Here is a 144179-nt window from a genome sequence, read left to right on the forward strand (position 1 = left end):
AGAAGGCATGGTCGTCGGAGCAAGCAGAGCAGTTGTGTCAGTACTATTTGGGATGTACATGCTTCGTGTATGTGGAAGTGCCACAGCAGGGGAACTTCGGTCAGCTTCCTTTGATTATTTAATTCCCCCTTTTGAAATAATAAGGTGACTTATCTGAATTCTGGTACTGTACAGTCTACAGTATGAGATCTCCACTATGGCTCCGACTCCAAAGGGTTGCTTACAGGCATATAGCAATATGAGTCAAATCTGTGTCACTGAAAAGGTGCACTCAAATTAAGCCGGTCCAAGGTACCATATGCTCGCACAGTAATCACCAGCAAGAAAGCGAACGAACCAATAAACAGACTAAATAGGGATGTTGCAGGAATTTTCATCTCACAGAAGATGAAAGTAGGGGTCAATGCACCCTTGATGGGTGTTGAAGAGCTCTGTTCCAGATAATATGCACTCTTCCATAATGTTTTCCACATTTTAATTGGAAAGCACCACGGCATCATCAAATTGAGCATACGAATACAGCCACAGAATGTCAATAGTGTGCTTGACAGATAAAAAAGCCCCAGACTCCCATTTCATTTTTTATTTCACCTTTATTTAACCAGGGAGGCAAGTTGAGAACAAGTTCTCATTTACAATTGCGACCTGGCCAAGATAAAGCAAAGCAGTTTGACACATACAACAACAGAGTTACAAATGGAGTAAAACAAACATACAGTCAATAATACAGTAGAAAAATAAGTCTATATACAATGTGAGCAAATGAGGTGAGATAAGGGAGGTAAAGGCAATAAATAGGCCATGGTGGCGAAGTACATACAATATAGCAAGTAAAACACTGGAATGGTAGATTTGCAGTGGAAGAAAGTGTAAAGTAGAAATAGAAATAATGGGGTGCAAAGGAGATAAAACAAATAAATAAATACAGTAGGGGAAGAGGGAGTTGTTTGGGCTAAATTATAGATGGGCTATGTACAGGTGCAGTAATCTGTGAGCTGCTCTGACAGCTGGTGCTCAAAGCTAGTGAGGGAGATAAGTGTTTCCAATTTGAGATTTTTGTAGTTCGTTCCAGTCATTGGCAGCAGAGAACTGGAAGGAGAGGCGGCCGAAGGAGGAATTGGCTTTGGGGTTGACCAGTGAGATATACCTGCTGGAGCGCGTGCTACGAGTGGGTGCTGCTATGGTGACCAGCGAGCTGAGATAAGGGGGGACTTTACCTAGCAGGGTCTTGTAGATGACCTGGAGCCAGTGGGTTTGGCGACGAGTATGAAGCGAGGGCCAGCCAACGAGAGCGTACAGGTCGCAGTGGTGGGTAGTATATGGGGCTTTGGTGACAAAGCGGATGGCACTGTGATAGACTGCATCCAATTTGTTGAGTAGGGTATTGGAGGCTATTTTGTAAATGACATCGCCGAAGTCGAGGATCGGTAGGATGGTCAGTTTTACGAGGGTATGTTTGGCACCATGAGTGAAGGATGCTTTGTTGCGAAATAGGAAGCAAATTCTAGATTTAACTTTCAGGGAGCGTCTGACAGTGATGAGTGGAGGTCGTTTGACCCCTGATCCATTACGGATGCAGGCAATGAGGCAGTGATCGCTGAGATCTTGGTTGAAAACAGCAGAGGTGTATTTAGAGGGCAAGTTGGTTAGGATGATATCTATGAGGGTGCCCGTGTTTACAGCTTTGGGATGGTACCTGGTAGGTTCATTGATAATTTTTGTGAGATTGAGGGCATCAAGCTTAGATTGTAGGATGGCTGGGTTGTTAAGCATGTCCCAGTTTAGATCACCTAGCAGCACGAGCTCTGAAGATAGATGGGGGCAATCAGTTCACATATGGTGTCCAGAGCACAGCTGAGGGCAGAGGGTGGTCTATATTGGCTGATGTAGTTGAGAAACCCTATGACTTCACATTACACTCGGGTGGAAAGTCGAGATTTCCAGCCTCCATTAGAATACTTAATTGAGAAATTACTTTGTCTGAAGTTTCTCAAGTAATGAATTGCTTATTCTACATCTGTTTACTTTGAGCTATTCCTGCTTGAAAATAAAAAGTCTGTGTTTCAAACTCCATTAATCTTTCAATGATTCGTCCATCGCCAGTGCTTGCAGTGTTTATAATGGTGGGTAGTGATGCGGGAATGATGTACAGAACCAGTCAAAAGTTTGGACACACTTACTCAAGGATTTTTCTTTATTTTTTCTATTTTCTACATTGTAGAATAATAGTGAAGACATCAACATTATGAAATAGCACATATGGAATCATGTAGTAACCAAAAAAGGTGTTAGACATCCAAATATATTTTATATTTGAGATTCTTCAAAGTAGCCAACCTTTACCTTGATGACAGCTTTGCACACTCTTGGCATTCTCTCAACCAGCTTCATGAGGTAGTCACCTGGAATGCATTTCAACTAACAGGTGTGCCTTGTTAATTTGTGGAATTTCTTTCCTTCTTAATGCGTTTGAGCCAATCCGTTGTGTTGTGACAAGGTATGGGTGGTATACAAAATATAGCCCTATTTGGTAAAAGACCAAGTCCATATTATGGCAAGAACAGCTCAAATAAGCAAAGGTCAGTCAGTCCGGAACATTTCAATAACTTTGAAAGATTCTTCAAGTGCAGTCGCAAAAACCATCAAGCGCTATGATGAAACTGGCTCTCATGAGGACTGCCATAGGAAAGGAAGACCCAGACTTACCTCTGCTGCAGAGGACAAGTTAATTAAAGTTACCAGCCTCTGAAATTGCAGCCCAAATAGATGCTTCACAGAGTTCAAGTAACAAACACATCTCAACATCAACTGTTCAGAGGAGACTGCGTGAATCAGGCCTTCATGGGTGAATTGCTGCAAAAAAACACTACTAAAGGACAGCAATAATAAGAAGAGACTTGCTCGTACCAAGAAATACGAGCAATGGACATTAGACCGGTGGAAATGTGTCCTTTGGTCTGATGAGTCCAAATCTGACATTTTTGGTTCCAATCGCTGTGTCTTTGTGAGACGTGGAGTAGGTGAACAGATGATTTCCGCATGTGTGGTTCCCACCGTGACGCATGGTGGAGGTTGTGTGATGGTGTGAGGGTGCGTTGCTGGTGACACTGTCTGTGATTTATTTAGAATTCAAGGCACACTTAACCAGCATGGTTACCGATACGCCATCCTATCTGTTTTGTGCTTAGTGGGACTATCATTTGTTTTTCAACAGGACCTACAGGCTGTGTAAGTGCTATTTGACCAAGAAGAAGAGTGATGGTGCTGCATCAGATAACCTGGCATCCACAGTCACCCGACTTCAACCCAATTGAGATGGTTTGGGATGAGTTGGACCGCAGAGTGAAAGAAAAGCCGCCAATAAGTGCTCAGCATATGTGGAAACTTCTTCAAGACTGTTGGAAAAGCATTCCTCATGAAGCTGGTTGAGAGAATGCCAAAGCTGTCATCAAGGCAAAGGGTGGAAGAATTTAACATCTATTTTGATAAACACTTTTTTGGTTACTGCATGATTCCACATGATTCCATATTTCTTAGTTTTGATGTCTTCACTATTATCCTACAATGTAGAAAATAACAAAATAAAGAAAAACCCTAGAATGAGTAGGTGTCAACTTTTGACTAGTTCTGTATATTTTAGCAATTTTTATGCCAACATTCTATAAGAGGTGCTGGACCTCAAGCAGTAGAAAATGTGAGGTTCTGGTACTCAGTACTGGTGTGTTCCAGCCAAATTCAAGTAATGTTGATCCCAGATAACTCCTCGCCTCATGTTTTGAAGGAGAAGGTCCCAGTTCCCTCCCCTTGGACCTTCTTGTCCTATGAGATTTGAGAAGGAGGTAAGGAGAGAAAATGCAAGGTATCGAGGAGATATTAATTGAGAAACAGCATTTGTTTCGATTTCCACTTCTTGTCCAGAAATTAGACTTTCTGAATGCAACAGGGTGGTGCGGTGAGTGTACGGGGATGTCAGTTCACATCCACTTCTAATCCCCTGGATATCTTCTCTCGGTCAGTATTGTTAATTGGGGGAGCTATGCCGACTGGAGTAAGCATAGTGTGTTGCCCAGGAGGAAGACTCTGGATGTGCAAAGATCTGGGCTGGGGGTTAACATGTTGGCTCTCACCTCACCACCTCAAAACTCATTGGAGGAGAAGGTCAAAGGGGAGGGACCTCTGGCTTTCTCATCCAATGGGTTTTGAGAAGGATGCGAGGAGAGAGGATACGAGGAATATGCAATTGACATTCTCCATCTGTCTCTCATTCTCTTCTACATTCTGAGACAGACACCAATCACTGCAGAGTATTTCCACATGTTTGGTTCCAGATGCAAGCCAAAGCCAGCACCTGTCTGAAATATGAAGAGCCTGAACCAGGTTTAGCTAAACAGATGTGTGTGCTCTACCTAACTAGAGCCAGAATGACATTGTACAAAACAGTGAAAGCAACTGCCTTGATATCAACTCATTACTTACTAAAAAGTAAGTAAGTAAGTAGCCTTGTAAGATCCTTGGCGTGTGTGAGCCGGAACAGCTCATATGAGCTCCTGTTTCTGTAGCGTGAGGCAGCTTGATGTACAAGTTCACCCTCTGGACAGGACTCTAGTCTATTACTTAGTAAGCGTAATGTTAAAGATGATAGTGAAAATCCAACATAATCTTTCTAGTCCTCAAATGCAACCATTTCCGATCGTATTTGATTGTGTCGTATCCCGATCAGATGGTTTGTTTCTTCGTTTTCCAGATTTGTGTAGTTTACAAGTGCTTTTTGATGATATTTAGTCAATGTAAAAAGGCAAAACTCAATTAGAAATACCTGCATGTGTTTTCAGTTGTGTGACTCCTATTTCCGATTGAGATCCGCAGCCAAGGTACATTCAGGTGGTGTGAACTTTTGTTAGAACACATGCAGGGTGAAATTAGCAATCAAAACACACAGAACAGGCAATCAGTGGACCTTAGACAATCAGCCACTGATATTAGTCATTAAGCGCCTTAGCAACACATATCCCGCTTTAGGCTACTGCTGTTTGCTCAGATACCCAGGCTACAATCTAATTTCCATGCGCTCTTATTCAAAGGCAAAACCTTAGTTAACATTAATCTTATTACAAAAATAGGAATAAACAGAGGGGGACAGGGTAGGCGGTCTTGCCTATGGGACTCATAGGCTGTGTTTACACAGGCAGCCTAAATCTGATCTTTTGCCGAATTATTGGCAAAATAGCTGATCTGATTGGTCAAATCAGAATTGGGCTGCCTGTGTAAACGCATAAATAGAAAAAGCCAAAACTATGTTTCAGCTGCTTGAAAGTCCATCCTTACCTTGCCTCCTCCTCCGTATCTGCCCTTACTGGAAAATACTTGACAGGAAAAAACAATATAGTTGAAGCTCTTTCACCTGGTCAGTTCTTTCACATCGGAATGTTGAAGGAGAGGAGGCAAGGGAGAGGACTGATTGGGACAGAGCCATGGAGCTGTTGTTGGAGAAAACAAAGCCGTTGCTAGACTGCCCCCTTCTGTTAGGAAAGTACACTGCTGATTTGCTCCAACAAACTATTACATTCAATGGAATGCTGAGTCAGTATATATGACATTTTTATCCACTTTACTCCAGTTCAGAAAGATTTGTATTTCCTGTCACTTATACTGAACAAAAATATAAACGCAACATGAAACAATTTCAAAGATTTTACTGAGTTACAGTTTATATAAGGAAATCAGTCAATTTAAATAAATAAATGAGGCCCTAATCTGGGAATACAGACACGCATCTGTTAAAAAAAAGGTATGGTCATGGATCAGGAAACCAGTCAGCATCTGGTATGACCACCATTTGCCTCATGCATATCTCCTTTGCATAGAGTTGATCAGACTGTTTATTGTGGCCTATGGAATGTTGTCCCACCACTCTTCAATGACTGTGCGAAGTTGCTGGATATTTGCGGGAACTGGAACTAGCTGTCATACACATCGATCCAGAGCATCTCAAACATGTTCAATGGGTGACATGTCTGGTGAGTATGCAGTCCTTGGAAGAACTGGGACGTTTTCAGCGTCCAGGAATTGTGTACAGATCCTTGTGACATGGGGCCGTGCATTATCGTGCTGAAACATGAGGTGATGGCTGCGGATGAATGGCACAACAATGGGCCTCAGGATCTCATCACGGTATCTCCGTGCATTCAAATTGTCATTGTGGTGTATTGGAAATGTTATTATTCAGAATAACCAATCATATTTATTCCAAAGAGGGTTATGGTTTGAATGAACAAATAGTAATTGTGTTACTGCCCTCCAACGAGTCCCACCGTACCTTCTCCGCTATGGAATCTGGTTTCAGAGCTGGTCATGGGTGCACCTCAGCCACGCTCAAGGTCCTAAACGACATCATAACCGCCATCAATAAGAGACATTACTGTGCAGCCATATTCATCGACCTGGACAAGGCTTTCGACTCTGTCAATCACCACATTCTTATTGGCAGAGTCGACAGCCTTGGGTTCTCAAATGATTGCCTAGTCTGCTTCACCAACTACTTGTCAGATAGAGTTCAGTGTGTCAAATCGGAGGGCCTGTTGTCCTGACCTCTGGCAGTCTCTCTAGCCACAGTGTTCAATTCTCGGGCCGACTCTCTTCTCTGTATTCATCAATGATGTCGCTCTTGCTGCTGGTGATTCTCTGATCCACCTCTACGCAGACGACACCATTCTGTATACATCTGGCCATCTTTGGACACTGTGTTAACAAACTTCCAAACGAGCTTCAACGCCATACAACACTCCTTCCGTGGCCTCCAACTGCTTTTAAATGCTAGTAAACTAAGTGCATGCTCTTCAACCGATTGCTGCCCGCACCCTCCCGCCCGACTGGCATCACTACTCTGGACGGTTCTGACTTAGAATACGTGGACAACTACAAATACCTAGGTGTCTGGTTAGACTGTAAACTCTCCTTCCAGACTCACATTAAGCATCTCCAATCCAAAATTAAATCTAGAATCGGCTTCCTATATCGCAACAAAGCATCCTTCACTCATGCTGCCAAACATATCCTTGTAAAACTGACCATCCTACCGATCCTCAACTTTGGCGATGTCATCTATAAAATAGCCTCCAACACTCTACTCAACAAATTGGATGCAGTCTATCACAGTGCCATACGTTTTGTCACCAAAGCCCCATACACTACCCACCACTGAGACCTGTACGCTCTCGTTGGTTGGCCCTCGCTTCATACTCGTCGCAAAACCCACTGGCTACAGGTTATCTACAAGTCTCTGCTAGGTAAAGCCCCGCCTTATCTCAGCTCACTGGTCACCATAGCCGCACCCACTTATAGCACGTGCTCCAACAGGTATATCTCACTGGTCACCCCCAAAGCCAATTTCTCGTTTCGTTGCCTTTCCTTCCAGTTCTCTGCTGCCAATGACTGGAATGAACTAAAAAAATCACTGAAGCTGGAGACTCATATCTCCCTCACTAGCTTTAAGCACCAGCTGTCAGAGCAGCTCACAGATCACTGCACCTGTACATAGCCCATCTGTAAACAGCCCATCTATCTACCTCATCCCATACTGTATTTATTTATTTGTTGCTCCTTTGCACCCCAGTATCGCTACTTGCACAATCATCTTCTGCACATCTACCATTCCAGTGTTTAATTGCTATATTGTAATTACTTCGCCACCATGGCCTATTTATTGCCTTAAATAACTAATCTTACCTCATTTGCACTCACTGTATATAGACTTTTTGTTTTCTTTCTTCTACTGTATTATTGACTGTATGTTTTGTTTATTCCATGTGTAACTCTGTGTTGTTGTATGTGTCGAATTGCTATGCTTTATCTTGGCCAGGTCGCAGTTGTAAATGAGAACTTGTTCTCAACTAGCCTAGCTGGTTAAATAAAGGTGAAATGAAAATATATTTTTTAAAGTGTGATTGGAGTAGGGTTAGCAGGTTTGAAGCAGCGAATATTCATGTCTATCTGTGTTACCCAGTTGTTGCATCTGGTGAGGTTAGCTTCAAGGAGTTAATGAAAGCTCCAAGAGACTTATTCAAATCAAATCATATTTGTCACATGCATCGAATACAACCTTACCGTGAAATGCTTACTTACAAGCCCTTAACCAACAATGCAGTTCAAGAAAATATTTACAAAAATAAAGTCATTATTTTTTTTTTTTTATTAAATAACAATAACGAAGCAATATACAGGGGCTACCGGTACCGAGTCAATGTGTGGGTACAGATTAGCCTGTTTAGGATAGGGGGCAGTATTTTCACGGCCGGATAAAAAACGTACCCGATTTAATCTGGTTATTACTCCTGCCCAGAAATTAGAATATGCATATAATTGTTTGATTTGGATAGAAAACACCCTAAAGTTTCAAAAACTGTTTGAATGGTGTCTGTGAGTATAACAGAACTCATATGGCAGGCCAAAACCTGAGAAGATTCCAAACCGGAAGTGCCCTCTCTGACCATTTCTTGGCCTTCTTTAGCCTCTTTATTGAAAACAGAGGATCTCTGCTGTAACATCACACTTTCTAAGGCTCCCATAGGCTCTCAGAAGGCGCCAGAACGTTGAATGATGACTCTGTAGTCCCTGGCTGAAAAACAGTAGCGCATTTGGATAGTGGTCGATCTGAGAACAATGAAACGGGTGCGCGCGAGCACGTGAAGAGTCCATTTTACATTTTCAGTCTTTGAACGAAAACGACGTCTCCCGGTCGGAATATTATCGCTATTTTACGAGAAAAATCTCATAAAAATTGATTTTAAACAGCGTTTGACATGCTTCGAAGTACGGTAATGGAATATTTTGACATTTTTTGTCACGATATGCGCCGGCGCGTCACCCTTCGGATAGTGTCTTGAATGCATGAACAAAACGCCGCTATTTGGATATAACTATGGATTATTTGGAACCAAAACAACATTGGGTGTAAACTAGAAGTCCTGGGAGTGCATTCTGACGAAGAACAGCAAAGGTAATCCAATTTTTCTTATAGTAAATCTGACTTTGGTGAGGGCTAAACTTGGTGGGTGTCTAAATAGCTAGCCCTGTGATGCCGGGCTATCTACTTAGAATATTGCAAAAAGTGCTTTCACCAAAAAGCTATTTTAAAATCTGACACCGCGATTGCATAAAGGAGTTCTGTATGTATAATTCTTAAAATAATTGTTATGTTTTTTGTGAACGTTTATCGTGAGTAATTTAGTAAATTCACCGGAAGTTTCGGTGGGTATGCTAGTTCTGAACGTCACATGCTAATGTAAAAAGCTGGTTTTTGATATAAATATGAACTTGATTGAACAAAACATGCATGTATTGTATAACATAATGTCCTAGGAGTGTCATCTGATGAAGATCATCAAAGGTTAGTGCTGCATTTAGCTGTGGTTTTGGTTTTTGTGACATTATATGCTAGCTTGAAAAATGGGTGTGTGATTATTTCTGGCTTGGTACTCTGCTGACATAATCTAATGTTTTGCTTTCGTTGTAAAGCCTTTTTTAAATCGGACAATGTGGTTAGATAAAGGAGCGTCTTGTCTTTAAAATGGTGTAAAATAGTCATATGTTTGAAAAATTGAAGTTTTTGGATTTCTGACGTGTTTGTAATTCGCACCACGCCCTATCATTGGATATTGGAGCGGTGTTCCGCTAGCGGAACGTCTAGATTTGAATCGCGGAAATTTGTACATGTAGGTAGGGGTAAAGTGGCTATGCATAGATAATAAAAACAGTGAGTAGCAGCAGTGTAAAAACAAAGGGGGTAAATGTAAATTGTCCGGGTGGCCATTTGATTAATTGTTCAGCAGTCTTATGGCTTGAGGGTAGAAGCTGTTAAAGAGCTTTTTGGCGATCCAGTACCGCTTTCTGTGTAGTAGCTGAGACCACAGTCTATGACGTTGGTGACTGGAGTCTTTAATAGTATATAGGTCCTGGATGGCAGGAAGCTTGGCCCCGGTGATGTACTGGGACTGAATGCACTACCCTCTGTAGCACCTTACAGTCAGATGCCGAGCAGTTGCCCTACCAGGCAGTGGTACAACTGGTCAGGATGCTCTCGATGGTGCAGCTGTAGAACTTTTTGAGGATCTAGGGACCCATGACTTATCTTTTCAGTCTCCTGAAGGGGAACAGGTGTTGTTGTGCCCTCTTCACGATTGTCTTGGTGTGTTTGGACCATGATAGCTTGTTGGTGATGTCGACATCAAGGAATTTGAAATGCTCGACCCGCTCCACTACAACCCTGTCAATGTGAATGGGGGTGTGTTCGGCCCTCCTTTTCCTGTAGTCCACGATCAGCTCCTTTGTATTGCTCATGTTGAGGGAGAGGTTGTTGTCCTGGAACGACACTGCCAGGTCTTTGACCTCCTCCCCGTAGGCTGTCTCATCGTTGTCAGTAATCAGGCCTACCACTGTTGTGTTATCAGCAAACTTAATGATGGTGTTGGAGTCGTGGGTGAACAGGGAGTACAGGAGGGGACTAAGCAAGCACCCCTGAGGGGCCCCATGTTGAGGATCTGTGTGGCAGAAGTGCTGTTGCCTACCCTTACCACCTGGGGGTGGACTGTCAGGAAGTCCAGGATCTAGTTGCAAAGGGAGGTGCTTTGTCCCAGGGTCCTAAGCTTAGTGATGCACTTTGTGGGCAGTATGGTGTTGAACACTGAGCTATAGTCAATGAACAGCATTCTCACATAGGTGTTCTTTTTGTCCAGGTGGGAAAGGGCAGTGTGGAGTGCCGGTTTCTGGGATGATGGTGTTCATGTGAGCCATGACCAGCCTTTCAAAGCACTTGATGGCTACCATTGTGAGTGCTTCTGGGTGGTAGTCATTTAGGCAGATTACCTTTGCTTTCTTGTGCACAGGGACTATGGTGGTCTCTTTGAAACATATAGGTATTATAGACTCGGTCAGGGAGAGGTTGAAAATGTCAGTGAAGACACTTCCCACGTCCTGTTAATCCGTCTGGCCCTGCGACCTTGTGTACGTTGACTTGTTTAAAGGTTTTGCTCACATCAGCTATGGAGAGCATGATCACACAGTCATCTAGAACAGCTGGTGCTCTCATGCATGATTCAGTGTTGCTTGCCTCGATTCGAGCACAAAAGGCATTTAGCTTGTCTGGTAGGCTCGCTGGGCTGCTCGTGGCTGGGTTTCCCTTTGTAGCCCGTAAAAGTTTGCAAGCCCTGCCACATCCGAGAAGCATCAGAGTCTGTGTTGTAGGATTCAATCTTAGTCCTGTATTGACGCTTTGCCTGTTTGATGGTTTGTCTAAGGGCATAGCGGGATTTCTTATAAGCTTCCGGATTAGTGTACCGCTCCTTGAAAGCTGCAGCTCTAGCCTTTAGCTCGGTGCAGATGTTGCCTGTAATCCATGGCTTCTGGTTGGGATATGTACGTACGACCTGTGGGGACGACGTCGTCAATGCACTTAATGATGAAGCCAATGACTGATGTGGTATACTCCTCAATGCAATTGGATGAATCCTGGGAACACATTCCAGTCTGTGCTAGCAAAACAGTCCTGTAGCATAGCATCCGCGTCATCTGACCACTTCCGTATTGGGCGAATCACTGCTACTTCCTGCTTTAGTTTTTGCTTGTAAGCAGGAATCAGGAGGATAGAATTATGGTCAGATTTTCCAAATGGAGGGCGAGGGAGAGCTTTGTGAGTAAAGGTGGTGTAGAGTTGTTTTCCCTCTGGTTGCACATGTGACATGCTGGTAGAAATTAGGTAAAATGGATTTGTTTGCCTGCATTAATGTCCCCAGCCACTAGGAGCACCTCCTCTGGATGAGCATTTTCTTGTTTGCTTATAGCCTTCTACAGCTCGTTATGTGCAGTCTTTGTGCCATCATCGGTTTGTTGTGCTAAATAGACGGCTACGAAAAATATAATTGGTAGATAGTGTGGTCTACAGCTTATCATGAGGTACTCTACCTCAGGTAAGCAATTCCTCGAGGCGTCCTTAGTATTAGACATCGCACACGAGCTGCTACTGACAAATAGACACACACTCTCTACCCTCATCTTACCAGACGTAGCTGTCCTGTCCTGCCGATGAATGGAAAACCCAGCCAGCTATATATTATCCATGTCGTCGTTCAGCCACGACTCGGTGAAACAAGATATTACCATTTTTAATGTCCAGTTGGTCGGATAGTCTCGAACGGAGATCATCCAGTTTATTCTCCAGTGATTGCACGTTGGCCAATAGAACAGATGGTAGAGGCGGGTTACCCACTCGCCGAGGAATTCTCACAAGGCACCCCGATCTCCGCCCCCTGTATTTCCCTATTTACTTCACGCGAATGACGGGGATTTGGGCCTGGTCTAGGAGAAGAAGTATATCCTTCGCGTCGGACTCATTGAAGAAAAATATCTTTGTCCAGTTCAAGGTGAGTAATCGCTGTTCTGATATCCAGAAGTTATTTTCGGTCATAAGAGACGGTAGCAGCAACAGTATATACTAAATAAGTAACAAATAATGCGAAAAAACACACAAAATAGCCCAGTTGGCCATTCACCACAGATCTACTGCTACAAGGAGTTCCAGTGCAGAGCATACCAGAAGACTGGACATTTGGAGAGGACCTGTCGGGGGAGAGCACCGACAGCAGCAGCAGCAGCTAACAGTTCACTTCCAAAGCAATGTTCTAAAACAGCGCACCCTAATCCAGTGAAGGGGACAGGCTACTTGATGACAGATCAAAATGAGGATACAGAACTTCTACTGCCGGAAGGGAACAGCATAGCCAAAAATAACCAGTCAGGAAGGGACTTTGGAATTTTCACTGTGTGTAGTGATCATGAGTACTGCGACTGTACATGGTCATGGTGAGTTGTAACGGGATAACAATGGAGGTAGATACTGGGGCAGCCATGTGTATTATCTCAGAGAAGCTGTTCAACAGCAGGTTTAAAAAGTGTAAACGACAGCCATGTGATGTTTTTAGAAAATACTCAGCTCAGGCTATTCAGTTGTTGGGAAACTGGAGGTTGTTGGGTGTGGGCATCAGGTGTTACCACTAACGCTACTGGTGTCAAAGGGAAACTGGATTCAGCACTTCAAACTAGACTGGTCAAGAGTGAACTATGTGTCATTCCCAGTTGAGCAGCTATGTGAAAAATATGCTGAGGTGTTTCGTGGTGAAATGGGTGTGGTAAAGGGAGTTAAAGCAAAAATCCAATTGTCAGAAAAAGCTGTGCCAAAGTTCTGTAAGGCTAGACCAGTGCCTTATGCACTCACAGAGGGGGTAGACAAACATCTGACAGAGCTAGAAAAACTAAGATTAATCACGCCCATTGAATACAGTGAATGGGTAGCACCTATAGTGTGTTTTCCCAAGACCATCAGGGATGTCAGAATATGTCATGACTATAAGGTGACTGTCAATACATGGGTAGATGTTGTTCAGTATCCCCTACCCAAGACCTAGATCTTACACAGGCTTACCAGCAGGTGGAGGTTGATCAGGAGTCAAAACTTTTCTTGACTACAAACACGCAGAAGGGTTTGTATTGGATGAACAGATTGCCTTATGGGATATCTAGTGCTCCTGCTATTTTCCAGCGCATCATGGACCAGGTTTTACAGGGTTTACCTGGGGTGGTGTGTTTTCTGGACAACATTATCATGGGAAAATCAGCAGTGGATCACTGGCAGAACGTAGAAGCAGTGTTTAAATAGGCTGCAGGAGCGTGGGTTAAAAGTAAACAGGAACAAGTGTGCATTTTTTCAGTCAAGTGTCACTTAGATCACAGGATAGATGAGCAGGGTCTGCACCAGGTGCAAGATAAGACAGAGACCATAGCTAAGGCTCCAGTGCTAACCAATGTGACAGAGCTCAGAGCATAACTAGCTATGCTTACCTACTATGGCAAGTTCATGGGGAATCTCTCCACTCTCACAAAAGCTATGACAGAGTTCTTACAGAAAGATAAACCTTGGCCTCCCGAGTAGTGCAGTGGTCTAAGGCACTGCATGACCTTCACCTCTCCCAAGCCTGTTTGGGAATTGCAGCAATGAGATAAGATCGTAATCACTAAAATTGGGGAGAACACTTGAAAAAAGAAAAAGAAAAGAAAGATAAACCTTGGGTGTGGTCAGAATAATGTCAGCAGATATTTGAGAAAAGTAAGACGCTGCTGTCTTCCTCTTTAGTGTTAGTACACTATGACCCACACTTGTCTGTAGTTTTGGCTTGTGATGCGCACCTTATGGGGTCGGTGCCATCATCGCTCATATGATGCCAGACGGTAGTGAAAGACCAATTGCATATGCTTCACGCACAATCAACAAGACAGAGGTGAAGTATGCTCAAATAGAGAAGGAGGCTCTTGGAATCGTATTTGGGGTGATGAAGTTCCATGATTACCTCTATGGTCGCAAGTTTACATTACTGACAGACTATCGGCCTCTTGTAAAAACACTTGGACCAAAAACAGGAGTACCAGCCATAGCAGCAGCTAGACTACAGAGGTGGGTGCTTATATTGGCTGCATATCAGTATGACATAGAGTACAAGTCTTCTCAGCAACATGCAACTGGGTTGTCTAGGCTCCCTATGACAGAGCAGGGCTCAGAGAGCAATCCAAACTACAGTGTCATTTTTGGATGTACTACCTATTTCAACTAAAGACATAGCCCGGGAAATGACCACAGACCAGGTCCTAGCTAAGGTGGAGCACTTCACGGTTACAGCGTGGCCTAACAACATTACAGACTCATAAATAAAGCCTTTTTGGGTAAGAAGGGATGAGCTCACAGTGGAAAGTGACTGCGTATTATGGGGCATGAGAGCTGTAGTGCCAGCGACTTTACAGAGTAATGAAGGAGTTACATGAGAACCACTGAGAAATGGTAAAAATGAAAGCTCTTGCAAGAAGCCATTCCATTTTTGTTGGCCCAGGTTAGACTTAGAGGACATGGTAAAGAGTTGTCAGATGTGTCCGTTTAATAGACATATGCCAAAAGCTGCACCAGTGCATCCTTGGAAATGGCCTGAGAACCACTGGCAGCGCATTCATATAGATTTCACACAAAAGGGGAAATTCCTAGTAGTGATAGATGCATACTCTCCCTGACCAGAAGTAAAGTGTATTGGTAATACTTCAGCTACAGCCACTGTAGAGGCAGAGAGAGAAATGGGTACCTGGGGTGATGAAAAAGGTACTTGGTCCTATAACTTATCTTGTGCAGATTAAGGGGAAACTGTCTCAGAAACATGATCAAGTGATTGTGCAACATCATTGAAAGACGAATGTGTCAGATTGGAACATCTCTGGTTGGGACTGGGACATTGCAACTGTGCCAGACAAACATTCGGAGCCATAGATTGTGCCAGGCCTTGAGCCTGAGTGCCCAGACCTTAGTGAGAGGCCTAAGAGGTTGAGAAGGCCTCCTGAGAGATTGACCCTGTAACCAGGAGAGTGATCCTGCAACATTCTAAATGGGTTGTAGAATTGTTATTGTTAGACAGATGAAGTTCAATAAAAATGTTGTTTTTGTGTTAAAGGGAAGTTGAGCGTTTCTGGGGAGGAGTGTGGTGTATTGGAAACATTATTATTCAGAATAAATGATCATATTAATTCCAAAGAGCGTTATGGTTTGAATGAACAAATAGTCATTGGGTTACTGCCCCTCAAAGAGTGTGATTGGTTAATAAGGGGCAAGGGAGTCACCTGGGAAGGCAGAAGCAGCAAAGAGTGATGGCTAGTTGTGTTACCTGTGTGAATGTGAAATAAACATATGCGTTGTTTTACAAATTAGCAAAGCCTTGGAGTCATCAGTAAAGAACCTAGCACCTAAGATGCAACAGCCATTGATAAAATGCAATTGTGTTCATTGTCCATAGCTCATGCCTACCCCCATACTATAACCCCATGCCACCATGGGGCACTCTGTTGATGTCAGCAAACCACTCGTCCACACAATGACAGACATGTGGTCTGAGGTTCTGAGGCCGGTTGGACGTACTGCCAAATTCTCTAAAATGACGTTGGATGCGGCTTATGGTAAAGAAATTAACATTCACTTCTCTGGCAACAGTTCTGGTGGACATCCTTGCAGTCGGCATGCCAATTGCATGTTCCCTCAAAACTTGAGACATCTGTAGCATTGTGTTGTGTTACAAAACTGCACATTTTAGAGTGGCCTTTTATTATCCCCAGCACAAGGTTCAGTCGTGTAATGATCACTATGTTTAACTAATCCGTTTCTTGATATGCCACACATGTCATGTGGATGGATTATCTTGGCAAAGGAGAAATGCTTACTAACAGGGATATACAAAAAATTGTGCACAAAATTTGATAGAAATAAGCATGTTGTGCGTATGAAACGTTTATGGGTTGTTTTATTTCAGCTCATCAAACATGGGACAACATTTTACAAGTTTTGTTCATATTTTTGTTCAGTGTAGTTCTGAAATAACCAACCTAACGACTTGGAATGGGCAGGGCAGGCCACGGTGTGTCATTTGTTTATTACAAGATTATGGAATTGTCAATCCCCTGAAGCATTCTTACATTTGAGGTCTGTAATAAGCACACTCTTGGCAGCAGGTGTCCATCATGGTAACCCAGGGGGCTGAGAGACAACATCCTTCACAGGTGCTCAGACACTCATATCAAGAAATGTCAAGTTTAATGCAGACCACCAAAGGTTGATATCAGCACATGGCAAACTGCACTTATTGGAAAATAATATCCAGATAACCTCATTGAAATAAATTACGCATTTCTCTTGTGGTACTTTTCAGTCACCATATACAATGGTCAGCGGCCTTACCACCCTTTATTCCTCTGCTGACTTTTATTTGAAGCAATCCTGGACGTTTAGATGATACCAAGACCAGATGCTGTGGGAAGTAGTGCTGGAGGGCTAGAAGGGCATAACTAATGATGTATATAAACCCTGGTATACTTTAAGGGCTTGTAAGTAAGCATTTCATGGTAAAGTCTACACTTGTTGTATTCTGCGCATGTGGCAAATAAAGTTTGATTTTATCTGATTTGAGATAAAGGAGAGAAGTTGCAGAGGAGAAAGGACAGAAGAGACAGGAGAGGAGTGATGGAGAGGAGAGGAGCGATAGAGACAGAGGACATAATTTAACATCCTTATGACTTTGCCCAATGACGGATGAGATCCACACCAATATATATGTAGATATCCGACAGTATGGGTGATGTCATTTTATGTAATGGATGGGAAGGTTTTCTGTAAGGTTTTATAAACTAGACAATGCATACAATGTCTTCTAAAGCCTGATGACATCCAAGTTGTTACATAGGCCACAATGTCACAGCGCATGTGTTTTGTATGCATTGTCTATTTAAAAACATTATGGCAAACCATACAGCATGTAAAACGTCCTGATGCAATGTGTGTACTGACTCAAACCGTATGAGACTGCATTGTGCAGGAGATGAGGCCTCCTTTGACCTGAGCGTTGTCATTAGCCCCGTGCTGAAGGAGGGCAGCCTCTCCTTCCAGCAGGTCCTGGATGCCCGTGTCTTCCTCCTGTTGCCGTCAAAGTTCTTCTTGGTGGGGATACACACAGACAGATAGATGTGTCATTAAAATGTATGAGAAGAATTTTACGTAAAAAGTCATCATTATACATATTGCACAGTAGGCTACTGATTCTTTAAAAAAGTTGTCACACTCTAATGAAGGAATTAGAAAATTCCATCCCTGTTTACTTGAGTAGCTAGTGGAGTGTGAAGGGTTGTCTTTCTTGAAGCTAAAGGTGCAGTAGTGGTGGCAGCATTGCTTCAGGGGTCAGGAGACTGGAACACACAGGAGGACCTCAGGTAAGTGGCATGTGAACATAAACAGTAGATGACACTCACGTATGGAAAAAAGTATAGAGAAAAAAACTCCCCTCTTGCAGGGCCCACGTGTGGGTGGTGTCCTGCCATTGTCTCTGTTGCCTCCATTCTTATTGCAGATAAGATTCCAGCCAATTACAGGACAAAAGGTGGGTAGGGCTGCCACACTGCATCCAAGTCAGGTCACCTGAATATAATGAAAGCTACCAAAACACAGCACACCCAGTGGCAAACAATAACATTAACACTGGAGCAGTATTCATAATTCATAGTTCAATTCACAGTCAATGTCCAATAACTACTCACTCTGTCATGTTGAATAGTTATGTTGCAGCTGTGACAGTCCCACCTAGATCCATACACTAAGTAGTCCTGCAGAAGGGAGAGGGAAAGGGCATTTGAAATAAATTATAAATTGGTTTGAAGCCCACTCACCACATCAAGGCACAGGCCACAAGTGGGTTGTTAGTGGACAATGTTAGTTAAGAACATAGACGCGGTAAAGAGATCAATGGAACGTAGGATTCAGTCATTGGCGCACATTCAACAAATCAAATGTGACAACGTGGATATTAGTTTTCTCCTCTAATTTTTAACATGTTTCCAGTTTGTCTCCTACTGACCTCAAGTTATGCTTGAGTGTTCTGGGAGATTCCATCACAGTGTAGTTCTGTTCAGGAACATAAGGAGGTGTCCTGCACGGCATAACCATGATAGATAAAGTCTGACACCATACCTTCCTCAGATACATCTACATTTTTGTCATTTAGCAGAGACTCTTATCCAGAGCATGCATTATAATTATTTTTGTTTTTTTCTCCGTACTGGTCCCCTGTGGGAATCGAACCCACAACCCTGGCGTTGCAAGGGTCATGCTCTACCAACTAGGGCCTTGTGACCACTTTTGTAGATGAGCTGGGAAGGAGAAAATGATGGGCACAGCAGTACGGGAGAGGCCGACTCTTCCCATGTCATCACGGAGAAAACACTCATCTTCAAAGTTATGGGCGCAGAGTTGAGTTTTCTACCCACTGCTGCAGCTTTGGCCCGCAATGAAACAGAAACCTGTGGAAAAAGATGATGTATTTAATAGTAGGCTAGAAAAGGAAGTTGCATAGCAGTTTCTCTTTATACTAAACATCTCACAAAGGCCAGCAAATTAAACAGATAGTGAAATGGTTAACAGTACACTTAACAAAAATATAAACGCAACATGTAATGTGTTAGTCCCATGTTTCATAAGCTGAAATAAAAGATACCAGAAATTTGCCAAATGCACAAAAATGCATTTCTCTCAAATTGTGGGCACAAATTTCAAATCAAATCAAATTTTATTGGTCACATACACATGGTTAGCATATGTTAATGCGAGTGTAGCGAAATGCTTGTGCTTCTAGTTCCGACCATGCAGTAATATCTAACAAGTAATCTAACAATTTCACAACAACTACGTTATACACACAAGTGTAAAGGAATGAATAAGAATATGTACATAAAAATATATGGATGAGCGATGGCCGAACGGCATAGGCAGGATGCAGTAGATGGTATAGAGTACAGTGTATACATATGAGATGAGTAATGTAGGGTATGTAAACATTATATAAACTGGCATTGTTTAAAGTGACTAGTGATACATTTATTACATCCAATTTTTTATTATTAAAGTGGCTAGAGATTTGAGTCAGTATGTTGGCAGCAGCCACTCAATGTTAGTGATGGCTGTTTAACAGTCTGATGGCCTTGAGATAGAAGCTGTTTTTCAGTCTCTTGGTCCCAGCTTTGATGCACCTGTACTGACCTCACCTTCTGGATGATAGCCGGGTGAACAGGCAGTGGCTCGGGTGGTTGTTGTCCTTGATGATCTTCTTGGCCTTCCTGTGACATCGGGTGGTTTAGGTGTCTTGGAGGGCAGGTAGTTTGCCCCCGGTGATGCATTGTGCAGACCTCACTACCCCTTGGAGAGCCTTGCGGTTGTGGGAGGAGCAGTTGCCGTACCAGGCGGTGATACAGCCCGACAGGATGCTCTCGATTGTGCATCTGTAAAAGTTGGTGAGTGTTTTTGGTGACAAGCCAAATTTCTTCAGCCTACTGAGGTTGAAGAGATGCTTTTGCGCCTTCTTCACCACGCTGTCTGTGTGGGTAGACTATTTCAGTTTGTCCGTGATGTGTACACTGAGGAACTTATATCTTTCCACCTTCTCCACTACTGTGCCATCGATGTGGATAGGGGGGTGCTCCCTCTGCTCTTTCCTGAAGTCCACGATCATCTCCTTTTTTTTGTTGAAATTGAGTGTGAGGTTCTTTTCCTGACACCACACTCCGAGGGCCCTCACCTCCTCCCTGTAGGCCGTCTCGTTGTTGTTGGTAATCAAGCCTACCACTGTGGAGTCGTCTGCAAACTTGATGATTGAGTTGGAGGCATGCATGGCCACGCAGTCATGGGTGAAGCGGGAGTACAGGAGAGGACTGAGAACGCACCCTTGTGGGGCCCGGGTGTTGAGGATCAGCGAGGTGGAGATGTTGTTTCCTACGCTCACCACCTGGGGGGCGGCCCGTCAGAAAGTCCAGGACCCAGTTGCACAGGGCGGGGTCGAGACCCAGGGTCTCGAGTTTAATGACGAGTTTGGATGGTATTGTGGCGTTAAATGCTGAGCTGTAGTCGATGAACAGCGTTCTTACATAGGTATTCCTCTTGTCCAGATGGGTTAGGGCAGTGTGGATGCGATTGCGTCGTCTGTGGACCTATTGGGGCGGTAAGCAAATTGGAGTGGGTCTAGGGTGTCAGGTAGGGTTGAGGTGATATGATCCTTGACTAGTCTCTCAAAGCACTTCATGATGACGGAAGTGAGTGCTACGGCGCGATAGTCATTCAGCTCAGTTACTTTAGCTTTCTTGGGAACAGGAACAATGGTGGCCCTTTTGAAGCATGTGGGAACAGCAGACTGGGATAGGGATTGATTAAATTTGTCCATAAACACACCAGACAGCTGGTATGCGCATGCTCTGAGGACGCGGCTAGGGATGCCATCTGGTCCGGCAGCCTTGCGAGGGTTAACACATTTAACTTTTTAGTTACAGGGGGCAGTATTCGGAAATTCAGATGAATGACGTGCCCAGATTAAACTGCCTGCTACTCGGGCCCAGAAGGTAGGATATGCATATTATTAGTAGATTTGGATAGAGAACACTCTGAAGTTTCTAAAATTGAATATTATCGAAGATATATGTTAAAAACATCCTAAGGGTTGACTGTAAACATCGTTTGACATGTTTCTACGAACGGTAATGGAACTATTTGACTTTTCGTCTAAGGTTTTGCGCTTGCGCATTATGCCTTTGGATTAGTGATCTGAACGCGCGAACAAAGCGGAGGTATTTGGACATAAATATGTAGTTTATCGAACAAAACAAACATTTCTTGTGGAAGTGGGAGTCCTGGGAGTGCATTCCGACGAAGATCAACAAAGGTAAGTGAAGATTTATAATACTATTTCTGAGTTTAGTTGACTCCAGAACTTGGCGGGTAACTGTATAGCTTGCTTTGATGGCTGAGCTCTGTACTCAGAATATTGAACAAAACGTTCACCGGACGTTTTGGGAGGCAAAACATTTCTGAACATCACGTGCCAATGTAAAATGGGGTTTATGGATGTAAATATGAACTTTCTCAAACAAAACATACATTTATTGTGTAACATTGAGTCCTGGGAGTGTCATCTGATGAAGATCATCAAAGGTTAGTGATTCATTTTAGCTGTATTTCTGGTTTTTGTGACACCTCTCCTTGCTTGGAAAATGGCTGTGTGGTTTTTCTTGTTTAGGCACTGTCCTAACATAATCTAATGTTATGCTTTCGCCATAAAGCCTTTTTGAAATCGGACAATGTGGTTGGATTAACGAGAAGATTATCTTTAAAATGGGTTATAATAGTTGTATGTTTGAGAAATTTGAATTATTAGCATCCCACATGTCCCAGAGAGGTTAAATGTTTTACTCACGTTGGCTGCGGTGAAGGAGAGTCCACAGGTTTTGGTAGCGGGCCGTGTCGGTGGCACTGTATTGTCCTCAAAGCGAGCAAAGAAGTTGTTTAGTTTGTCTGGGAGCAAGACATCGGGGTCCGCGACGGGGCTGGTTTTCTTTTTGTAGTCTGTGATTCACTGTAGGCCCTGCCACATTCCTCTTGTGTCTGAGCCGTTGAATTGCGACTCTACTTTGTCTCTATACTGACGCTTAGCTTGTTTGATTGCCTTGCGGAGGGAATAGCTACACTGTTTGTATTCGGTCATGTTTCTGGTCACCTTGCCCTGATTAAAAGCAGTGGTTCGCACTTTCAGTTTTGCGGGAATGTTGCCATCAATATTGTTCTCACTTTATATAAACAACATTGGTAATGATGTCAGATATTGTAAATTCCATTTATATGCAGATGACACAGTGATGTACTCTATTGCTCCAACAGCGGACCAAGCTTTAATGCAGTTGGAGTCTGATTTTAGGATACTACAGGGGTCTCTTTTACAGATTAAACTTGTTGTAAACGCTTAGAAAACAAATGTCATATTTTTTTCTAGGTCTAAACTCTCAGTTAGAAACACTTTTGTAATCACTAGCTTGGATGGTACTCAAATCAAACAGGTCTCTGCATATAAATATTGAGGGGTATGGTTAGATGATAGGCTTTCTTTTAAAAAACATGTTACTGAATTGGGAAAAAAGCTCAAATTCAAGATAGGGTTCCTTTACAGAAACAGGGCTTGTCTGTCCTCCGTAAGTAGAAAACAAATTGTGCAGGCTACTTTTATGTCCGTTTTAGATTATGGTCATATTATCTATATGCATGCATCGGCAAACACATTAAAACCACTGGATGCTATTTACCATTGTGCACTCAGGTTTATCATGGGTGATAGTTACAAAACTCATCACTGTATCTTATATCAACCTGTGGGTTGGGCCTCTCTATCTGTGAGGCGAGAGCAACATGCTCTCTTGTTTATTTATAAAGCACTTCTTTTAAAATTACCTCCTTATATATCATCATTAATTTCCATTAATTTCCATATACTAATTTTAAAACCAGATCACAGATGTGGATTACATTAGAGAATCCTGCGGTCTCCACAGAGTTGGGTAGGACTGCCTTCAGTTCCTTTGCACCTTATTTATGGAACAAACTGCAGATCCAACTGAAGTTAGACACTCTGGTGTCCCTTGCCCATTTCAAAAATGTTATGGAGGATCAATATGATGTTGTCTGTGATTGTTTCTGTTGAATTGTGTCTTTGTTGTATGTTTGAAATGTTCTTGTCTGTATGCCTAAAACTGTACATGTCAACATTGTTTACACAAGGCACAGCCGTAAAAGAGATCCAGGTCTCAGTCTGTTTTCCCTGTTAAAATAAAGATTTATAAAAAATAAAATGTTTATATTTATTTATTTTTATTTATTTTTTATCCACGGTTTATGGTTGGAGAAAGTTTTAATAGTCGCTGTTGGTACTACATCACCGATGCACTTGCTAATAAACTCGCTCACCGAATCAGCGTATACATCAATGTTGTTGTTCGAAGCTATCCGGAACATATCCCAGTCCACGTGATGGAAGCAATCTTGAAGCGTGGAATCAGATTGGTCGGACCAGCATTGAACAGACCTGAGCACGAGCGTTTCTGTTTTAGTTTCTGTCTATAGGCTGCGAGCAACAAAATGGAGTCATGGTCAGATTTGCCGAAAGTAAGGCGAGGGATGGCTTTGTATGCGTCGCGGAAGTTAGAGCAACAATGATCCAGATATTTCCCAGCCCCGGTCGCGCATTCGATATGCTGATAAAATTTAGGGAGCCTTGTTTTCAGATTAGCCTTGTTAAAATCCCCAACTACAATAAATGCAACCTCAGGATATGTGGTTTCCAGTTTGCATAGAGTCCAATGAAGTTCTTTCAGGGCCATCGAGGTGTCTGCTTGGGGGGGATGTACACAACTGTGATTTTAATCGAAGATAATTCTCTTGGTAGATAATGCAGTCGGCATTTGATTGTAAAGAATTCTAGGTCAGGTGAACAAAAGGCCTTGAGTTCCTGTATGTTGTTATGATCACAGCACGACTCGTTAATCATAAGGCATACACCCCTGCCCTTCTTCTTACCATAGAGATGTTTGTTTCTGTCTGTGCGATGCGTGAAGAAACCAGGTGGCTGTACCGACTCTGATAACGTATCCCGAGTGAGCCATGTTTCCGTGAAACATGGTGTCTCTGATGTCTCTCTGGAAGGCAACCATTGCTCTGATTTCGTCCACCTTGTTGTCAAGAGACTGAACGTTGGCTAGTAGTATACTCAGGAGCAGTGGACGATGTGCCTATCTATGACCAGAAGACCGCTCCGTCTGCCCCTTCTGCGGTGCCATTGTTTTGGGTCGCCTGCTGGGATCCGATCCATTGTCCTGGGTGGTGGACCAAACAGAGGATCCACTTCGGGAAAGTCGTATTTTTGGTCGTAATGTTGGTAAGTTGACGTTGCTCTTATATCCAATAGTTCCTCCTGGCTATATGTAATAGACTTAAGATTTCCTGGGGTAACAGTGTAAGAAATAATACATAAAAAACAAAATACTGCATAGTTTCCTAAGAACGCGAAGCGAGGCGGTCATCTCTGTCAGCGCCGGAATTTGTTTACATCCCTGTAAGTGAGTATTTCCCCTCTGTCAAGATAATCCATCAACCTGACGGGTGTGGCATATCAAGAAGCTGATTAAACAGCATGATCATTACACAGGTGCAGCAGAGGAATAAAGGGCAGTATGGCCGCTGACCATTTATTTCCATGGGATTATCTGGAAGTTCTTTTCCAATAAGTGCAGTTTGCCATGTGCTGATATCAACCTTTGGTGGTCTGCATTAAACTTGACATTTCTTGATATGAGTGTCTGAGCATCTGTGAAGGATGTCCTCTTTCCACCCCCTGGGTTACCATGACGGCAGCCAGGCTGACTGGCCACCTGCTGCCAAGAGTGTGCTTATTACACGGAACCCAAACCGGCTGCGCACGTGCGCCATCGTGCATAAATGTATTTTGTCCCCCATACCAAACGCGATCACTACACGCAGGTTAAAATATCAAAACAAACTCTGAGCCAATGACATTAATTTGGGGACAGGTCAAAAAGCATTAAACATTTATGGCAATTTAGCTAGTTAGCGTGCACTTGTTAGCTAATTTGTCCTATTTAGCTAGCTTGCTGTTGCTAGCTAATTTGTCCTGAGATATAAACATTGAGTTGTTATTTTACCTGAAATGCACAAGGTCCTCTACTCCGCCAATTCATCCACACATAAAACGGTCAACCGAATCGTTTCTAGTCATCGCTCTTCCTTCCAGGCTTTTCTTCTCTTGACTTTATATTGCGATTGGCAACTTTCATAAATTAGGTGCATTGACCTCGTTCGTCTTTCAGTCACCCACGTGGGTATAACCAATGAGGATATGGCACGTGGGTACCTGCTTCTATAAACCAATGAGGAGATGGGAGAGGCAGGACTTGCAGCGTGATCTGCGTCAGAAATAGAACTGATTTCTATTTTAGCCCTTGGCAACGCAGACACTCGTTGGCGCGTGCGAGCAGTGTGGGTGCAATAATAGAATAACATAGATTTCTAAAATTATTTTGCAACGCTCGGTGTGGTCAGCCTGTTACAGACCTCTAATGTAGGAATGCTACAGGGGACTGACTATTCCATAACCTTGTAATGAACAAATGAAACACCGTGGCCTGCCCTGTCAATTCCAGGTCGTTATGTTGGTTATTTCAGAACTATACTGAACACAATATAAACACAACATGTAAAGTGTTGGTCCCATGTTTCATGAGCTGAAATAAAAGATTGCAGAAAGGTTTCATATGCAAACATTTTTGTTTACATCCCTGTTATTAAGCATTTTTCCTTTGCCAAGATAATCCATCCAACTGACATGTGTGGCATATCAAGAAGCTGATTAATTAAACATAATGATCATTACACAGGTGCACCTTGTGCTGGGGCCAATAACAGGTCACTCTAAAATGTGCCGTTTTGTCACACAACACAATGCCACAGATGTCTCAAGTTTTGAGGGAGCATGCAATTGGCATGCTGACTGCAGGAATGTACACCAGGGCTGTTGCCAGAGAATGTAATGTTAATTTCTCTACCATAAGCCACTTCCAATGTTGTTTTAGAGAATTTAGCACTACGTTCAACCGGTATCACAACCGCAGGCCATGTGTATGGCTTCGTGTGGGTGAGCATTTTTTTTTATGTCAATGTTGTGAACAGAGTGCCCAATGGTGGCGGTGGGGTTATGGTATGGGCAGGGACAAACTATGGACAACGAATACAATTGCATTTTATCGATGGCAGTTTGAATGCAAAGAGATACCGTAATGAGATTCTGAAGCCTATTGTTGTGCCATTAATCCGCTGTCATCTCATGTCATGTTTCAGCATGATAAAGCACGGCTCCATGTCGCAAAGATCTGTACACAATTCCTGGAAGCTGAAAATGTCCCAGTTTTTCCATGGCCTGCATACTCACCAGACATGTCACTCAGTGAGCATGACTGGAATGCTCTTGATCGACGTGTACAACAGAGTATTCCAGTTCCCGCCAATATCCAGCAACTTGAAGAGGATTGGGACAACATTCCACAGGCCACAATCAACAGCCTGATCAACTCTATACGAAAGAGATGTGTCATGCTGCATGAGGCAAATGGAGGTCACACCAGATACTGACTGGTTTTCTGATCCACGGTACGGTATCTGCGAGCCCCACCCTGATCAAAGTTGCCCTCTTCATTTCAGCCTGTGAGACATTTTTGAAATTTATGAAATATTATTATATTTGAGTTACTATTTTTGCCTAAAATTACTCATTCCATGATATACAAACAACCTCCAATAGATGGCACTGTAGCCTAGCTGTAACCAGGGCCTCAGACTGAAACGACAGTGTGTCTGCCTGCTTGGAAAAAATGAATCTACCATGGAGTAAACTGACAAACGTCACAACAGATGGATCCCCAACTCTAACCGCTAAGAACAATGGGCTACTAAAAAGATTACAAGACAAAGTAAAATATGAATGCCCGGACTCGGAGGAAATAATATTTTTCCATTTTATCATTCATCAGGAAGCCCTGTGTAAAAGTGTGTTGAAGCTCGAAAATGTTGTCAAAGTTGTCGTGAAAGTTGATAATATTATACAGGCAAGGGGGCTTAACCATGGTCAATTCATTCATCTGCTCAATGACACAGAAACCAGGACTTGTTATATATCTAAAATGTGTGCTGGCTAAGCCTGGGAATATTGGTATGAGAGGGGAGATTGGTACGTTCCTGGATACGGTTGGTAAATCTGACGACTTCTCCGAGTTACAAGACGCAGAATGGCTGGTCAACTTGGCTTTCGGTGTGGACATACTGCGACATCTGAACGATCTAAACGTGAAGCGCCAGGGAAAGGGTGTTTTTGTGCATTAACTATATTCCAACGTGAAAGGGTTCAAGGTCAAACATATGTTGTTCTCCAGACAAATCAGCAACAGGTCTCTCGCTCATTTCCCGACACTGGCAGCACTGAAAATCTCCACACCGCGGTGCTACACTGACATACAGTAGCACATTGAGCGACTTGCGTGCTAAATTCTCCCGCCGCTTCTCAGACTTTGGCAAGATTGAGACTGAGCTGGAGCTTGTATCATGCCCCCTGTCTTTTGACAGCGAGAAAGCACCACTAGACACACAACTAGAGCTCATCGACATTTTGTGGCTAACTGAATGAAACAGTTTCCCAAAATGAAAAATATTTTTTGTGCGTGAACAAACTTTCTCCATCATGAACTTCAACAAATCATGTCACAGGTCAAATTTAACAAATTACCACTTGTAAGCTGTTCTGAGGATCTCTACGTAAAAATACAAAAATTACACTTTGATGCTCTTTCCAAGAGAGGTGGACAGACCCATTCCTCACATTAAGACCGTAATCACCAAGAGTGGGGTAGGCCAGGCTTATGTTTTCTTTCCGTGTTTTCAATAGTTTTAGGCTATGTTTCACACCCTGATCTGTTTCACCTGTCTTTGTGCTTGTCTCCGCCCCCCTCCAGGTGTCACACATCTTCCCCGTTATCCCCAGTGTACTTATACCTGTGTTCTCTGTTTGTCTGTTGCCAATTGGTTTTGTTTCGGCAAGCCTATCAGCGGTTTTCCTGTGCGTCTGTCTTTCTCTAGTTCCTGTTTTCTAGCTTTCCCGGTTTTGACCGTTCTGCCTGCCCTGACCCTGAGTCTGCCTGCCGTTCTGTACCTTGTCACACCCGCTAGTTCAGGATGATGGGAGACACCGTTTCTGGGTTACAAATTTGCAAAATATTTTAGAGCAGTTTTTCATGCACATAGTCAAAAATCTTTTTTTCTGCCGCTATTTCAGCATGAAACCGTTTCTGGGTTACATCACCGTTTCTGGGTTACGAAATAGAAACATATTTTTGAGCAGTTTTTCATGCATATGGCTGAAAATAATATTTTAGGCCTTATCCAGCATGCAGCTAGTTCAGCATGACGGGAGACATCGTTTCTGGGTTAGGAATTTGAAATATATTTTTGAAAAGTTTTTCATAAATATGGACAAATCATTTTTATACCCTGTCCAGCATGCCGCTAGTTCAGCATGACGTGAGACACCGTTTCTGGGATACGAATTTGAAACATATTTACATTTGTTATTCATAAATATTACCAAATCGTTTTTTAGGCCCTATCCAGCATGCCGCTAGTTCAGCATGACGGGAGACACCATTTCTGCATGATGAATTTAAAAAATATTTTGAGCGGTTTTTCATGGACATTAACAATTTTTTTAGGGCCTATCCAGCATGCTGCATGACAGGAGATACCATTTCTGGGTTACGAATTTGAAACATATTTTTGAGCAGTTTTTCATGCACATTAACAATTTTTTTAGGGCCTATCCAGCATGCTGCATGACAGGAGATACCGTTTCTGGGATACGAATTTGAAACATATGATCATTTGTTATTCATAAATATTACCAAATCGTTTTTTAGGCCCTATCCAGCATGCTGCTAGTTCAGCATGATGGGAGACACCGTTTCTGGGTTATGAATTTGAAACATCTGTTTGAACAGCGTTTCATGCACTTGGCCAGATTAATTTTTTTAGGCCCTATCCAGCATGCTGCATGACAGGAGATACCGTTTCTGGGTTACGAATTTGAAACATATTTTAAGCATTTATTCATGGAAATGGCCCCCCAAATTTTGGGGGCGTATCCAGCTAGTTCAGCATGACGGGAGACAGCATTTAAGGGTTACGAATTAGATTTTTTTTTTTGCCATTTTTTATTAAACCGGAGCCATGGAGAAAAGAGGGAGAGAGAGAGAGAGAGAGAGACAAAAAGCAAGCAGCTGTAGGCTATTAGGGAGCAGAAGACGCTAGGTGTGTGTGTATGGGTGAGTAAGACACGGGATGCTCAGAGCACCATGAGCCTCAGAGAAGGCATGGAGGGAGAGACTGCAACCACTGTTATCTCTCGCTAGACTAATTTCTTGCTAGTTATTTATCAATACCATCAATTTTTTTTGACTATATCAAACAGAGAGAAGCTAGCTAACTAGGCTAATTGAGACTAGCCATAACATTACTGCACTTCTCACTGTCCTACAGTTTGCCTACACATAACACTCAGATTATAGCGTAAATAGCAGCCTACCTATTTTTTGGTCATTGTAGCCTTTCTTTCTCATTTCACTTTTAATTCTGTCATTTTAATACCATATTCCATTGATTAGATATCCCCTAACTTTATTGCTACACAAGCATAGCAGCAATGCAATTCTCTCTCTCTGCTGGAAATGCAAGGTTTGCATCATGCAGCCCTTATGTTTTGAAGACATTCCCAGGTTTATAGGCCTATCACAACTAAATAAATATTGGATTTTATTGGGATGGCTATACTGCATGGATTTATTAAATATTTTAAATTGTAAATGTTCCAAAGTTGCGCTAAACATGTTTATGTTAATTAACGGTCAATAACCTTGAGACCGGCAGTCCTAAATATTTCAAAAATCCTTTAGTAAACCTTAAACCTCAACTAAATGTTGTAATGAATAATGTGGAAATTGAGCACGATAAGGAGACTAAACTGCTTGGTTTGTAAACTGTCATGGTCAAAAGATATTGTTGCAATGGTAGCTAAAATGGGTGACACCGATGATGTTTCATGTGAACATGAAGCCAATCCAGTGGTCTGAAAATTGGTGGGAGCTATGCTCCGTCTGCCCTGTTTGAATATTGTCTGTAGACCCCTTAAAAGCTCACACAGACACACAAACAGAGAGTGGAAATATTTTTATTATTTTTATATACTGACCAGTTTATTAGGTACACCACCCAGTTCACAAAAATGGATCGCTGCTACAGACAGTGGCTTGCTATATAAAGCAGGCAGACAGGCATCAAGGTATTCAGTTACTGTTCGATTGAAAGTTAGAAAAGAGAAAACAAGTGACCTAAGCAACTTTGAGCGTAGTATGATCGTCGGTGCCAGGCACGCCGTATCCAGTATGTTGGAAACATCCACCCTCCTGGGCTTTTCATGCACAATGTCTAGGGTTTACCGAGAATGGTGTGACAAACAAAAAACATCCAGTCAGCGGCAGTCCTGTGGGCAAAAACAGCTCGTTGATGAGAGAGGTCGAAGGAGAACGGCAACAATCATGCAAGCTAAAAGGCTGGCCACAAACAGACAAATAATGGCATCTCGGAATGCACAACTCGTTGATCCTTGTCGCGGATGGGCTGACGCAGCAGACGACCACACCGGGTTCCACTCCTATCAGCTAAAAACAAGAAGAAGCGGCTACAATAGGCAGGCGATCACCAACACTGGACAATTGAGGAGTGGAAAAACATGGTCCAATGAATCCCAGTTCCTTTTGCATCATGCTGATAGCAGAGGCAGGATTTGGCGTAAGCAGCATGAGTCCTTGCATCCGTCCTGCCTGGTGTCAACAGTACAGGCTGGTGGCAGTGGTGTACTGGTGTGGGGAATGTTTTCCTGGCACATGTTAACCTAATTTTATTACCTTGTGCAATACTCCCCTCATAAAAAATACAGTTTGACAAAACAAACCATACAACTAATATCTATGCCAAACTCACTGAAGGCCAGCATCCCGGAGTCGCCTCTTCACTGTTGACGTTGAGACTGGTGTTTTGCAGGTACTATTTAATGAAGCTGCTAGTTGAGGACTTGTGAGGCGTCTCTTTCTCAAACTAGACACTAATGTAATTGTTCTCTTGCTCAGTTGTGCACCGGGGCCTCCCACTCCTCTTTCTATTCTGGTTAGGGACAGTTTGCGCTGTTCTGTGAAGGGAGTAGCACACAGAGAAGTACCAGATCTTCAGTTTCTTGGCAATTTCTCGCATGGAATAGCCTTCATTTTTCAGAACAAGAATAGACTGATGAGTTTCAGAAAAGTCTTTGTTTCTGACCATTTTGCACCTGTAATCGAACCGACAAATGCTGATGCTCCAGATACTCAACTAGTCTAAAGAAGGCCAGTTGTATTGCTTCTTTAACAGAACAACAGTTTTCAGCTGTGCTAACATAATTGCAAAATGATTTTCTAATGATCAATTAGCATTTTAAAATAATAAACTTGGATTAGCTAACACAACGTACCATTGGAACACAGGAGTGATGGTTGCTGTTAATGGGCCTCTGTACGCCTATGTAGATATTCCATAAAAAATCTTCAGTTTCCAGCTACAATAGTCATTTACATCATTAACAATGTCTACAATGTATTTCTGATCAATTTGGTGTTATTTTAATGGACAAAAAATGTGCTTTTCTTTCAAAAACAAGGACATTTCTAAGTGACCCCAAACTTTTGAACGGTAGTATATCTCTACTACTCATACGATTCCTCTCAGGATCCCTCCCCCTTGACCCATCTTGCTCAACTTTCTTCACTGCCTCAACATATGACACCCTCTGCGCTACTCTAACCCTGGTAACCTCAACCTGCCTCTCTTGCACAGGACATTAACAATTTCTACACTGTATTTCTGATCAATTTTGTTATTTTAATCAACCAAAAATTTGCTTTTCTTTCAAAAACAAGGACATTTCTAAGTGACCCCAAACGTTTGAACAGTAATGTATATGCTTCAGTAAGATTGGCTTTTTAACGTTCATAGTAATGGTTATCAACTGTACTGCAGGGATGAAACGTAAGTCGCACAAAATAGAGGTTGTGGTGGCAGCTGCAGAGAAGTATTTGGGTGTACGAGATTTGATGTTTGAAGTGTTACAGGGTGTGTTGAGTGGTGGTGTTCCATTCTTTAGATAGAGTTAGATGGTAGGCTATTTGTTGATTTATTTTCCTTTTTTCAAGTAAAGTATAAATCAAATAACATTTTATTGGTCACATATTTAGGAGATGTTATTGCGGGTGTAGAGAAATGCCTGTGTTCCTAGCTCCAATCGTGTAGTAGTATCCAACAATTCACAACAATACACAAATCTAAAAAGTAAAAGAATGTAATTAAGAAATATATAAATATTAGGACGAGTACTGTTGGAGTGGCATTGACTAAAATACAGTAGAATAGAATACAGAACATACATATGAGTAAAGCAGTATGTAAACATTATTAAAGTGACTCGTGTTCCATTATTAAAGTGGCCAGTGATTCCATGTCTATGTATATAGGGCAGCAGCCTCTAAGGTGCAGGGTTGAGTAACGGTGGTAGCCAGCTAGTGATGGCTATTTAACAGTCTGATGGCCTTGAGATAGAAGCTTTTAGTCTCTCTGTCCCAGCTTTGACGCACCTGTACTGACTTCGCCTTCTGGATGACTATGCATAGTCACTTCGCTCCCCACATACTTGTACAGATTACCTCAACTAGCCTGTACCCCTGCACACTAACTCGGTACCGGTGCCCCCTGTATATAGCCTCGTTATTGTTATTCTTATTGTGTTACATTTTATTATGACTTTTTTATTTTAGCCTACTTGGTAAATATTTTCTTCTTCTTGAACTGCACTGTTGGTTAAGGGCTTGTAAGTAAGCATTTCACGGTAAAGTCTACACTTGTTGTATTCGGCGCATGTGGTGTCATGACGTTGGCCTGTGGGTAAGGTTTATGACCCCCCCCCCTCCCCCCATAAATACCTTTCTCCCTTCCCCTGACCCTACTGAAGGACTTGAATAGCCTGTGTTAAATATAGAGTCTGGGAACATCAAACAAATGGGGAAAAGGAACCATATTTTGGTAATAAAACCAGTTGGAAATATGCTTGGGAACGTAATGAGTATGTATGTAAGGTTCGGTTGTCATCTGAGACATTATGATTGATGACAGGACGACATAAACTGTACCTGAGAAAGTATACACCCTCTAGTTATCAGAGTAACATGGAATTGTTATGCAATTGAAATGTTTGATATTGAAATTGTTTGTTAGGAGATGAAATGTAATTTTAGCTTCCAAATGAGAGATTTGGGTTTTCATAAGGAAAGTGCCCTGCTTGATCAGTGGCCCACCCCTGTGAAGAGGAGGGGTTATAAACGATGAAACGCATCCTTCCCCCCTCTCCACTATATAAGCCTTTGACGAAAAGATAACCACGTTGTTCCAGCACGTGAGGTCTGCAGCCTCTACGTTAGAAGGACACACATGTCAAGGACAGAACTAAGCCAACCTCGGCGTGAGCTTTGGTGGCGAATGGTATGAACTTTGAGCTTATTCACTACAGAAGTGATACTTCCTAGCCGTTGAGTTAGCAGTGGCCGCTGTAGACGGGGGCTAGGAAAGGACGGACGACGGATCCAGTCTAACAGACGGACGAAGATACCACCACGTATCCAATTTACCACCAGAGACATTCTTCCGAGTTTACAGGAAGATCTGTTGGCCAACCCGGCCAGCATCTACGACCAATCTACCGAAGCGCAGCTCAGAGTAGATATTTATTGCATTTTCCTTTTCCAAATGGGCGGTAATTTAGAATGCATAAGATAATGTATTTACGATAGCATAGCTGCTGTTTCTTTCTTCCTAAATCTTCCCGCTCTTTCATTCAAGCCCAACCCCCTTTCCTTTGTGTAACCAGGTTCCGTCCACCGGGACGTTTTCTGTATGACATCATTTGTATTCTGTGTATATGTAATTCTGTGTGATTAGTTTAGGTATTTAGTAAATAAATAATTAAACCCAATTTTGTATTGCTGATTCAACTTGTTAGCCAGGGTTCGTGAAGATAGCCAAGAATTTACAACTTTCATTATGAGACTGAAAATAAGATAAGGGTTAATATTGACTGCTATCGATGTAAAATATTACGAAGTATTTTAAGAGTTTATTCGGAAGATAACGGCTCTATAAACGTTCTTCCGTGGTGCCCCGACTTTCTAGTTAATTACATTTACATGATTAGCTTAATCAGGTAATATTAATTACAGAGACATTTTTATAAGTTAGCATGTCATATCACTTAATCCGGCATAGCCAAAGACACGACAGTGGCAAATAAAGTTTGATTTGATAGTGGGGTGAATAGGCCGTGGCTTGAGAGTTTGATGTCTTTGATAAATTATACTCCAGTCTAGTTGGCAGTAATGCAAAATGTATTGGATGCCAACCGCCAATAATCCTCATCGACGACGACAAATTCAGTTAGGTCCCTTCCAGTTTTGTTTGCTCCCGTTTAAGAAACGTTTTGCAACAGAATCGGCGTAATGAATAGGCTACGCCAGTTATTTTGGTTTCTGCATTTCACATTCAGCACACAAGAGCAGGCTGTAGTAGTATATACATTGCTTGAAAAGTGTACAAGCGATTGTAGGCCTATTCTATCTACAAGAGCTAAAGAGGAATTATTAGAAATAATACTGCAGAAAATAGCTTATCGGCCTACCCAATTATTTTACACAGTGAAATATATAAAAAAATTTAATCTGATTGATATGAAATGACATGCAGCCTAGGATAAACATATCGCTCGAAAACGGAGAACAATTCGTAGGCATAGTCTACACATAGTCCAGCCATCCTCATGGACTGTTGTCCTCCTCATTCGGTAGCAACTCCTCCAACACCTGTTTTAATACATTCACTTTTCTTCACATTGAGAAACCATCTCCTTTCGACTCCAAAATTCCATGTAACTTTTTTTCCCGAGCTGTGGTCCTTGCGTAATTGTTTAACTCTATGCTTGTTGTTGTGATAAACCAGTTTTTTTGTGATTTTAAGACAAAACAATTACAAAAAAATGACTTCAGGTCGGAATCATGCCAGTAAAATTCAGGTCAGAAAGTCGGAGCTCGAGAAAGATGCCAGAGTTTCCGACTTTGAATTCCAAGTTGGATGACCATTCAAAATGATTTTCGCAGTTGCGCATTTTTTACCCGAGTTCCCACTTGTTTTGAATGCACATAAGTCCGAGATTTCCAAGTTCTCAGTTGTTTTGAATTGCTGCATTTCTACCACTGTTCTTGTTGCGCACTAGCTCCCTATATCTTCACGACAAGCGCTATTTGATTGGCCAGATACTCTACACGCCAAGAACAAAGAGGGACTGATCGAACAGCCAATGAAAAAGTAAAATTCAAAATGCTGACAAATACTGACATTTAATCAATTACAAATTGCATGGCCATCCCTTGGACAAAAACATCATAAATACTAAACCCTCCCCCTGAATGAAATTTAAAAACCATGACCCTGCCCCATTTTCCTCCAGGTAACAATCTCTGTACATTTTGACTGGTCCCTTAAACCAGGGTTTCCCAAACTCAGTCCTGCCCTGCCCCCCCCCCCTATCAAAATGAGTATCCCCAAAATTTGGTAGGGAAAACTGTACCAAGAGATGACCTACCTTTTCACAATGTAGTTACAATACAATATGTTAAATACACAGTCGAGATCCTTTATTAAAGGCTTTACATTTGTCAGTCCATTTTGTAGACTAAGCAAGGCCTAGTATCAATTCAGACGGCGAAATTTAAAGGCCACATTTGCAGAGACTGCATTCACGGCAAATGTTGCATACATCGGCTCAATCGGAAATCATAATTATCGCACGATAATGTGGATCTTCTGTTGTCCGGATTTAATCTAGCCCAAGTGTGGCAATGCCCCTCTTGTCCCTATGAAAGGGTCAACCCAGTAAAGTTTTCCACAGACTGCTGGGGCATGCTTGGCATTTAAATGCATTAAAGGTATTCATGGAAACAACTGTCATTTAACACATAGCGCTTTGTTCAAGTTAATGCAGCTTACTTGGCTCTGATTAGATATCAGTGTCATGCTCTACAGAAGTAAAGTGAGCGAGTAGTGTCTGTAAAACATTAACATTGTCCCATTTGACCTATGTTGTTACCTGACATACTGTATTCATTCCTCTGAAACTTTTTTCTTAGCTATCAGTTCTACACAAATACAGTGGTATCACATTCTACAATAGCAACATATCAGTACTACTGAATATAAGTTTGCTATATCCAAATCGATGAAATAGCTGCAAAGCATAAATTGCTTAATCCCAGGAATCCCAGGACCCTGGGAATATTTTGGCAAGAAAAACAAGCAGACCAGAAGTGAAATCAAAATGTCAAGCTGACACCCAAGAATGGTGAAACACAGACTGAAAAAGATGGGATTACCAACATATCTACAGTACCCCGTGCTTCATGAGTCAACATTAGTCTTTATTATTATTGTAAATCAGACTCAACTCTCCAAAAGTTCCCTGGCCAACCCAACTCTTTGGAAGCATGGTCTGGGCAGAGGCGGGAGGGGTTCCACTGGTTACACTCAAGTTTAAAAGACATGTCATCCACTCAATCATCTCAAAACTTTCATAGGTCTGCATTAAAATGTTGACTATCTCACAGGTTCTCTTCAATCTGAAGCTACCAGACTTGAAGTAGCATACATTTTGATTAAAATAAGTGATTGGTTATCATCATAATTTAGATACATGTGTAAATAGGAGAATGCACCACAGACTTAATAGTGGGGGTGATTTTTTTTATGGGATTCACTGGCATAGTCACGAGCTAATGGTTCAAAATGAATAAAAAACAGTGAGAGTAATAATACTTAATATAAAAAGGTTGATATCGTGTAATATTTTTCGGTAAAAAACAACGAATTTGCCAGCAAATAATGAGGTTAAGAGCCAACGGAAAAGCAAGGACAAAAACTATGACAAAGATACACACATACACATTCTCTCATAGAAACCATACACTCTCACGTACACATAGACACTTCCTGGATGAGGGATGACAGCTTCCTGTGTGGAAGGACTCGGTGATGTGGCACGCTGTGAATGGCCATGGGGGGACTCAAGGTCGAATAATGGTTGATTGAACATAGCCCCATATCCCTCTCTTCCATCCAATCTGTCTTTCTCCCTCCCTCTGTCTGTCTAGTCTTCTCCTGCTTTCATTCCTCTGACAGATCCCTCATTCCGCATCTGAAAAAAGCAGAGGAAAAACCATACATTATATCCCTGCAACATGTAAAAATGCATCCAATCACACATTTTCCAGACATTCCACGAAAGAAACATACATTTTTGTTAAAATATGATTTTAAGCCATAGCAAAACACATTTAGTGTACAGTCTTGTATGACAACTACTGCAAGAGGGGCTAGGGTCAACTTGTCGTATCCGGTGTGCCGTGTGATCGTAAGCATGCTCCCAGCAATTCCCCTCTTTTCTCTCTCTGTCTCCCCTTCCCGGAGGGCCTGAGACCCTAGGACGGCAGCTGACGACACCCTGGCCCGATAATTGCTGGCTGTGCCTGTCCCCAGTCCACCTGGTCGTGCTGCCAATCCTGTGCTGTTGATCTGACAGCAGTTGTGGACTGCCTGGCCTGACTACACTGGACATGCTCGTAAGGTAGCCTTGCGAGGTGGCAAGTACAGTAGCATAGTGGTTAGAGATGCAAGCCAGCAACAGGAGGGTTGCCAGTTCTAATCCCAGGTCCGATGGGAAAAATCGGTCAGGAAGTGAGCTGTTAACCAGGGGGTTGTTGGTATCAAATCCTAGATGATGTCATTGTGCCCTTGAGCAAGACACTTAGGACTCTATTCAATCCACATCGCAGAAGTTTATCTTTACAGTGTGATTGCCTTTAAATTTCAATGTTTCTGCTTTAGAGGAGACTGCATTCACGGTAAATGCTGCATATGTCGGCTCAATCGGAAATTCCCTTTAAAATTATATTGCGGAATGTGTAACGCTTCAGCTTTACAGATTGAATAGAGCCCTTTGTATTTATTATGGAACCCCATTAGCTGCTGCCAAGGCAGCTACTCTTCCTGGGGTCCGGCAAAATTAAAGCAGGTATACAATTTTAAAAACATTACATTCATACATTACATTCATAACAGATTTCACAACACACTAAGTGTGTGCCCTAAGGCCCCTACTCCACTACCACATATCTACAACACAAAATCCATGTGTACGTGTGTATGTTATCGTGTGTGTATGCATGTGTTTCACAGTCCCCGCTGTTCCATAAGGTGTATTTTTATTTTATCTGCTTCTACTGCTTGCATCAGTTACCTGATGTGGAATAGAGTTCCATGTAGTCATGGCTCCATGTAGTACTGTGCGCCTCCCATAGTCTGTTTTGGACATGGGGACTGTGAAGAGACCTCTGATGGCATGTCTTGTGGGGTATGCACGGGTGTCTGAGCTGTGTGCCAGTAGTCAATACCTCTCACAAATACAAGTAGCGATGAAGTCAATCTCTCCTCCACTTTGAGCCAGGAGAGATTGACATGCATATTATTAATGTTTGCGCTCTGTGTGAATCCAAGGGCCAGCCGTGCTGCCATGTTCTGAGCCAATTGAGTTGTGGCATCTGACCACACAACTCAACAGTAGCCTAGATGCGACAAAACTAGAGCCTGTAGGACCTGCCTTGTTGATAGTGCTGTTAAGGTGGTAGAGCAGCACTTTATTATGGACAGACTTCTCCCCATCTTAGCTACTGTTGTGTCAATATGTTTTGACCATGACAGTTTACAATCCAGGCTTACTCCAAGCAGTTGTCACCTCAACTTGCTCAATTTCCACATTATTTATTACAAGATTTAGTGAATGATTTGTCCCAAATACAATGCTTTTAGTTTTAGAAATATTTTAGGACTAACTTATTCCTTGCCCCCCATTCTGAAACTAACTCCAGCTCTTTGTTAAGTGTTACAGTCATTTCAGTCGCTTAAGTAGCTGACATTTATAGTTTTATTTATTTATTTTACCTTTATTTAACTAGGCAAGCCAGTTAAGAACAAATCCTTATTTTCAATGACGGCCTAGGAACAGTGGGTTAACTACCTTGTTCAGGTGCAGAACAACAGATTTTTACCTTGTCACCTCTGGGATTCTATCTATTCCATACTCACTTTACGGAATTCAAAATTACAATTCCCTTAACCCCCTACAACAACTACTCAATGAGCTCTGTAGTATTGCAGCCCCCTGCTCCGTACCTCTTGTCTTTCGGAGGGGTTAGAATAACAATTGGACAAAAAATGTATCTGAGCCACCCCCCCAACTCATGCTGCTACCTGGTCCCGGACCCCCTGCTGATCGAGCTCACCTGGTCGTGCTGCCTCCCTCCTGGCAGTGTTCAGGGATCTACACTAACTTTTTCCATGGGTGGCTCCAGCACATGATTTGGTGGGACCATTATTTCATTTTTGACCTGGCCTGTGTCCCATAATGTGCCTGCTTTCCAGGCTAATAATGACTAGACATCTTTTAAATTAGCATGTCCTTGTGTTACATTCATTTGGACATGATTGTGGGCTACAGGAAAAGGAGGACCGAGCATGCCCCCATTCTCATCGACGGGGCTGTAGTGGAGCAGGTTGAGAGCTTCAAGTCCCTTGGTGTCCACAAGTTCCTTGGTGTCCACATCACCAACAAACTAACATGGTCCAAGCACACCAAGACAATTGTGAAGAGGGCACGACAAAACCGATTCCCCCTCAGGAGACTGAAAAGATTTGGCATGGGTCCACAGATCCTCAAAAGGTTCTACAGCTGCACCATCAAGAGCATCCTGACTGGTTGCATCACTGCCTGGTATGGCAACTGGTCGGCCTCCGACCGCAAGGCACTACAGAGGGTAGTGCGTACGGCCCAGTACATCACTGGGGCCAAGCTTCCTGCCATCCAGGACCTCTATACCAGGCTGTGTCAGAGGAAGGCCCTAAAAATTGTCAAAGACTCCAGCCACCCTAGTTATAGACTGTTCTCTCTGCTACCGCACGGCAAGCAGTACCGGAGCGCCAAGTCTAGGTCCAAAAGGCTTCTAAACAGCTTCTACTCACAAGACTACTGAACATCTAATCAAATGGCTACCCAGACTATGTGCATTGCCCCCCCCGCCCCTCTTTTACGCTGCTGCTACTCTCTGTTATTATCTATGCATAGTCACTTTAATTACTCTACCTACATGTACATATTACCTCGACTAACCGGTGCCCCCGCACATTAACTCTGTACCGGTACCCCTTGTATATAGCCTCGCTATTGTTATTTTACTGCTGCGCTTTAATTATTTGTTACTTTTATTTCTTTTTTATGTATTTTTCTTAAAACTGCAGTTGGTTAAGGGCTTGTAAGTAAGCATTTCACTGTAAGGTCTACAACACCTGTTGTATTCGGCGCATGTGACAAAGAAAACATTCGATTTGATAGACTTAAAATTAAAGGGCAAGATGTATTTACTGCAGATTACTGCTAAATCCATTAGAGGGTAAAAAACAAAACTTGATACCAAAACAATATCACATTAAAAAAAATATTTTTGTTGTTGTTGAAAAATACAACATTGGATGTTCTAAGTCCACAAAAATGCTTATACCAGATCAGGGGACCATTTTTCTTAGGTCTGGAATACATTTGTTTTGTGTAATTACCGTTTAACTCAGGTGCACTCCAGCCAGACAGTTGTGTTTGGCTAGTAGTGTTTCTGTAGCCATAGGCAGTATGTGATTTCAAGTTCAGGGAAGCAAATTTCCCCCATAAAAAGGCTTATTCCTACTGTGATGTGTAGTTTGGATTGTCATAATTTAGGCTTATAATATAACTCAATTACAGAAAAGATTGTTCAATGTGTGGCTTAGCGCATTGTGGTGTAGAAGCCTAGGCTATATCAGATACGTTTCTTGGCATTTTATAAACACAATTCATGCAATTCCTAGAGTTGTCATGATACCAGTATCGCAATAATACGATACCTGATTTTCCATGAAAAAACTAACAAAAAAAACAAAGCAGACTTAACTCTTTTGTCTTATATATAAAAAAAGACTTTATGTAAGATATTGTATGCTATAGCTTGGAAATGAAAACAAATGTGATCCTGGGAGACAACATAAGGCTGCTTGTGGCTTCCCTGTGGCTCAGTTGGTAGAGCATGGTGTTTGCAACGCCAGGGTTGTGGGTTCGATTCCCGGAAATAATAATGTATGAAATGTATGCATTCACTACTGTAAGTCGCTCTGGATAAGAGTGTCTGCTAAATGACTAAAATGTAAATGCTTGTTTCCAACATTTGGACTGTTTTCCTCAGGAAATGTAGTCTGCTTCATGTTTTGTTTCCTTGCCAAGATACCTCTGACTATCGCAATACTGGTATCGAGACAACCCTCATTTACTCTACTACACTTTACATGACTGGAGACACAAAAATTACAGGGTTGCCTACTCTGCTGACAGTGTTAGACAGACAAATAAAAACGTTGTCTAGGCCTATGAGAAGCGAAGACACAAATAGCCTACAATATTACATCCATTTAACTTAAAGGAAATGTTTGTCCAAAAACAAGCTTTCAAGTGGCACTGATCCAACAATGATAAAGAGTTAATATGTGCACTCACCATATGGCCAACGGTCTCCGCTGGTGCCAATAAAATAGGCTACACTGTTCAATCAATTAAGCTGAGCATTTTGATAACTATAAAAGACAGATTAAAGTATTTTCATTTCATCTCTTTACACCAATAGCCATTTGCTTTCCAAACTATGACGAAATATTGCAATATGCCTTGGTTGGGCCTCTACTTTTCACTGACAGTCGCAACTCAACAATCATATGTAGTATTTGCCGCTGTAGTGACGTGACTATCATTAATGTGATGACTTATCAAAACAATGAACTATGTTTAATTATTACGTGATTAAATTAATCATGAAATAATCACAGAAATACACAGTATAGGTTGAATTGATTACTAACATAATGCAATGAAAAGTCCCTAGTGGACTAACCTGATATGATGGCTTGTTACAGAATGAAAAGGGAGGGGCATGTAAGGAGAGGGAGAGAGAGTGTCAACTTATTGTACATACATGTGGAAGCTATGCTCATGGGAATATGAATACTTTGCACATGAACGACCACTCATTTGAAAAGAATTGCAACATAAATATTTTTTACACGTGTATGTCTGTCATCTCTCTGTTGAAATCGCCCGGTCCGTCTGTGGAAACCAGAAGTCTCTGGTTTGTCCAACAGAGGTCACCATGTCCTTTGTAGTTTCAGCTTCTTGGTCTCGGAGTGTCTGTCAGAATGGATCCTCCAGAGGTTTATCATGCGGTGTTCAGAGAGGCTTGTTACAATAGATCCTTTAGAGGTATCTATGGTGGTAAAAGGAAATTGTTTGTCTATCGTCTTCGGTCTAGTTTCCTATGCTATCAGTACTTAAACAGCTGCAGACTGAATGTTCCTGTGTAGTCTTCATCTTCTTCACCCCTGAGAGCTTCAGAGGGTCTTACCATTTTCTGGTCTTGTATTTTTTAACCACTTCATAAAGTGTGGACCAAATCCTCACGTTCTCTGGTTTCAATGGTTGATTATCCAGGGTACAGCTAGGACCACTTTCCACACCGGCAGCAACCCGGCATGTTTTGGTCTAATGTAAATTTAATTAGCAGTCCTTTTATGCCCTCGCCTTGGAGGGCGGTTCCATCATGTTGCCACAATGTCTGTGCCGTGGTTACTGACTTGGCAAAAGTCTATATGAAAAAGAATTCTCATTTAGAAGGCTACAATCACATTTCATCTTCTCACAAATTGTTTCATATTTAATCATACGTTTTTATAAAATTTAGATGTAACTGACATACATTGTGAAAGCTCTTAAAGTTACAATGTTTCCGTTATAAAGTCTTTAATGATATCACCAAACAGTAAATGATCTGATAAGATTGTTCTTTAAGTCCCTCCCAACCATTTCCCATGTTCTTTGTGTTTTCCCACTTTTGGATGTTGGCGTTTTGGCAGGAAGAATCTCCTTGTAACAAAAGGGTTCTTTTCCCTCAATACTGCATGGCCAGGGAGAGAAAGTCCCTGCAAGGTATTTACGACCGTCATAAAACTGGCCAACTCCCCCAGGAGAGGGGGGTCTTGAAACCTTTGGTTAGCCGGCACTTTTTATCTCTATCCAAGAGGGCAAGTCATGACACCGTGCTCGCTGCCCAAATTGCGGGCCCTCCGACTGTTGGCAATGACATTTTAAAAAATCCACAGCAATTTTCTTAAAGAAGCTGAAGCATGCTTGTTGGTGTAGAAGCCTATTTTGAATGATTTTCTTTTTTTTGTATAGGCAGGAGTAGACTAATTAGGCTACATCATTTTGGAAATTTTATTCAATTTACTTTAGGGGAAGCTTAGCTTATGGAAGCGGTGCCTATGTCTGTAGTGCACTTGTGATTGAGTTCTTAAAACAAATGGCCACTAGATGCAAATAATCATGATTCGGCCAGGTAGGCATAGGCTACTTTTTAATTGCCTTTCCATCTACCCAAAGTTAGTTAGGCTATCATTAGCATCGCTAATGGCTACACAAAGCGGTAGACCAGTAGAGGCTCCACAGAGGAGGAAGGGGAGGACCATCCTCATAAAATTTCATGAACATAAAAATTGTAAAACATTTAAAAAGTTATCCTTTTTAGAGAAAACTATATTAAATATAATCACGTCACCAAATAACTGATTAAAACACTATTTTGCAAAGAAGGTCCACAGTAGCCTCAACAGCACTCTGTAGGGTAGTACCATGGTGTAGCCGGAGGACAGCTAGCTTCCGTCCTCCTCTGGGTACATTGACTTCAATACAAAACCTAGGAGGCTCATGGTTCTCATCCCCTTCCATAGACTTACACAGTAATTATGACAACTTCCGGAGGACGTTCTCCAGCCTATCAGAGCTCTTACAGCATGAACTGAAATGTTGTCCACCCAATCAAAGGATCAGATAATTAATCTGGTACTGAAAGCATAAACTACAGCTAGGTAGAACTGCAGTGTATAACATTTGGTGAGTAGATGACTCAAAGAGAAAAAATAAAATAGTTGAACAGTTCTGAAGAAATTAATTTCTTCCAAAATGAAGGAGAAGCAAGAGTGTCTTTTCTTCAATCAAATGTATTTATAAAGCCCTTTTTACATCAGCCGATGTCACAAAGTGCTGTACAGAAACCCAGCCTAAAACCCCAAACAGCAAGCAATGCAGAAAAACTCCCTAGAAAGGACGGAACCTAGGAAGAAACCTAGAGAGAAACCAGACTGAGGGGTGGCCAGTCCTCTTCTGGCTGTGCCGGGTGGAGATTATAATAGTACATGGCCAAGATGTTCAAACGTTCATAGAAGACCAGCTGGGTCAGAAAATAATAACCACAGTGGTTGTAGAGGGTGCAACAGGTCAGCACCTCAGGATTAAATGTCAGTTGGCTTTTCATAGCCGATCATCCAGAGTTAGAGACAGCAGGTGCGGTAGAGAGAGTCCAAAACAGCAGGTCTGGGACAAGGTAGCACTTCCGGTGTTTAACTTTCACTTACTTAGTTAGCAAATGCAGCTAGCTAGTTTAGCCTACTGAAACACCCTGCTCAAACAAAGGGATGCTATTTTAGCTAGGTGGCTATGACTTTCCAACAACACTGGCACTCTTCCAAGTCAAGGTAAGCTTTTGGTATTACTAAATTATTGCCACCGGGGCCCGGCGGTGTAACTGCTTACACTAACATTACTGCATGATTGTAGCTGGTTTACAAACACATTAGTTATATTAGCCAGTGGTATAAAGTATTTAAAATACTTTAAAGTACTACTTTAGTTTTTTGGGGTATCTGTACTTTACTATTTATATTTTTTTACTACTTTTACTTCTCTACATTCCATAAGAAAATATTGTACTTTTTACACCATACATTTTCCTTGACACCCAAAATTACACATTACATTACATTACACACACTTTGTGTTTAAATTATGTCAGTGTTGTAATGTCCCTGGCTTTCTGCAATAATATATATATTTTTTTTATAAATAAATAAAAATGGTGCCATCTAGTTTGAAATTATTTATACTTAAGTATATTTTAAATCAAATACTTTTAGACTTACTCAAGTAGGATTTTACAGGGTGACTTTCACTTGAGTTATTTTCTATTAAAAGGTATCTTTACTTTTACTCAAGTATGACAGTTGGGTACTTTATCCACCACTGCTATTAGCTATGCTGACTATGACGTTACTTTAGCTAATATGGTGACAACGACGTAGGCTGTGTGTAGAGGTTTGGCTTGGGAAAGGTTTTTCGCCTGGTCACATAAGACTGTGGCGGTCACTAAATTGTCAGCCGGTGATTGTCAAGCAAATAACGGTTGGTCTCACACTTCAAGATGGCCACCATTGTTCCTGTACCCAAGGTGGCACAGGTAACTGAACGTAATGACTATCACCCCGCAGCACTCACCTCTGTCATCATGAAGTGCTTTGAGAGACTAGTCAAGGATCATATCACCTCTAACTTACCTGCCACCCTACACCCACTTCAATTTGCTTATCACCCCAATAGATGCAATCGCCATCACTCTGCCCTATCCCATCTGGACAAGAATGCTGTTTATTGACTATAGCTCAGCAATCAACACCATAGTACCATCCAAGCTCATCATTAAGCTTGAGGCCCTGGAACTGAATCCCGCCCTGTGCAACTGGGTCCTGGACATCCTGACGGGCCGCCCCCAGGTGGTGAAGGTAGGAAACATCACCTCCACTGATCCTCACCATTGGGGCCCCACAATGGTGGGTGCTCAGCCCCCTCCCGTACTCCCCGTTCACCCATGACTGTGTGGACAAGCACGCCTCCAACTCCATCATCAAGTTTGCAGACGACACTACAGTGGTAGGCTTGATTACCGACGAGACAGCCTACAAGGAGGAGGTGAAGGCTCTGGGAGTGTGGTGCCTGGAAAACAACCTCCCACTCAATGTCAACAAAAGGAGATGATTGTGGACTTCAGGAAACAGCAGAGCGTGCACCCCCCATCTACGTCAACGGGACCGCAGTGAAAAAGGTGGAAAGCTTCAAGTTCTTTGGCGTACACATCACTGACAAACTGAAATGGACCACCCACACAGACAATGTGGTGAAGAAGGCGCAAAAGAGCCTCATCAATCTCAGGAGGCTGAAGAAATGTGGCTTGGCACCGAAAACCCACAAACTGTAACAGCTGCACAATTAAAAGCATCCTGTCGGGCTGCCTGGTACGGCAACTGCACCGACCGCAACCGCAAGGCTCTCCAGAGGGTGGTGTGGTATGCCTAACGCATTAACGGGGGCAAACTACCTGCCCTCCAAGACACCTACAGCACCCAATGTTTTTGGAAGGCCAAAAAGATCATCAAGGACATCAACCACCTGAGCCACTGCCTCTTCACCCCACTATCATCCAGAAGGAGAGGTCAGTACAGGTGCAGCAAAGCTGGGACAGAGAATCTGAAAAACAGCTTCCATCTTAAGGCCATCCGACTGTTAACCTCTCTAGGGTAGGGGGCAGTATTTGCATGGCCGGATAAAAACGTACCCGATTTAATCTGGTTATTACTACTGCCCAGAAACTAGAATATGCATATAATTGTTTGATTTGGATAGAAAACACACTAAAGTTTATAAAACTGTTTGAATGGTGTCTGTGAGTATAACAGAACTCATATGGCAGGCAAAAACCTGAGAAGATTCCTTACAGGAAGTGCCCTCTCTGACCATTTCTTGGCCTTCTACACTCTCTTTATTGAAAACTGAGGATCTCTGCTGTAACGTGACACTTCCTATGGCTCCCATAGGCTCTCAGAAGGCGGCAGAACGTTGAATGATGACTTTGCAGGCCATGGCTGAAAAACAGTAGCGCATTTGGATAGTGGTCGATCAGAGAACAATGAGACTGGGGCGCGCGTGCACGAGAAGAGTCCATTTTAGATTTTTAGTCTTTGAACGAAAACAGGGTTTCCCGGTCGGAATATTATCGCTTTTTTACGAAAAAATTGCATAAAAATTGATTTTAAACAGCGGTTGACATGCTTCGAAGTACGGTAATGGAATATTTAGAATTTTTTGGTCATGAAACGCGCCGGGCGCGTCACCCTTTGGATAGTGTCTTGAACGCACGAACAAAACCGAGGATATTTGAACATAACTATGGATTATTTTGAACCAAACCAACATTTGTTATTGAAGTAGAAGTCCTGGGAGTGCATTCTGACGAAGAACAGCAAAGGTAATCCAATTTTTCTTATAGTAAATCTGAGTTTGGTGAGTGCCAAACTTGGTGGGTGTCAAAATAGCTAGCCCGTGATGGCGAGCTATCTACTCAGAATATTGCAAAATGTGCTTTTGCCGAAAAGCTATTTTAAAATCGGACATAGCGATTGCATAAAGGAGTTCTGTATCTATAATTCTTAAAATAATTATGTTTTTTGTGAACGTTTATCGTGAGTAATTTAGTAAATTCACCAGAAGTTTGCGGTGGGTATGCTAGTTCTGAACGTCACATGCTAATGTAAAAAGCTGTTTTTTGATATAAATATGAACTTGATTGAACAAAACATGCATGTATTGTATAACATAATGTCCTAGGAGTGTCATCTGATTAAGATCATCAAAGGTTAGTGCTGCGTTTAGCTGTGGTTTGGGTTTATGTGACATTATATGCTAGCTTGAAAAATGGGTGTCTGATTATTTCTGGCTGGATACTCTGCTGACATAATCTAATGTTTTGCTTTCGTTGTAAAGCCTTTTTGAAATCTGAAAGTGTGGTTAGATTAACGAGAGTCTTGTCTTTAAAATGGTGTAAAATAGTCATATGTTTGAGAAATTGAAGTAATAGCATTTCTAAGGTATTTGAATATCGATTTCTTCCCACATACCCTAGAGAGGTTAAACAGCTTGGAAAATTACAGAAAATGTCATGGCTTTAGAAGCTTCTGATAGGCTAATTGACACCATCTGAGTCAATTGCAGGTGTACCTGTGGATGTATTTCAAGGCCAACCTTCAAACTCAGTGCCTCTTCTTGACATCATGGGAAAATCAAAAAAATTCAGCCAAGACCTCAGAAAAATAATTGTAGACCTCCACAAGTCTGGTTCATCCTTGGGATCAATTTCCAAACACCTGAAGGTACCATGTTCATCTGTACAAACAATAGTACGCAAGTATAAACACCATGGGACCACGCAGCCGCCATACCGCTCAGGAAGGAGATGCGTTCTGTCTCCTAGAGATGAACGTATTTGCTGCAAAAAGAGCAAATCAATCCCAGAACAACAGCAAAGGACCTTGTGAAGATACTGGAGGAAACAGGTACAGAAGTATCTATATCCACAGTAAAATGAGTCCTATATTGACGTAACCTGAAAGGCCGCTCAGCAAGGAAGAAGCCACTGCTCCAAAACCGCCATAAAAAAGCCAGACTACGGTTTGCAACTGCACATGGGGACAAAGATCATACTTTTGGGAGAAATGTCCTCTGGTCTGATGAAACAAAAATAGAAATGTTTGGCCATAATGACCATCGTTATTTTTGGAGGAAAAGGGGAGGCTTGCAAGCCGAAGAACACCATCCCAACCGTGAAGCACAGGGGTGGCAGCATCATGTTGTGGGGTGCTTTGCTGCAGGAGGGACTGGTGCACTTCACAAAATAGATGGCATCATGAGGCAGGACAATTATGTGGATATATTGAAGCAACATCTCAAGACATCAGTCAGGAAGTTAAAGCTTGGTCGCAAATGGGTCTTCCATATGGACAATGACCCCAAGCATACTTCCAAAGTTGTGTCAAAATGGCTTAAGGACAACGAAGTCAAGGTATTGGAGTGGCCATCACAAAGCCCTGACCTCAATCCCATAGAAATTTGGGGGCAGAACTGAAAAAGTGTGTGTGAGCAAGGAGGCCTACAAACCTGACTCAGTTACACCAGCTCTGTAAGGAGGAATGGGCCAAAATTCACCCAACTTATTGTGGGAAGCTTGTGGAAGGCTACCCAAAACATTTGACCCAAATTAAACAATTTAAAGGCAATGTTACAAAATACTAATTAAAGCTGAAATAAAAGCTGAACTCACTCTCCTATTATTCTGACATTTCACATTCTTAAAATAAAGTTGTGATCCTAACTGACCTAAGACAGGGACTTTTTACTTGGATTAAATGTCAGGAATTGTGAAAAACTGATTTTAAATGTATTTGGCTAAGGTGTATGTAAACTTCCGACTTCAACTGTATCTACAGTACTAAATCCAGGTGTATGTATAGTGCATATGTTATCGTGTGTGTGTGCCAATGTTTGTGTTGCTTCACAGTCCCTGCTGTTCCATAAGGTGTTTTTTTTTATCTAATTTTACTGCTTGCTTCAGGTACTTGATGTGGAATAGAGTTCCATGTAGTCATGGGGTTTAAATGTATTTGGCTAAGGTGTATGTAAACTTCCGAATTCAACTGTATATCGTCTTAATTCATTCCTAATTAGATGTGTGTATTGGGTATATGATGTGTAATTTGTTAGATATTAGTTCTTAGATATTACTGCACTGTCGGAGCTAGAAGCACAAGCATTTCGCTACACCAACAATAACATCTGCTAATCACGTGTTGTGACCAATAAAATTTGATAATTGACCTTTAATTAACAAAACACATTTAGCATCTCTTGGCTTCCACAAAAAAAGGTCTAATAAATCCATGTAATATAGCCTACACAATAAATCCATTATTTCTTTTAGACAGTTTTAAAGAAGCAGGATATGAAGAAAATGTAGTCTATTTCAGGAGAAAAGAATAGCATACTCTGAGTTGTCCTTACGTTTGGTCCTGATGTGGCTATGCCAAATGGCTGTGGGCTACATTTGCTAAATAAACTCCACTGACCAAAGCTGAATAAAATATGAATCATTATCTCCAAACGATTTGAGTGCGCACATGCGGCTATTCTGTGTTGAGCGGTTAACAAATAAATAGTTACTCTTATGCTTAATTTAGACTTATTAATGTAACTTTAGTTCCTCAAACGTTGGGCTATATGTTCTGATTTTTAATACATTTTAAGGTTGTATGATGAGACTAATGATGATTTCAAAAAAGTCGCTTGAAAGGCGTGAGCTCTGCTTTGTTTTCTGTGCAGGCTGTGCACACTCCAATAGTCTGTCATTCACAATTTGACAAGCACTTCACAATGAGTCGAATTTCACGGCGACATCCCCTTTGTGGCTGTAATGCACCCTAAAAAAACAAATCCATGCGTTTTGCAGCCCGGAGTGCTACTTGTCCCCTTCTCCCTGAGTGTGCTACGAAATCCGAAGCGTCTCTCAGTCACACGGCTCTCCGTCACGTGATCTGGTCTTTCTCATAGACTACAAGTTAAGATCGACACATCGGGGACACAACTGCGTGCATACTTATCCAATTTTGAGGTGCATATTGAAGATATTGGAAGAACTTTCCACATTTACTTTTCGTCAGCGAACAAGAGGAGTAGGCCGAACGAACAGCAAAAGCACTAGCCTATGTCAATCTACTATCCCCCATAGTACAAAGGTCAACCTATTCTATTCTGTGCAAGAACTAAATATTCCATCCCCAGGTGTGGGATGCAATAGATCTCAAATGAATACAACCACCAGCATCAAAAAAACTGTTTCATGCAATGTGGCTGACGCAACAGATGAGAACGTTTATCTTAAAACGTTGATAAAATATGAGGCTACTTCTTCACATTTTACGCTCAGCAATGCGCACATGGAAGTAGGCTATAAGCGCAAATGTTTCATTAGCGGGGAATTTTTTTTTTTTTTATATCTAAAGTGACCCCAAATGCAATTATGCATGTAGTGCTTTTATTATAAAGGTGCATTTTAGTGGTGAAAATTATCTTCCTCCAAACTTGAAACTCACACGCTGCTCATATATGTCAGTTAGGCTCTACACCCCTTGTAAAGTGGATTAATTAACCTGTTAGGGATAGGGGGCAGTATTTGCACGGCCGGATAAAAAACGTACCCGATTTAATCTGGTTACTACTCCTGCCCAGTAACTAGAATATGCATATAATTGTTTGATTTGGATAGAGAACACCCTAACGTTTCTAAAACTGTTTGAATGGTGTCTGTGAGTATAACAGAACTCATATGGCAGTCAAAACCCTGAAACAAATCCTGACAGGAAACTGAAATCTGATGTGTGGATATCAGTTCAAACATTTGCCATTGAAATCATTTAGCACTTCCTATGGCTTCCACTAGATGTCCCCAGTCTTTACAAAGTGGTTTTAGTCTTCTATGGTAGTAACTGACCCAAAGAGAGGCTGTTGATATTGGTCACAGGGGATGGGCCATTACCATTGTGACGTCGGCGCCCATGGCTACTCTCCCTTTTCGAAACGTTTTGAAAAACAATGCAACCGTCCCAATGGAATATTATTGAAGCCCTGGTTGAAAAAGCCCCTAAAGATTTATGTTATACATGTTTGAACGAACTTAAATATATATTTTTTTGCTCATTCCTGACGACAAGTCAGACGCACACGGTACATTTTCACTAGCCTTCGGAGCGCGCTAACACTATTGGGACATACATTTTTAACTTTTTTGAACAAAACTACATTTGTTATGGACCTGGGATTCCTAGAAGTGCCTTCTGATAAAGATAATCAAAGGTAAGGGATTATTTACAATAGTATTTTTGATGGTTGATCGTTCCAAGATGGCTCCAACATTTATAGCCTAGACTTTTTTTCTGGGCATACCACGTCGTTTATTGCAAAGTGTGATTTCCCAGTAAAGTTATTTTTAAATCTGGCAAAGCGATGGCATTCAAGACATGTTAATCTATAAGTCTTTGAATGACAATATTACATTTTAACAATGTTTTCGAATAGTAATTTTGTAAATTGTAGCGCTAATTCACCAGAAGCATTTGAGGGAAAAGATTTTCTGAACATCATGCGCCGATGTAAAATGCTGTTTTTATATATAAATATGAAATTTATCGAACAAAAAAATGCATGTGTTGTGTAACATGATGTCCTAGGAGTGTCATCTGATGAATGTTGTCAAAGGTTAGTGCTGCATTTAGCTGTGTTTTGGGTATTTGTGATGCATGCTAGTTGCTTTGAAAATGGCTGTGTGATTATTTCTGGCTGGGTACTCTGCTGACATAATCTAATGTTTTGTTTTTGCTGTAAAGCCTTTTTGAAATCGGACAACGTGGTTTGATTCAGGAGAGGTGTATCTATAAAACGGTGTAAAATAGTCAAATGTTTGAGAAATTGAAGTTATAGCATTTATGAGGTTTTGCATTTAGCGCGACGCGATTCCACTGGCTGTTGATTAGGGTGGGACGCCCAGACAGGTTAATGTGCTTAATTTTAAGGAGTTATTTGGCCACTTTAGTTGTGATACAAACCTCAATAAATCATATAGGCCTATGGTCACACACGTGGTGTGTGACTATGATTCGAACAAGTCACAAAAAAAGGCATTGTTTCTTATGCTGGGCATCATTCAAAAGTGATTATAATTCACAAGTGACAGGCTAATATTGTCAACCATCAGACTTTTCTTGATTTAATCTTGTCTTTACATAAACTAAATAATATGTGTGAAATTTGTTTTGATTTAGAATGGACCATTATCATGCACCTGTATCGAAACAGGGGCAGCTGGAAAAAAATATCATCTATGCACTTAAATAGCGTTTGGAGGATGCATTTCCCCGTGGCAGCCAGGTAGGCTATACTCCTGTTGGAAATATAAGAAATGTGCTTAATATTAGGAAAGTTGAGAAATAAATTTAGTAGGCCTAGCCTATAGAAAACTGATGGGATCCTCTTTTTATTAGTGGCCATCACTCGGTTTTCTCCCACAATTGCATAGCCTATAGAAATGTTACGCAACATGACCTCATGGGCTCTCATGAAGTGTTTGATTAGATTTTCCATTTCATTGATGTCAGAGTGATTAGAGGGACATTAGAGTGCTGAGTACCAGGCAGTTAGCAAGTTTGGCAGGCTACTAATGACAAGCAGCAGCATCAGCGCTTGGAAAAGCCTAATTACTGTGACTAAACGGTCATGTGGAATTTGACAGCCTTCATGACCAGTGACCGCTGGTGTTGCGGTAATACGGTCACCGCAACAGCCCTAGTTATATACAGCTGATGTGTTGTGCATTGAAGTCCACAAGCGAAGAGAAGGAATATAACGTGGCCGTTATGAGTGAACTCTGTTTACGCGCGATCAGGGGTGTATACATTCTGCCGATTCTGTTGAAAAACATTTCTTCAAAAGAAAGTAAACGGAACAAAACGGGGATAAACATACCTGAATTTGTCCAATAGAAACTTGTTTGCAACTGTTGGACTAATGATTACACCCCATATCAGCTAGATGCAGGCAAATGTGTGCAAGGCGGTATTGAATGTCACGGTTGGTCACCTCAAATTTGTCTCTCGAACTGTATATTTCTACGTTTTAAACTTTCATTCATAGGCTAGGTTGTAACAACCTCATGATGGGAAAATGTAAGTATCATGTAGTAGCCTAAACCTATCGCTGTTACATTGAACTGGGTGAATGGAATATGAATGAGAGTCATCCAATAAGCTGTAATAGGAATAAGGCCATGGTCATGAAAATAAAATCATCCTCCCTCATCTTAAACAGCACTGTCCGCCACTGTGGTAGACATATAGGCCCCACGTGCACCGCACACACAGAGACGGGCATTCCAGTGGCGTTGTTGCCTCTGGAAAGATAGTTTATTTTTGGTCAATTGCAAATTACTGTTTCAATAAATCATTAAAAAAAGCAAATTGTGAGCCAAAAACTAACGTGATTAGGTCAAAACATTTTTTAAATTAATAGAAAAATCAATCAATCACTCGCACCCTTGAGACCAATAAAAACTGTGTCGCACTGCCAAGTCAAACAGCTGCAAATGTGACTGATTGGTCGCAGTATCAAACCCTGATGTTTGACATTTGCCAGAAAGAGCTTCCCTCTCTAAAATGGTTAAAGCAACAACAACAAAAATCCAATGACTGGTTTGTATAAACCTGCTCTGCCTCTATGACCTCAATGTTGCAATTTACAAATGCTATTATCCTTGTCCCATAGAGTGAATAGTGTCCTGACAAGACAGCAACTTCTCTGAGTAAGGAAAAATCATGCATCAGCGATATGTAAAGTGCATTCATAAAGTATTCAGACCCCTTTACTTTTTCTACATTTTGTTACGTTACAGCCTTATTCTAAAATGTATTAAAATAGTTGTTTTTTCTCAATCTACACACAATACCCCATAATGACAAAGCAAAAACTTGTTTAGACATTTTTGAAAATGTATAAAAATCCCGAAATATGACATTTACATAAGAATTCAGACCCTTTACTGAAGCACCTTTAGCAGCAATTACAGCATTGAGCCTTCTTGGGTATGACGCTACAAGCTTGGCACACTGGTATATGGGGAGTTTCTCCCATTGTCCTCTGCAGATCCTCTCAAGATCTGTCATGTTGGATGGGGAGAGTCGCTGCAAAGCTATTTTCAGGTCTCTCCAGAGATTTTTATTTATTTTATTTCACCTTTATTTAACCAGGCAGGCTAGTTGACAATAAGTTTCCATTTGCAACTGCGACCTGGCCAAGATAAAGCATAGCAATTCGACACATACAACAACAGAGTTACACATGGAATAAACAAAACATAGCCAGCCGTAGAGAAATGCTTATTGAGGCTAGTGTTTCCTAGCCTCAGAGCAGTGGGCAGCTGGGAGGTGCTGCTCTTATTCTCCATGGACTTTACAGTGTCCCAGAACTTTTTTTTAGTTAGTACTACAGGATGCAAATTTCTGTTTGAAAAAGCTAGCCTTAGCTTTTCTAACGGCCTGTGTATATTTGTTCCTATCTTCCCTGAAAAGTTCCATATCACGGGGGCTAATCGATGCTAATGGAGAATGCCACAGGATGTTTTTGTGCTGGTCAAGGGCAAACAGGTCTGGAGTGAACCAAGGACTATATCTATTTCTAGTTCTACATTTTTTGAGTGGGCCATGCTTATTTAAGATGGTGAGGAAGGCACTTTTAAAGAATAGCCAGGCATTATCTACTGACGGGATGAGGTCAATGTCATTCCAGGATACCTCGGCCAGGTCGATTAGAAAGGCCTGCTCGCAGAAGTGTTTTAGGGAGCGTTTGACAGTGATGAGGGGTGGTCGTTTGGTCGCAGACCCATTACGGATGCAGGCAATGAGGCAGTGATCGCTGAGATCTTGATTGAAAACAGCAGAGATGTATTTGGAGGGCGAGTTAGTTAGGATGACATCTGTAAGGGTCCCCATGTTTACGGACTTGGGGTTGTACCTGGTAAATTCATTGATAATTTGTGTGAGATTGAGGGCATCAAGTGTTAAGCATGTCCCAGTTTAGGTCACCTCGTAGCACAAGCTCAGATGATAGTTGGGGGGCAATCAATTCACATATGGTATCGAGGGCACAGCTGGGGGCAGAGCGAGGTCTATAGCAAGCGGCAACAGTGAATGACTTGTTTCTGGAAAGGTGAATTTTTAGAAGTAGAAGCTCGAATTGTTTGGGTACAGACTTGGATAGTAATACAGAACTCTGCAGGCTATCTTTGCAGTAGATTGCAACACCGCCACCTTTGGCAGTTCTATCTTGGCGGAAAATGTTATAGTTAGCGATGGAGATTTCACGGTTTTTGGTGGTTTTCTTAAGCAAGGATTCACACATGGCTAAGACATCCGGGTTGGCAGAGTGTGCTAAAGCAGTGAGTAAAACAAACTTGGGGAGTAGGCTTCTAATGTTAACATGCATGAAACCAAGGCTTTTACGGTTACAGAAGTCAACAAATTAGAGCACCAGGGGAGTGGGAGTGGAGCTAGGCACTGCAGGACCTGGATTAACTTCCACATCACCAGAGGAACAGAGGAGAAGTAGGATAAGGGTACGGCTAAAGGCTATACGAACTGGCCATCTTGCACGTTCGGGACAGAGAGTAAAAGGAGCAGGTTTCTGGGCACGATAGCATAGATTCAAGGCATAGTGTACAGACAAAGGTAAGGTAGGATGTGAGTACATTGGAGGTAAACCTAGGCATTGAGTAATGATTAGAGAGATATAGTCTCTAGAGACGTTTAAACCAGGTGATGTCATCGCATATGTAGGAGGTGGAACAACATGGTTGGTTAAGGCATATTGAGCAGGGCTAGAGGCTCTACAGTGAAATAAGACAGTAATCACTAACCAGGACAGTAATGGACGAGGCATATTGATATTAGAGAGAGGCATGCGTAGCCAAGTGAACAGATGGCCGATCAGGTTCAAGTCCAGGCTCTGGCTGGGCCACTCAAGGACATTGAGACTTGTCACAAAGACACCCCTGCGTTGTCTTGGCTGTATGCTTAGGTTTGTTGTCGTGTTGGAAGGTGAACCTTCGCCCCTAGTCTGAGGTCCTAAGCGCTCTAGAGCAGGTTTTTAATCAAGGATCTCTCTGTACTTTGCTCTGTTCATCTTTGCCTCGAAGAAATAGTCTGGACAAAAATCTGGTTGCTAATTCTTTTTTGATGCTAAGCAATCAAAGAATGCTTGCAATGAAGGCTGGCTAACATTCTTGTCACTTGCTAGCTAACAAGCTGTCGACAGCAAACAAAGATGTAAAACTCTCCAGCTGAAATGACAGCAAACTATCTGCATCTGTTTGTTTTAGCCGTTTTCTATTGACATCTCTTTGGATATAGACAGTGCATTTGGAATGTATTCAGCCACCTTGACTTTCTCCACATTTTGTTACGTTACAGCCTTATTGTAAAATGAATTAAATATATATGTTTTTTTTCCTCATTAATCTACACATAATACCCCACAATGACAAAGCGAACAGTTTATTTCATTTTGGCAAATGTATTAAAAATAAAAGGTGTGCCTTACTTACATAAGTATTCAGAACCTTTGCTATGAGACTTGAGATTGAGCTCAGGTGCATCCTGTTTCCATTGATCATCCTTGAGATGTTTCTACAATTTGATTGGAGTCCACCTGTGGTAAATTCAAATGATTGGACATGATTTGGAAAGGCACACACCTGTCTATATAAGGTCCCACAGTTGACTGTGCATGTCAGAGCAAAAACCAAGCCATGAGGTCGAAGGAATTGTCCGTAGAGCTCCAAGACACAATTGTCTCGAGGCACAAATCTGGGGAAGGGTACCAAAACATTCTGCAGAATTGAAGGTCCACAAGAACACAGTGGCCTCCATCATTCTTAAATGGAAGAAGTTTGGAACCACCAAGACTCTTCCTAGAGCTGGCTGCCCAGCCAAACTAAGCAATCGAGGGAGAAGGGCTTTGGTCAGGGTGGTGACTGACAGAGCTCCAGAGTTCCTCTGTGGAGATGAGAGAACCTTCCAGAAAGACAACCAATCTCTGCAGCCCTTTATGGAAGAGTGGCCACATGGAAGCCACTCCTCAGTAAAAGGCACATGACAGCCCGCTTGGAGTTTGCCAAAAGGCACCTAAAGAAGGGAAAGGGGGATACCTAGTCTGTTGTCCAACTGAAAGTATTGAACTGAAATGTGTCTTCCGCATTTAACTGAACCCCTCAATCAGAGGAGCGGGGGCTGCCTTAATCGACATCCACGTCTTCAGCGCCAGGGGAACAGTGGGTTAACTGCCTTGCTCAGGGGCAGAACGACAGATTTTTACCTTGTCAGCTCGGGGATTCGATCCAGCAACCTTCCGTTTACTGGCTCAACGCTCTAATCACTAGGCTACCTGCCAGACCATGAGAAACAAGATTCTCTGCTCTGATGAATTCAAGATTTAACTTTTTGGCCTGAATACCATGTGTCACATCTGGAGGAAACCTGGCACCATCCCTACGGTGAAGCATGGTGGTGGCAGTATCATGCCTGCGGGGATGTTTTTCAGTGGCAGGGACTGGGACACTAGGCAGGATCGAGGCAAAGATGAACAGAGCAAAGTAGAAAGAGATTCTTGATGAAAACCTGCTCCAGAGTGCTCAGGACCTCAGACTGGGGCGAAGGTTCTCCTTCCAACAGGACAACGCAGGAGAGGCTTCAGGACAAGTCTCTGAATGTCCTTGAGTGGCTCAGCCAGAGCCCGGACTTGAACCTGACAGAACAACTCTGGAGATACCTGAAAATAGCTGAGAAGCGACACTCCCCATCCAACCTGACAGAGCTTGAGAGGATCTGCAGAGAATAGGAGAAACTCCCTAAATACAGGCGTGTCAAGCTGATAGCGTCATACCTCCCCCCGCCCCCTCCTCCCTCTCTGCGGATGACTTTGTCAACCATTTTGAAAAGAAGGTCGACGACATCCGATCCTTGTTTGTTAAGTCAAATGACACCGCTGGTCCTGCTCACATTGCCCTACCCTATGCTTTGACCTCTTTCTCCCCTCTCTCTCCAGATGAAATCTAGCGACTTGTGACGGCCGGCCACCCAACAACCTGCCCGCTTGACCCTATCCCCTCCTCTCTTCTCCAGACCATTTCCGGAGACCATCTCCCTTACCTCACCTCGCTCATCAACTCATCCTTGACCGCTGGCTACGTCCCTTCCGTCTTCAAGAGAGCGAGAGTTGCACCCCTTCTCAAAAAACCTACACTCGATCCCTCCGATGTCAACAACTACAGACCAGTATCCCTTCTTTCTTTTCTCTCCAAAACTCTTGAGCGTGCCGTCCTTGGCCAGCTCTCTTGCTATCTCTCTCAGAATGACCTTCTTGATCAAAATCAGTCAGGTTTCAAGACTGGTCATTCAACTGAGACTGCTCTTCTCTGTGTCACGGAGGCTCTCCGCACTGCTAAAGCTAACTCTCTCTCCTCTGCTCTCATCCTTCTAGACCTATCTGCTGCCTTTGATACTGTGAACCATCAGATCCTGCTCTCCACCCTCTCCGAGTTGGGCATCTCCGGTGCGGCTCACTCTTGGATTGCGTCCTACCTGACAGGTCGCTCCTACCAGGTGGCGTGGCGAGAATCCGTCTCCGCACCACGTGCTCTCACCACTGGTGTCCCCCAGGGCTCAGTTCTAGGCCCTCTCCTATTCTCGCTATACACCAAGTCACTTGACTCTGTCATATCCTCACATGGTCTCTCCTATCATTGCTATGCAGACGACACACAATTAATCTTCTCCTTTCCCCCTTCTGATAACCAGGTGGCGAATCGCATCTCTGTATGTCTGGCAGATATATCAGTGTGGATGACGGATCCCCACCTCAAGCTGAACCTCGGCAAGATGGAGCTGCTCTTCTTCCCGGGGAAGGACTGTCCGTTCCATGATCTCGCCATCACGGTTGACAACTCCATTGTGTTCTCCTCCCAGAGTGCTAAGAGCCTTGGCGTGAACCTGGACAACACCCTGTCGTTCTCCGCTAACATCAAGGTGGTGACCCGATCCTGTAGGTTCATGCTCTACAACATTCGCAGAGTACGACCCTGCCTTACACAGGAAGCGGCGCAGGTCCTAATCCAGGCACTTGTCATCTCCCGTCTGGATTACTGCAACTCGCTGTTGGCGGGGCTCCCTGCCTGTGCCATTAAACCCCTACAACTCATCCAGAACGCCGCAGCCCGTCTGGTGTTCAACCTTCCCAAGTTCTCTCACGTCACCCCGCTCCTCCGCACACTCCACTGGCTTCCAGTTGAAGCTCGCATCTGCTACAAGACCATCGTTCTTGCCTACGGAGCTGTGAGGGGAACGGCACCTCTGTACCTTCAGGCTCTGATCAGTCCCTACACCCAAAGAAGGGCACTGCGTTCATCCACCTCTGGCCTGCTCGCCTCCCTACCTCTGCGGAAGCACAGTTCCCGCTCAGCCCAGTCAAAACTGTTCGCTGCTCTGGCACCCCAATGGTGGAACAAGCTCCCTCACGACGCCAGGACAGCGGAGTCAATCACCACCTTCCGGAGACACCTGAAACCCAACCTCTTTAAGGAATACCTGGGATAGGATTAAATAATCCTTCTAACCCTCCCCCCCCCAAAAAGATATAGATGTACTATTGTAAAGTGGTTGTTCCACTGGATATCATAAGGTGAATGCACCAATTTGTAAGTCGCTCTGGATAAGAGCGTCTGCTAAATGACGTAAATGTAAGACTCGAGGTTGTAATCACTGTCAAAGGTGCTTCAACAAAGTACTTTGTAAAGGGTGTGAAATGTAATTATGATATTTCCGTTTTAATAAACTTTCAAAAATATCAACCTGTTTTTGCTTTGTCATTATGGGGTACTGTGTGTAGATTGATGGGGGAAAAAAACAATTTAATCAATTTTAGAATAAGGCTGTTAGGTAACAAAATGTGGAAAAAGTCAAGGGGTCTGAATACTTTCTGAATGCACTGTGTATTTTTTGTCACACAACTATTTTTTAAGTGAGATTTCCAATGCACTTTTTGTCTCAATATGGTTATGTATGTGCCATTTACAAGAGTAAAGGTATCAATGAGTAGAACTCCTCTAAAGTAAATAGTACCGCTCCTTTTTCACAAGTGCATTAACACCAAATTGAACACAATTGGAGACTGTACAGGTAATAGTAAGGACTGTTTAGCAGGCAGAAAATGGTGCCCAATATTCATTCAATATAAGGGTTTATGAATGCATACCTGGTCCAGCTCTCTCTGTGTCTCCTCCTCCATCCGGCGGATGTCATCCATGGTTAGGTTCACCCAACGGTCTAGCCAGCAGAAGAGCTGCCGATGAAAATTAGTGAAGAGGCGCTTCTCTTGCTGCTCCAGGAGGGGGAGGGATGGAGGGCAGAAGAGGGGATATGAGAGGTTGGTGAGAGAGAGGTATATATTCTTATGGAACTCTTTTTCTAATTGCCATTGCAGTGATCTTAAAGTGACTAGGTACAAACCAGCCTAATGATGACCTTTTACCCTATTGTCTTCACCTGTCAAGTTCTTTCCAATCAGTGCAGATGAAAGGGAGGAGACAATGAGAGGATGTGATTTTAAGCAATCGAGAGAGCTTAGAGCAGGGGTTCTCAACCTTTCTTACACAAGCAAGGCCCCACATTAGAATTTTCTTATTGACCAATCCTAAATCTAGTAGGGCATGTCAATCTGCTTTACATATATATAAAAAAAGATAATTGGAATGTACTACCACAAAGAGATCATGCAGGACAATTGATTTTTTGGTTGGGATCTTTGAGGGCTCTCTCTCTGGTAGGGATATGCATTTTACAGTAGATCAGAACCAGTTCAAGTGAAACGGTACCTAAAACAAATATAAAAACAGATTTAAATATATGTTGTTCTTGAAGAAAAAACTGAATTATTCAAGTAAAACTCTCACTGCCTGACTAAGTGGATGGTTATATAGACTGGAGCAGTTACTCTGAAAATCCTAACATGTCTTTCTATTGTGAATACGTGTTTGTCATACATTTTTGACAATTCATACAAATTGCTTTTAAACCCAAACCCAGCCAGAAGTTGGCTCTTAATCCAATTCTGAGACATTCACCTGCATTTATCTTGCTCCATGTTATACCAGCACTGATGTATGTGCCATTTGGAATGTTGAGTGAAATACTGTTTTATCACATACATTGTCAATTTGAACAATTTAACACATTAACACATTTGGAAAATGTTTGTATTGTACAGCAGTATACAATAAAACCCTCCTCCCCCTGTTGAGAACCAAACAACTACTGAAGAGTAGAGCAGAGGTGTAAATGTGGATACCTTTCCTTAACCATGTGACTTTTTTTGTGGTATTTAGGCAGTGACATGGTCAAATAAAATCACAGAAAGGAGTTTTGGGTTACTGCTATCATGTAGACTCACCTCACACAGATAGATGGTTTGAGTTAATATACACTCTAAACTACAATACAGGATCATCAGAATTAAACAATAAATACATGCGTATACACATACAGTGGGGGAAAAAAGTATTTGATCCCCTGCTGATTTTGTACGTTTGCCTACTTACAAAGAAATGATCAGTCTATAATTTTAATGGTAGGTTTATTTTAACAGTGAGAGACAGAATAACAACAACAAAAAATCCAGAAAAAAGCATGTCAAAAATGTTATAAAATGATTTGCATTTTAATGAGGGAAATAAGTATTTGACCCCTCTGCAAAACATGACTTAGTACTTGGTGGCAAAACCCTTGTTGGCAATCACAGAGGTCAGACGTTTCTTATAGTTGGCCACCAGGTTTGCACACATCTCAGGAGGGATTTTGTCCCACTCCTCTTTGCAGATCTTCTCCAAGTCATTAAGGTTTCGAGGCTGACGTTTGGCAATTCGAACCTTCAGCTCACTCCACAGATTTATGGGATTAAGGTCTGGAGACTGGCTAGGCCACTCCAGGACCTTAATGTGCTTCTTCTTGAGCCACTCCTTTGTTGCCTTGGCCGTGTGTTTTGGGTCATTGTCATGCTGGAATACCCATCCATGACCCATTTTCAATGCCCTGGCTGAGGGAAGGAGGTTCTCACCCAAGATTTGACAGTACATGGCCCCGTCAAATGACGCGGTGAAGTTTTCCTCTCCCCTTAGCAGAAAAACACCCCCAAAGCATAATGTTTCCACCTCCATGTTGGACGGTGGAGATGGTGTTCTTGGGGTCATAGGCAGCACTCCTCCTCCAAACACGGCGAGTTGAATTGATGCCAAAGAGCTCCATTTTGGTCTCATCTGACCACAACACTATCACCAGTTGTCCTCTGAATCATTCAGATGTTCATTGGCAAACTTCAGACGGGCATGTATATGTATTCTTGAGCAGGGGGACCTTGCGGGCGCTGCAGGATTTCAGTCCTTCACGGCGTAGTGTGTTACCAATTGTTTTCTTGGTGACTATGGTCCCAGCTGCCTTGAGATCATTGACAAGATCCTCCCGTGTAGTTCTGGGCTGATTCCTCACCGTTCTCATGATCATTGCAACCCCACGAGGTGAGATCTTGCATGGAGCCCCAGGCCGAGGGATATTGACAGATCTTTTGTGTTTCTTCCATTTGCAAATAATCGCACCAAATGTTGTCACCTTCTCGCCAAGCAGCTTGGTGAGAAGGTGACAACATTTGGTGCGATTATTCTGCTATAGCCAATAGAAACGCATTGAATAACACATTTGTACATGACAAAACATACCAATCAAAAATAAATCAGATGGAATCAGGGGGAACATTTTCGTTTTTTAGACCCATGTTTGGTCACATTATTTGTTACACTTTTTACCCCACATTGTGCCTTTTTACAGCCTGGTACTGGGTTACCTTTATACGACTCCCTTGAAGCTTGTGTGCATCGCAGAGCAACACAACCGACACCTTCGTGTTCATGAGTCTCCCCTTACGCTATTGGTGACAGTCGGTTTTGTGAGAAGACCTCTTCAAAATGATGACGTCTGCGACAGAATTCAGAGGACTGCCGTAAAGCTCTTGGTTATAGATGTGGCCATAAGCCAAAATCCATTGGCGGATGGTGTTGGTACTATTTGAGTATTTAAAACCTTAGTTATCTGAATTATTCGTTTTAACTTAGATTGGCTTACCCCTGCCTCAGACCATTTTAAGAATATTTGTCTTGACTTTAACCTGACTCAACTGATTGCAAAACCCGCACGGATGAATGTAAAGAAATCCAGCAAACGCCTCACTGATTGGGGGCTATCTGTCAGAATTAGGTCAAAAGTACTTTTCCAGCGGTGTCTTTGCTAATTATCCCAGTGATCACTGTCCTATAAAAACAGGTCCGGTCCTTCGTTAAATTGCAGAAAACAAATTATTCAGTCAACACTCATTCCGGTTATTGGCTATGGCAATATCATCTATATACAAATGCAGCTGCCACTGTATTGAAGCCATTGGATGCAGTTGATCATAGCGCATTGCGCTTTATTACAGGCGATAAGTTCAGTACACATCATTGGATTTTGTATCAGAAAGTAGTCTGGCTCCCTTTCAAGTCTTGTAGATCGATGTTTTGCATTATTTTTGTTTATAAAGCCCTCAGGCATAAACTTCCGCTATACCTTACCTCATTCTAAACCTTCAGACGTACAAGTTACCAGACCCGGATTCAGGGATGTCTAACCCTGGAAATCTTTTCAATCTCCATTGAGTAAGGTAAATCTGCTTTTCATTTTTTTGTGCCTCATGTGGAATGATCTCCAAAACTCCCTAAAGTTGGTGCCTCTATGTCAATTCAGGCAGATGTTACAGGACCTGTTTACTCAAGGATGTGTTTGATTCATATGATTGTGTTTTACTTTTCATGTTTGCGTTTCATGTATTGTGTCATTTTATGTGTATAGTGTTGGAATGGGCTAAATTTGAACATTGAGATATTAAATGAATGATAGGAAGTGAAAGAGACTTGGTTTTATGTCAGAAGTTAATGGTTCTCTGAAGAAAGACAGATGGCTTCGGAATGTGTTGGGTGGACGAGAGGAGAGCAATGTGTGAAACAGGGGAGACATCTGGACATCTGTGAATTAGATGAAGGAGGGGTTGAGGTCAGGAGGGGAGGACAGATTCTCTTAAGGGAGTAATAAAGGTGTGGTATCCTGTTACCCTCTTTACTCTCTTCCTGTAGAACCATAAAATGTAAGGATTGGAGAGAAGGAGGAGAGTTTTAAGTGGAGGTATATAACTGTGATGGTGAGAATTGTTTTGCTGTCTGAATACAGCTGTACAGAACCTTTGGGGAGAATTAAACTTGGTTAAAGCTTATCTAGTGTCCATGAGTTATTTACTCAAAAAATAAGAACCTAACAATAGTGTAATTGTTGTTTATCGATGTGTTCTTGCAGGGCTCATCTGCAAAAGAGACTGTGGTCCCAGCATGACTCCCTGGCTAAATAAAGGTTAAATATATACCACCAGTGACCAACATTTTCAGTCGCAATTTGCTTTCATCTCATGTAATGATTTTCATGATATTGATCATTCTAAGCTAACTTTAATACGCAAAAGTTGCAATGTAAAAGCTAAGGTTCAGATAGTAGCTAACATTAGCATTCAGCTAACTAGTAGTTAATAATATATGCTGTTAGAAGGATGCAGAAATGATTTTGTTTAGCTTGCTACCTAGCAATGTGTAATACAAATAACACTGATAACTTTACTGTATTAGGCTAATCCTACTGATGAAGCTTATGTTGTTAGCTAGCTAGCAGTAGCTGATGCGTGATATTGTTTTGTAATTGAGTTTACGGATGAGAAAATAAACCCTTTAATTGTCTGCACATGAGTTTCAGGTTCCTTGGTTTTCCCCATCACCAACAAACTATCATGGTCCAAACACACCAAGACAGTTGTGAAGAGGGCACGACAACACCTTTACCCCCTTAGGAAACTGAAAAGATTTGGCATGGGTCCCCAGATCCTCAAAAAGTTATACAGCTGCACCATCGAGAGCATCCTGACCGGTTGCATCACCGCCTAGTATGGAAACTGCTCGGCAAATGACCTTAAGACGCTACAGAGGGTACTGTGTACGGCCCAGTACATCAATGGGGCCAAGCTTCCTGACATCCAGGACCTATATACTAGGCAGAGGAAGGCCCACCCGGACTATTTACATTGACACACCGCCCTTTGTTTTTACACTGCTGCTACTCGCTGTTTATTATCTATGCATAGTCACTTTACAAACACCGCACATTATATGGCGCCGGAACGGATGGGCTCATAACCAACCGTGCTATTTCGCATTGTTTGTACATAATTTTGCTGCTACCGTATTGTTATTTTACTGCTGCTCTTTAATTATTTTATAAATGATTTTTTGTGGTATTTTTCTTAAAACTGCATTGTTGGTTAAGGGCTTGTAAGTAAGCATTTCACTGTTATATTCGGTGCATGTGACAAATACAATTTGATTGACTCAGCACCAGTGCCCCCATGTATATAGCCTCGTTATTGTTATGTAAATGTGTTGTGTTACTTTTTGATTGATTCGATTTTTTTACCTTAGGTCATTTAATAAATATTTTATTAACTCCATTTCTTGAACTGCATTGTTGGTTAAGGGCTTGTAAGTAAGCATTTCAGGGTAAGGTTATACCTGTTGTATTCGGCGCATGTGACAAATAAAATTTGATTTGCTTGTGAATTGTTGCATTATTGAGGAGTGAAATATGGTTTAGTTGCATTATTAAACAGTGTAAAAATGTTTAACATTAAAAAAGTTGTTGGCAAAAGTGGCGCAGTGGTCTAAGGCACTGCGTAGCGTGTGCCACTAGAGATCCTGGTTCGATTCCAGGCTATGTCACAGCCGACCGGGAGACCCATGTGGCGGCGCACAATTGGCCCAGCATCGTCCAGGTTAGGGGAGGGTTAGGCTTGCAGGGATGTTCTTGTCTCATCGCGCACTAGCTACTCCTGTGGCGGGCCAGGCGCAATGCACGCCGACACAGTCGCCAGGTGTATGGTGTTTCCTCCAACACATTAGTGCGGCTGGCTTCCGAGTTAAGCAGGCATTGTGTCAAGAAGCAGCGTAGCTTGGCTGGGTTGTGTTTCGGAGGACGCAGGGGTCTCGACATTGGCTTCTCCCGAGTCCGTATGGGAGTTGCAGAGATGGGACAAGACTGACTACCAATTGGGGAGAAAAAGGTGTAAAAAAAATTACATGTAAAAAAAATAAATAAATACAAAATAAAAACAAACAAGTTGTGAGCAAAGTTCAATAGTTTGTTAAATGCATGCTTACTGGCTACTGTGATGTTCACTGTAAATTTCAGCTGCGCAGCAAGAATCTTGTGTTGCCAAGCCACATCCAAAGGTAATAAAAGGTTGTAATTTCAATAGAAAAGTTTAAAATCTGGGGATCTGCAAAGAAGACGGTGCAGCAACAAGTCTAGTGAATGTAATGATGCTCTTAGCTCTTCTAAGCTCTTACCTTGTGAATAAAGTTCTCCACTCGTCCCTGCAGCCCCCACCAGCGGAAATGCACCGTTACAAGCTTATAGGCAGTCATATAGGGACAGTTACTGTTGTGGAGCTCCTTCTACACAGTAAAAGAGAGAGTGAATAGACAAACAAGGGGGGGAATGAGAGGCAAAGGATACCCAGAATTAACATGTAAATCACTTTTCTATTCAAAGCTAGATTGGGAAAACAAATACACTCCTTTTACTTTGAAAATGTCACACTGCCTTTATGATACATAAAATCGATGGTAAAATATGGTAAATTAAAACAGAACAAGTGTAATTTGAGACATGCCTTCCATCCTGGTCCCAGGGGTCCTCTTCCAGTTTTCTCAGAATGGAAGATGGCTGGGTCTTCCTCTGGCTTATAGTCCTACATATGAAAACAGAGAAAAAGTATTTCATATGTATACATTTTACAGATAGACTACAGTATGCATAGAATAAGGAATTAGACAAGAACCTTCTTATGGTATAAAAAGTAAAACATTTTGGTCAGGGAGTTAAACAATTATTTAGAAGTATTTATCTGCACTGTATGTTTATTAGCTAGCCAGCCAGTTTTAGAAGAATGATTCCATTCCTATTAATCCTTAAGAGTCTATTGACACACCCATGTTACCTAAGTAACATAAAACAAGTCCCATCAAAATCCTTCAGTTTATGCTAGAGATATTTGTTTTTCGCATGCGCTACGTCTCAATCCATCGCATCAGCCTATGTCGGCCTTCCGCATCTGCGGTGGAAGATGGCCAACCTATAGCGGTGTTTGTCAGACCATGGGTCTTCTGACAAAATCATCTGTAGCTTCCAAACAGTCTACAAACTAAACTACGTCCACTCTATGGAAAGATGAGACCCCTTCAAGCCCCACGGAACTCGTCTGAAGGTAACCCATACAAATAAATGGAAATATGAAGGTAGTTTAAGTGCGAACAAAAATAATGGGGTTAAATGTGTGCAAAAAGATATAAGAAAGCTCAGGAAATATTACATCTCCTAGATATAGGACAGACACTTTAAAACCATATGATTTATTTTTTGACTGTCTTCTTGCCATTTATGAATGTGTTATTCAATGTGCTTCTATGGACTACAGTAGTAAAGGCCAAATTCATAATTTTTGTTATACCTAAAAGGGTCCTAAAAGTCTAGATCAAATAGCTAAATGATCCATGGTATGAATAGGGCTGTTATGGGTCATGACCGCAGTCAAATTCCGCATGACAATTTTCTCATGGCTTCTGGAAGGAAATGCTGTCGGAATGCTCAACAGATGTCGCTCATTCAGCCGACAAACTTTCAACCGGTTCTCCCCATTAAGCAACGAGTCGGAGTCAGAGGCCGAGCCTTCTCTGGACTCTCCTCCACAAGTTACGGGGTCTGAGCCGCCAAGCCTCCCACCATTAGCTCTGACAAATTGAAAACCCTAGTCCTTAGCGACTCCATTACCCGCAGTATCAGACTTAAAAAGAATCCTCCAGCGATCATATACTGTTTACCAGGGGGCAGGGCTACCAACGTAAAGGCTAATCTGAAGATGGTGCTGGCTAATACCCCGACTACACCGAACGCGTTGCAAAATAAATTTAGGAATATGTTATTAAATTATAGCGCGCGCCAACGAGCGTCTGCGTTGCCAAGGGCTAAAATAGAAGTAATTCCTATTTCTGACGCAGATCGTGCTGCAAGTCCTGCCTCTCCCATCTCCTCATTGGTTTATAGAAGCAGACGAACTGTTTTGCCGGTTGTCGTGGTAATACTATGAAAGTGTAGATGCCAATCATCATATAAGTTCAAAGATGAAAAGGCCTGGAAGGAGGAGAGACGACTAGAAACGATTCGGTTGACCGTTTTATGTGTGGATTAATTGTCGGAGTAGAGGACCGTGTGCATTTCAGGTAAAATAACAACTCAATGTTTATATCCCAGGACAAATTAGCTAGCAACAGCAAGCTAGCTAAATTGGACAAATTAGCTAGCAAGTGCAAGCTAACTAGCCATACATGTTTAATGCTTTTCGACCTGTCCCCAAATGAATGTCATTGGTTTAGAGTTTTTTTTGTCGCGATCGTGTTTGTTGTAGGGGGACAAAATAAATGTATGCACGATGGCGCACGCACAGCCCGTTTGGGTTCCGTGTAAGGCTAAAACTGGTGAATGTACCGAGTATAGGGATATTGTTATCCACGTCGGCACCAACGATGTTAGGATGAAACAGTCAGATGTCACCAAGCGCAACATAGCTTCTGCGTGTAAATCAGCTAGAAAGATGTGTTGGCATCGAGTAATTGTCTCTGGCCCCCTCCCAGTTAGGGGGAGTGATGAGCTCTACAGCTGAGTCTCACAACTCAATCGCTGGTTGAAAACTCTTTTCTGCCCCTCCCAAAAGATAGAATTTGTAGATAATTGTCCCTCTTTCTGGGACTCACCCACAAACAAGACCAAGCCTGGCCTGCTGAGGAGTGACGGACTCCATCCTAGCTGGAGGGGTGCTCTCATCTATGAACAGACAGGGCTCTAACTCCTCTAGCTCCACAATGAGATAGCCAGCCTGTCAGCTTAGTGGAGTCTGTCACTAGCAGTCAGTGTAGTCAGCTCAGCTATCCCCATTGAGACCGTGTCTGTTCCTCGATCAAGGTTGGGCAAAACTAAACATGGCGGTGTTCGCTTTAGCAATATCACAGGAATAAAAGACCTCCTCCATTCCTGGCATTATTGAAAGAGATTGTGATATCTCACATCTCAAAACAGGGCCAATAATGTTAGATCCCTCACTTCCAAGGAAGTTATAGTCAATGAACTAATCACTGATCATAATCTTGATGTGATTGGCCTGACTGAAACATGGCTTAAGGCTGATGAATTTACTGTGTTAAATGAGGCCTCTCCTCCTGGTTAAACTAGTGACCATATCCCCCACGCATCCCGCAAAGGCGGAGTTGTTTGCGATAGCAAATTTCAATTTACAAAAAATATTATTTTCATCTTTTGAGCTTCTAGTCATGACATCTATGCAGCCTACTCAATCACTTTTTATAGCTACTGTTTACAGGTGTCCTGGGATGTACACAGCATTCCTCACCGAGTTCCCTGAATTCCTAAATTGGACCTTGTAGTCATGGCAGAAAATATTGACATTTTTGGTGACTTTAATATTCACATGGAAAAGTCCATAGACCCACTCCAAAAGGCTTTTGGAGGCATCATCAACTCAGTGGGTTTTGTCCAACATGTCTCTGGACCTACTTACTGCCACAGTCATACTCTGGACCCAGTTTTGTCCCGTGGAATAAATATTGTGGATCTTAATGTTTTATCTCATAATCCTAGACTATCGGACCACCAATTTATTACGTTGGCAATCGCAACAAATAATCTGCCTAAACCCCAACCAAGGCTCATCAAAAGCCATGCTATAAATTCCCAGACAACCCAAGGATTCCTAGATGCCCTTCCAGACTCCCTCGACCTACCCAGGGACATCGGATAACAAAAATCAGTTAACCACCTGAGGAACTAAATGTAAACTTGCGTAATACCCTAGATGCAGTCGCACCCCTAAAAACATTTGTCATAAGAAACTAGCTCCCTGGTATACAGAAAATTCCCAGGCCTGAAACAAAACTTGCAGAAAATTTTAACAGAAACGGCGCTCTCCCAAACTACCAATTTTCAGACTAGCTTGGAAAGACAGTACCGTGCAATATCGAAGAGCCCTCACTGCGGCTCGATCATCCTATTTTTCCAACTTAATTGAGGAGAATAAGAACAATCGAAAATGTATTTTTAATACTGTCGCAAAGCTAACTAAAAAGCAATCCCCAAGAGAGGATGGCTTTCACTTCAGCAGTGATAAATTCATGAACTTCTTTGACAAAAAGATCATGATCATTAGAATACAAATTACAGACTCCTCTTTAAATCTGTGCATTTCTCCAAAGCTCAGTTTTCCTGAATCTGCACAACACTGCCAGGACCTAGGATCAAGTTAAATAAAAAACTATTCGGTCTCTCTCGAATCTCCCATGCCTCTCAATTTTTTTTGAAAAAGCTGTTGCGCAGCAACTCCGTGCCTCCCTGAAGACAAACAATATATGAAACGCTTCAGTCTGGTTTTAGACCCCATCATAGCACTGAGACTGCACTCGTGAAGGTGGTAAATTACATTTTAATGGTGTCAGACCAAGGCTCTACATCTGTCCTTGTGCTCCTAGACCTTAGTGCAGCTTTTGACACCATCGATCACAACATTCTTTTGAGAGATTGGAAACCCAGATTGGTCTACACGGACAAGTTCTGGCCTGGTTTAGATCTTATCTGTCAGAAAGATATCAGTTTGTCTCTGTGGATGGGTTGTCCTCTGACAAATCAACTGTAAGTTTCGGTGTTCCTTAAGGTTCTGTTTTAGGACTACTACTGTTTCACTATATATATTTTACCTCTTGGTGATGTCAACCGGAAACATAATGTTAACTTTCACTGCTGTGCGGACGATACACAGCTGTACATTTCGATGAAACATGGTGAAGCACCAAAATTGCCCTCCCTGGAAGCCTGTGTTTCAGACATAAGGAAGTGGATGGCGGCAAATGTTTTACTTTTAATCTCGGACAAAACAGAGATGCTAGTTCTAGGTCCTAAGAAACAAGAGATTTTCTGTTGGATCTGACAATCTTGATGGTTGTACTGTCTCAAATAAAACTATGAAGGACCTCGGCGTTACTCTGGACCCTGATCTCTCTTTTGATGAACATATCAAGACTATTTCAAGGACAGCTTTTTCCATCTTCGTAACATTGCAAAAATCTGAAACTTTGTCCAAAAATGATGCAGAAAAGTTAATCCATGCTTTTGTCACTTCTAGATTAGACTACTGCAATGATCTACTTTCCAGCTACCCGGATAAAGCACTAAATAAACTTCAGTTAGTGCTAAACACGACTGCTAGAATTTTGACTAGAACCAAAAGAATTTATCATATTACTCCAGTGCTAGCCTCTCAATACTGGCTTCCTGTAAAGGCTAGGGCTGATTAAGGTTTTACTGCTAACCTACAAAGCATTACATGGACTTGCTCCTACCTATCTCTCCGATTTGGTCCTGCCGTACATACTTACACGTAGGCTACGAACACGAAACGAAGGCCTCATTGTCCCTAGAATTTCTAAGCAAACAGCTGGAGGCAGGGCTTTCTCCTATAGAGCTACATTTTTATGGAATGGTCTGCCTATCCATGTGAGAAACACAGACTCGGTCTCAACCTTTAAGTTCTGTGATCCAGTGTGGCTCAGTTGGTAGAGCATGGTGTTTGCAACGCCAGGGTTGTGGGTTCGATTCCCACGGGGGACCAGTAAGGGGAGAAAAAAAAAGAAAACGTATGAAATGTATGCTTTCACTGCTGTAAGTCGCTCTGGATAAGAGCGTCTGCTAAATGACTAAAATGTAAAATGTAAATCTTTATTGAAGACTCATCTCTTCAGTAGGTCCTATGATTGAGTGCAGTCTGGCCCAGGGGTGTGAAGGTGAACGGAAAGCCTGGCCGGTTCCCCTCTCTCCACCAGGATTCTCTGCCTCTAACCCTATTACAGGGGCTGAGTCACAAGCTTATTGGTGCTCTTCCATCCTGTCCCTATCAAGTGTCCTGTGTGAATTTAAGTATGCTCCCTCTAATATATTCTCTCTCCCCCTCTCTCTCCTCCCGGAGGACCTGAGCCCTGGGACCATGCCTCAGGACTACCTGGCCTGATGAACCCTTGCTGTCCCTAGTCCACCTGGTCATACTGCTGCTCCAGTTTCAACTGTTCTGCCTGTGGCTACCCTGATCTGTTCACCGGACATGCTACCTTGTCCGGACCTGCTGTTTCGACTCTCTCTCTACCGCACCTGCTGTCTCTAAATCTGAAAGCTCGGCTATGAAAAGGCAATTTCCTGAGGTGCTGACCTGCTACACCCTCTACAACAACTGTGATAATAATAATAATAATAATAATAATAATAATACCACCCTGCTGGTCATCTATGAACGTTTGAACATCCTGGCCATGTATTGCTATAATCTCAACCCGGCACAGCCAGAAGAGGACTGGCCACCCCTCAGTCGGGTTCCTCTCCAAGTTTCTTCCTAGATTCCTGCCTTTCTAGGGAGTTTTTTCCTAGCCAAGAGTGTGCAAAGCTGTCATCAAGGCAAAGGGTGGCTACTTTGAAGAATCTCAAATATAAAAAATACTTCGATTTGTTTAACACTTTTTTGGTTACTACATGATTCCATATCTGTTATTTCATAGTTTTGATGTCTTCACTATCATTCTACAATGTAGAAAATATTAAAAATAAAGAAAAACCCTTGAATGAGTAGGTTTTCTTAAACTTTTGACCGGTAGTGTATATTATTCGTAGCTGTCTATTTACCGCCACAAACTGATGCTGGCACTAATACAGCTCGTTGAGTGCGGTCTAAGGCCATAAGCAAACAAGAAAATGCACCTCCTGAAGCAGCGCTCCTAGTGGCCTCGGACTTTAATGCAGGCAAACCTAATTTCTACCAGCATGTCATATATTCAACCAAAGAGAAAAAAAATAACTAACCTCTAACTTTACTCCACACACAGAGATGCATACAAAGCTCTCTCTCACCCTCCATTTGGCAAATCTGACCATAATTCTATCCTACTGATTCCTGTTTACAAGCAAAAACGAAAGCAGGAAAGTAATTTGTTACTTTATTTGATTGTATTACGTTAGTTTATTTAGTAAATATTTTCTGAACTCTATTTCTTGAACTGCATCGTTGGTTAAGGGAATGTAAGTAAGCATTTCAGGGTAAGGTCTGTGACAAATAAAAATGTGATTTAAACGTCCTTGAGTGGCCCAGCCAGAGCCCGGACTTGAACCCGATCTAATATCTCTGTAGAGACCTGCAAATAGTTGTGCAGCAAAGCATCCCATCAAACCTGACAGAGCTTGAGAGGATCTGCAAATACAGGTGTGCCAAGCTTGTAGCGCCATACCTAAGAATTGAGGCTGTAATCGCTGCCAAAGGTGCTTCAACAAAGTACTGAGTAAAGGGTCTGCATACTTATGTAAATGTGTTTTTTTTATTTATTTTTTTAAACATTTTTAGTCATTTAGCAGATGCTCTTATCCAGAGCGACTTACAGTAGAGAATGCATACATTTCATAATTTTTTTCTCCGTACTGGTCCCCCGTGGGTCTTATTTCACTATCGCATCCCACAACTGTCCCAGAATATGTTTAGAATAATTACTTCTCGCACAGAACAGGTAAACTTTTGTACTATGGGAGATAGTAGATTGACATAGGCAGACAATGACATATGTCATTTTACTATCCCTCATAGTGCAAAAGTTGATAGCGTAGTGCTTCTGCTGTTCTTTAGGCTTACTCATCTTGTTGGCTGACGAAAAGTAAATGTTCTTCCAATATCTTCAACATGCACCTCGGAATTGAATAAGGACACGTGCAGTTGCGTCCATGATGTGTCAGTCTTCACTTGTAGTCTGTGAGAAAGACCCAATCACGTGACAGGCATTGGTTACTAAGAATTGAGCTATCTGAAAGAGCCATGTGAGTGAAAGGTGCTTCGGAGCACACAGCCAGGAGAAGGGAACTATAATTATTATATTCAGCCCAAGGGCACAATGGCCACTGGCTGCAAAAGGCATGAATTTTTTTTATAGGGGGCAGTACGGCCACACAAAAAGGATGCCATCGTGAAATTCGAGGCATTATCAAGTGCTTGTCAAATTGTGAATGAGAGACTGAAGTGTGTGCAGCCTGCGCAAATAAAGAGCCATGACTGTGACTTTTTTCAAATCATCATTAGTCACATCATGCAGCTTTATAATGTATTAAAATTCCAAACATATAGCCCAAAGTTTTTAGCACAACTAAAGTTGCATAAATAAGCATTTAGGCAGACCTGTTTCTTTGTTAACTGTACACAATGTGTGCACTCCCTCAAATCCTTTGGAAAAAATATATTTCCATTTTATTCAGCTATGTTCAATTGTATTCTTCATACTATAACATAATGCCACAGAATTCAAAGCAAATCTTATCTTCTAAATGAACTAATGAAGCCCACAGCCATATGGCATAGCCAGATCAGGGCCTAACATAAGGACAACTCAGTATGCTATTCGGTTCTTCTGAAATAGACTACATTTTCTTCATATCATGTTTCTTTAGACCCGTCTAAAATAAATTGATTTATTGTGATGGTGTAGGCTATAGATGCTAAATGTGTTTATGTAAATTAACAGTCAATTACCGTGAGACCGGCAGTTATTGGCTTGACAATCTCCGGCTGACAGAATTTCATGACCGCCACAGCCCTAGGTATGAACAGCTTAAAATAATTCAATTTGTTAGCGTATGGTTTCCTATGCGTTGTTGAGTTCAGCTTTCTACTTCACAGGAGAGCCATTTGAATGTAAACTTTATTTTAATCTAAATGTGTTTTTTTTTTGCCAGAAATGCCTTCTCGAACATATGAACTTTTATGTGTCTGAATAACAAACTTGTATGCCATCTGTAAATACGAACACATTTTTTTTTGGTAAACCATTTCGGGTCCATTCGTAAATTCAGTCTGGCTATGTACTCCGCTTTCAGAGCACTCTCGACTGAGTTTGCCAGAGCACAGAATAACTGATGAATTTACGAACGCTCAACACCCGTTGAATATGGCCGATGTCAGTAAACGTCGGCAAAAATGCGTAATTAAATTGTTGCCAGCAGCACAGTTAAGTGTCACCAACACTCTGGATAACATGAAATAGGCTGACCAGTGGGGTGTTCTCTCATTATGTGTCTGTTAGTAGCTAGCAAGCTAACCAATGTTCGCTTGGGTGCTTGACAGCCGTTGTGAGGTCATCGGCCAGAGCGTCTGGTGTGCGCTCTGAACGCAAAACGCTCAGAATTTACGAACGGACAATCTGACAGCACAGTTGCAGTCACCAACACTCTGGATAACATAACAGCCGAACCAGCTCTGCTAGGCTATTTATGCATAAAATGTCTAGAAAACCAGTATAAACTGTATTTATGATATGACTACTGTCGTGGAAAATTGCAAGATTTTTATAATGCTTGTATTGCATTAGAATGGTTGTTTTATTCGACAGAATAGAGTACTCTGTCAACTATTGTGTGTGTGTTTTACTGAGGATGGGCCTCTATGAGATAGCACTGACAGAGGAGATTTGCGATGTCTTTGGGTAATAAAGCATTCCAGAGAACATGAGCTAATGGTTCTGTTCTATACCGTACCAGGGTGAGACGGTTCCAGTTTGGAGTAGGAGGACCAGACACTAGTCTATACAATGAAAACGGTTGACACAGCAGTTGCTGTCTGCTATGTTTTATAGATAACTTTCATACAAATCTTAACCTTGTGACCATTCTATGTATCTGTTGTTCGTCATGTACGTTGAGAGGGGTGTATCTTGGCTATAAAAGATCTTTGTACTTTTGTGTTGTCACTTTCAATGGTTCATTAGAGATAGTGCATCATTGAAAGTCAAGTGCTTTTGCAAAGCTCTTATTATTAAAGATGTAGTTTAAGTATAACTCTGACTGGTGTGTGAAGTTTGTCTCTCTCCTCATTTGGTAATGCAGAAATTAGCCACCACACTATGTTAGGTTGACTAAGTCTATTACACAATTTCTGATCACATGCCTTACTTTTATTTGCATCACCTATGCATCTACTGCCATTCATTCCAATAAGACTGGTTTGGATTTCTCCCTGACCACAATGGCTGCCATTTTCAACTCATTTCCAGGGGCATTTTGTTGCCCTCGTCATTGAAAATGTTTCATGAATTTTATAGGGCATTTTTGCCCTGAGCCCTGGTCAAATTCCTGACCTGGATCAGCGGATATAGTCAGGTTCAAAAGCATTGGCACCCTTGATAAAGATGAGCAAGACTATAAAATAAATACTGAACTATATTGTATGCCCAAAGAAAAGATTAAATAATATAATTTTATACCAATACAATTGCTCTGATAAATATATTACTTGTTAGACTGTTTTTTTCCTCAAAAAGGGGTAAAAATTATTTGCACCTGCCTCGAGTGGCGCAGCGGTCTAAGGCACTGCATTGCAGTTACTACAGACCCGGGTTCATTCCCGGGCTGTGCCACAACCGGCCGTGGTCGGGAGTCCTATAGCACAATTAGCCCAGCGTCGTACGGGTTAGGTGACGTGTCGGCCGGTGGGGATTTACTTGGTTCATCGCTTCAGCGTCTCCTTGTGGTGGGCTGGGTGCTTGCAGGCTGACCCCGGTCGCCAGATAAACTGTGTTTCCTCCGACACATTGGTGCAGCTGGCTTCCAGGTTAAGCTGGCTAATGTTAAGGAGAGCGGTTAGGCGGGTCATGTTTTGGAGGACGCATGACCCGTCGCCTCTCCCATGCCCATTGGGGACTTGCAGCGATGAGACAAGATCGAAAATTGGGGAGAAGGGGGTAAAGAAACAAAAAGAAAATTTAAAACATTTAAACATTAGCAATATCTCACCTTTCGATGACAATGAGCATTTTATTAAAATGTTTGAGATTAGAGAACACTTTGGAAGGAATCCAAGATCATTCATCCATACAGAATCTTTTCAGTTACTTGATATCCTTTGTCTGTGCTTACGGACTGCCCTCCTCAATTCAAGGTAAAGGTTTTCAATGGTGTTCAAGTCCAGAGACTGAGATAGCCATTGCAAAATAATTGATTTTCTTATGCTCAATAAACCATTTGTGGATTTTGATGCGTGCTTGGGGTTATCGTCTTGCTGGAAGATCCATTTGAGGCCAAGTTTTTGCCTCCTGGAAGAGGCAACCAGGTTTTTGGTTAAAATGTCCAGAGGGCTATTCCACATATGTAGCTAGATGTATCCAGGCTAGCTTCAGTTAGCTCCACATTCCAGCTCAGGCTTCATCCATACGACGATGGTGGATAAGAATAATGGCGCCGGAGGAGATGGCTGCCGTTTTACAACCCCCTAACCAATTGTGCTATTGTGGTGTTTTTTCGCATTATTTGTAACTTATTTAACCTCTATGGGCTAGGTGGGACGCTTGCGTCCCACCTACGTAACAGCCACTGCCAGCCTGTGGCGCGATTTTCAAAACCTTAAAAATCCTATTACTTCAATTTCTCAAACATATGACTATTTTACAGCCATTTAAAGACAAGACTCTCGTTAATCTAACCACACTGTCCGATTTCAAAAAGGCTTTACAACGAAAGCAAAACATTAGATTATGTCAGCAGAGTACCAAGCCAGAAATAATCAGACACCCATTTTTCAAGCCAGCATATAATGTCACCAAAACCCAGAAGACAGCTAAATGCAGCACTCACCTTTGATGATCTTCATCAGATGACAACCCTAGGACATTATGTTATACAATACATGCATGTATTGCAAAATGTGCTTTCACCAAAAAGCTATTTTAAAATCGGACATATCGAGTGCATAGAGGAGGTCTGTATCTATAATTCTTAAAATAATTGTTATGCTTTTTGTGAACGTTTATCGTGAGTAATTTAGTAAAATGTTAGCGAATTCCCCGGAAGTTTGCGGGGGGTATGCTAGTTCTGAACGTCACATGCTAATGTAAAAAGCTGGTTTTTGATATAAATATGAACTTGATTGAACAAAACATGCATGTATTGTATAACATAATGTCCTAGGGTTGTCATCTGATGAAGATCAAAGGTTAGTGCTGCATTTAGCTGTGGTTTGGGTTTATGTAACATTATATGCTAGCTTGAAAAATGGGTGTCTGATTATTTCTGGCTGGGTACTCTGCTGACAAAATCTAATGTTTTGCTTTCGTTGTAAAGCCTTTTTGAAATCGGACAGTGTGGTTAGATTAACGAGAGTCTTGTCTTTAAAATGGTGTAAAATAGTCATATGTTTGAAAAATTGAAGTTTTTGCATTTGAGGTTTTTGAATAACGCGCCACGGGATTACACTGGCTGTTACGTAGGTGGGACGATTTGGTGCCACCTACCCTAGAGAGGTTAACTTCCTGACCGATGTCTTGAGATGTTGCTTCAATATATCCACATAAATGTCGTTCCTCATGATGCCATCTATTTTGTGAAGTGCACCAGTCCCTCCTGCAGCAAAGCACACCCAGAACATGATGCTGCCACCCCCCTGCTTCACGGTTGGGATGGTGTTTTTCGGGGTGCACGCCTCCCCCTTATCCGCCAAACATAACGATGGTCATTATGGCCAAACAGTTCTATTTTTGTTTCATCAGACCAGATGACATTTCTCCCAAAAGTATGATGTTTGTCCCCATGTGCATTTGCAAACCGTAGTCTGGCTTTTTTTAATGGCGGTTTTGGAGCGGTGGCTTCTTCCTTGCTGAGCGGCCTTCCAGGTTATGTCGATATAGGATTCATTTTACTGTGGAGATAGATACTTTTGTACCCGTTTCTTCCAGCATCTTCACAAGGTCCTTTGCTGTTGTTCTGGGATTGATTTGCACTTTTTGCAGCAAATACGTTCATCTCTAGGAGACAGACGTGTCTCCTTCCTGAGCGGTATGACGGCTGCATGGTCCCATGGTGTTTATACTTGCGTACTATTGTTTGTACAGAGGAACGTGGTACCTTCATGCGTTTGGAAATTGCTTCCAAGGATGAACCAGACTTGTGGAGGTCAACATTCTTTTTTTTCTGAGGTCTTGGCTGATTTCTTTTGATTTTCCCATGATGTTAAGCAAATAGGCACTGAGTTTGAAGGTAGGCCTTGAATTACATCCACAGGTACACCTCCAATTGACTCAGATGATGTCAATTAGCCTATCAGAAGCTTCTAAAGCCATGACATAATTATCTGGAATTTTCCAAGCTGTTTAAAGGCACAGTCAACTTAGTGTATATGTAAACTTCTGACCCACTGGAATTGTGATACAATGAATTATAAGTGAAATAATCTGTCTGTAAACAATTGTTGGAAAAATAACTTGTGTCATGCTCAAAGTAGATGTCCTAACCGACTTGACAAAACTATAGTTTGTTAACAAGAAATTTGTGGAGTGGTTGCAAAATTTGTTTTAATGACCCCAACCTAAGTGTATGTAAACTTCCGACTTCAACTGTATAAACCCAGTACAAAAAATGTGTACGTGTGTGTATATGCTTTTGTGTGTGTGTGTGTGTATTAGAGGTCGACCGATTAATCGGAATGGCCGATTAATTAGGGCCGATTTCAAGTTTTCATAACAATCGGAAATAGGTATTTTTGGACGCCGATTTGGCCGATTAATTTTTTTAGACCTTTATTTAACTAGGCAAGTCAGTTAAGAACACATTCTCATTTTCAATGACGGCCTAGGAACGGTGGGTTAACTGCCTTGTTCAGGGGCAGAACGACAGATTTTTACCTTGTCAGCTCAGGGATTCAATCTTGCAACCTTACGGTTAACTAGTCCAACGCTCTAACCACCTGCTTTACATTGCACTCCACGAGGTTACGCGAATGCAGTAAGAAGCTAAGGTAAGTTGCTAGCTAGCATTAAACATCTTATAAAAAACAATCAATCAATCATAATCACTAGCTAACTACACATGGTTGATGATATTACTAGTTTATCTAGCCTGTCCTGCGTTGCATATAATCGCTTCGGTACACGTTGCTCCAACCATAAACATCAATGCCTTTCTTAAAATCAATACACAAGTATATATTTTTAAACCTGCATATTTAGTTAATATTGCCTGCTAACATGAATTTCTTTTAACTAGGGAAAATGTGTCACTTCTCTTGCAAACAGAGTCAGGGTATATGCAGCAGTTTGGGCCACCTGGCTTGTTGCGAACTGTGAAGACTATTTCTTCCTAACAAAGACAGCCTACTTCGCCAAACGGGGATGATTTAACAAAAGCGCATTTGCGAAAAAAGCACAATCGTTGCATAACTGTACCTAACCATAAACATCAATGCCTTAAAATCAATACACGGAAGTATATACTTTTAAACCTGCATATTTAGCTAAATGAAATCCAGGTTAGCAGGCAATATTAACCAGGTGAAATTGTGTCATTTTGCGTTCATTGCACGCAGTCAGGGTATATGCAACACTTTGGGTAATTTGTCAGAATTTTACGTAATTATGACATAACACTGAAGGTTGTGCAATGTAACAGGAATAACGTTTTGTTTTCGAGATGATAGTTTCCGGATTCGACCATATTAATGACCTAAGGCTCGTGTTTCTGTGTGTTATTATGTTATAATTAAGTCTATGATTTGATAGAGCAGTCTGACTGAGCGATGGTAGGCAGCAGCAGGCTCGTAAGCATTCATTCAAAATAGCACTTTTGTGCGTTTTGCCAGTAGCCCTTCACAATGCATTGCGCTGTTTATGACTTCAAGCCTATCAACTCCCAAGATTAGGCTGGTGTAACCCATGTGAAATGGCTAGTTAGTTAGCCGGGTGCGCGCTAATAGCGTTTCAAACGTCACTCGCTCTGAGACTTGGAGTAGTTTTTTCCCTTCCTCTACATGGGTAACGCTGCTTCGAGGGTGGTTCGAGTCCTGGTTCGAGCCCAGGTAGGAGCGAGGAGAGGGACGGAAGCTATACTGTTACACTGGCAATACTAAAGTGCCTACAAGAACATCCAATAGTCAAAGGTATATGAAATACAAATCGTATAGAGAGAAATAGTCCTATAATTCCTATAATAACTACAACCTAAAACATCTTACCTGGGAATATTGAAGACTCATGTTAAAAGGAACCACCAGCTTTCATATGTTCTCATGTTCTGAGCAAGGGACTTAAACGTTAGCTTTTTTACATGGCACATATTGCACTTTTACTTTCTTCTCCAACACTTTGTTTTTGCATTATTTAAACCAAATTGAACATGTTTCATTATTTATTTGAGGCGAAATTGATTTTATTGATGTATTATATTAAGTTAAAATAAGTGTTCATTCAGTATTGTTGTAATTGTCATTATTACAACAACAACAAAAACGGCCGATTAATCAGCCTTTTTTGGTCCTCCAATAATCGGTATCGGCGTTGAAAAAAATCATAAAATCGGTCGACCTCTAGTGTGTATGCACCTATGTTTGTGTTGCTTCACAGACCCTGCTGTTCCATAAGGTGTTTTTTAAATCTAATTGTACTGCTTGCATGAGTTACTTGATGTGGAATACAGTTCCATGCAGTCATGGCTCTATTAAGTACTGTGTGCCTTTCATAGTCAGTTCTGGACTTGGGGACTGTGAAAAGACCTCGTGGTATGTCTTGAGTGAACATGGAGTATAGGAGGTGACTCAGCATGCATCCCTGAGGGGCCCCCGTGCCTGGGTGGTAAGGGTAGGCAACAACACATCTGCTACACTGATGCGCTACACGGGGGCCCCTGAGGGGTGCATGCTCGGTCCCCTCCTGTACTCCCTGTTCACTCACGACTCCAACACCATCATTAAGTTTGCCGATGACACAACAGCAGTAGGCCTGATCACTGACAACGATGAGACAGCCTATAGTGAGGAGGTCAGAGACCTGGCCGTGTGGTGCCAGGACAACAACCTCCCCCTAAACGTGATCAAGACAAAAGATATGATTGTCGACTACAGGAAAAGGAGGAAAGAGCACGCCCCCGTTCTCATCGACAGGGCAGTAGTGGAGCAGGTTGAGAGCTTCAAGTTCCTTGATGTCCACATCACCAACAAACTATCATGGTCCAAGCACACCAAGACAGTCGTGAAGAGGGCACGACAAAGCCTATTCCCCTCAGGAGACTGAAAAGATTTGACATGGGTCCTCAGATCCTCAAAAAGTTCTACAACTTGGATTGCGTCCTACCTGACAGGTCGCTCCTACCAGGTGGCGTGGCGAGAATCTGTCTCCGCACCACGTGCTCTCACCACTGGTGTCCCCCAGGGCTCTGTTCTTGGCCCACTCCTATTCTCGCTATACACCAAGTCACTTGGCTCTGTCATATCCTCACATGGTCTCTCATATCATTGCTATGCAGATGACACACAATTAATCTTCTCCTTTCCCCCTTCTGACAACCAGGTGGCGAATCGCATCTCTGCATGTCTGGCAGACATATCAGTGTGGATGACGGATCACCACCTCAAGCTGAACCTCGGCAAGACGGAGCTGCTCTTCCTCCCGGGGAAGGACTGCCCGTTCCATGATCTCGCCATCACGGTTGACAACTCCCTTGTGTCCTCCTCCCAGAGTGCTAAGAGCCTTGGCGTGACCCTGGACAACACCCTGTCGTTCTCCACCAACATCAAGGCGGTGACCCGATCCTGTAGGTTCATGCTCTACAACATTCGCAGAGTACGACCCTGCCTCACACAGGAAGCGGCGCAGGTCCTAATCCAGGCACTTGTCATCTCCCGTCTGGATTACTGCAACTCGCTGTTGGCTGGGCTCCCTGCCTGTGCCATTAAACCCCTACAACTCATCCAGAACGCCGCAGCCCGTCTGGTGTTCAACCTTCCCAAGTTCTCTCACGTCACCCCGCTCCTCCGCTCTCTCCACTGGCTTCCAGTCGAAGCTCGCATCCGCTACAAGACCATGGTGCTTGCCTACGGAGCTGTGAGGGGAACGGCACCTCCGTACCTTCAGGCTCTGATCAGGCCCTACACCCAAACAAGGGCACTGCGTTCATCCACCTCTGGCCTGCTCGCCTCCCTACCTCTGAGGAAGCACAGTTCCCGCTCAGCCCAGTCAAAACTGTTCGCTGCTCTGGCACCCCAATGGTGGAACAAGCTCCCTCACGACGCCAGGACAGCGGAGTCAATCACCACCTTCCGGAGACACCTGAAACCCCACCTCTTCAAGGAATACCTGGGATAGGATAAGGCCATACAAACGCTCCACACCGCGTGGCCGCTGCCACTCTAACCTGGTGGTCCCAGCGCGCACGACCCACGTGGAGTTCCAGGTCTCCGGCAGCCTCTGGAACTGCCGGTCTGCGGCCAACAAGGCTGAGTTCATCTCAGCCTATGCTACCCTCCAGTCCCTAGACTTCCTGGCGCTGACGGAAACATGGATTACCACAGATAACACTGCTACTCCTACTGCTCTCTCCTCGTCTGACTACGTGTTCTCGCATACCCCTAGAGCATCGAGCCAGCGGGGTGGTGGCACTGGAATCCTCATCTCTCCCAAGTGGACATTCTCTCTTTCTCCCCTGACCCATCTGTCTATCTCCTCATTTGAATTCCATGCTGTCACAGTTACCAGCCCTTTCAAGCTTAACATCCTTATCATTTATCGCCCTCCAGGTTCCCTTGGAGAGTTCATCAATGAGCTTGACGCCTTGATAAGTTCTTTTCCTGAGGATGGCTCACCTCTCACAGTTCTGGGTGACTTTAACCTCCCCACGTCTACCTTCGACTCATTCCTCTCTGCCTCCTTCTTTCCACTCCTCTCTTCTTTCGACCTCACCCTCTCACCTTCCCCCCCTACTCACAAGGCAGGCAATACGCTTGACCTCATCTTTACTAGATGCTGTTCTTCCACTAATCTCATTGCAACTCCCCTCCAAGTCTCCGACCACTACCTTGTATCCTTTTCCCTCTCGCTCTCATCCAACACTTCTCACTCTGCCCCTACTCGGATGGTATTGCGCCGTCCCAACCTTCGCTCTCTCTCTCCCGCTACTCTCTCCTCTTCCATCCTATCATCTCTTCCCTCTGCTCAAACCTTCTCCAACCTATCTCCTGATTCTGTCTCCTCAACCCTCCTCTCCTCCCCCTCTGCATCCTTTGATTTCCTCTGTCCCCTATCCTCCAGGCCGGCTCGGTCCTCCCCTCCTGCTCCGTGGCTCGACGACTCACTGCGAGCTCACAGAACAGGGCTCCGGGCAGCCGAGCGGAAATGGAGGAAAACTCGCCTCCCTGCGGACCTGGCATCCTTTCACTCCCTCCTCTCTACATTTTCCTCTTCTGTCTCTGCTGCTAAAGCCACTTTCTACCACTCTAAACTCCAAGCATCTGCCTCTAACCCTAGGAAGCTCTTTGCTACCTTCTCCTCCCTCCTGAATCCTCCTCCCCCTCCTCCCCCCCTCCTCCCTCTCTGCGGATGACTTCGTCAACCATTTTGAAAAGAAGGTTGACGACATCCGATCCTCGTTTGCTAAGTCAAACGACACTGCTGGTCCTGCCCTACCCTGTGCTTTGACCTCTTTCTCCCCTCTCTCTCCAGATGAAATCTCGCGTCTTGTGACGGCCGGCCGCCCAACAACCTGCCCACTTGACCCTATCCCCTCCTCTCTTCTCCAGACCATTTCCGGAGACCTTCTCCCCTACCTCACCTCGCTCATCAACTCATCCTTGACCGCTGGCTACGTCCCTTCCGTCTTCAAGAGAGCGTGAGTTGCACCCCTTCTGAAAAAACCTACACTCGATCCCTCCGATGTCAACAACTACAGACCAGTATCCCTTCTTTCCTTTCTCTCCAAAACTCTTGAACGTGCCGTCCTTGGCCAGCTCTCTTGCTATCTCTCTCAGAATGACCTTCTTGATCCTAATCAGTCAGGTTTCAAGACTGGGCATTCAACTGAGACTGCTCTTCTCTGTGTCACGGAGGCTCTCCGCACTGCTAAAGCTAACTCTCTCTCCTCTGCTCTCATCCTTCTAGACCTATCTGCTGCCTTTGATACCGTGAACCATCAGATCCTCCTCTCCACCCTCTCCGAGCTGGGCATCTCCGGCGCCGCCCACGCTTGGATTGCGTCCTACCTGACAGGTCGCTCCTACCAGGTGGCGAATCGCATCTCTGCATGTCTGGCAGACATATCAGTGTGGATGACGGATCACCACCTCAAGCTGAACCTCGGCAAGACGGAGCTGCTCTTCCACCCGGGGAAGGACTGCCCGTTCCATGATCTCGCCATCACGGTTGACAACTCCCTTGTGTCCTCCTCCCAGAGTGCTAAGAGCCTTGGCGTGACCCTGGACAACACCCTGTCGTTCTCCACCAACATCAAGGCGGTGACCCGATCCTGTAGGTTCATGCTCTACAACATTCGCAGAGTACGACCCTGCCTCACACAGGAAGCGGCGCAGGTCCTAATCCAGGCACTTGTCATCCCCCGTCTGGATTATTGCAACTCGCTGTTGGCTGGGCTCCCTGCCTGTGCCATTAAACCCCTACAACTCATCCAGAATGCCGCAGCCCGTCTGGTGTTCAACCTTCCCAAGTTCTCTCACGTCACCCCGCTCCTCCGCTCTCTCCACTGGCTTCCAGTCGAAGCTCGCATCCGCTACAAGACCATGGTGCTTGCCTACGGAGCTGTGAGGGGAACGGCACCTCCGTACCTTCAGGCTCTGATCAGGCCCTACACCCAAACAAGGGCACTCCGTTCATCCACCTCTGGCCTGCTCGCCTCCCTACCTCTGAGGAAGCACAGTTCCCGCTCAGCCCAGTCAAAACTGTTCGCTGCTCTGGCACCCCAATGGTGGAACAAGCTCCCTCACGACGCCAGGACAGCGGAGTCAATCACCACCTTCCGGAGACACCTGAAACCCCACCTCTTCAAGGAATACCTGGGATAGGATAAAGTAATCCCCCTTAAAGATTTAGATGCACTATTGTAAAGTGGTTGTTCCACTGGATATTATAAGGTGAATGCACCAATTTGTAAGTCGCTCTGGATAAGAGCGTCTGCTAAATGACTTAAATGTAAATGTTAAATGTAAATGTACAACTGCACCATGGTGAGCATCACTGGAGCCAAGCTTCCAGCCATCCAGGACCTCTATACCAGTTGCTGTCAGAGGATGGCCCTAAAAATGGTCAAAGACTCCAGCCACCATAGACTGTTCTCTCTGCTACCAAGCGGTACCGCTCGCCAAGTCTAGGTCCAAAATGCTTCTTAACAGCTTCTACCCCCAAGCCATAAGACTCCTGAACAGCTAATCAAATGGCTACGCAGACTATTTGCATTGCCCCCCCCCCCCCTTTTACACTGTTGCTACTCTGTTTATCATCTATGCATAGTCACTTTAACTCTACCAACATGTACATATTGCCTCAATTATCTCGACTAACCAGAGTCCCCACACATTGTACCAGTACCCCTGTATATAGCCTTACTATTGTTATGTTACAGCTGCGCTTGAATTATTTGTTTTATTTTTTACATAACCAACAATGCAGTTAAGAAAAATAAGTGTTAAGGGCTTGTAAGTAGGCATTTCACTAAGGTCTACCTACACCTGTTGTATTCGGCGCATGTGACAAATAACATTTGATATTGCACGTCCGCCTGTGGCTTGTAACTGCGCGTGCAGTTAGCAAGTGGCTAGTCAAAAACACTTCATTGAGGCAATGCTGAAACATCAATCCAGGTTTGAGCGAGTGACAACTTCTCTTTCATGTTGATTTCGGCAAAAAAAAAAATTGTATCTAGCAAATTCAGCAGGCTATGATGTGAAAAAGGCTATTAGAAGTGTCATCTTCCTTTTATTACTTATCGTTATTGGCTTATCAATGCACATGGCACTTTTTTCCTCCCACTCCTATAGATAAAATCATTTTAGAATGTCATAGAAGTTTTACTGTGCGTGAACTTTGAAATGTATCCTGTCATTACTATGTAATTTGATATAAAAAAAAGAATGTACACAAAAAACTAAAAAAATCCCAAAATAAATACATTCAGTCATCTTCAAATTAAGGGGATGATGACGCAATGTTTATGAGAGTGAGGGATTCTGATCAGTGTCGCAGCTCAGACACTTCATTCAGGATAAATGGAATTAACCTGCCCCGGAGCAGGTTAGTTCTGAAGCATTCGTTGCCATAGAAATGTACCTGGCTAAAAGGTGAGCCACTTTTGTGGTACCAGTTACCCCGAATTTTGTATTTGGATTTATTAAGGATCCCCATTAGCTCATCACAATCCCCGCTGTTTGGTGCACAAATTTGTTTACATTCCTGTTAGTGAGCATTTCTCCTTTGCCAAAATAATCCATCCACTTGACCGGTGTGGCATATCAAGAAGCTGATTAAACAGCATGATCATTACACAGGTGCACCTTGTGCTGGGGACAATAAAAGGCCCTTCTAAAATGTGTACTTTGGTTACACCACACATTGTAGTGCTGACTGCAGGATGTCCACCTCAGCTGTTGCCAGATAATTGAATGTTAATTTCTCTACCATAAGCCACCTCCGTCGTTTTAGAGAATTTGGCAATACGTCCAACCGGCCGCACAACCGTAGACCACGTGCATGGCGTTGTGTGGGCGAGCGGTTTGCTTATGTAAATGTTGTGAACAGAGTGCCCCATGGTGGGGTTATGGTATGGGCAGGCATAAGCTATGGACAACAAACACAATCGCATTTTATCGATCGCAATTTGAATGCACAGAGATACCGTGACGAGATCCTGAGACCTATTGTCATGTCATTCATCCGCCTCCATCACCTTATGTTTCAGCATGATATTGCACTTCAGTGCACTTCAGTGCATGTCACTTCAGTGCAGCTTTTGACATCATCGATCATAGTCTGCTGCTGGAAAAACTTGTGTTATGGATTTACACCCCTTGCTATAATGTGGATAAAGAGTTACCTGTCTAACAGAACACAGAGGGTATTCCTCAAACATAATCCAGGAAGAATGCGGAATTCCCCAGGGTAGCTGTTTAGGCTCCTTGCTTTTTTCAATCTTTACTAACGACATGCCACTGGCTTTGAGTAAGGCCAGTGTGTCTATGTATGCGGATGCCTCAACACTATACACGTCAGCTACCATAGCGACTGAAATGACTGCAACACTTAAAAAAAGAGCTGCAGTTAGTTTCGGAATGGGTAGCAAGGAATAAGCTAGTCCTAAATATTTCCAAAACTAAAAGCATTGTATTTGGGACAAATAATTCACTAAACCTTAAACTATGTCTCGTAATGAATGATGTGGAAAGTGAGCAAGTTGAGGTGACTAAATTGCTTGGAGTAACCCTGGATTGTAAACTGTCATGGTCAAAACATATTGATACAACAGTAGCTAAGATGGGGAGAAGTCTGTCCATAATAAAGCGCTGCTCTGCCTTAACACTATCAACAAGACAGGTCCTACAGGCCGTGGTTTTGTCACACCTAGACTACTGTTCAGTAGTGTGGTCAGGTGCCACAAAGAGGGATTTGGGAAAATTGCAGTTGGCTCAGAACAGGGCAGCACGGCTGGCCCTTAAAAGTACACAGGGAGCTAACATTAATAACATTCATGTCAATCTCTCATGACTCAAAGTGGAAGAGAGATTGACTTCCTCATTACTTGTTTTTGTAAGAGGTGTTGACAAACTGAATGTAACGAACTCATGAATATAAGCTCCCCGCCCACATAGACCGTTCCTTTAGGCTTCCAGATAGTTTGAGATTAAATAAAATGGTCTTTAAATTATGAGTATTTTAATAGCGTAAAAATATTATGGCAACGTTATGGTCATTCAAAGACTATTTTTATTTGGGAAATATGATGACTGTGCGGGACCTTAAACAAGGCCCACAGGAACAGTGGAAGCAAAATAGCCCCAACACATCAAAGATCCACTAGCATATTTTACAGTAGGTATGGGGTTCTTTTCTGCTTATGAATTCTTATTTTGATGACATACCCACCACTGGTTTGCATGGTCAAAGAGCTCTATTTTCATGTCATCCAACAAATGAAAAAACCTGGTGTTTGCTTAAATGGCATTGGCAATTGGATTGGAACCGGTGCTATGGTCAGATCACATGACAATAGACCTCTTTGGACCCGCACACCAGTGGTGGGTTTGGTGTTAAAATAAGGATGCATAAGCAGAAAAGAACCCTATACCTACTGTAAAATTTGGTGGTGGATCTTTGATGTTGTTATGGGGCTATTTTGCTTCCACTGGTCTTGGGGCACTTGTTAAGGTCAATGGCATCATGAACTTTACCCAGTACCAGGACATTTTAGCCAAAAACCTGGTTGCCTCTGCCAAGATGCTGAAACTCTGACAAATGTGGATCTTCCAGCAAGACAATAACCCCAAGCACACATCAAAATCTACAAAAATGGTCTCACAGTCCCCGGACTTGACAACGGCAGGGCCGGTGTTATGGATTTTACTGAGTTACAGCCTTAGGGCTCAAAGTGGAGGAGAGATTGACTTCATCACTTCTTGTTTTTGTAAGAAGTGTTGACAAGCTGAATGCACCGAGGTGTCTGTTTAAAATACTAGCACAACTCGAATACGCATGCATACACCACAAGACATGCGACCAGAGGTCTCTTCACAATCCAAGAACAGACTATGGGAGGCGCACAGTACTACATAGAACCATGACTACATGGAACTCTAATCCACATCAGGTAAACTGATGCGAGCAGTAGAATCAGATTTTTTTTTAAAAACATCTTATGGAACAGCGGGGACTGTGAAGAGACACGCACGCACGCACGCACACACACACACACACACACACACACACACACACACACACACACACACACACACACACACACACACACACACACACACACACACACACACGCTAGCCCATGCACTATACACACACGTACATTGTAATATTGTTGTATGGTGGCATTATACATTTTGTATTATAGATATGTAGTGGAGTAATAATGCTATATGATGTACTGTTCTAGTTTTTGCTTTATGTGTAATGTGTGTGCCTTAATGTGTTTGGACCCCAGGAAGAGTAGCTGCTGCCATTGCAGCAGCTAACGGGAATCCCTAATAAATAGAAAAACAAATGTAACCTAATTTTTTAAGTGATTTGTTTGACAATCAGGTGAAAACATCATGACTGGCTGAGTTCATGCAACATTAAAAAAGGTAATACATTTTTACAGTACATTTTTTTATTCCATATCTACTATAAAAAGCATTTAAAAAATGAGGTCCATTGAAGAAAATGCACCCCCCTATGTAAATCAAAGGCCCATCCAAATGATTAGTTATGGCGCTGGCCCTGAACCCCATTGAAAACTTGTGTTTGCATTGAAGAGGACAATCCATAAGCGCAGACGAAGTATATCAAGGATCTGGAAAGATATTGTATGGATGGTCTAAGATCACTCACATTTCTTTTCTTTTTTTAAGGATCAGTGCCGTTGTCCTCGCAAGGTTAGGTAGAAAGGTATTTAAAAACCGGGGTGCCAATAATTTCAACCCTTATATTTTTTCCCCAAAAAATATTACTTGTTAAACAAAATCTCTTTATCTGAGCAACAGAATAGGTACAAAATAATAATTATTTATTTGATAGTCTTTTTTGCACATCTTTATCAAATGAGCCAATAATTTTATACCTGAGTGTACACTACCGGTCAAAAGTTTTAGAACACCTACTCATTCAAGTTTTAAAAAAAAATCTACATTGTAGAATAATGGTGAAGACAGCAAAACTATGAAATAACACATATGGAATCATGTAGTAACCAAAAAAATGGTTAAAAAAAACAAGATATATTTGAGATTCTTTAAAGTAGCCACCCTTTGCCATGATGACAACTTTGCACACTCTTGGCATTCTCTCAACAAGTTTCATGAGGTAGTCACCTGGAATGCATTTCAGTTAACAGGTGTGCCTGTTAATTTGTGGAATTTCTTACCTTCTTAATGCATTTGAGCCAATCAGTTGTGTTGTGACAAGGTAGGGGGTATACAGAAGATAGCCCTCTTTTGGTAAAAGACCAAGCCCTATTTGGTAAAAGACCAAGTCTATATTATGGCAAGAACAGCTCAAATAAGCAAAGAGAAATGACAGTCCATTACTTTAAGACATGAAGGTCAGTCAATACGGAACATTTCAAGAATTTTGAAAGTTTCTCAAAGTGCAGTCGCAAAAACCATCAAGCGCTATGATGAAACTGGCTCTCATGAGGCCCGCCACAAGAATGGAAGACCCAGAGTTACCTCTGCTGCAGAGGATACGTTCATTAGTTACCAGCCTCAGAAATTGCAGCCCAAATAAATGCTTCAGAGTTCAAGTAACAGACATATCAACTGTTCAGAGTAGACTGTGTGAATCAGGCCTCCATGGTCGAATTCTTGCAAAGAAACCACTACTAAAAGGACACCATTAAGAACAAAACTTGCTTGGGCCAAGAAACACGAGCAATGGACATTAGACCGATGGAAAATTTGTCCTTTGGTCTGGAGTCCAAATTTGAGATTTTTGGTTCTAACCGCCGTGTCTTCGTGAGATACGGTATGGGTGAACGGATGATCTCCGCATGTGTATTTCCCCCCGTAAAGCATAGAGGAGGTGTTTTGGTGAGGGGGTGCTTTGCTGGTGACACTGTGATTTATTTAGAATTCAAGGCACACTTAACCAGCATGGCTACCAAAGCATTCTGCAGCGATACATCATCCCATCTCTGCTTGCACTTAGTGGGACTATCATTTGTTTTTCAACAGGACAATGACCCAACAGACCTCCAGGCTGTGTAAGGGCTATTTTACCAAGAAGGAGAGTGATGGAGTGCTGCATCAGATGGCCTGGTCTCCACAATCCCCCGACTTAGTCGGACCGCAGAGTGAAGGAAAAGCAGTCAACAAGTGGTCAGCATGTGGGAACTCCTGGAAAAGCATTCCAGGTGAAACTGGTTGAGAGAATGCCAAGAGTGTGCAAAGCTGTCATCAAGGCAAAGGTTGGCTATTTGAAGAATCTTTGTTTAACACCGTTTTGCTTACTACATGATTCCATAGTTTTGATGTCCTCACGATTATTCTACAATGTAAAAAATATAAAAAATAAAGAAAAACCTTTGAATGAGTCAGTGTTCTAAACTTTTGACCAGTAGTGTATATAGCCCTTACACACGATCTTGACTTTCAACAGCAAGGTCTGAAACAAAGCTCCAGGACAAGAATTTCAGAGGAGCAGAAGGCCGTTTAGTCGTGATAACCCTGAAAAAAAGCAACTGTTAAAGCCAAGTTTGCTACTATGCACTCAAATGGTAAGACAAAGTGCCCCTGACACATGAATATTGCACCTCTGCTGGTGTTCAAACGAGACATTCTTCAGTTTAATTGTGCTGCCCAAACTCAGTTTCCACTTCCATCAACTAGGGATGTAAAACAACTGTTTACTGTTGGGTGATTATCTTCATCTCACTTTAGCCTAAACGAAATGACACAATTTTTTTTAATGATACCTAAACTTAAATTTGTCTCATCTTTACTGTTGATTGACTTACAGGTACAAGAAGAAGGGCTTTGAATGTGGATGGGTTTTCATAAAAAAGATCCACATATGAAATATAAATATTTTATACATTTGACAGCAGCTCTCAGGTTTAAGATCCCTGCAGCTATACATTGTTCATTTACAAAATCATGACATCAAAAACAAACAGAACAAGAGATGTGATGTTTTTGGGGTGAGATTAGGTAAGACAGTGGTCCTATCCTCATTATGTAATTTTCAACAATTAAGGAATGCACTTAATTTCTAAAAGTTACAAATCAGCAACAGGACATTTTATGGTTTTAAAAATCAATTTTCAACAGAAATAATTCATTTTCTCTAGAGGGGGTCTCTAAAAGGAACTTACCACATCATCAACTTGTGATCGGTCAGCGATGTCAATTGGAACAACCTCAGCCTCCTCCCATTCCTCTGGGGAAAGACCATGGGGCTTCAAAGAGAAAGTGAGGGGGACTTATACTGTTAACACGTTTCCACTGGTGTAATAACAGATTAGGAAAAAAAAGTGACATTACATGTACCTTGATAAATGCAACATAGTTTATTAGCTCTGCATAAATTCATGCAGAATATATTGGTAAAGGCATTGCAAATCGAGAAGATTCTGAATTTCAGATTGATATTTAGTTTTATTATTGCCCAATCCCAATACTGTGTTAAGTCCGCATTAGTGTAATAATTACTGGAAAAAAATATGTTGAGAAATTCTCACATTTTCTGTGGTCCCCATGTCTAGTTTGTGCCAGGTCTCAATCTTAATGAAAAAGTCATCCTTCATGTATTCATTCTGCGAAAAGAAAAATAAGTAAAAATGTCTGCATAATGTATACACGCACACTGTAAACAAAAATAAGGTCTTATAAATGAAAAACACTTACGGTCACAACTGCATGATCCCAGATTTAGAGCAAGACGAACAAGGTAGATAGGGGAAAAAGGGGAAAAAGAGAAAAGAAATAGGAAGATAGGTGATAATAGAACATTAAGGATGTTCCTACTAAAACGTTACCACCACAGTATAATTAGCCACACGTACAAATCCAAGCTATAAATCAAATACAAGTTATTTTTAAAGCTAGATACACCAAAGTTGGTGCACATATTCTTACTATATTGCTGTGCTTCTAAAAATCAAGTTAGATTGGATCGTGCCCATCTCTCCCATTTATTTGGGATTGAGGTTTACAGCGGGATCTAAACTCAGCAAAAAAGAAATGTCCCTTTTTCAGGACCCTGTCTTTCAAAGAATTCGTAGAAATCCAAATAACTTCACAGATCTTCATAGTAAAGGGTTTAAACACTGTTTCCCATGCTTGTTCAATGAACCATGAACAATTAATGAACATGCACCTGTCAAACGGTCGTTAAGACACTAACAGCTTACAGACGGTAGGCAATTAAGGTCACAGTTATGAAAACCTAGGACACTAAAGAGGCCCCTCTACTGACTCTGAAAAACATCAAAAGAAAGATGCCCAGGGTCTCTGCTCATCTGCGTGAACATGCCTAAGGCATGCTGCAAACAGGCATGAGGACTGCAGATGTAGCCAGGGCAATAAATTGCAATGTCCGTACTGCGAGACCCCTAAGACAGCGCTACAGGGAGACAGGACGGACAGCTGATCGTCCTCGCAGTGGCAGACCACGTGTAACAACACCTGCACAGGATCGGGATATCCGAATATCACACCTGCGGGACAGGTACAGGATGGCCTCAACAACTGCCCGAGTTACACCAGGAACGCACAATCCCTCCATCAGTGCTCAGACTGTCCGCAATAGGCTGAGAGAGGCTGGACTGAGGGCTTTTAGGCCTGTTGTAAGGCAGGTCCTCACCAGACCTCACCGGCAACAACGTCGCCTATGGGCACAAACCCACCGTCGCTGGACCAGACAGGACTGGCAAAAAGTGCTCTTCACTGACGAGTTGCGGTTGTGTCTCACCGGGGGTGATGGTCGGATTCGCGTTTATCGCCAAAGGAATGAGCGTTACACCAAGGCCTGAACTCTGGAGCGGGATTGATTTGTAGGTGGAGGGTCCGTCATGGTCTGGGGCAGTGTGTTACAGCATCATCGGACTGAGCTTGTGGTCATTGCAGGCAATCTCAACGCTGTGCATTACAGGGAAGACATCCTCCTCCCTCATGTGGTACCCTTCCTGCAGGCTCATCCTGACATGACCCTCCAGCATGACAATGCCACCAGCCATACTGCTCGTTCTGTGCGTGATTTCCTGCAAGACAGGTATGTCAGTGTTCTGCCATGGCCAGCGAAGAGCCCGGATCTCAATCCCATTGAGCACGTCTGGGACCTGTTGGATCGGAGGGTGAGGGCTAGGGCCATTCCCCGACAGAAATGTCCGGGAACTTGCAGGTGCCTTGGTGGAAGAGTGGGGTAACATTTCACAGCAAGAACTGGAAAATCTGGTGCAGTCCATGAGGAGGAGATGCACTGTAGTACTTAATGCAGCTGGTGGCCACACCAGATACTGACTGTTACTTCTGATTTTGACCCCTCCCCCCTTTGTTCAGGGATACATTATTCCATTTGTTAGTCACATGTCTGTGGAACTTGTTCAGTTTATGTCTCAGTTGTTGAATCTTATGTTCATACAAATATTTACACATGTTAAGTTTGCTGAAAATAAATGCAGTTGACAGTGAAAGGATGTTTCTTTTTTTGCTGAGTTTAGATAACAGTATGTAGGTAGTAATTCAAAAATCATGTTAAACACTATTATTGCACACAGGGTGAGTCCATGCCACTTATTATGGGACTTGTTAAGCACATTTTTACTCCTGAACTTATTTAGGCTTGCCATAACAAAGGTGTTGTATACTTATTGACACATGACATTTCAGCTTTTCATTTAATTAATTTGTTTAAAAAAATCCACTTATACATTACGGGGTATTGTGTGAAGGCCAGTGACAATCAATTTTAAATACAGGCTATAACAACAAAATGTGGAGAAAGTTGAGGTGTGTGAACACTTTCTGAAGGCACTGCATAAGCTAACTCACTACAGCCCGTTCCTCATCAGACTGTCACTGCTCCATCATGTGTGTGCCACACAGACACTTTAGTCCTGCATCGGGTCGGATACCCACGGTTCCCCGCGGGTGATCAGCAAAAAAAAGAATCCACTGGTTAGTGGAATGAAAACATTATTTACACCCGTGGGTCAGCTCGCAGTTCAGAACAATTACATTGCGGGCCGAAAACATTTTAAATCAAGATAATGAACCTTAAAAACCTAGGAGCTTGATGTACTTCCTTTCTGTGAGCGGCAAGGCAGACATAAGGCTATTAGCCACACACGCATTGAGTTTGTGTGGAGCTGGGAACTGTCACTTATTTATGTGATGCTAAAACTTTTTATTTTGGCCACGCAGAGAGCTTATGGTCCCTCTTCCCACGTGAGAATACGACACATTGCCAAGTTTACTTTCCCTGAATAGCCTAGCTCACATGACAATTGCTAACATAGGCCGAAATAGTGAAATAAAAAGGTTATAAGGGAATATAGGCTACAACATTGTGGAAACAGGTGCTACGCGAGTGAAATCCCCAGTTTGGAAGGACAACAACACGGTAGATGGAGACAGCCTGCACAAAGTGCAAGCAGGTAGGCCTATTTGTTTTGATAATTAAGTTAATTATTACATTCATTCAGGCTTTCGTTCATTAGACCATATAGTGTAAACTACACCTGCATATAGTGTAAACTACACCGTGCTTCTACACCTGCATTGCTTGCTGTTTGGGGTTTTAGGCTGGGTTTCTGTACAGCACTTTGAGATATCAGCTGATATAAGAAGGGCTATATAAATAAATTTGATTTGATCTGATTTAAACCGGTTCATCTGGTAAAAGTTTGAGTAGTGTAAATAAATATAGCCTATTTTCGCAGACTATATTAGATTTATTCAAGTTTGAATTAAGCCTAAACTACTTGATTATCTAAACAATATTGAATGTAAGGGTAGGCCTATTGTTTTGTTATGTCAATTATAGGCTTTCATTAGGTAAGAAGGCTAATTAGAAGGCTATTTTTCTCAAAGTGATTTGAGTGATGCATCACATTGTGAAAAGATTGTTCTTAATTCATGGCATGGTTTCCTTTTATGCAAATGTTGAATAGACAGGCAGACAAGTTTATTCAAGCAAGAAAGAAGAATAGTAGTAATAATTATTATTATAATAAAGCCTACTACTCTGGAGTCATATAAACAATTAAACAAATTGATGTTATATGAAGGGTAACGGATCAGCTCTCGGAATAATTCTATGGGTCAGGTTGCGAATAAAAATCTGTCCCGATGTCTGGTATCGGGCTCGGAATTGATGTGGCCGGCGTGGAACAGGCGCAACTCCAAAACACTGACCAGTGCAGGACTCCAACATACACACCTGTTCCACGCTGAAGCTCCACCATAAGGAATACTAGAAAATATCTGCCTGCACTTAGCCTCTGCCCAGGCTTTCAAAAACATTATGCTTAGTCATGATTCGTCCAGTTGGTGCATTCGATTTTGAGCTATAGAAAAACTTTTGTTAAAGCAGTTTGTTTTTCACACATTTTTGGGGTTACGATACCATCCTATATCACAATGTTTTATGCTAATAATCACAATAGGACAACGGTTGATGTTGCCCATACCTATAGATGACTGTTTTTTTTCGAGAAGAAGTTGTGACCACAGAATCAGGGAAAACCAGATGCTATGAATATTATTCACGAGATAACTTGAGCTGGAAACTCAATCAAACCACACACACACACACACACACACACACACACACACACACACACGAGTCCTGAACACTCACTGGTGCGACAATAGGGGTAGGCATTCCAAGCTTTCTCGTGGAAGACAAGGGCTCCCTCTGGAGCAAACATCTGGATGAAACTGGGTACCTTGCTGTAAGAGTGAGAGGATAGAATGGATTCATTCATGCAACAAAAACAGTTATGAGTTATTGTTTAAATGTCCTCCATGTAGGGTTCTTATACTTTCAACACAGGTGGAAGGAATCAACACAATCAGTAAATAAATTAAAATATGGTCGCTAATAGTAAAAGTAATTGAAAGTTCTACATACTCAACTAGCTAGCTACCCTCTGACTGAAGCCATTTTCCAGTGACAATGGTATGTTCTGTATTGGGATTTCCATCAAACCATTTTTATGCAAAGTTCTCTTGTACCCAAAAACTTACTTGAACTGCAAAGCATGTATTGGGGACCAGCGTTTATCACCGTTTGAGGTGTGGAAAGCCCAGCTCACCCTTTTATGATATGGTTTTCTAGGTCTACAAGTTGACAAAAAAAGCTACTCATAATAGGTTGTGTTCAATACACTGCAACTGTTACAAATGGGGGGGAAGTGATCAGTTCTCTCTGGCTACAGATTTGCATTTTGACAGACAGGCAGACAGGCAAAATGTATGATTACACTTTAACCCGGCGCTTAGTAGAGACCGGTTATTTATTTATTTTTATAAAATGAGAAAAAATATGCCCGGCACTTGACATGGTTGGATAGAATTAGAGTACCGTAATTCCCGGACTATTGAGCGCACCTGAATATAAGCCGCAACCACTGAATTAAAAAAATATATATTATTTTGAACATAAATAAGCCGCACGTCTATAAGCCGCAACACCTCGGCCGTCTGCTCTCTGTGTGTTGACCCAGCCTTCGAGCTCATTTTCTAGTTCCGGCCATCTGCTTTTCTTCTCTCTGAAAGCTTTAGTTGACTTTTTGCATTGAGTCAATTCCTCACGCTGCTGTTTCCAACGTCTTATCATCGACTCATTAAGACCAAGCTCCCGTGCAGCAGCTCTATTTCCTTTTCCAACAACCAGATCAATCACCTTCAACTTGAAAGCTGCATCATATGCATTTCTCCGTGCCTTTGCCATGATGAGGGTGACAAAATGACTACCGTAATCAGAATGATGGGAAGTTTGAGAGCGCTCGATTTAATCTAAACAGTAAACAAAAAAGTTTTTGACCTTAACCCGTTTGGCAATTTCATTGGTCTAATGAAAGCTTCATGCCGCCAAAAAAACTGAGCACGCCACAGAATGTGTTTTTTTGGGGAAAAAAAATTGAAAGCGGGAAAAATCCATATATTAGCCGCGTCATTGTTTAAGCCGCGAGGTTCAAAGCGTGGGAAAAAAGTTGCAGTTTATAGTCCGGAAATTACAGTAGGCCTAATAATCACATGGATGATGTTAAGCCAAGTGATATACAGATAAGTGTTTCTTTATTTTGGCAGTTGAGTAAATGAGGGATACAAAAGTATATTGAAAGCAGGCGCTTCCACACAGGTGTGGTTCCTGAGTCAATTAAACAATTAACATCTCATTATGATTAGGGTCATGTATTAAAATGCCCAGTTGCCCATTATTTTTGGCAACCATGGCTATAAGAGATCTCTGTGACTTTAAAAGAGGGGTCTCAAAGGAGCATAGGGGGTTTAAAGGGTGTGTGTGTCTAAGTCACCAGATCCTAACCCAATTTAACTTTTAGCCTGCTATAGAGTTTTTCTACCAATATCAAAATACCAAATGATATAATTTCTCCAGGAATAATGGTGTTGCATCCGTCCTATAGAGTTCCAGACACTTGTAGAATCTATGCAAGGAGCAATGAAGCTGTTTTGGCGGCTCGTGGTGGCCAAATGCCCTATTAAGACACATTTTGTTGGCGTTTCCTTTATTTTGGCAGTTACCTGTATATAACGTGCATGATGCAGTGGAAATTGTGATCTATATACACTGCTCAAAAAAATAAAGGGAACACTAAAATAACACATCCTAGATCTGAATGAATGAAATAATCTTATTAAATACTTTTTTCTTTACATAGTTGAATGTGCTGACAACAAAATCACACAAAAAATAATCAATGGAAATCCAATTTATCAACCCATGGAGGTCTGGATTTGGAGTCACACTCAAAATTAAAGTGGAAAACCACACTACAGGCTGATCCAACTTTGATGTAATGTCCATAAAACAAGTCAAAATGAGGCTCAGTAGTGTGTGTGGCCTCCACGTGCCTGTATGACCTCCGTACAACGCCTGGGCATGCTCCTGATGAGGTGGCGGATGGTCTCCTGAGGGATCTCCTCCCAGACCTGGACTAAAGCATCCGCCAACTCCTGGACAGTCTGTGGTGCAACGTGGCGTTGGTGGATGGAGCGAGACATGATGCCCCAGATGTGCTCAATTGGATTCGGGTCTGGGGAACGGGCGGGCCAGTCCATAGCATCAATGCCTTCCTCTTGCAGGAACTGCTGACACACTCCAGCCACATTGTCTTGCATTAGGAGGAACCCAGGGCCAACCGCACCAGCATATGGTCTCACAAGGGGTCTGAGGATCTCATCTCGGTACCTAATGGCAGTCAGGCTACCTCTGGTGAGCACATGGAGGGCTGTGCGGCCCCCCCAAAGAAATGCCACCCCACACCATGACTGACCCACTGCCAAACCGGTCATGCTGGAGGATGTTGCAGGCAGTAGAACGTTCTCCACGGCGTCTCCAGACTCTGTCACGTCTGTCACATGTGCTCAGTGTGAACCTGCTTTCATCTGTGAAGAGCACAGGGCGCCAGTGGAGAATTTGCCAATCTTGGTGTTCTCTGGCAAATGCCAAACGTCCTGCACGGTGTTGGGCTGTAAGCACAACCCCCACCTGTGGACGTCATACCACCCTCATGGAGTCTGTTTCTGACCGTTTGAGCAGACACATGCACATTTGTGGCCTGCTGGAGGTCATTTTGCAGGGCTCTGGCAGTGCTCCTCCTGCTCCTCCTTGCACAAAGGCGGAGGTAGCGGTCCTGCTGCTGGGTTGTTGCCCTCCTACGGCCTCCTCCACATCTCCTGATGTACTGGCCTGTCTCCTGGTAGCGCCTCCATGCTCTGGACACTACGCTGACAGACACAGCAAACCTTCTTGCCACAGCTCGCATTGATGTGCCATCCTGGATGAGCTGCACTACCTGAGCCACTTGTGTGGGTTGTAGACTCCGTCTCATGCTACCACTAAAGTGAAAGCACCGCCAGCATTCAAAAGTGACCAAAACATCAGCCAGGAAGCATAGGAACTGAGAAGTGGTCTGTGGTTACAACCTGCAGAACCACTCCTTTATTGGGGGTGTCTTGCTAATTGCCTATAATTTCCACCTGTTGTCTATTCCATTTGCACAAAAGCATGTGAAATTTATTGTCAATCAGTGTTGCTTCCTAAGTGGACAGTTTGATTTCACAGAAGTGTGATTGATTTGGAGTTACATTGTGTTGTTTAAGTGTTCCCTTTATTTTTTTTGAGCAGTATATTTTAATGGAATTAGCAAAGTAAATTTAGAGTCATGTGGTCCTTTGTTGTGTTGGCCTACCAGTGAAGAAAAGCTGAATCAATTACAGAGCTTGGTCATTTCCAATAAGTAGTATGGGTGGGGCTCTGTCTGAGTTTGTTTGAAACATGATATGGTGGTTACCACTATTATATATCCCTTAACCATACTCTCATCATGTACACTTTCCACTTCCAATCTGTGAAATGTTGGCTAGAGAGATATCGGAGTGGGCACGTTTAACCATTTATTAGAAAACGTTCACATGTACGCTTTACAATCATTCAACAAGTGTATTGAAACCTAATTAATCTTAAAAATTATAAAATGTTCAATTCCAATACCCTATTTCACTAGTCTAGAACGTCAACTACTTCTAAACAAATATATTTTGTAAATTACCCTGCTAGCTTAGATTATCCAAAATGATCATTGTACAATGCCAAAACTGAACTGTTTCACTCCATTTTTGTTGCTCTGATTGTAAAAATGCATAGGTTAGCCTAATGTTTTCTTGCTCACCTAATAGGCAAATGTTAATACAGATTGCTACGCTTCCAAAAAAAGAAAATACATGAAATGCCTACCTGTTGAGTAGTATTTACCTCCCTAGCAGAATGCATCTCGCAGCGGTTTTTCCACTTTGAAGTAGGCTAATAGTGAAGTTGGCTCATTGCATGTAGTAGAAAAAAAGGACAGCAAATGTGTAGGCTAGATCCACCAGATGTATTTACCTGTGTATGTGGTAGATCTTGTGCGTGTATTGGCCTTTCTCTCCATCCTTTTCATATGGTTCATTTCGAAGCACTTCAATACCCTCTCCTCCTCCAGTGTTATTCTTGCTAGCCTCAGCAACAGAGAACAGCTGGCCGACCTGGTACTGTAAATGAGTGAAGACGTTACATAAGTATGTATGTGTAGCTAATGTAGCCAGCCTCCCACCAGCTTAATCAGTTCACAGCATGAGAAATAAAGACACGGAAGTTGGTATTCGATGTGGTAGATGCTGAATTACACTGAACAAAAATGCAACATGCAACAATTTCAAAGATTTTACTGAGTTAGAGTGAACAAGTTAACTGAAATACATTCATTAGGCCCTAATCTATGGATTTCACATGACTGGGAATACAGATATGCATCAGTTGGTCACAGATACCTTAACAAAAAGGTTGGGTTGTGGATCAGAAAACAAGTCAGTATCTGGTATGACCAGCATTTGCTTCATGCAGCGCAACATCTCCTTACTTAACCCTATTTTTTATTGCAGTGTCATGTACACGTTTAAAGTTGCGTACCAATAAAACATTTTTACAAATGTAAAAAAAGACTAGCCTGCTGGGCTTACTGAGTCGAAAGGAACATTAGTCTGAGCTATTTAGGAGGGATATCACACCTGGCACAAATTGTCGATCTGTTTTTCCTGCTGAGGGGTGCCCTATACCTGTGCCCCAGAGGGGAGTAGTTCAAAGTCCGGGTACAGGGGGTGGCTTGGGTCTAAAATGATTTTGTGAGCCTTGGAGGGCCCTGACCTTAAAGATCTCATCCAGGCCTGCCTGTTTGACTCCAAGTACCTTGCTTGCTGTGGTGATAATCCTTCTCAGCATATTTCTCTGGTTGACACTGGCATTGCCAAACCAACAAACAATACAAAAACTTAAAATACTCTCAATGAAAGATTTGTAAAACAGAGATTTGTAAAGATTAGTAAAATCTCCTTCGCTTAGGGCTCTATTTTTGGCTGCCATACGCACATTAGTTTGCAATTACATTATGTACAAACTCATTTTCAGCTCTAATGTAAATGCCCCACAGTGCAAGGTAAATGCACCTGTCTAACAACAGCTCACTTGCACTGTCGTGGGAGGGGGCAATATTTGAGATGTGTCCTTAAAAACATGAGCAAAAGTGACAATTTCATGCAGCACTAATGGGAAGTTAAGACTCACAAAAAGCAGGTCTTAGCAGTAATGCAGTTGATGACGGCATGGATTTTGAGAGCAGAAGTGCAGCCTATCCAGCCGTGAAGCAGAGCGAGTGCCCATTGGAGATCAAAATCAAATCAAATGTATTGTTCACATACACATATTTAGCAATGTTACTGCGGGTGCAGCAAAATGCTTGTGTCCCTAGCTCCAACAGTGCAGTAGTATCTAACAATTCACAACACACAAATCTAAATGTAAAAGAATGGAATTAAGAAATATCTCAATATTAGGAGGCGCAATGTCTTAGTGGCAGAAGAATACAGTATGAGTAAAGACGCATGTAAACATTAAAAGTGACTAGTGTTCCATTATTAAAGTGGATTTTATGCAGGTGAATCTCACATTTAGAACTATTGGATTCCCCCCCCATTTCATTTAATTAAGAACCAAGCATAGCCTACCCTCCCCTTAATCAAGGCTGGTTTAGCAGCATCATAAAGGTGTCTTTTTATCCTGGTCATTAGCCAACTAGCAAACTCATTTTACCGAGCGTGCTTTGAAATATTTGGAGGTTTTTGTCCTCATGCGTTTTCATTATTCAAAATTGACATACCTGCATACTTCATTTAGCTTGTTTGAGCAGGCTTTCCATCCCCATTTTCAAAGATGGCCCCTCGTCCGATTACCAAAGATACGCACGCTCCTCCGAACTATTCAAACCTCAAAGGCAATGATACAATTGACAGGAGCCTAGTTTGTATATAGACGTATGAATGTAATGCATAAAGACATTTAGGCCAACGTGTTCACCCATGCCATGGAAGGAGACAAGAGATTTATGATATCATGCTTCTGACCCGATCCTAATTAGAAATAGTGTTGGTTTAAAAAAATTCTTACGAATCTTCACCATCCATGGGTTTATTGTGATAAAGTAGGCTGCTACATGGCTCGAATGCAATGCAATTTCATCTGCTATTTCTGGAGTGCAAATATTAAATCGGTAAGATGGTTCCATAATGTTTATAAACATTACATTTGCGAGTAGTACAACGGTGAGTGGACATGTCCCCTTTATATTGGCTCTTTATCCTGCTACTGTGAGAAAAGGGAGACATTACACTGCCTGTAAATGTATTTAGACGTATCCTACTTAAAACATGCAATTTAGTTTTCATTCGAATTATACAGTCTTTTTAGGCTTTATCAATAGCCTAGTGAATTTAAATCTTGCTTATTGACTACATTTGGCATGTCCATGTCCAGACTGCAATTAACAGTAGGCCTAGACCCTATATCAGTGAAAATGCCATAGCCTATTTAACAATGTATGTCCATTCTGAAGCAATGCAATTAGAACTACAGCTGAAGTCGGAAGTTTACATAAACCTTAGCCAACTATATTTAAACTAAATTTTTCACAATTCCTGACATATAATCCCAGTAAAAATTCCGTCTTAGGATCACCACTTTATTTTAAGAATGTGAAACGTCCAAATAATAGTAGAGAGAATGATTTATTTCAGCTTTTATTTCTTTCATCACATTCCCAGTGGGATAGAAGTTTAAATACTCTCAATTAGTATTTGGTAGCATTGCCTTTAAAATAGTTTAAATTGGGTCAAATGTCTTCAGTAGCCTTCCACAAGCTTCCCACAATAAGTTGGGTGAATTGTGGCCCATTCCTCCTGACAGAGCTGGTGTAACTGAGTCAGGATTGTAGGCCGCCTTGCTCGCACACACTTTTTCAGTTTTGCCACTCCAATACCTTGACTATGTTGTCCTTAAGCCATTTTGACACAACTTTGGAAGTATGCTTGGGGTCATTGTCCATTTGGAAGACCCATTTGCAACCAAGCTTTAACTTCCTGACGTCTTGAGATGTTGCTTCAGTATATCCTCATAATTTTCCACCCTCATGATGCCATCTATTTTGTGAAGTGCACCAGTCCCTCCTGCAGTAAAGCACCCCCACAACATGATGCTGCCACCCCAGTGCTTCACGTTGGGATGATGTTCTTCGGCTTGCAAGCCTCCCCCGTTTCCCTCCAAACATAACGATGGTCAATATGGCCAAACAGTTCTATTTTTGTTTCTCCAAAAAGTACGATCTTTGTCCCCATGTGCAGTTGCAAACCGTAGTCTGGCTTTTTTATGCTGGTTTTGGAGCAGTGGCTTCTTCCTTGCTGAGCGACCTTTCAGTTTGTCGATATAGGACTCGTTTTACTGTGGATATAGATACTTCTGTACCTGTTTCCTCCAGCATTTTCACAAGGTCCTTTGCTGTTGTTCTGGGATTGATTTGCACTTTTCGCAACAAAGTCATCTCCAGGAGACAGAACGAGTCTCCTTCCTGAGCGGTATGACGGCTGCGTGGGCCCATAGTGTTTATACTTGCGTACTATTCTTTGTACAGATGAACGTGGTACCTTCAGGTGTTTGGAGATTGCTCCCAAGGATGAACCAGACTTGTGGAGGTCTACAATTTTTTTCTGAGGACCTGGCTCATTTCCCCATGATGTGAATTATAAGTTAAATAATCTGTCTAAACAATTGTTGGAAAAAATGACGTGTCATGCACAAAGTAGATGTCCTAACCGACTTGCCAAAAATATAGTTTGTTAACAAGAAATTTATGGAGTGGTTGAAAAACGAGTTTTAATGACTCCAACCTAAGTGTATGTAAACTTCCGGCTTCAACTGTATAATAGAGATTCTAGAAACCATCAGCCAATCACACACACACTACATCAAAGCGGAGCAGTCATGAATGACCGATAGCCTTTGTCTTATGTAAGTTGATTGCAGCCTTAAGGTGGAGTGCTGCATTAGTCAGTCCATGTAAACTTCTGACTTCAACTGTATGTGGACTGCAACCAAGTTCAACATATTTTGCAAATATGGAGGAGGCTATTTAACAAACTAGGCTACAATGAACTAACATTCAAATTGGAGTTGAAGACAACGCAATACATAAAAGATCGTAAACATACAACTTGAAACAACCACATATGTGACTCACCACCTGGATTCGGTCTTATGTAGCAAAATTTGAAATTGTATTTTTTACATTGGATAAAAGTAGAGTCAGAGCTGCAAAATGGTATATCATACACTTTAATAATGTTTACATATCTTGCATTACTCATCTCATATGTATATAGTGTATTTTATACCATCTACTGCATCTTGACGATGCCACTCAGTCATTGCTCTTCCATATATTTATGTACAGATGAAGTCGAAAGTTTACATACACTTAGGTTGGAGTCATTAAAACTCGTTTTTCAACCACTCCACAAATTTCTTGTTAATAAATTAATAGTTTTGGCAAGTCAGTTAGGACATCTACTTTGTGCATGACAAGTAATTTTTCCAACAATTGTTAACAGAAAGATTATTTCACTTATAATTCACTGTGTCACAATTCCAGTGGGTCAGAAGTTTACATACACTAAGTTGACTGTGCCTTTAAACAGCTTGGAAAATTCCAGAAAATGATGTCATTGCTTTAGAAACTTCTGATCGGCGAATTTACATCATCTGAGTCAATTGTAGGTGTACCTTGTTGATGTATTTCAAGGCCTACCTTCAAATTCAGTGCCTCTTTGCGTGACATCATGGGAAAATCAAAAGAAATCAGCCACAACCTCAGAAAAAAAATTGTAGATCTCCACAAGTCTGGTTCATCCTTGGGAGCAATTTCCAAACGCCTGAAGGTACCACGTTCATCTGTACAAACAATAGTACGTAAGTATAAACACCATGGGACCACGCAGCCGCCATACCGCTCAGGAAGGAGGTGCGTTCTGTCTCCTAGAGATGAACATACATTGGTGCGAAAAGTGCAAATCAATCCCAGAACAGCAAAGGACCTTGTGAAGATGCTGGAGGAAACAGGTATGAAAGTATCTATATCCACAGTAAAACGAGTCCCATATTGACATAAACTGAAAGGCCGCTCAGCAAGGAAGAAGCCACTGCTCCAAAACCGCCATAAAAAAAGCCAGACTACGGTTTGCAACTGCACATGGGGACAAAGACCGTACTTTTTGGAGAAATGTCCTCTGGTCTGATGAAACAAAAATACAACTGTTTGGCCATAATGACCATCGTTATGATTCGAGGAAAAATGGGTAGGCTTGCAAGCCGAAGAATACCATCCCAACCGTGAAGCACTGGGGTGGCAGCATCATGTTGTGGGGGTGCTTTGCACTTCATAAAATAGATGGCATCATGAGGCAGGAAAATTATGTGGATATATTGAAGCAACATCTCAAGACATCATTCAGGAAGTTAAAGCTTGGTCGCAAATGGGTCTTCCAAATGGACAATGACCCCAAGCATACTTCCAAAGTTGTGTCAAAATGGCTTAAGGACAACATAGTCAAGGTATTGGAATGGCCATCACAAAGTCCTGACCTCAATCCTATAGAAAATGTGTGGGCAGAACTGAAAAGCGTGTGCGAGCTTATTATTGTGGGAAGCTTGTGCAAGGCTACCCGAAACATTTGACCCAAGTTAAAGAATTTAAAAGGCAATGCTACCAAATATTAATTGAGTGTATATAAACTTCTGACCCACAGGGAATGTGATGAAAGAAACAAAAGCTGAAATAAATCACTCTACTATTATTCTGATTTTAAACGCATTTGGCTAATGTGTATGTAAACTTCCGACTTCAACTGTACATATTCTTATTCCATTCCTTTACTTACTTTTTGCGTATTGGGTAGTTGTTGTGGAATTGTTAGAATACTTGTTAGATATTACTGCTCTGTCAGAACTAGAAGCACAAGCATTTTGCTACACTCACAATAACATCTGCCAAACATGTATGTGACCAATGGGAAAGTAATTCTGCTTTTAAAGTTGATCAACTTGTAAACTAACTTTTGGAGAAAACGGCCTTTGAATGTTTCGTATCTTGTGAAGAGCTTTTTGTCTACACCCATTCAGCATCGTTCACACCCTCTTAAGCTTTAGCCCCACCCATCTCATTTCGCCCGCGGAGCGCACACTTCATGCTCTGGCCGATGATCGGATAACATGAAAACAGCCTAACCAGCTCTGCTGGCAACAATTTCATTACGCTTTTTTTGCAGACGTTTACTGACACCGGCCATATTCAATGGGTGTTGTACACACGTCACGTAACTTTCGCTAATGAGCCAGCCAGCTAACCTTAGCTTAAACAACAATGAACAGTGCCAACAATGCCACAGTGCTGGAAGCTAACCAACCAGGTTCAATGTTAGCTAGCTAACATTAGGCTCTCATTAGCTAGCTAACAGTACACTTTAGCTTGAAATGAAACCACTGTCAAAATTAGAAGTGTAATATCTGAAAATGTAGCTAGCTAACGTTAGACTATCTTACCTGTATTACATCATCATGCATGATGGACGCGTCATCCTGTCAGGAATGCCATACCACGGTTGCCCTTAGTTTGAAGATGTAATCCGGAGACAGGTGTTCTCTCCATCTCTTTAACTATCATACTAATTCCACTGATTTCAAAACTTGATCCTCCAGAAAGTGGAGAGCAACACTTCCACTACAAAATAAAAAAAATGAAAAGCCACATTCGACAGGATTACCAACACAGACTGACGAGCTCAAATATACAGAAGCCTTCTAAATGGCAGACCAATCCAAATGCATCTCTTAGCATGTCCAGCGACTCATTATCTCAGCCAATCATGGCTAGTGGGAAGGTTCCTACCTTTTTCTGTGGCTTAACGAACAAGGCTTGTAATTTAACAATTTTATTCGTATTTACAGATGGCATGCAAGTTTGTTATTTAGACACGTGAAAGTTCACATGTTCGAGAAGGCATTTCTGACCACAAAAAAAAAAACACATTGATAAAACATTTTATTACGTTCAAACGGCTCTCCTGTGAAGTCGTGACTTGCGACATATGGCTAGTTTCCTGAATTGGGTCACATATTTAGCCAAGGAGCACATTCTGATTGGCGAGTGAGGGGCAAGCCTCGACACACCCAAAACTGGTTTATTCATCAAAACCCAGCCCTATCAAATCAAATTGTATTGGTCACATACACATGATTAGCAGATGTTATTGTGAGTGTAGCTTAATTCTTGTGCTTCTAGTTCCGACAGTGCAGCAATATCTAACAAGTAATCTAAGCATAGTTTCCTAAGGACTAGAAGCAAGGTGACCCTCTCTGTCGGCGACATCTTGGTAATTCGCGCCACTGCTAGCAACTTCGCAGGTGAAAATAGCAAAACTATTTAACCCCCCCAAACCTACAGCGCTACCGCTTAGATTTACCACTGCATTAGGTTTGTTAAAATAGAGGCCATAGAGTTCATCAGGCTGTTTGTGGCCTGTGGAATGTTCTTCCACTCTTCAATTGCTGTGTGAAGATGCTGGATATTGGCAGGAACTGGAACACGCTGTCGTACACGGCAATCCAGAGCATCCCAAACATGCTCAAAGGGTGACATGTCTGGTGAGTATACAGGCCATTGAAGAACTGGGACATTTTAAGCTTCTAGGAATTGTGTAGAGATCCTTGCGACATGGGGCTGTGTATTATCATGTTGAAACATTAGGTGATTGTGGTGGATAAATAGCATGACAACGGCCCTCAGGATCTCGTCACGGTGTCTGTGCATTCAAATTGCCATCGATAAAATGCAATTGTGTTCATTGTCCGTAGCTTATGCCTGCCCATACCATAACCCCACTGCCACCATGGGGCACTCTGTTCACAACGTTGACATTAGTAAATCACTCGCCCACACGATGTCATCTGCCCAGTACAGTTGAAACCGGGATTCATCCATGAAGAGTACACTTCACCAGCATGCCAGTGGCCATCGAAAGTGAGCATTTGCCCACTGAAGTCGATTATGACGCCAAACTGCAGTCAGGTCAAGACCCTGGCTAGGACGACGAGCATGCAGATGAGATTCCCTGAGACGTTTTCTGACAGTTTGTGCATAAAATTCTTTGGTTGTGCAAACCCACAGTTTCATCAGCTATCCAGGTGGCTGGTCTCAGACGACCCCGCAGGTGAAGAAGATGGATGCGGAGGTCCTGGGCTGGCATGGTTACACGTGGTCTGCGGTTGTGAGGCCAGTTGGACGTACTGCCAAATTCTCTTAAACATTGGAGGCGACTTATGGTAGAGAAATTAACATTTAATTCTGTTGGACATTCGTGCAGTCAGCATGCCAAATGCTCGCTCCCTCAACATCTGTGGCCTTGTGTTGTGTGACAAAACTGCATCTTTTAGAGGCTTTTTATTGTTCCCAGCACAAGGTGCACCTGTATAATTGTCATGCTGTTTAATGAGATTCTTGATATGCCACACCTGTCAGGTGGATGGATTATCTTGGCAAAGTTGAAATGCTCACTAACAGGGATCTAAACAAATATGTGCAGAAATTTGCGAGAGAACTTTTTGTACATATGGAAACATTTTGGGATCTTATTTCAGCTCATGAAACATGGACCCAACACTTCACATGTTGCAGTTATATTTTTGTTCAGTTAATGTGTTTGGCTAAACGAATAATTTAAACCATGCTCTTACCTCTTCAACTGAACAGGGCAACAGCACTTGGCTATCAAGAGATGGAGGATAAAGAAAGAGGGGCATACAAGTCAATACAATTGGCTAAGTAGTTATTGTGTTAACATTAACAGAGTTTACTCAACTCCACGATATGTTGAGTAAAGTCGGCTATGCGGACCATAGTATGGTATCATCAGCTCCTGCTATGGTAGATTACGTTAGCATCGCCGCTAGCTAGAACAACCAAGGAGAGGTTCGAAATTGGCTATCCGTACAGCCGCTATCGCGTTAGCTATCAAGAGACAGTGGCTAGCTAACGTTAGCTATATTTCTGCACTAAGTAACGTCAGCTAGCTAGCCATCACCGATCATTCAACATTTCTGAAAACCTGTCAACGGCTCAAGGAGTGCCACATTGTAGTGATATCTAGCTAGGTATGTCCCACAATTGCGAGTTACATTAACTAGTCTAATAGACTGCCAGTATTATCGAACATTGACATAGCTTAACTAACTAGCTGAAGCTGGGAGGCTACACTAGTAGCTAGCAAGCCGCTAACGTTACCTCTAACCAAATCACTGCTTCAAATTCCTCCTTGCATTAGCTATGTTATGCATTAAATAACACATTTTTATATATTGTACTAACGATTAAGAGTCATGATGGACGCTATGATATAAAAAGAATTAGCGTACATAATGTACTTACTATTCCTTTATGAGTACCATCCCGAACGTGGACTGAACTGCTTCTTCTTTAAATTTGTATTTGCGGATCACAACTAAGGCGCATATACCGCCCCCTACAGTACTGTATGGCTCCTTGTACATCGCCGTGGGCCGCACAATGGCTCGCTTGTGGGCGTACTGGCAGCGTATAGCAACTTTTCGATTGTGCGTAAAGAATTCAGCATAACACGTTTGTATGAAGGTCTGGTTATTAAATGGGTAAATAGTCTAATCCATATTCACAGATAACGTTGAAGTAATATGCTCTAAACCGCTCTGGTGACAAACAAACTTTGCTGCCCTGTTTCCAATCGTCCTCATGGCTGGGTGAACCTATTCAAGTAAGTAAATACTTTTCAAAAATGTTAAAACAAACTATGTATTATTAGTTAACTAGCTACAATGCAGGCTAACTCAAATGAGCTAGCTAGCTTAATCCTAGTAAAAAATATCCTGTCTTAGGTCAGTTAGGATCACTTTATTTTAAGAATGTGAAATGTCAGAATAATAGTAGAGAGAATTATTTATTTCAGCTTTTATTACTTTCATCACATTCCCAGTGGTTCAGAAGTTTACACACACTCAATTAGTATTTGGTAGCATTGCCTTTAGATTGTTTAACTTGGGTCAAACGTTTCGTGTAGCCTTCCACAAGCTTCCCACAATAAGTTGGGTGAATTTTGGCCCATTCCTCCTGACAGAGCTGGTGTAACTGAGTCAGGTTTGTAGGCCGCCTTGCTCGCACACACTTTTTCAGTTCTGCCCACACATTTTCTATAGGATTGAGGTCAGGGCTTTGTGATGGCCAATCCAATACCTTGATTTTGTTGTCCTTAAGCCATTTTGCCACAACTTTGGAAGTATGCTTGTGGTCATTGTTCATTTGGAAGACCCATTTGCGACCAAGCTTTAACTTCCTGACTGGTGTCTTGAGATGTTGCTTCAATACATCCACATAATTTTCCTGCCTCATGATGCCATCTATTTTGTGAAGTGCACCAGTCCCTCCTGCAGCAAAGCACCCCCACAACATCAAATCAAATGTATTTATATAGCCCTTCTTACATCAGCTGATATCACAAAGTGCTGTACAGAAACCCAGCCTAAAACCCCAAACAGCAAGCAATGCAGGTGTAGAAGCACGGTGGCTAGGAAAAACTCCCTAGAAAGGCCAAAACCTAGGAAGAAACCTAGAGAGGAACCAGGCTATGAGGGGTGGCCAGTCCTCTTCTGGCTGTGCCGGGTGGAGATTATAACAGCACATGGCCTAGATGTTCAAATGTTCATAAATGACCAGCATTGTCAAATAATAATAATCATAGTAGTTGTCGAGGGTGCAACAAGTCAGTAACACAAGAGTAAGTGTCAGTTGGCTTTTTCATAGCTGATCTTTGAGAGTATCTCTACCGCTCCTGCTGTCTCTAGAGAGTTGAAAACAGCAGGTCTGGGACAGGTAGCACGTCCGGTGAATAGGTCAGGGTTCCAGCAGGTCTGGGACAACAGGTCTGGGACAGGTAGCACGTCCGGCGAACAGGTCAGGGTTCCATAGCTGCAGGCAGAACAGTTGGAACTGGAGCAGCAGCACGGCCAGGTGAACTGGGGACAGCAAGGAGTCATCAAGCCAGGTAGTCCTGAGGAATGGTCCTAGGGCTCAGGTCCTCCGAGAGAGAGAAAGAGAGAATTAGAGAGAGCATATTTAAATTCACACAGGACACCGGAAAAGACAAGAGAAATACATGATGCTGCCACCCCCATGCTTCACGGTTGGGATGGTGTTCTTCGGCTTGCAAGCATCCCCAGTTTTCCTCCAAACATAACGATGGTCATTATGGCCAAACAGTTCTATTTTTGTTTCATCAGACCAGAGGAAAGTACGATCTTTGTCCCCATGTGCAGTTGCAAACTGTAGTCTGGCTTTTTTATGGCAGTTATGGAGCAGTGGCTATTTTCTTGCTGAGCGGGCTTTCAGGTTATGTCGATATAGGACTCGTTTTACTGTGGATATAGATACTTTTGTACCTGTTTCCTCCAGCATCTTCACAAGGTCCTTTGCTGTTGTTCTGGGATTTATTTGCACTTTTTGCACCAAAGTGCGTTCATCTCTTGGAGACAGAACACGTCTCCTTCCTGAGCTGTATGACTGCTGCGTGGTCCCATGGTGTTTATACTTGCGTACTATTGTTTGTACAGATGAACGTGGTACCTTCAGGCATTTGGAAATTGCTTCCAAGGATGAGCCAGACTTGTGGAGGTCTACAATTTTGTTTCTGAGGTCTTGGCTGATTTCTTTTGATTTTCCCATGATGTCAAGAAAAGAGGCACTGAGTTTGAAGGTAGGCCTTGAAATACATCCACAGGTACACCGCCAATTGACTCAAATGATGTCAGTTAGCCTATCAGAAGCTTCTAAAGCCATGACATCATTTTCTGGAATTTTCCAAGCTGTTTAAAGGCACATTCAACTTAGTGTATGTAAACTTCGGACCCACTGGAATTGTGATACAGTGAATTATAAGTGAAATAATCTGTCTGTAAACAATTGTGGGAAAATTACATGCACAAAGTAGATGTCCTAACCAACTTACCAAAACAAAAGTTAACAAGAAATTTGTGGAGTGGTTGAAAGACAAGTTTTCATGACTCCAACCTAAGTGTATGTAAACTTCCGACTTCAACTGTAACTTCATATTAGCTAGCTATCTTGATGTATTTATTACTGTAAAAAAACTAACTCCAAATGCATTTGTAGGTAGCTAGCTAACAGCCATGGAGGAGGGTGAAAGGATAGCAGCCCCATCTGCCAGTGAGAGAGTAGGCTATGCTAGAGAGGCAGGTACTTTCATGTAGTTCCTGTCCCTAGAAGTGAGGATGGAGAAAATAGCGACATAATATTCAGTGTGGTGTAATTTGACTAATGAAGTCTGTTTCTTGTGAGGTTTTCTGTCCTCAGATAAAGAGAGCTATGAAAGCCAGTCTACATATGAAGAGGTCCCAATGAAGAGCAGTGGTTCTCAGTCCTGGGGACTCAAAGGGGTGCACATTTTTGTTTTTACCTTAGCACTGCACAGCTGATTCAAATGATCAACTCATGATCAAGCTTCAAGTGGTATTTATGTATTCATTTGTGATGCTATCCTTGATATGATCCTGTTCTTGTCACGTGTGTTATTGAACATGTGTGCCCATGCATCTTTCAATTCAATGATGTGATGTAAAAGTCTAACAATTGTTTTCCATATTCCAACAGATACCTTGTAACTGGAGATTCCTTCAAAACGATTGCCTACAGTTAACGTGTAGGGCACTGCAAGGTTGGGTGACCAGGGCCATCTGGGACTGCCTCCTGGAGGAATTCAGGTGTGTGAAGGCTAACTTTGTTCTACATAACTTCATGAGGATGGACACGAGGACCAGGAGGGGATCTGCAGCTCACTGCCGTGTGCCAGAGGAGAAGTCTGCAGCGCTGCACGATGTTTCAAGGATGGGGTCCAACAATGCAGCAAGAGAGTCAAGCCGTGTGCTGGAGATCTTCACCTCCTACTTCTTCGAAGAGGGTGCTGTTCCCTGGCAACACCATAGACTACACTATGCACAACCAAAGACTCTTTTAACCTGATATGGATAGGGGGCAGTATTTTCACGGCCGGTTGAAAAAACGTACCCGATTTTAACTGGTTACTACTCTTGCCCAGAAACGAGAATATGCATAATATTAGTAGATTTGGATAGAAAACACTCTGAAGTTTCTAAAACTATTTGAATGGTGTCTGTGAGTATAACAGAACTCATATGGCAGGCAAAAACCTGAGAAAAAGTCAACCAGAAAGTGTAGGATCTGAGAAATGTAGTTCTTCTTTCTAGTCCCTTTCGAAACTACAGTATCTGTGCTGTTACGTTGCACTTTCTAAGGCTTCCATTGGCTGTCTAAAGCCTTCAGAAAGTGGATTGAGCCTTCTCCTGTCTCTACGCAGAGTATAGGAGCTCAGTTACTGAGTGGTCTGCCTGAGGACAAAGAGATTGGATATGCGCGTTCCCGCGAGGACGGTGTTTTTTCTTTTCCTCCTTGAATGAATACACTATTGTCGGGTTAGAATATTATCGCAATTTTACGTTAAAAATACCATAAAAATTGATTTTAACCTGTTTGGGATAGGGGGCAGTATTTTCACAGCCGGATAAAAAACATAACCGATTGAATCTGGTTACTACTCCTGCCCAGAAACTAGAATATGCACATAATTAGTAGATTTGGATAGAAAACACTCTAAAGTTTCTAAAACTGTTTGAATGGTGTCTGAGAGTATAACAGAACTCATATGGCAGGCCAAAACCTGAGAAGATTCCATACAGGTAGTGCCCTGTCTGACAATTTGTTTTCCTTCTGTTGCATCTCTATCGAAAATACAGCATCTGTGCTGTAACGTGACATTTTCTAAGGCTTCCATTGGCTCTCAGAAGGCGCCAGAAAGTGGAATGAGGTGTCTGATGTCTCTGGGCGAAGAACAGCAGGAGATTTTGTTACTGGTCAGCCTGGGAACAGTGACACTGGAGATGCGCGTTCATGAGAATTCTCAATTTTTTTCTTGCAGCCTTTGAATGAATACAACGTCGCCCGGTTGAATATTATCGCTATTTTACGAGAAAAATAGCATAAAAAAATTGATTTTAAACAGCGTTTGACATGCTTCGAAGTACGGTAATGGAATATTTTGACATTTTTTTGTCACGAAATGTGCTCGCGCGTCACCCTTCGGATTGTGACAAAACGGAGCGATTTCAATATAACTATGGATTATTTGGAACCAAAACAGCATTTGTTGTTGAAGTAGAAGTCCTGGGAGTGCATTCTGACGAAGAACAGCAAAGGTAATCCAATTTTTCGAATAGTAAATCTGAGTTTAGTGAGCACCAAACTTGGTGGGTGTCAAATTAGCTAGCCTGTGATGGCCGAGCTATCTACTCTGAATATTGCAAAATGTGCTTTCGCCGAAAAGCTATTTTAAAATCTGACACCGCAATTGCATAAAGGAGTTCTGTATCTATAATTCGTAAAATAATTGTTATGTATTTTGTGAACGTTTATCGTGAGTAATGTAGTAAATTCACCGGAAGTTTGCGGTGGGTATGCTAGTTCTGAACATCACATGCTAATGTAAAAAGCTGTTTTTTGATATAAATATGAACTTGATTGAACAAAACATGCATGTATTGTATAACATAATGTCCTAGGAGTGTCATCTGATGAAGATCATCAAAGGTTAGTGCTGCATTTAGCTGTGGTTTTGGTTTTTGTGACATAAATGCTTGCTTTGAAAATGGCTGTGTGATTATTTTTGGCAGGGTACTCTCCTGACATAATCTAATGTTTTGCTTTCGCTGTAAAGCCTTTTTGAAATCGGACAATGTGGTTAGATTAAATAGAGACTCTTGTCTTTAAAATGGTGTAAAATAGTCATATGTTTGAGAAATTTAAGTTATAGCATTTTTAAGGTATTTGTATTTCGCGCCACGCTCTACCATTGGATAATATGAGGCGTTAAAAGGTTAATATATGTCCCTAAAAGGTTAACCTGTCTGGGAACCTGGGACGCTTGCGTCCCACCCTAGTCAACAGCCAGTGGAATCGCGTTGCGCGAAATACATATACCTCAAATGCTATAACTTCAATTTTTCAAATATATGACTATTTTACACCATTTTATAGATGCACCTCTCCTGAATCGAACCACGTTGTCCGATTTCAAAAAGGCTTTACAGCAAAAGCAAAAGATTAGATTATGTTAGGAGAGTACCCAGCCCAAAATAATCACACTGCCATTTTCAAAGCAACTAGTATGCATCACAAAAACCAAAAACACAGCTAAATGCAGCACTAACCTTTGACAATCTTCATCAGATGACACTCCTAGGACATCATGTTACACAATACATGCATTTGTTCGATAAAGTTCATATTTATATATAAAAACAGCATTTTACATCGGCGCGTGACGTTCAGAAAATATTTTCCCTCAAATGCTTCCGGTGATCAGCGCTACAATTTACAAAATTACTATTCGAAAACATTGTTAAAATGTAATATTGTCATTCAAAGAATTATAGATTAACATCTCGTGAATGCAACCGCATTGCCAGATTTAAAAATAACTTTACTGGGAAATCACACTTTGCAATAAACGAGGTGCTATGCTCAGAAAAATAGGCTAGGCGATACAGGTTAGCGCCATCTTGGAACCATCTAAAATCAAATATACTGTTGTAAATATTCCCTTTATCTTTGATTATCTTCATCAGATGGCACTTCCAGGAATCCCAGGTCCACAACAAATGTAGTTTGTTCGAAAAAGTTAATAATTTATGTCCCAATAGATCCTTCTTGTTAGCGCGTTCCGAAGGCTACTCATAATGTACGAGGCGCACGGGACTTGTCGTCACGAATGTGCAAAAAATATATATTTACGTTTGTTCAAACATGTCAAACGTTGTATAACATCAATCTTTAGGGCCTTTTTCAATCAGTGCTTCAATAATATTCAAGGCGGACGATTGCATTGTCTTACTAAACGTTTCGTAATGAAAGGTTACCCATGGGCGCCCGTGTCATAGTAGTAATGGCCCTCCCCCTATGACCAACTTTCCAAGCCTCTCTTTCGGTCAGTTTTTACCGGAGAAGACTCAAACCACTTTGTAAAGACTGTTGACATCTAGTGGAAGCCTTAGGAAGTGCTAAATGAATCCTAACTCACGGTGTGTTTCATAGGCAAAGTGTTGAAGGTGATTCCACAAATCAGATTTCCACTTCCTGCATGGAATCTTCTCAGGTTTTGTCCTGCCATATGAGTTCTGTTATACTCACAGACACCATTCAAACAGTTTTAGAAACTTTAGAGTGTTTTCTATCCAAATCTACTAATTATATGCATATTCTAGTTACTGGGCAGGAGTAGTAACCAGATTAAATCGGGTCCGTTTTTCTATCCGGCCGTGTAAATACTGCCCCCTAGCCCCAACAGGTTATTAAACAGTGTTTGACATGCTTCTAAGTACGGTAATGGAACATTTTGACTTTTTGTGTCTCGAATTGCGCTCGCGCGTTACCCTTTGGACAGTGACCTGAACGCACGAACAAAACGGAGGTATTTGGACATAACTATGGATTATTTCGAACAAAAACAACATTTCTTGTGGAAGTAGCAGTCCTGGGAGTGCATTCTGATGAAGATCAGCAAAGTTAATACAATATTTCTAATACTAATTCTGAGTTTAGGTTGCCCCGAACTTGGCGGGTGTCTGAATAGCTCACCGTGATGTACTCAGAATATTGAAAAATGTGCTTTTGCCGAAAAGCTATTTTAAAATCTGACACAGCGATTGCATTAAGGAGTTCTGTATCTATAATTCTTAAAATAATTGTTATGTATTTTGTCAACGTTTATGATGAGTATTTTTGTAAATTCACCAGAAGTTTTTGGTGGGAATACATTTTCTGAACATCACGCGCCAATGTAAAAAGCTGTTTTTGGATATAAATATGAACTTGATTGAACAAAACATACATGTATTGTATAACATAATGTCCTAGGAGTGTCATCTGATGAAGATCAAAGGTTAGTGCTTCATTTAGCTATTTTTGGGGTTTTATTGACATATATGCTTGCTTGGAAAATGGCTGTGTGGTTATTTTGGTCTATGTACTCTCCTAACATAATCTAATGTTTTGCTTTCGCTGTAAAGCCTTTTTGAAATCGGACAACGTGGTTGGATTCAGGAGAGGTTTAACTTTCAAATGGTGTAAAATAGTCTTATGTTTGAACAATTGAAATTATAGCATTTTTGAGGTTTTTGTATTTCGCGCCATGCGATCCCATTGGCTGTTGGCTAGGGGTTCCGCTGGCGGAATGGGGTTCCGCTAGCGGAACGCCTAGATGTAAAAGGTTTTAAAAGCCATTCGCATTGCAATAAGAGTATTCTTCCATTTACTTAGCTATGTCAACTGCAGTTATTAAATTCCCAGTTTCTCTCCCTTTTGATTTCTACTTTTCAGGTGAGGGTGCTGTTTAGGTAAGGGTGTGATGTCTGTACAAAAACAACAGGCTCTTTTAAGAGTCATGCATATTGAAAAATGTAGACACCCTATGACCCAGACCTACACACTTGTGTATCAATCTGATTGATGGAGTGTGTTGTGCAGTAAGCAGGCGCAGGTGTATTACTGTGACTCCTTCCACTTTCAAAGAATAGGCAAGAGGACCAACCTTGGAGAATAGTAAGAGATTTCATTATTTATATTTACACTACCGTTCAAAAGTTTGGGGTCACTTAGGCATTTCCTTGTTTTTGAAAGAAAAGCATTTTTTTTTGTCCATTTAAAATATCATAAAATTGATCAGAAATACAGTGTAGACATTGTTAATGTTGTAAATGACTATTGTAGCTGGAAATGGCAGATTTCTTTTAATGGAATATCTACATAGGCGTACAGAGGCCCATTATCAGCAACCATCACTCCTGTGTTCCAATGGCACGTTGAGTTTGCTAATCCAAGTTTATCATTTTAAAAGGCAAATTTATCATTAGAAAATGATTTTGCAATTATGTTAGCACTGCTGAAAAATGTTATACCGATTTAAAGAAGCAATACATCTCACCTTCTTTAGACATGTTGAGTATCTGGAGCATCAGCATTTGTGGGTTTGATTACATGCTCAAAATGGCCAGAAACAAAGACCTTTCTTCTGAAACTCTTCAGTCTATTCTTGTTCTGAGAAAGGAAGGCTATTCCATGCGAGAAATTATCAAGTAACTGAAGATTTCGTACAACGCTGTGTACTACTCCCTTCACCGAACATAGCAAACTGTCTCTGACCAAATCAAATTTTATTGGTCACATACACATGGTTAGCAGATGTTAAGATAGATAGAACTGCCAAAGGGGGCGGTGTTGCAATTTACTGCAAAGATGTTCTGTATTACTATCCAAGTCTGTACCCAAACAATTCGAGCTTCTACTTATAAAAATTCACCTTTCCAGAAACAAGTCTCTCACTGTTGCCGCTTGCTATAGACCTCCCTCTGCCCCCAGCTGTGCCCTCGATACCATATGTGAATTGATTGCCCCCCAACTATCTTCTGAGCTTGTGCTACGAGGTGACCTAAACTGGGACATGCTTAACACCCCGGCCATCCTACAATCTGAGCTTGATGCCCTCAATCTCACAAATGATCAATGAACCTACCAGGTACAACCCCAAATCCGTAAACCCGGGCACCCTCATAGATGTCATCCTAACTAACTCGCCCTCCAAATACACCTCTTCTGTTTTCAATCAAGATCTCAGCGATCACTGCCTCATTGCCTGCATCCATAATGGATCTGTGACCAAACGACCACCCCTCATCACTGTCAAACGCTCCCTAAAACACTTCTGCGAGCAGGCCTTTCTAATCGACCTGGCCGGGGTATCCTGGAATGACATTGACCTCATCCCGTCAGTAGATGATGCCTGGCTATTCTTTAAAAGTGCCTTCCTCACCATCTTAAATAAGCATGCCCCACTCAAAATGTAGAACTAGGAATAGATATAGTCCTTGGTTCACTCCAGACCTGTCAGCCCTTGACCAGCACAAAAACATCCTGTGGCGTTCTGCATTAGCATCGAATAGCCCCCGTGATATGCAACTTTTCAGGGAAGTTAGGAACAAATATACACAGGCAGTTAGAAAAGCTAAGGCTAGCTTTTTCAAACAGAAATTTGCATCCTGTAGTACTAACTCAAAAAAGTTCTGGGACACTAAAGTCCATGGAGAATAAGAGCACCTCCTCCCAGCTGCCCACTGCTCTGAGGCTAGGAAACACTGTTACCACCGATAAATCCACTATAATTGAGAATTTCAATAAGCATTTCTCTACAGCTGGCCATGCTTTCCACCTGGCTACCCCTACCCCGGTCAACTGCCCGGCACCCTCCACAGCAACCCGCCAAAGCCCCCACCATTTCTCCTTCACCCAAATCCAGATAGCTGATGTTCTGAAAGAGCTGCAAAATCTGGACCCATACAAATCAGCCGGGCAAGACAATCTGGACCCTCTCTTTCTAAAATGATTTGCCGAAATTGTTGCAGCCCCTATTACTAGCCTGGTCAACTTCTCTTTCATATCGTCTGAGATTCCCAAAGATTGGAAAGCTGCCGCGGTCATCCCCCTCTTCAAAGGGGGTGACACTCTAGACCCAAACTGCTACAGCCCTATATCTATCCTACCCTGTCTTTCTAAGGTCTTCGAAAGCCAAGTTAACAAACAGATTACCGACCATTTCGAATCCCACCGTACCTTCTTCGCTATGCAATCTGGTTTCAGAGCTGGTCATGGGTGCCCCTTCAGCCACTCTCAAGGTCCTAAACGACATCATAACCGCCATCGATAAGAGGCATTACTGTGCAGCCGTATTCATTGACCTGGCCAAGGCTTTCGACTCTGTCAATCACCACATTCTTATTGTCAGACTCGACAGCCTTGGTTTCTCAAATGATTGCCTCGCCTGGGTTCACCAACTACTTCTCAGAGTTCAGTGTGTCAAATCGGAGGGCCTGTGGTCCGGACCTCTGGCAGTCTCTATGGGTGTGCCACAGGGTTCAATTCTCTGGCCGACTCTCTTCTCTGTATACATCCATGATGTTGCTCTTGCTGCTGGTGATTCTCTGATCCACCTCTACGCAGACGACACCATTCTGTATACTTCTGGCCCCTCTTTGGACACTGTGTTAACTAACCTCCAGACGAGCTTCAATGCCATACAACACTCCTTCTGTGGCCTCCAACTGCTCTTAAGTTCTCTGGGCTAGGTGGGACGTGACCGTCCCACACTATTCAACAGTCAGTGAAATAGCATGGCGCGAAATACAAAACAGCAAAAATCTCATAATTTCATTTTCTCAAACAGTCAACTACTTTACACCATTTTAAAGATAAAACTCTCGTTAATCTAACCATATTGTCCGATTTCAAAAAGGCTTTACGGTGAAAGCATAAAATTAGATTATGTTAGGACATAAACTTCACAAGAAAATCCACACAGCCATTTTCCAAGCAAGGACATGCATCATAAAAACCAAAAGTACAGCTAAAATATTCACTAACCTTTGATGATTGTCATCAGATAGCACTCATAGGACTTCATGTTATATAATACATGCATGTTTTGCTCGATAAAGTTCATATTTATATACAAAAACAGCATTTTACATTGACGCGTGATGTTCATAAAATGTATTCCCACCAAAACCTGAATGTGAATGTGCACATCAATTTACAAAAATACTCATCATAAACGTTGATAAAATTTACAACAGTTATTGAAAGAATTATAGATACACTGCTCCTTGACGCAACCGCTTTGTCAGATTTCAAAGTAACTTTACGGAGAAAGCACATTTTTCAATATTCTGAGTACAGAGCTCAGCCATCGAAGCAAGCTATACAGCTACCCGACAAGTTCTGGCATCAACAAAACTCTAAATTAGTATTATAAATATTCTCTTACCTTTGCTGATCTTCGTCAGAATGCACTCCGAGGACTCCTACTTCCACATGAAATGTTATTTTTGTTTGAAATACTCCATATTTATGTCCAAATACCTCCATTTTGTTGGTGAGTTCAGATCACAATCCAAAGGCGCATAACGCACGAGCGCAGTACCAGAGACAAAAAAGCAAAATAGTTCCATTACCGTTTGTAGAAACATGTCAAACGTTGTTTACAATCAATCTTTAGGGTATCTTTTACTTAAAAATGCGATAATATTCCAACCGGACAATAGCGTATTCATTCCAGGAGAAAAAGAAGGAGGGGCTCGCCAAACGTCCCCGCGCAGTAAACAACTCACTGGTCCCAGGCAGTCCACTCATTGACTGAGCTACTATTTTCTGCCCAGTAACAGGATAAGGATGAAAAAACTTTCTGAAGGCTGTTGACAGCCAATGGAAGCCTTAGGAAGTGCAACGTGACCCCACAGACACTAGTTTCGATTGGGATTCAAAATAACTACAATTCTCAGATCTCCCACTTCCTGGTTGGATTTTTCTCAGATTTTTCCCTGCCATATACGTTCTGTTATACACAGACATCATTCAAACAGTTTTAGAAACTTCAGAGTGTTTTCTATCCAAATATACTAATAATATGCATATATTTGACTCTGAGCCCGAGTATTAGGCAGTTTACTCTTGGCACGCTTTTCATCCGAAATCAAAAATACTGCCCCCTATACCTTGACAGGTTAAATGCAGGTAAAACTAAATGCATGCTATTCAATCGATCACTGCCCGCACCTGCTCGCCCGTCCAGCAGCACTACTCTGGGTGGCTCTGACTTAGAATACGTGGACAACTACAAATACCTGGGTGTCTGGTTAGACTATAAACTCTCCTTCCAGACTCACATTAAGCATCTCCAATCCAAAATTAAATCTAGAATCGGCTTCCTATATCGCAACAAAGCATCCTTCACTCATGTTGCCAAACACACCCTCGTAAAACTGACCATCCTTTCGATCCTCGACTTCGGTGATGTCATCTATAAAATAGCCTCCAACACTCTCCTCAACAAACTGGATGCAGTCTATCACAGTGCCATCCGTTTTGTCACCAAAGCCCCATACACTACCCACCATTGCGACCTGTACGCTCTCGTTGGTTGGCCCTTGCTTCATACTCGTCGCCAAACCCACTGGCTACAGGTTATCTACAAGTCTCTGCTAGGTAAAGCCCCACCTTATCTCAGCTCACTGGTCACCATAGCAGCACCCACTCGTAGCATGCGCTCCAGCAGGTATATCTCACTGGTCACCCCCAAAGCCAATTCCTCCTTTGGTCGCCTTTCCTTCCAGTTCTCTGCTGCCAATGACTGGAACGAACTGCAAAAATCTCTGAAGCTGGAGACTCATATCTCCCTCACTAGCTTTAAGCACCAGCTGTCAGAGCAGCTCACCGATCACTGCACCTGTACATAGATGGGCTGTTTACAGATGGGCTATCTACCTACCTCATCCCCATACTCTATTTATTTATTTTTTTATTTATCTTGCTCCTTTGCACCCCAGTATCTCTACTTGCACATTCATCTTCTGCACATCTACCATTCCAGTGTTTATTTGCTATATTGTAATTACTTCGCCACCATGGCCTATTGATTGCCTTAACTTACCTAATTTGCACTCACTGTATATAGACTTTTTGTTTTCTTTTGTTCTACTGTATTATTGACTGTATGTTTTGTTTATTCCATGTGTAACTCTGTGTTGTTGTATGTGTCGAATTGCTACTCTTTATCTTGGCCAGGTCGCAGTTGCGAATGAGAACTTGTTCTCAACTAGCCTACCTGGTTAAATAAGGGTGAAATAAAAAATAAATGAATAAAAAGTGAATGCGAGTGTAGCGAAATGCTTGTGCTTCTAGTTCCGACCAGGCAGTAATATCTAACAATTTCGCAACAACTACGTTATACACACAAGTGTAAAGGAATTAATAAGAATATGTACAAATAAATATATGGATGAGCGATGGCCGAACGGCATAGGCAAGCTGCAGTAGATGGTATTGAGTACAGTATATACATATGAGATGAGTATTGTAGGGTATGTAAACATTATATAAAGTGTCATTTTTTAAAGTGACTAGTGATACATTTATTACATCCAATTTTTAATTATTAAAGTGGCTAGAGATTTGAGTCAGTATGTTGGCAGCAGCCACTCAATGTTAGTGATGGCTTTTTAACAGTCTGATCGCCTTGAGATAGAAGCTGTTTTTCAGTCTCTCGGTCACAGCTTTAATTCACCTGTACTGACCTCGCCTTCTGGATGATAGCGGGGTGAACAGGCAGTGGCTCGTGTGGTTGTTGTCCTTGATGATCTTTTTGGCCTTCCTGTGACATCAAGTGGTGTAAGTGTCCTGGAGGGCAGGTAGTTTGCCCCTGTTGATGTGTTGTGCAGACCTCACTACCCTCTGGAAAGCCTTACGGTTGTGGTTGGAGCAGTTGCTGTACCAGGCGGTGATACAGTCCGACAGGATGCTCTCGAATGTGCATCTGTAAAAGTTTCAGTGTTTTTGGTGACAAGACACCACGCTGTCTGTGTGGGTGGACCATTTCAGTTTGTCCGTGATGTGTACGCCAAGGAACTTAAAACTTTCCACCTTCTCCACTACTGTCCCGTCGATGTGGATAGGGGGGTGCTCCCTCTGCTGTTTCCTGAAGTCCACGATCATCTCCTTTGTTTTGTTGACGTTGAGTGTGAGGTTATTTTCCTGACACCACACTCCGAGGGCCCTCACCTCCTCCCTGTAGGCCGTTTCGCCGTTGTTGGTAATCAAGCCTACCACTATTGTGTCGTCTGCAAACTTGATGATTGAGTTGGAGGCGTGTATGGCCACGCAGTCATGGGTGAACAGGGAGTACAGGAGAGGGCTGAGAACGCACCCTTGTGGGGCCCCAGTGTTGAGGATCAGCGGGGTGGAGATGTTGTTTCCTACCCTCACCACTTGTGGGCGGCCCGTCAAAGTCCAGGACCCAGTTGCACAGGGCAGGGTCGAGACCCAGAGTTTGGTACTATGGTGTTAAATGCTGAGCTGTAGTCGATGAACATCATTCTTACATAGATATTCCTCTTGTCCAGATGGGTTAGGGCAGTGTGCAGTGTGATTGCGTCGTCTCTGGACCTATTGGGCCGGTAATCAAATTGGAGTGAGTCTATGGTGTCAGGTAGAGTGGAGGTGATATGATCCTTGACTAGTCTCTCAAAGCACTTCATGATGATGGAAGTGAGTGCTCCATGGCGAAAGAGGAGTGGGAGGCCCCGGTGCACAACTGAGCAAGAGGACAAGTACATTAGAGTGTCTAGTTTGAGAAACAGGCGCCTCACAAGTCCTCAACTGGCAGCTTCATTAAATAGTACCCGCAAAACACCAGTCTCAACATCAACAGTGAAGAGGCGACTCCGGCATGCTGGCCTTCTCCAGATACAATGGGAAAGAAATTCTACTTTGAAAGTTGATAAACTCGTAACCCCACTTTTGAGAAAATGGCCTTTGAATGTTTCAGTAAACCTACTGTAGAACTCTTTTTTTGTCTGCACCCATTCAGCGTCTTTCACACCCTCTTAAGCCTTAGCCCCACCCATCTATTTGAGGATTCACATGAGGCCATGTGGTAAACACACACTATATCAAATAAAAGTTTGTCACATGCACAGGATACAGAATGTATAAACGGTACAGTGAAGTGGTTACTTGCAATATCAAAAACAGAAAGTGTCCAAATAAAAATGTCATAATTATTAAATGACGCTTACCCGACACACTTGTCTAAATTGATGGGTCATGTGAAGGAAATGCTATAACCACCCCCCAGCCACATCTAGTCAAGTGGATGGGTCACTATTGTCTAGACAATAAAATAGATGGCCGTAATCACCCCCAGACACACCTGGCAAATTTGATGGGTCATGTAATAATCCTAGACTCTTGCATACATGGATGAATGCTTCACGGCAGACTGGAACCATTTAATTCCATTTTGTTTGTAGCTGCATCTTGTTTGGCAGCGTTGTGTCAGATCACTCCAGTTCACACTGACCGTGGAGTGTGCAGAAAGTATCCCATTACTTTTTCCAACTGTTGATAGTGTCTGCTAAATTCAGGGCATCAATGTTGTTGAAAAAATTAGCAAAACTTTTGTAGTTTGATTGCTAACGTTATATCTTTCAAAAACAGCATGGTAGAAAGGATTGTCAACACATACTGAAAAGTTTGTGTTATAGACTGAAGCATGGCAGACCAATCCAAAGTCATCTCCCGGCGAGTCCAGCCCATCCATTATCTCAGCCTGGCTACCGGGAACGTTCCTGTCTTTTCCGAAGCTAAACCAACTAGGCTTATAATTTAACAATTTGATTTGTATTTATGGATGGAAAACAAGTTTGTTATTAAGGCACATGAAAGTTCACATGATCCAGAAGGCATTTCTGCCAAAAAACGCATTCAAATAATAAATGTTTCCATTCAAATGCCGCTCCTGTGAAGTAGTGACGTGCAACATCATTCTCATTTATGCACCCCGATATCATGGTTCAGCAACAAATTGAACATTACACCTGGCAGGAAAGGTGCAGCGCCCATCATTGTTTGCTCAATAACCCACATTTTTTGTTGTTAACATTGTTATCAGGAAATATTCCAAAGTCATGGAAATCAGCTCTAGTTGTTGTCCTTTTTGTTTGTCACAGTTTACCATGAGGTGTAAAAAATTACCAAAGAAAATTTGGAGCTAATACTTAAGTAGTTTTCTGACCTGACACTTTTTTGCTGTTACTTGAGTAGTTTCTTAAAAGGGATATTTTTACTTAAGTAAATTACAATCTAATTTACAGTACTTTTACTTAAGTACAAACTTTCAGTACTCTAGCCACCTCTGCAAATGATAGTGCCTTCGGAAAGTATTCAGACACCTTGACTTTCTCCACATTTTGTTACGTTTCAGCTTTATTGTAAAATGCATTAAATTGTACATTGTACTGTCTACATTCGGTTTGTTGTTTAAATTAAAAGCTTATCATTAAATCGATTTTAATCCGAACTAAAGTTTTGTTGCTAAGGATTCCACGACACGGTTAGCCTTTACGGCTGGGACTGCAAGTTTGTGTTCCTTTTTTTTGCGTGGATTCCGCGAGTGCTAGCTGGCTGTACTACAGACACCTGTCGTCATCGTGGGAAAGACTCATTGTTATCTTTTCGTAAAACAACTGGTTGCAGTAAAGAGCCAATCTGGGTACTAAGGAGTTCCTGAGGGAAATCGACAAGTACCAACAGCTTTATGCTATGGAGGAACAACATACTCCTTCATGGAAAGATCCGACCACCTCACAAAATAACTTTAACCCGACAAAAAAAAGAAAAACAGATTCATCTACAGACACGGACGATTTACTTACCATTGAGGTAGAGGCTAGTGCTCTGGCTGGAATCCATGCAACACTGGAAAAGTTGTGTGAAGAGGTAGCAGGGCTGAGGGGGAGTTTGGACTTCAGCCAGAGTGAAATTCTCACGGTCCAAAGAGAAAACAAGACACTCACAGCCAAGGTAAAAATCCACGATTCCAACATGGATTGTCTACTCAGGGAAAACAGGGTAATGGAGTCACTACTAGACATACAAAGTTGTAGCATGCATGAAAAACTACTTTTTTTCTGGGATTCCTGAGGATGCATCCAATAATCCAGAGGGTGCGATCAGAGAATTCATCAAATCTGCCTTGAAACTTCCTATAGAGACTGTAAACAAGGTGGCTTTCCACCGAGTACACAGACTTGGAGCTCGGAGCGACAAGACCAAGGGTCCCCGACCGATCATCGCAAAATTTGAACACTACCAACAAAAGGAGATGATCAAAAGCAGAGGAAGGGAGCTTAAAGGGACCACACTTGGTCTCAATGACCAATTTCCAAGGGAGATAAACGAACGTCATAAGAGACTGTATCTGGTACAAAGACAACAAAGGAAGGATGGTAGGCGTGCCTTTATCATTGTGGACAACTCTTTATAGATGGACAGCTATTCCAAGACCGCTCCATAACACCGTGGCTGTACTAAATTCTACAGGGACTTCAGGTTACGAAAAAAAGAAGGTATGGGAACTGTAAAATGATCTGAACATCATGAAGTGGATATGAATACTCAATTACATGCTTGCTTACACATATGGAATTATACATACACACACACACACCTGATCTCGCTCTTTCTCTCTTCTCTTCTCTCTGTTGTCGAGAATTGTTTTATAATTTAATGTGTTTGTTTATCTTTATGTATTTGTTTATATATGTTTACAACAAGCAAGGGGAAGATATCAGAATAGGGGCATTGGGGAATAACATTGTATGGAATACATTTGTACTGTAGTGAAGCCGTCTCTAGAGTAATGCAAGGTCTCTTTCATGATCATGTGACACGTCAATTGCTATGGAAATGTTGGGATGTGTTTTTCAATTATGTTAAGGTAATTATGACGCAACTATGATGGTGATACGATATGGGTTACAATTATCATCATGAATATCAAGGCTATACGCACTACATGTTACACATATAGACACTCAACCATGCAAATTGACAGAGTTATTATTTATTTGGACATCACAGATTATAGTCTTACTCTTATACAGACATCGTACACACTCACTATATCACATCCAATATCATACACATCAACCTACTCAGATTTGCTACACACATATCTTGTCTCAATTTTCTAACATCTGTGGCATTGGCTCACATGCAAACAGACAAGGGAATAAAACAAATATTGCTAGAACCTATTTCTTGAATTCTAAATATCAGACATTTGAAAGCTCTAGTTTTGACCTTCATAATACCTCTGATGGCAGTAACTTTACAAGCACTAATTATGGTCAATTTAGACTGAGAATAGTATCTAGTTATGGTAAGGGGTGAAATAAGTATAGCCAGTTATAATTGTAATGGTTTAGCAGATAAAAAGAAAAGATCAGTCTTTACATGGCTAAAAGAAAAGGAATATAACATATACTGTTTACAGGAAACTCACTCTACATCCTTAGATTAATTTGCGTGGGAAAAGGAATGGGGTGGTGAAATAATTTTCTGTCATGGACAAAGGAACTCAAAGGGTGTGATGATATTAATTAACAGATTTTTTTTTATCTGAATGTGCAAATAGTCAGGAATGATTCGCAAGGAAGGTGGATCCCTTTGAATATGAAAGTGGATGAAAAAGAGATTTGGCTCATTTAATTTTTATGGTCCAAATCAGGATGATCCACACTTCTTCGAAAACATTTATACCAATTTATTGAACTTACAGGCAACAAACTATCTTATCATTATGGTAGGAGACTATAACACAGTGTTAAGTACCTCAATGGACCGTAAAGGTAATCACTCTACAAACTATCATCACCGTGCCCTTAAGGAAATCTCAAATATTATGGACACATTAGAAATAGTGGATATTTGGAGACTAAAAAACCCCGACCTAGTGAGATATACATGGAGGAGACTTAGTCAAGCTAGTCGTCTTGACTACTTTCTTGTCTCTTTCTCTCTTGCATCAAAGGTTAAAAAAGTTTTAATAGGAGACAGAATGCGATCGGATCATCATCTAATTGGCATTCACATAACTCTTATAGATTTTCCACGTGGACGGGGATATTGGAAATTTAATCAAGGTTTAATGGAGGACAACTTATTTTTAACTAAGACAAAATAATTTATAACTGAATTTTTCCAGTATAATATAGGTTCAGCAAATCCCCTTATTGTTTTGGATACCTTTAAATGCACCTTCAGGGGTCATTCAATTCAATATTCAAAAAAGCCGTTTCTGGCTAAAGAGACAAGACTAACAAGGGAAATCCATGAACTAATAGTACAGGTAGATAACAATAAAAACGATACTACAGAGATACAAAATAAGTTAGAGGAAAAACAAGAACTTGAGGAACTTATTCAAGAACGATCTAATGTAATCTATTACAAAAATAAAGCAAACTGGATGGAATATGGAGAAAAATGCACAAAATTCTTCCTGAATCCAATACAGGAACGCTAACAAAAAGAATTTGCAGAAACTCGTTACTGAAGACGGAGTCATCTATGATTCTCCGAATGATATTTTAAAAGAGGAAGCTAATTATTTTAGGCAGATGTTCTCTTTTCTGTCTCATCCTTTCCCACTGAAAGAAGATTATGGTAAGGAATTCTTTCCAAATAATATAAAAAAATTGAAAATATGTACAGAAAGATCAGTGCGAAGGCCAAATTACAGAGGAAGAACTTTTTGAGGCTATTAAATCCTTTCAGTCTGGAAAAACCCCAGGGCTTGATGGCATACCGGTAGAGGTATATCAAGTCTTTTTTGATATACTAAAAGCTCCATTGTTAGATTGTTTTAACTACTCCTATAGAAATGGTAGTCTGTCAGGTACTCAGCAGGAAGGTCTGATTTCTCTATTATTAAAACAAGACCCAGATGGCAAATATAAAGACTCAGTCTATCTAAAAAACTGGAGGCCCCTTACACTTCAATGTTGTGATGCAAAAATACTAGCAAAATGCATAGCACTCAGAATTAAAAGGGTTTTACCAGGTATTGTTCATCCTGATCAGACAGGTTTTTTACATGGAAGATACATTGGAGATAATATACGCCAACTACTAGAAATAATGGGACATAATGAAACATATAAGAAGCCAGGAATGGTATTTGTAGCGGATTTTGAAAAGGCATTTGATAAAGTAAGACTGGATTTTATTTATAAATGCCTGGATTTTTTCAAGTTCAGTAATTCTCTTATAAAATGTGTAAAAATAATGTATAGCAACTCCAGGTGTAAAATAGTAAATAATGGCTACTTCTCAGAGTTTTTAATTGTCAAGAGGAGTTAAACAAGGGTGTCCACTGTCACCATATCTATTTGTTATGGCCATCGAAATGCTAGCTATTAAAATCAGATCCAATAACAACATTAGAGGATTAGAAATAAAAGGCTTAAAAACATGTATGCCGATGACTCAAGTTTTATATTAAGTCCGCAAGCTAGATCCCTGCAATGTCTCATTAAAGATCTAGATAACTTTTCTGTACTCTCTGGACTAAAACCTAATTATGATAAGTGTACAATATTACGTATTGGATCATTAAAAAATACAACTTTGACATTACCCTGCAGTTTACCTGATGGTGAAGTAGACATACTTGGTATTCATATCACAAAAGATATAAATAAGCTCTCCACAATGAATTTCAATAGAAAACTTGTAAAAATATACAAGATCCTGCAACCATGGAGATGTAAATTTTATTTTTATTTTATTTCACCTTTATTTAACCAGGTAGGCAAGTTGAGAACAAGTTCTCATTTACAACTGCGACCTGGCCGAGATAAAGCAAAGCAGTTCGACACATAACAACACAGAGTTACATATGGAGTAAAACAAACATACAGTAGAAAAATAAGTCTATATACAGTGTGAGCAAATGAGGTGAGAGAAGGGAGGTAAAGGCAATAAATAGGCCATGGTGGCGAAGTAAATACAATATAGCAATTTAAACAATGGAATGGCAGATTTGACAGTAGATGAGTGTGCAAAGTAGAAATACTGGGGTGCAAAGGAGCAAAATAAATAAATACAGTAGGGGAAGAGGTAGTTGTTTGGGCTATTTATAGATGGGCTATGTACAGGTGCAGTGATCTGTGAGCTGCTCTGACAGCTGGTGCTTAAAGCTAGTGAGGGAAAAATTGCCCTGATTAACTCCTTAGTCATATCTCAGTTTACGCACTTACTTATGGCGCTGCCTGCTCCTGATGATTCGTTTTTCAAATCATATGAGCATAAAATATTTCGCTTTATCTGGGATGCTAAACCAGACAAAATAAAACGTGCCTATCTATATAATGAAAATGAATTGGGTGGTTGATATTATTAAATATAAAAGCACTAAAACGTCTCTCTAAAAGCTTCACTCATTCAAAAGTTTTATTTGAACCCTAAATGGTTCTCAAGTAGATAGTTTAAAAATGTCCTTTTTGCCTTTGTGCAGATTGCCATGTCTCATTTTCTATTAATTGAAAATGATACTTTTTTCAAAGTATCTCTTTTTCAAACAAGTATTGCAGAGCTGGCTACAATTTCAATTTCATCCCCCTGAAAAGATATTACAAATATTATGGCTGAACTCAAATGTGCTGGTTGATAAAATACCTGTATTTATGGGAAAGATGTTTGAAAAGTGTATTTTGTTCTTAAATTATATTGTCAATTGGAATGGTAGAGTTACAGTGAGGGGAAAAAAGTATTTGATCCCCTGCTGATTTTGTACGTTTGCCCACTGACAAAGAAATGATCAGTCTATAATTTTAATGGTAGGTTTATTTGAACACTGAGAGACAGAATAACAACAAATAAATCCAGAAAAACGCATGTCAAAAATGTTATAAATTGTTTTGCATTTTAATGAGGGAAATAGTATTTGACCCCTCTGCAAAACATGACTTAGTACTTGGTGGCAAAACCCTTGTTGGCAATCACAGAAGTCAGACGTTTCTTGTAGTTGGCCACCAGGTTTGCACATATCTCAGGATGGATTTTGTCCCACTCCTCTTTGCAGATCTTCTCCAAGTCATTAAGGTTTTGAGGCTGACGTTTGGCAACTCGAACCTTCAGCTCCCTCCATAGATTGTCTATGGGATTAAGGTCTGGAGACTGGCTAGGCCACTCCAGGACCTTAATGTGCTTCTTCTTGAGCCACTCCTTTGTTGCCTTGGCCGTGTGTTTTGGGTCATTGTCATGCTGGAATACCCATCCACGACCCATTTTCAATGCCCTGGCTGAAGGAGGTTCTCACCCAAGATTTGACGGTACGTGGCCCCGTCCATCGTCCCTTTGATGCTGTGAAGTTTCTCTCCCCTTAGCAGAAAAACACCCCCAAAGCATAATGTTTTCACCTCCATGTTTGATGGTGGGGATGGTGTTCTTGGGGTCATAGGCAGCATTCCTCCACCAAACACGGCGAGTTGAGTTGATGCCAAAGAGCTCCATTTTGGTCTCATCTGACCACAACGCTTTCACCCAGTTGTCCTTTGAATCATTCAGATGTTCATTGGCAAACTTCAGACGGGCATGTATATGTGCTTTCTTGAGCAGGGGGACCTTGCGGGCGCTGCAGGATTTCAGTCCTTCACGGCGTAGTGTGTTACCAATTGTTTTCTTGGTGACTATGGTCCCAGCTGTCTTGAGATCATTGACAAGATCCTCCCGTGTAGTTCTGGGCTGATTCCTCACCGTTCTCATGATCATTGCAACTCCACGAGGTGAGATCTTGCATGGAGCCCCAGGCCGAGGGAGATTAACAGTTTTTTTTGTGTTTCTTCCATTTGCAAATAATTGCACCAACTGTTGTCACCTTCTCACCAAGCTGCTTGGCGATGGTCTTGTAGCCCATTCCAGCCTTGTGTAGGTCTACAATCTTGTCCCTGACATCCTTGGAGAGCTCTTTGGTCTTGGCCATGGTGGAGAGTTTGGAATCTGATTGATTGATTGCTTCTGTGGACAGGTGTCTTTTTATACAGGTAACAAACTGAGATTAGGAGCACTCCCTTTAAGAGTGTGCTCCTAATCCCAGCTCGTTACCTGTATAAAAGACACCTGGGAGCCAGAAATCTTTCTGATTGAGAGGGGGTCAAATACTTATTTCCCTCATTAAAATGCAAATCAATTTATAACATTTTTGACATGTGTTTTTCTAGATTTTTTTGTTGTTATTCTGTCTCTCACTGTTCAAATAAACCTACCATTAAAATTATAGACTGATCATTTCTTTGTCAGTGGGCAAACGTACAAAATCAGCAGGGGATCAAATACTTTTTTCCCTCACTGCATGTCCTTCATGGAGTTATCAGAATTGTATGGAAAGGTCTGCTCAATCCAAGAGTACAACCAATTGATTACAGCATTGCCCCAAAAATGGAGGAGACGGGTGGCAGGGATGGCAGAGGAGGTAGGGAAGGATACAGAATCAATAGATTCATTTTGGTATTGCCCTCAGGTAGCCTGTTTCTGGTCTCAGGTTCAGGAATGGCTGAAAATGCACAGCATTGATCTAAAATTGACCCTAGAAATAGTACTGTAGAGGAGATCTGGAGAGACCGGGTCAGTCAATTACTAATATACTATTACTCTTAGTAAAAGTATTTATCTTCAACTCGCAATCTGTGGATTCTACTCGATTAGATAGATTGAAATTGAACATTAAACATCACAGTATAGTTGAAATATATCTGTTGCGTAGAAACCCGAAGTGGGTGGCCAGCAGAGATAGATGGGATGGGCTGAGGGAAGCTGAGGGTTGGTATGTGGAATTGGAGACAAGTGGGAGTGGAGTTGATGTGCAAGAGATAGAATGATGGTCAAAGATAAAAGTAAAAAAAGAAAAAAAGTCTAAATAAATCATAATAAAAAGTAAATTTGAATGACTAAGTGGCAGTGTTTTTACAACTAATGCCGGTTTGCCTGAGGCTGACGCTGTGCAGGTGTTTGTACACATGCATATGTACCAGTGTAGGTTCCGTCCCTCTCTTCGCCCCAACCCGGGCTCGAACCAGGGACCCTTGCACACATCAACAACTGACACCCACCGAAGCATCGTTGCACATATACACACTCTCATTCAAATAAACACATAGACTTGAAGTCGGAAGTTTACATACACCCAAGCCAAATACATTTAAACTCAGTTTTTCACAATTCCTGACATTTAATCCTAGTACAAATTCCCTGTTTTAGGTCAGTTAGGATCACCACTTTATTTTAAGAATGTGAAATGTCAGAATACTAGTAGAGAGAATTATTTATTTTAGCTTTTATTTGTTTCATCACATTCCCTGTGGGTCAGAAGTTTACATACACTCAATTAGTATTTGGTAGCATTGCCTTTAAATTCTTCAATGTGAATTTTGGCCCATTCCTCCTAACAGAGCTGGTGTAACTGAGTCTGGTTTGTAGGCCTTCTTGCTCGCACACACGTTTTCAGTTCTGCCTACACATTTTCTATAGGATTTAGGTCAGGTCTTTATGATGGCCACTCCGAATCCTTTAATTTGTTGTCCTTAAAACCTGTTGGGGCTCGGGGGCAGTATTGAGAAATTTTGAAAAAAATATGTGCCCATTTTTACCTGCCTCCTACACCAACTCAGAAGCTAGGATATGCATATTATTAACACATTCGGATAGAAAACACTGAATTTTCTAAAACAGTTTGAATGGTGTCTGTAAGTATAACGAAACTCATATTGCAGGCAAAAACCTGTGAAAAATAGATAAAAAAAATGTGAATTTTGTGACTGTACTATTTAGTGTCATTGTTTTATAGATACCATAGTGAGAAAGGATTCATTTCGCAACACCTACGGCTTCCACTAGATGTCAACGATCTTTATAAAGTTGTTTGAAGCGTCTATGATAAACAGAGAGCAAATTAGAATGCAAGGAAGTTGACATGTCATCACTTCATTTTTTTGCGCCTGCGCATAAATCTGAGAAGCGTGAGTTTGTCATCTATTGTTTATCTAGACATAGGATAGGTTGTGTGAAAATATTACTGATGTTTAATGTTAAAAATGGACCAAAAGATTAATGCTAAACAACGTTTGACATGTTTGAACGAACGTAAATAGATTATTTACTAGGTTTTTTTAGCTTTTCGGCGTAATTTTACACCCCCCCCACCACGTTTTGTGGGAGCATAATGAACGCTAACTACTTGGTGTTATTTGGACATAAATTATGAACTTTGTCAAAAGAAACCACATTTGTTCCGGACCTGGGATTCCTGGCAGTGCCTTCTGATGGAGATAATCAAAGGTAAGGGGATATTTACAATGTTCTTATCGATATTAGATGATGCTAACTGTATAGCATAGCTTATTGTTCTTAGCATAGCACCCCGTTTATTGCAAAATGTGATTTCCCAGTAAAGTTATTTTGAGATCTGGCCATTCGGTAGCAATTACGAGATGATAATATATTATTCTTTGAATGACAATATTATAATTTACCAATGTTTTCGAATAGTAATTTTGTTATGTTCACCGGAAGCATTTCAGAGAAGAAAAAATCTGAATTTCACGCTACTGTAAAATGCTGTTTTTGGATATAAATATGAACTTGATGGAACAAAAAATGCATGTATTGTATAACATAATGTCCTAGGAGTGTCATCTGATGGAGATTGACAAAGGTTAGTGCATAATTCTAGCTGGTTTCTGCTTTTGGTGACGCCTGACCTTGAATTGAAAATGGATGTTTGTACTTTTGTGGCTATGTACTGTCCTAACATAATCTAACTTTATGCTTTTGCCGTAAAGCCTCTTTGAAAATCGAACAATGTGGTTAGATTAAGGAGATGTTTATCTTTTAAATTGTGTAAAATAGTTGATTGTTTGAGAAATTGAAATTATTCGATTTTTGATGTTTTGAATTTCCAGCCTTGTTAGCAACCCCGACTCGGGGTTCATTGCTAACCTGTAGCCCCAACAGGTTAAGCCATTTTGCCACAACTTTGGAAGTATGTTTGGGACTATTGTCGATTTGAAAGACCCATTTGCGACCAAGCTTTAACTTCCTGACTGATGTCTTGAGATGTTGCTTCAATATATCCACAGAATTTTCCTGCCTCATGATGCCATCTATTTTGTGAAGTGCACCAGTCCCTCCTGCAGCAAAGCACCCCCACAACATGATGCTGCCACCCCCGTGCTTCACGGTTGGGATGGTGTTCTTCTGCTTGCAAACCTCTCCCTTTTTCCTCCAAACATAACGATGGTCATTATGGCCAAACAGTTCTATTTTTGTTTCACCAGACCAGAGGACATTTCTCCAAAAAGTACAATCTTTGTCCCCATGTGCAGTTGCAAACCGTAGTCTGGCTTTTTTATGACGGTTTTGGAGAAGTGGCTTTTTCCTTGCTGAGCGGCCTTTCAGGTTATGTCGATATAGGACTCGTTTTACTGTGCATATAGATACTTTTGTACCTGTTTCCTCCAGCATCTTCACAAGGTCCTTTGCTGTTGTTCTGGGATTGATTTGCACTTTTCTAGGAGACAGAACGCATCTCCTTCCTGAGCGGTATGACGGCTGCATGGTCCCATGGTGTTTGTACAGATGAACGTGGTACCTTCAGGCGTTTGAAAATTGTTCAAGGATGATCCAGACTTGCGGAGGTCTACAATTTTTTTTTTTAGGTCTTATCTGATTTTTTTTATTTTTTATTCCCCATGATGTCAAGCAACGAGGCACTGAGTTTGAGGGAAGGCTTTGAAATACATCCACAGGTACACCTCCAATTGACTCAAATTATGTCAATTAGCCTATCAGAAGCTTCTAAAGCGATGACATCGTTTTCTGGAATTTTCCAAGCTGTTTAAAGGCACAGTCAACTTAGTGTGTCAACTTCTGACCCACTGGAATTGTGATACAGTGAATTATAAGTGAAATAATCTGTCTGTAAACAATTCTTTGAAAAATGACTTGTGTCATGCACAAAGTAGATGTCCTAACCGACTTGCCAAAACTATAGTTTGTTACAAGAAATTTGTGGAGTGGTTGAAAAACGAGTTTTGATGACTCCAACCTAAGTGTATGTACACTTCCGACTTCAACTGTACAAGAACACACACATACATGTAATAGTGCCATACATGCACACAAACATGTACAGCTGGCATTGCTGTTATAATTTTAATTGTCCTTGATGTCCTTTCTTTTAAATTTATTATTTATTTTTGACATTTTTGCATTGTTGTTTGCTGTTTTCTTCTGTCTTTTCCTTTTCTCTCTTTAGTTCATTCTCTTGGTTTTTGGTGTATTGGGGTGTTCTTGGGGGTGGGGAATGGAAGTAATTGTATTTTTTATTACATTTTTTCTTCCTGGGGGGGACTGTGTTAGGGGTCTCGAATGGTTGAGGGACAGCTATTGGGGAACTGTGGGGGGGATCTTGGAGGGTTTGGGTTCACGTTTTCTGTCCTGGTGGTAGATCGGTCAACATGCCCTTGAGCAGGGCATTGACCCTGGATGCTTCTTTGTGTCGCTCTGAATGGGAATCTGTTGGATAACTGGTATGATGTAGTCATTGAGCAGCTTCACTGCAAGTATATTGTATGTTTCGAATATTCAATAAATAATTACAAAATATATGTTTTTTCCCCTCTTCAATCTACACACAATACCCCATAATGACAGGGCAAAAATGGGTTTTTATACATTTTAGCAAATCTTTTACGAAATAAAAAACTTTCTCACATGTACATACACTACGGGTCAAAAGTTTTAGAACATTACTCATTGAAGGGTTTTTCTTTATTTGAACTATTTTCTACATTGTAGAATAATTGTGAAGACATCAAAACTATGAAATAATACTTATGGAATCATGTAGTGACAAAAAAATGTTAAACAAATCAACAAATATTTTATATTTGACATTCTTCAAATAGCCACCCTTTGCCTTGATGACAGCTTTGCACACTCTTGGCATTCTCTCAAATAACTTCACCTGGAATGCTTTTTCAACATGTCTTGAAGGAGTTCCCACATATAATAAGCACTTGTTGGATGCTTTTCCTTCATTCTGCGGTCTGACTCATCCCAAGCCACAGACCTTCATGTCTTAAAGTAATGGACTGTCGTTTCTCGTTGCTGATTTGAGCTGTTCTAGCCATGATATGGACTTGGTCTTTTACCAAGTAGGGCTATCTTTAGTATAACCCACTACCTTGTCACAACACAACACAACTGATTTGCTCAAATGCATTAAGAAGAAAATAAATTCCAGAAATTAACTTTTATTAACAAGACACACCTATTTTATGGTCTGGGTTATGTAATGAGGAGCAACCAGACGCTGCACTTGACACATTTATGAAATGGCTTATTACTAATAAACACGCAACCCATTAAGAAAATGACTTTAAAAACTGTTAAATCCCCTTGGATTGATGAGGAATTGAAAAATGGTATGGTTGAGAGGGATGAGGCAAAAGGTATGGCAAATAAGTCTGGCAGCCCAACTGATTGCCAAACGTACTGCAAATTAAGAAATCATGTGACTAAGCTAAAAAAAAATATATATACTATGAAACAAAGATTAAAGAATGATAGTAAAATGCTTTGGAGCACCTTAAATGAAATTGAGGAAAAAAGCCAACTCTGCTCCATCATTCATTGAATCAGATGTCTCATTTATCACAAAAGCCACTGATATTGCCAACTACTTTAATGACGTTTTCATTGGCAAGATAAGCAAACTTAGGGATGACATGCCAGCAACAAACGCTGACACTACACATCCAAGTATATCGGACCAAATTATCAAAGACAAGAATTGTACTTTTGAATTCCGTAAAGTCAGTGTGGAAGAGGTGAAAAAAGAATTGTTGTCTATCAACAATGACAAGCCGTCTGACAATCTGGATGGAAAATTACTGAGGATAATAACGGACGATATTGCCACTCCTATTTGCCACATCTTCAATTTAAGCCTACTAGAAAGTGTGTGCCCTCAGGCATGGAGGGAAACTAAAGTCATTCCGCTACCCAAGAATAGTAAAGCCCCGTTACTGACTCAAATAGCCAACCAATCAGCCTGTTACCAACCCTTAGTAAACTTCTGGAAAAAATGGTGTTTGACCAGATACAATGCTATTTCACAGTAAACAAATTGACAAAAGACTTTCAGCATTCATATAGAGAAGGACACTCAACAAGCACAACACTTACACAAATGACTGATGATTGGCTGAAAGAAAATTATGATAAAATGATTGTGGGGGCTGTCTTGTTAGACTTCAGTGCAGCCTTTGACATTATCGACCAGTCTGCTGCTGAAAAAACTTTTGTGTTATGCTTTACACCCCTTGCTATAATGTGGATAAAGAGTTACTTGTCTAACAGAACACAGACGGTGTTCTTTACTTGAAGCCTCTCCAACAAAATCCAGGTAGAATCAGGAATTCCCCAGGGCAGCTGTTTAGGCCCCTTGCTTTTTTCAATATTTACTAACGACATGCCACGGGCTTTGAGATGCGGATGAATCAACACTATAGACGTCAGCTACTACAGTGACTGAAATGACTGCAACACTTAACCTGTTAGGGCTAGGGGGTAGTATTGACACGGCCGGATAAAAAAACGTACCCGATTTAATCTGGTTACTACTCCTGCCCAGTAACTAGAATATGCATATAATTATTGGCTTTGGATAGAAAACACCCTAAAGTTTCTAAAACTGTTTGAATGGTGTCTGTGAGTATAACAGAACTCATATGGCAGGCAAAAACCTGAGAAGATTCCTTACAGGAAGTGCCCTCTCTGACAAGATCTTGTTCTTCTTGTCTCTGTTTATGAAGACTGAGGATCTTTGCTGTAACGTGACACTTCCTACGGCTCCCATAGGCTCTCAGAACCCGGGAAAAAGCTCAATGATATCGAGGCAGCCCCAGGCTGAAACACATTTGCGCGTTTGGGCTTAGGCGCGTGCACGAGTCGACTCCATGCTTTATTTTCTTTCGTCTTTTTACCTAAACGCAGATTCCCGGTCGGAATATTATCGCTTTTATACGAGAAAAATTGCATAAAAATTGATTTTAAACAGCGGTTGACATGCTTCGAAGTACGGTAATGGAATATTTAGAAATGTTTTGTCACGAAATGCGCCATGCTCGTTACCCTTCTTTACCCTTTCGGATAGTGTCTTGAACGCACGAACAAAACGCCGCTGTTTGGATATAACTATGGATTATTTGGGACCAAACCAACATTTGTTATTGAAGTAGAAGTCCTGGGAGTGCATTCTGACGAAGAACACCAAAGGTAATCAAACTTTTCTAATAGAAATCGGAGTTTGGTGAAGGCTAAACTTGCTGGATGTCTAAATAGCTAGCCCTGTGATGCCGGGCTATCTACTTAGAATATTGCAAAATGTGCTTTCACCGAAAAGCTATTTTAAAATCGGACATATCGAGTGCATAGAGGAGTTCTGTATCTATAATTCTTAAAATAATTGTTGTGCTTTTTGTGAACGTTTATCCTGAGTAATTTAGTACATTTTTAGTAAATTCACCGGAAGTTTGCGGGGGGGGTATGCTAGTTCTGAACGTCACATGCTAATGTAAAAAGCTGGTTTTTGATATAAATATGAACTTGATTGAACAAAACATGCATGTATTGTATAACATAATGTCCTAAGATTGTCATCTGATGAAGATCATCAAAGGTTAGTGCTGCATTTAGCTGTCTTCTGGGTTTTTGTGACATTATATGCTAGCTTGAAAAATGGGTGTCTGATTATTTCTGGCTGGGTACTCTGCTGACATAATCTAATGTTTTGCTTTCGTTGTAAAGCCTTTTTGAAATCGGACAGTGTGGTTAGATTAACGAGAGTCTTGTCTTTAAAATGGTGTAAAATAGTCATATGTTTGAGAAATTGAAGTAATAGCATTTCTAAGGTATTTGAATAACGCGCCACGGGATTTCACTGGCTGTTACGTAGGTGGGACGAAATCGTCCCACTGGCCCTAGAGAAGTTAACAAAGAGCTGCAGTTAGTTTCGGAATGGGTGGCAAGGAATAAGTTAGCCCTAAATATTTCCAAAACTAAAAGCATTGTATTTGGGACAAATAATTCACTAAACCCTAAACCTCAACATCTCGTAATGAATGATGTGGAAAGTGAGCAAGTTGAGGTGACTAAACTGCTTGGAGTAACCCAGGATTGTAAACTGTCATGGTCAAAACATATTGTTACAACAGTAGCTAAGATGGGTAGAAGTCTGTCCATAATAAAGTGCTGCTCTGCCTTCTTAATAGCACTATCAACAAGGCTGGTCCTACAGGTTCTAGTTTTGTCGCACCTAGACTACTGTTCAGTAGTGTGGTCCGGTGCCACAAAGAGGAACTTAGGAAAATTGCAGTTGGCTCAAAACAGGGCAGCACGGCTGGCCCTTAAAAGTACACGGAGAGCTAACATTAATGACATGCCAATCAATCTCTCATGGCTCAAAGTGGACAAGAGATTGACTTCCTCATTACTTGTTTTTGTAAGAGGTGTTGACAAGCTGAAGGTACCGAGCTCTCTGTTTAAAATACTTGCGCACAGCTCGGACACCCATGCATACCCCACAAGACATGCCACCAAAAGTCTCTTCACAGTCCCCAAGTCCAGAACAGATTATGGGAGGCGCACAGTACTACATAGAGCCATGACTACATGGAACTCTATTCCACATCAGTTAACTGATGCAACCAGTAGAATCAGATTTAAAAAGCAGGTAAACCTTATGAAACAGCAGGGACTGTGAAGTAACACCAACATAGGCACAGACACATGCTTCCACACACATAACATACACACTATACACACACGCACAAATGGATTTTGCATTGTAGATACAGTATGTGGTAGTGGAGTATGGGCCTGAGGGCACACACTAAGTGTGTTGTCAATTCTGTAATGAATGTATTGTAATGTCTTT

The 144179-nt window shown here is 41.8% G+C and overlaps 1 protein-coding gene across 2 annotated transcripts; it reads right to left on the reverse strand.

The window, feature by feature from the left end:
* Positions 1–36612: 36612 nt before the first annotated feature.
* On the reverse strand, positions 36613–112185 carry pitpnbl (phosphatidylinositol transfer protein, beta, like). 2 transcript variants are annotated; one of them, XM_014192145.2, is made up of 11 exons: positions 112049–112185; positions 111358–111388; positions 102595–102740; positions 98323–98414; positions 94368–94375; positions 94202–94276; positions 93836–93919; positions 67545–67622; positions 67219–67326; positions 60954–61076; positions 36613–37406 (listed from the first exon to the last, which is right to left on the reverse strand). In XM_014192145.2, the coding sequence occupies exons 1-11, from the start codon at positions 112168–112170 to the stop codon at positions 37359–37361; spliced, it is 915 nt and encodes a 304-aa protein (XP_014047620.2). In that variant the 5' UTR covers positions 112171–112185; the 3' UTR covers positions 36613–37358. The 2 variants fall into 2 exon arrangements, 1 of the variants encoding a protein (XP_014047620.2); XR_006769148.1 differs by lacking the exon at positions 36613–37406 and adding an exon at positions 61459–61572.
* Positions 112186–144179: the final 31994 nt, after the last annotated feature.

The sequence above is a fragment of the Salmo salar genome, chromosome ssa03, assembly GCF_905237065.1.
Source record: "Salmo salar chromosome ssa03, Ssal_v3.1, whole genome shotgun sequence".
NCBI classification, from domain to species: Eukaryota; Metazoa; Chordata; class Actinopteri; order Salmoniformes; family Salmonidae; genus Salmo; species Salmo salar.

Excerpts from the sequence above, each read along its gene's own strand:
- pitpnbl (XM_014192145.2), bottom strand. The coding sequence starts at position 112,170 with ATGTACAAGGAGCCATACAGTACTGTAGGGGGCGGTATATGCGCCTTA. Across the intron at positions 93,920-94,201 it reads ACATGGGGACCACAGAAAAT|CCCCATGGTCTTTCCCCAGA; the intron begins GTGAGAATTTCT and ends TTCTCTTTGAAG. Across the intron at positions 67,623-93,835 it reads GATCACAAGTTGATGATGTG|GACTATAAGCCAGAGGAAGA; the intron begins GTAAGTTCCTTT and ends TTTCATATGTAG.